The 110,197-nt window shown below is 41.1% G+C and overlaps 2 protein-coding genes and 1 pseudogene across 2 annotated transcripts; 2 read left to right on the top strand and 1 right to left on the bottom strand.

Moving 5' to 3' along the window:
* Nucleotides 1-12,355: 12,355 nt before the first annotated feature.
* On the bottom strand, nt 12,356-99,878 carry LOC135097919 (Y+L amino acid transporter 2-like; annotated as a pseudogene).
* LOC135097914 (uncharacterized) lies at nt 74,417-84,067 on the top strand. The gene is made up of 5 exons (XM_064000039.1): nt 74,417-76,327; nt 76,428-76,523; nt 76,606-76,689; nt 76,790-79,068; nt 84,023-84,067. The coding sequence occupies exons 1-5, from the start codon at nt 76,003-76,005 to the stop codon at nt 84,065-84,067; spliced, it is 2,829 nt and encodes a 942-aa protein (XP_063856109.1). The 5' UTR covers nt 74,417-76,002.
* LOC135097917 (uncharacterized) lies at nt 87,237-88,132 on the top strand. The gene is made up of 2 exons (XM_064000042.1): nt 87,237-87,384; nt 87,552-88,132. The coding sequence occupies exons 1-2, from the start codon at nt 87,345-87,347 to the stop codon at nt 88,055-88,057; spliced, it is 546 nt and encodes a 181-aa protein (XP_063856112.1). The 5' UTR covers nt 87,237-87,344; the 3' UTR covers nt 88,058-88,132.
* Nucleotides 99,879-110,197: the final 10,319 nt, after the last annotated feature.

The following is a 110,197-nucleotide window of genomic DNA, read 5'->3' as shown; positions in this document are numbered from 1 at the left end:
GATGTTGTGTGAGTGTGTTGTTCGAATCATGATTTGATACATCAGGTTGTTAGCTTGACTACCGTTCACTGGTTCGGTTTTCTATTTTCACTTTTCAGTACGTGGGCCACCACAGTCAGAGCAACATGCCGCACACAATCCTATCAAGCCGTGGCAGGGAAAAGCTTGTTGACGATCTTAACTTCATCTACGCTGCACAGAAGAAAAACGCCGATGGAACCAAGCAATACTGGCGATGTGAGGCTACTGCATACAAGGCTCGTGTTCACACAACAGTAGGGGATGAAACCTTCACTATCGTGAAAACTGTGAACGAGCACAATCATTCCACGACTGCTGCGGCTGTGAAGGCGAGGGAGGCCATGGTCGAGCTGAAAGCTGATGCTACTTCTACTCAAGAATCTTCTCGTGCTTTGGTGGCTAACGTTTTGTCAAAAGTGGATGAACATTCACTGGCTCATGTGCCGTCCACATCTACTACGAGCCGCTACGTGCGGCAGTGACGACAGGACGCTCAACAAGCTCCTCCAATTCCCCTGACTCGAACTGGCTATGTTATTCCTGAAGAGTACACCAAGTTAGAGCCGGGAGAGATGTTTTTTATTTCATTTTTTTTTCTTTATTCTTCGTTTCTTTTTTTTTACACACACTATATACATATATTCAGGAAAATATATTCTTTTTAGCGTTTTTTTATTTAATGATTTTCTTCACATATCTTTTTGACATTTCTTCGTATTTTCGTTTTCCTTCGTGTAATTTCATTCTCTTGGATGAATCCATCCATAATTGTTACATTTTTTTTCTTTTTCTTTGCATTTTTTACAAACACGTCCATTGTTTTACTTTGTTTTCCTTGCCGCATGAAAAGCAAGGCTCAAGTTTATATAGGAAAAAAAGTTAATTTATCCTCTTCATCAAATTAACTTTTTCACACATGCTTCAATAATTTTACTACATTTTTTTTTCCTTTTTCTTTTTTGTCCTTTTCAAGTTACGTTTTTCCCATTGATATACATAATCTTACTATTTTTTTTATTTCCTTTTTTCTCTGTTTTATTTTTTTTTACGTTACGGTTTTCACACATATACATAATTGTATTACAATATCTTGTTTTTTTTTTCTTTATTTTTTACTTTTATTCACATTTTCACGTTTTTATTTTTGCATTCTCTTGAAAGATATATTTTTCACATTTTTCACATTTTCTTTTCTTTGTTTTTCCCTGTGGGACAAATCCCGCTGTTCACACAAACATCCACATTGCATATTTATTTCCTTTATTTTTTCACAAATGCATCCATTATTTTGGTTTATATTTTGTTGGTTTTTCTTTTCCTGTTTTAATTCTTTTTGTGGAACGTTTTTCACACACACATGTAAAATTTTAATACATTATTTTCTTTTTTTCGTGGTTTTTTTTTTTCATTTATTTCAGAGAAAATGTTCTTCCTGCGTGACGAGCAAGGCTCAGATTCTTGCAGAAAAACACACAATTCATCCTCTTCTTCACGCTGTCTTTCTTTTTCACACAGGCATCCTTCATTTTACTGCATATCTTTTATTTTTTTTTACTTAATTCTTTTCTTTTTTTGTAATTTTCAGGTTTTTGTTTTCCTTACATAATTTTACTACCTACTCCTTTTTTCCTATTATTTTTTATCCTCTTGATCAAGTTACGCTTTCCACACAAACATCGATAATATTATTACAGCACATATTTTACTTTTTCTTTGATTTTTTCTTTTTTCTTTTTTTTCTTAAACTCTAAGTTACGTTTTTCATTTTTTTAAAATTTGTGTTCTTATTATTTTTTTCTTTATTTTTTTTCATGATCAAGTTTTTTTCTTTCACACATGATATATGCATATTTTTCTTCAACGTTTTTCTTTCCTTTCTTTCATCCTACTGAGCAAGTTACGGTTTTTACAATTATGCACATAATTGTATGAGAGAGAGAGAGAGAGAGAGAGAGAGAGAGAGAGAGAGAGAGAGAGAGAGAGAGAGAGAGAGAGAGAGAGAGAGAGAATGTTTATACTTCACTAAGTACACATGTATGTACTGTGATGTCCAGGTAACAAAAGCCAAAAGACAAGGAGTCCGCGCACCACAACATTTGGTTCTCTTGCGCAACACAAGAGAGCCATGAAAGCAAGGGTGGACTTTGCCTCATAAATCTGGTTGTAACTCCTCATGAACACGTTTCACGACAGTACGCATCTACACAAAAAGTATCATTAAGCTACAGTGATATTTAGTGACGTGAAAACAATACGGGGAAATACCCAACTTTACACCTACTATTATGGGCCCTCGTGTCCCAGTGGGTAGAGTGATGGACTTTGGAGTTTTGAGTGAGGGACGCCGGGGTTCAAACCCCACTCAGAACTCACAAGAAACTTCAAGGGCATCCATCCTCTCCAAGAAACTTCAAGAAACTTCAAGGGCATCCTCTCCATCGCCACGTGTGCCTAACAAGCACACAATAGGTGACGGAGCTGCCCACGGGAGGTGAGAGAGCAACACCTCCCTGTGCCCCTCCACGGGAGGTGAGAGCTGCAAGGGGCACTATATTATCAAATAATAATATTATTATTATCATACCCATTAATACTTCTACTACCCATTAATACTTCTACTACCACTACTACTATTACTACTACTACTACTACTATGTTTACAACCACCCTCGCTAGAGGTAGGGTAGATGATTTTTATTTTTTCTTTATATTTTTCACATATGAATCCGTTATTTTACTGCTTATTTTCTTCTACCTACTCGCCTCTAGCGAGGGTGCTTGTAAACATAGTAGTAGTAGTGGTGGTAGTAGTAGAAGTATAATAGGTATAATAATAATAATATTATATATATATATATATATATATATATATATATATATATATATATATATATATATATATATATATATATATATATATATATATATATACTTAATTTTATTACAATATATTTTTTTCATTTTTACTTTCATTATTTTTATTTTTTATTTTTTTTATTTATTTATTTTTATTTATTTATTTATTTATTTATTTCATTTTTTTATTTATTTTTTTGCACATACTTCCTAAATAATTTTTGTTGAAGTTGATTTTTCTTTTTTTTTCTTCATTTCATTCTCTTGAACAAATTGTCTTTTCCTCTCCTATATAAATATTTTCTTTATTTACTATATATTTATTTTTTCATGCTTTTTAATTTTTTTTTTTTTTGTTCTCTTCGAGAAATTGTTATTTTCACATATGCATTCATTATTTTACTATACTTTTCTTTTTTTCCCTTTTAATTTCTTTCCATGTTTTTTTTTTCAAAGAAATAATGTTGTTAGTGCATGAAAAACAAGACACCAATTTCTTTTGTTAAAAATACTTTTATCCTCTTCATCATGTTAAGTTTTTCACACATACATCCATAATGTCTCTTTTTTTTTCGTTATTTTTTTATCCTTTTCAATTTACATTTCTCAGACATATATACGTAATTTTACTGCATTTTTTTCTTTCTTCTTTGTCATATTTCATCCTCTTCAACAAGTTCCGCTTTTCACGCAAACATCCACAATTACAGTGCGCATTTTCCTTTTTTTTTTTTTTGTATTTTCTTTTATATCCTCTTGAACGTGTTACGTCTTGTTTACAAATATATCTTTTCTTCTTTATTTTTCAAGTTACGCGTTTTTATTTGTTCCTTTTATTTTATTCTTTTTTTCCTTTATTCTTTTTCATCATGTTTAACTCACACATACTATATACATATTTTTCTACAACATTATTTTTTTTCTTTTCTTCATGTCATCTTCCTGGACAACTTACGACTTTCACACTTATATACATACGTAACTGTATTGCAAGATTGTGCTCTTTTATTTTTATTTTTTTTTTCACGTTTCAGTTTGTTTTTTATTCTCATCAGTAAGTCATATGTTTCCCCTTTTCTTTGTTTTCCTGTTTCTTTGTTTTATTTCATCGTCTCACACAAGTAACCCTTTTCTCACAAACATCCCTAATTAGGGTACATGATTTTTCTTTTTTCTTTATATTTTTTTCACATATCAATCCGTTATTTTACTGCTTATTTTCTTTTTTTTTTCGTTTTCTTTTATTTCTAATCCTCTTTATATATATATATATATATATATATATATATATATATATATATATATATATATATATATATATATATATATATATATATAAAAGATTTACTATAATTTTTTTTTCCTTTATTTCGCATTTTTTCCACCGCAATAATGTTGGTGCTGCATGAAAGGCAAGGCTCAGACTCATGCAGGATAAAAAAAAAAAAAAAAAAAAAAAAAAGACAATTTATCTTCTTCATCAAGTAAGTTTTTCACGCATCCATCCATGATCTTAGCACATGTTTCTTTTTTTTTTTTGTTTATCTTTTTATTCCTTATTCTCTTTAAATTACTTTTTTGTATTTTTTCATTTTTTTTATTTCATTTTTTTTTTTTATTCTTCAAGTTTCTTTTTTTACACACACTATATACATATATTCAGGAACATATATTCTCTTTTTTTCTTTTCTTTATTTCATCCTCTTCAACAAGCCACGGTTTTCACACTTATATACATAATTTTATTATAAAATATTCTTCTTCTTTTTTCTTATTTTTTTTTTCTTTTTAGCGTTTTTTTATTTAATGATTTTCTTCACATACCTTTTTGACATTCCTTCGTATTTTCGTTTTCCTTCGTGTAATTTCATTCTCTTGGATGAATCCATCCATAATTGTTACATTTTTTTTTTCTTTTTCTTTGCATTTTTTTTTACAAACACGTCCATTGTTTTACTTTGTTTTTCTTGCCGCATGAAAAGCAAGGCTCAAGTTTATGTAGGAAAAAAAGTTAATTTATCCTCTTCATCAAATTAACTTTTTCACACATGCTTCAATAATTTTACTACATTTTTTTCCCTTTTCTTTTTTTTGTCCTTTTCAAGTTACGTTTTTTCCCATTGATATACATCATTTTACTATTTTTTTTATTTCCTTTTTTCTGTTTTATTTTTTACGTTACGGTTTTCACACACATACATAATTGTATTACAATATCTTGTTTTTCTTCTTTATTTTTTTACTTTTATTCACATTTTCACGTTTTTATTTTTGCATTCTCTTGAAAGATATATTTTTCACATTTTTCACATTTTCTTTTCCTTGTTTTTTCCTCTCGGACATATCACGCTGTTCACACAAACATCCACATTGCATATTTATTTCCTTATTTTTTTCACAAATGCATCCATTATTTTGGTTTATATTTTGTTGATTTTTCTTTTCCTGTTTTAATTCTTTTTGGGGAACGTTTTTCAAACACACATGTAAAATTTTAATACATTATTTTTTTTATTTTTTTTTTCATTTATTTCACAGAGAAAATGTTCTTCCTGCGTGACGAGCAAGGCTCAGATTCTTGCAGGAAAACACACAATTCATCCTCTTCTTCACGCTGTCTTTCTTTTTCACACAGGCATCCTTCATTTTACTGCATATTTTTTTTTTTTTTTACTTTTTCTTTTTTGTAATTTTCAGGTTTTGTTTTCCATACCTTCTCCCTTTTTCCTTTTTTTTTTGTTTGTTTGTTTTATCCTCTTGATCAAGTTACGCTTTCCACACAAACATCGATAATATTATTACAGCACGTATTTTACTTTTTCTTTATTTTTTTCTTTTTTTTACACTAAGTTACGTTTTTCATTCTTTTTTACTTGTGTTATCTTATCATTTTTTTCTTTTCTTTATTCTTCTTTCATGATCGAGGTTTTTTTTTCTTTCACACATGATATATGTATATTTTTCTTCAATGTTTTTCTTTCCTTTCTTTCATCCTCCTGAGCAAGTTACGGTTTTTACAGTTATGTACATAATTGTATTATCAAATATAATTTTTCATTTTCTATCCTCTGTCACAAGTCACGCTTTTCACACAAACATCCCAGTCTTCTCCTGTACCTTGTTCCTGTCAGTCATGTCGCCTGTACCTTCTTCATATCAGTTAGCACCACACCAGTAGCATCCTTCATCTGCTTCGCATGATTTACATCCTTTATTGGCTTGTTCCTACTCCTTGGTATCCTGCATGTTCTCTTCTCTCCTCCTGGTGTTTGCAGCTTTTCCAGTAAATCACGACATGCCTCAGCCTTAGCCACCGCCACTGCTTTCCCTGCTAACTTCTTTGCTCTTCTGTATTCCACCTTATTCTGCCTCGTTCCGCTCTGCTCCCACTCTTTCTTGATTTGCTTTGTCCTTTTCAGTGCATTGTTGACGTGTTCACTCCACCACCATTGTTGTCTAGTTGTGCGTGACTTTCCACACGTTTCTCCCAGTACTTCTCTATCCACTCCTCTCAAGATCCCCGCACTCTTCTTCCACCAGTCCTGGAACCGCTCTGTGTTTAGGTTCACTGTGTGTGGCACCTTGGTCTTGAACTCTTGCTTCTTGGCCAGCCTTCAGTGCAGCCCATCGGGTCCTCTTCTCATACCTTCTCATTACTTTCCTCAGTCTTCTTAGCCATGCATGCATCACTACCAACCGCTGCTGCCTTTATTGCCATGTGCTCTACGGATTTTTTTTTTTTTTCCATTTTATTTATTTTTTTTTTGTTAGCATTTACTGTATTTACTTATTTTTTTCATCATTTTTCTATTTTCTTATTTTTTTCATTTTCTTTATATATATATATTTTTTTATTTCTTTCGCTTTTTATTTATTTTTTCAATCTATTTTTCGGCATATTTTTCCAGAGATCGGAATACTTATATTATAAGTATTCCGTCCTGTATTAAGTTGGAAGTACGTACATAACAACTTGTTTTCTTTTTGGTGGTGTGTAAATGCAGGCTACTATGGGTTTGAGAGGCCGTGTTACGTCGTTTTTCGGGAATACTCTAACAAACAGGTGAATTATTTCCGTCAGTAGGGTCCAGTGAGAACAGTGTGATGTACGTATATTATGTGCGGATTCTGAAATGCTTCCGCGTCTTATCTGGACAACCTTTAACAGGCTCTCGTGGGAATTAGTGGCATTTCCAAGCGTGTGTTCGTGATTGCAGTGATAGGAGTGACAGTAGTTCAGCCTTATTAATCGGGACAGTTCAGAGAAAGTGACTAATCACTTCTGTGGTCTTTGAAGACAATCGTGATGGCAGAGCAAAGTCTTTCAGAACACCGGCCTTGCACTTGCTGGTGGCGTCGTGAAGGATGAAGCAGCAGAGACAGTCGACCAGCAAGTCACTCACTTCCTTTGTCCCAGGAGTAAGTATCTGTCCTTACACCCGCGCAAACCACCAACATCCGCCTCACTCAAACAAGCTGTCACCCATGCAACCAGTCTGTCCATTACAGTATTAGCAACATTCCAATCATCATGGGTGTGTCGTGTCTTCAAGATTCATGTTTACTTTGCAGAACAGTGAAGCTTGTCGTGGCGTCAGCAATTTGCTGCAGCAGGTTGCTTCATGTTTCGCTGCTTGGAGAATTCCACTTATTGTTGACGTGTCATTTCTTTATATGTCATATTTACTTTATAAAATTGTGCAGGTTTTCACAGCAGATAAACTGGTGTTTCCTCGGTACACACACCAAGAGAAGACTTCCTGCATGGTGGTGCACTCAATTTCTTCAAGTAGTGCACAAGGAAGAGGACTTTTGAAAACATGAGGAGCTGACGCACAATGAAGCAGCTGATACAACAGCACACAATACGGCAACACTTTACTGCTCACTCAAAGTATGGCAAGGACACTGACTTCCGTGAATGAGACGACACGATGAGCTCAGCGTGAGAAAATCAGTGTGCATTTGGCAACGAGTCTCCAGAGTGTTTACAGGACAGCGGTGACCTGCCACCTTGTCCTCCTTGCCGTGCGTGTAATACCCATTCACCTCTACCTCTTGTACAGTGTAGCCACTTCATACACTATAAAGTATCTTCAGAGTCCACCTATAAAATCACCACCATATTTGTCTTTTCCACTTGTCACGCCAACCTCAACTGGAACACGACACGTACAAGAACAGGCTGAGGTTTTACCAACACTAATTTTACCTATTTCTTAACCTTTTTCTCTCTTTTTATTGTAAACACTTTTTTACTTGTTTGATGAAATCAAATAAAAAGTAAATCGTATTAATTACACCTATAAAAATACATAAAACAGATTTTAAAATAGATAACAAGAACATATGTTATAAATACAGGCAAAGTCTTGATGTCAAACACGCACATTTATCATATCGTAACCAAAGCAGAGTGCCAAACTCATAGAAATACAAAACGCAAGACAAGTGACTTTACATAAAACAATATTTTACAAGGTCTAGTTCCTCAAATATAGCAAAAAGAAAGAATAGTAAAAAAAAAAGTTGTATAACATGCGGCAAAGTTCAAGCACTTTCCTCCTCTGCTGTGTATTAAGTCAGGGGCTAACTCAGGCTCTTCTCCGAAATTAAAAGTTTAGCGATTTATCTATGTATTCTTTATGTAGTAGTGGCACTGGCCAGGGGCTGGAAAAATTTCATAAGAAAGGGACCACCGGGGTGCTAGGTACTAAAGAAAAAGGACAGAACGGATAATCCAAAATTTGAAAAATGTTTTGACTCTTCCCCCTTGAAGGGATTCTGGTCGTAGGAAGAGCAGAATACAGAACCAAGCAGGGAGTTCCAGAATTTAACAGTGAAAGGATTAAAAGATTGTGAATACTGGTTAAATCCTGCATTTGGGAAGTGAAGAGAATAGTGGTGGGAGAAAGCAGAAAGTCTTGTGCAGCGAGGCTGCGGGAAGAGGAGAGGCATGCAGTTAACACGATCATAAGGGCAGTCAGCGTGTTAGTAGAGGCAGAAGGCAAGAAGAGATGTAACATTGCGGCGAAGAGAGACTGAGTAAGAGTCAGTTAGAGGAGAAGGCTGATAGGACGAAACACTTCTGATTCCAGCCTGTTCAGGAGTGTTGAATCCCCCTCCCCCCCTCCCCCCTCATATGAGAAGCGTACTCCATACATGACGATGGGTACAGTCACCACACTCTCGCTAACTTCCATACCTTTCTCCTCCTCTCCCTCGTCCTTAAACCTTTGCTTCGTATCCTTTCTTGGTTCCTCCCTTCTGCACCTCTCCGCCTTGCCCTCTTTCATTCTTTCTTCCTTCACTTTCTTTGTCAGATTACACTTTCCGAACACTTCACTTGTATTCCTTCACTTTATCTGAAGTCCTTTCACTTTCCTGCACTTAAAACTCTTTCATTTGACCTGCTGGTGATGAGAAGGTATGGCTCCGTTCACCCGATCCTGCTGCTGCTGCTGCTGCTGCCTGTGTGTGTGTGTGTGTATGTGTATGTGTGTGTGTGTGTGTGTGTGTGTGTAATCTGATAGTTACTTATTTTGTATTTATTAACTTATGGTGTTATGTTGGTTTGTAGTTCTATAATTTTGGATGTCTTTATAAATGTTTGTAATCATGTTTTGCTGTTAAATTATAAGCTATGGTACATGGACGTGTGTGTGTGTGTGTGTGTTGCAGGGATGCCAGGTACACACAACCGTCCAGAGGCGTCAGAGAGTCGTCACAAGTGAAACACAAGCACATATCCCGGATCGGAAACAAGCGTGCCCCCTCCGCCATCCGAGGCTGGGCGGCGACTGGCGGCAAGACTGACTGTGTGTGTGATCTGAGCGCCGCGGCTGTCACACTCTTCTGATCGGAGCACCAACACAGCTTCGGATCACGCCTCGTTGTGTTTGATGCCTGTATTCTGAAACGCTTCGCTCTCTCAATACGACAATGTTCAAAGGCCACAGACTTGATCAGCCGAGTTCTCTAGAGTCTTTCTCTTGTTCATAACAAGGGAATCTTGTTTATCTGCCACCAGAAATATAAAAACACCCTTGAAGACCCTTGCAACTTCAACTACAGTCTTCTGAAAGTAGTGGAGGCGTGGCACAGAAGTGTTTCAAAATAGTCCTTGGTTCTGTGAGGCTCTCCTTTTGTTGTGAAAATCCGTTTTCCGTGAACTTGAAAGAAGTGTAACCATGTTTCGTATAAAAAGCAAATACGTAATTGTGGGGTGCATTACGCCACGAGATTCTGCGATATGCAATAATTTACACCACATATTGCATTAGTAGTAGTAGTAGTAGTACTAATACTATTTTTCTCTTCCCCTCCTCCTCCTCCTCCCTTCATGAACACTCACTAACACTCACTAACCTTGTTTTGCTGATGCCAAGGTACACCCACACACTCATCCAGGACTTCCTTCCCTTTGGGAGTAACAATATCGAGCAGCCTAAAACAGCCAACAATGTTCGTAAGCCGTAAACAACCCGAACAAAATAATTGTCTTAATCGGCAGATCATTTGAACATAAATTAAAGAAATGATCCTCACTCTATACAACCCCTTGGTCCGTCACCTCCAAAGCACTACCCGACCAAGCGGCCTTGAGAGAAAGGGAGAGAAGGACGCCAGGACGGGCACCAGTGGCGGAACACCGCGACAGTGAGGCGGATCCTCTAGACCACTGCTTCCCAACCTTTTATAAGCTCATGGACCTTCAAGGGAGCTTTTGAGATATTCATGTATCCTAACACATAGGATAATGAATTACAAAAAAATAAATAAATAAATAAATAAATAAATAAAAAATACATAGTTTCAAGACTGAAAAATATAAATTAAAGTAGCACGTCTCTGTTTTAATAATAAAAAAATAATCACCCCATCCTACATAACTGTTTTATAAGTACTAGATGTACTATAAAGCAAAATGCTACAACTCAAAACCTGCGAGGCGCGAGTTGCGTCCAAGTGTAATATACAATACGCTAATTTGTAATATTTTAATTTAAGATTAAATTAATTTTACATGACACAATTTGCTTCATGTATATGTATTAGAGTACTACTGTGCACTCTAATACATACTGGCCATGTCATGTACATGCTACATGACACACAATTTTGTTTCTAAAACATCTTTGCCTACTGTGCACTCTTACATGCACTAGCCATGTCATGTACCCAATTATTTCCAAGTATCCTTTGAAAAACATCATGCGCCCTAGGGTGCACCATGTACCCAGTTTGACTATCACTCTAGACTACCACCTAAATATAGGTCGGGGTTGGCGGGAACGAGGGAGGGGCGGGGAGGCATCCCCAGCGGGGATACCGAGGCAGCGGGAGGAAGGCCACTGCCAGGCCAAGTCAGCTGTACTGGTTTTAGGGAATGGACACAAACCTTACCAGATGTGGTCGAAGGGCAGATGGTCCATCAGGAGGCGGCAGAGAGGAGCAGTTCATGGCCTCACCGGCTCTGGTGGCAGTAGCAGCCGGCTGATCACCATTACAGTCTGGCGCCCATCAGCTGGCTGTCCGGCACATGTGCACCACCCACGGCCTTAACGACAGAGTACACCTCTGGCCACAGGAGAAGAACAACGAGACGTCCTTGCACGTCAACGACTCAGGCGAGAAAGACAAGCATTGATGTCACTCCTCACGACCAAGTACACTGCGCAGTGCGCACACGAGACAGCTATCGTGGTGTCCGTCCGGAATCCGGCTTCGTTCCAACTTTGGATTCGGATTATTCATGTTTGGACTGCATTGGTTTTAATATATATACACCATGATGGGTATTTTATCATCTGAGGTAAAGCAACATTATAATGAACATGTCCACAACCTCCTGGCTTCGCTCATTTCACCAGTCCACTACGGTTTTCAATCCTCGCCTGCTGTTCTTGAATATTACCAACCACCGCTTGTTTTATGTTTGGCCACCCTTTGACATCGCTAGACAAATATTTTAACTCATACGACAGAAACAGCAGAAATAATGATTCACGATACCCGCCATGTTCACGAGGAACCACCTCAACCAAGGAATGTAGACGATATGTAGAATTCTTGACCTCCACCAAACCATGGATCCCTGGTGGGTCACACTGCACCATGCTACACAGAATGCCTTGGATCACAACTTTAGATGGATCCCCCATGAATAGAGGCATCTTAGTAGGGGGTCTGCACTCCAGCAAGGGAGGGAGACAAATCCCACAGCTCCTCTCCTCTCGGCCCGGGAGTCGAATCCTCATCCTCTCAGCCGTGAGCCAATGGAACGTGCTGCGTGACAGGTCTCAACTTACTCATCTCAAGGAAGCTCAAGTCTGTAGCTTCCTTGGATTTAAACCATAATCATGATCTCTAAACTCTACAGAGAGAATAGCTGGGACGGCTAGTCCAGAAAGATTCGCATGACACACACACACACACACACACACACACACACTTGATGACAATCAAACAAGCTAGCTGTAAAAAAGGCACATTTATTTCATTCTTAAAAACATGGTAACAATGAAGTGACATGTTGATGCCTGGCGGACACATTGCCTCATTTGCTCCTAGAAAAATATGCTTTACACATCACCATTACCCACTGTTGGGCCAAAACTACTCTCTCTCTCTCTCTCTCTCTCTCTCTCTCTCACACCAATGAGCAAAATATATCTGATTTGCCACCGGACATGAATACAACTACATATCTATAATTACACACACGAACACACACACATTAATTAAAGCCCAGCATGGTCTTGATGATAATGAAAAGGATAATAAAATAAAAGGATTAATAATGAGTGATCATAAAGTATGCATGAATTTTCTTGTCTTTCAGCACCATAAATGCCCAGAAAAAAAATAAGATAAATTATGAAATACACACACACACACACACACACACAGCCCTCATTTGTCCCATGCAGAGATGAAAAGATGTACATTTATTTCCTTTCCTTCATCGTGTCACTCATGAGCAGGAGGCAAATTCCCTACAAGGCAGAGGTGCAGGCAGTGGCTGACCACCAGAGGGGAGGACAGGAGCACTGTGAAGGAGGCAAACCTAGCTGATAACAAAGGCTTGTGCCAAAGCTAATCAATTTATAATTGTCGTGAGGCTTCTTGGCTGCTCCAGTGACTATGAGTGTCACACCAGCTGTCACCTCACCCCAGGACTGCCTCCACACAGCACAGCCTGGAGTTAGGCCATGTTCATTTATCCTGTTGGTCTAGTCTGGTCAGAGGTCATGTAATTTGCCACACTCACTCCCAGTGTTTAGCATTTCCCTCAATCTTAAGTCCTGTGACCTCCTTAGCATCTGTCACCTGTTATATTTGTGAGGAGAGTCTGTGGATTATTGGACTTAATACTAAGGGAAAATGTTAAAGACAATGGGAAAAAGTGTGGGACAATAAAACATATTTGACTGTGATAACACCACCATCCACAGGTCTCACAGACACCTGCTGAGCAAGGCCTAAGGGGAATAGCACTAGGATTCCCATCAAAACATTCAAGGTACACAACTCTATACCCATTGAGCTATGAGTACAATGATAGCTGTAGCCCAAGAGGAGTTTGGTCAACCTTCAGTGTTCAGTCAATAAACTCCCCTAACAGGACTGCCTCATTGTCTCAGCAACTGTGGTACTCCCAACATCTGGATCTGCCAACAAATAAGCTCATGTGGTGCCAGTTAACATCCATCCAGCACATACTCATCCAGAATGGCCCACACAGCTGCCAGACAGTCACACGCTTGAGGCTTCCCATCACCACTGTGAGGTCCAGATAGGCAGTAAGCAAAGACCAGGACTAACAACCCTCTTGGTGAAAACCTAAAAATCAAAATACCAAAAACAGATATGTAATACTCTCACTTACTTTCTGTTATCTCTATGTACAATTGGAATACTACTCAATTTATCTGAAAATTGCACCTTCAAGTATTTCTTGGGTTCAGAACCAATTTCAAATTATCAGCTAAAGTGGTGCAAAATCAGCCTATGACCAAAATACAATAACTAATAAATAATGTATAAAACCTTCAATATTCCCCTTCTGAAAAGTATCACAGATTACAAAGAACATATCCAGGTTGACAAATCTGCTGCTGTGTTGCTTTTGCCACATGTGTGTGTGCATGTTGTCATCACTGACAGCACAGTTCACACCATCCAGCTGCCCCCCCAAAGTCCATCAGTATACACACACACACACACACACACAAGCCACTTGAGCAAAAATACAAACAGATCACCAAGGATCCAGCAGCAGCAGCAGTAACAGCAGTTCAGAGGGGATTAAAGTAGGGAACATTTCAGATATCCATTGTCTACCAGCAGTGTGATTTGCCATGATGCACAGAACCATAACCGAGTGGATAAAATATGTGAAGGCTGTATGATATGATGACACACACACACACACACACACACACACACACACACACACACACAAGTGCGTTTCTTGGTAGGGCAGCAGTAGTAGTAGCAGCAGTAGTGATGGTAGTAATGGTAGAGGAGGTGCAGTCAGTCACTCCTCACTAAGTTTTCACAGATACGAAGAGCAACTGTGTCCAAACAGTGAGTTGGTCTGTTGGAAGGACACAGGACAATGTCAGTTTTGGATGTGTGGACACCAGGTCAGGTGATGCTGTGTGAGGGAATGGATAGTTTAATTCTCTGTACTTTTTGTGAGAATGTCTGCTTAGTATAGAGATAGATGCACATAAATTTATAAAGCTTGAGGCTAAGATGTAAAAAAGTACTGAGAATGTTATTACATTATTATATGCATGAAAGTATGGATGTATATTCCTTGCTCCAGCTGTTGGTGAGTGAATAGATGGCACTGAAATAGTTTAATGTAAGAAGGTGGTAAACCATACTGTTCATCATTTATTTTCTTGCCAAGGAAAATATGGCAAACAATGAATATTACTCACATTATCAAGAAATATTCAAGAAAGATGGAAAAGAAAGCCCTAGTCTTTCAGTGCCCCTCCACAAGTAAGGGCTCATTCATACCACTCAGTATTGTCTTGCTACTATTTTGTGGCACACTGGCCTAACATCCCATCAACAAAAGGACAACCATAAACAGACCACTCACCAAGTGCTGTTCTGACAATTTTTGGCTTGTTCTGCCAGTACACAAAGAGGAAGTAGGCAGGCACCCGAGAGCCAGTGATGAGCAGGCCCATGCCCACCTCATATGGCCGCACATACAGCGGCAGAAACACCAGGAAGCCACACACCAGCAGGAAGGCGATGGGAACGATGATGTTCACCTGTACAGAGAGGGAGGCGTTGTAGTCTTGTGGCATCTGTGTCCTGTTCTAATTATCAGCATGCCATTTGTCTATATATTTAGTATAATTTCTGTGACAACTATGTCCTCTTTCAGCTACACACATACAGCCTTCTCAGAGTGAAGTGGTTTGTCTGTTGTTCAACAGATCATCATGATAATTATACATTTCAACTATAAATAAGCTCTGAGGAGGTAGTATGTATTGATGTGGTGGTTGTGTGGCAGCAGTGGTGCCTAACTCATGTTGGCGATGCATTTATTGATACATTTTCTTTATTTCTCACTAATTCATCTAGGGTGACACAGCTTGCCTAGTTCAGCTTTCAGTGAACAGACTTAATGAAACAGGTTTTCCTGTAAAGGCAGCCATGAGACCAAGTTGTTGGGGATTGACTCCCTGGGCCAGCACTCTCACACAGCAGGCCATGATTCCTGAAACTGGTAATCCACCAGTGTGGGGTTTTCACCTCTCCTTTCAGATCAATTGCTGTTGTTCCCAAGTAACATCCTATTCTTTTTCTCCTGCTAGCCCTATTTTTCTCCTGCTTCTCCTCTTTCAGTCTTTTTTTCTTATCCTGTTATTCCATCTTCTTCCATTGCTCCATTTTCTAAGGCTGAATCATCATCATAATCCCATTCCCATAATGAGTTGTGAGAAACACACACACACACACACACACACACACACACACACACACACACACACACACAACAAATAAATAAATAAACAAATAACAATAAATGAATAAAAAAAAATATATATAAATAAATAAAAATAAAACCACAGGCAGATCATAATCACAGCCACCACTGCTGTCTGGTGCTCACCTTGATGGGCCGCTCCATGTCAGGGTATTTCCAGCACATGTACAGCAGAATGGCGATACTGCACAGGATGAATGAACTCTCTACAAAGCTGGCGTAGTCAATGAGGCGGTAGATGTCCGTGGTGGAGAGGTAGACCAGTGACAACAGGCCCTGGAAGAGGAAGGAGAGGAGGTGGAGGTGAGTCTTTGTGAATATTCCAAGCTGTGGTTAAAATGGAATGCCTTGTCAACCTCTCATTCGGTAAGACAAACTGTTAATGACTGAGTGAAGGAGAGCAGGAAGGGGCATTACAGGCAGTTGTGCCAGATCTCATCATGTGGGGCTGTGGCACCAGGTACTTTGAACTAGTCCCACATGCTTTTGTTCTGATACAGAAGGTGATTACAAGAAAATAATAGACAAACTGCATTTAGACAAATATTCACTTTTAGACGCACCAAGCTAACTAAACATTCCAACCTAAATTTATTTTCTTCATTTGTGAGGATGTGTTCTGTCTGACTGAATAATATATAAAAACTGTGTGTGTGTGTGTGTGTGTGTGTGTGTGTGTGTGTGTGTGTGTGTGTGTGTGTGTGTGTGTGTGTGTGTGTGTGTGTGTGTGTGTGTAAATCTATTAATAACTCTAGGAAAACTCATCAATCACTTTTCATACAAGTACATCAACTTGGAAACTAAAGACTGATGAAGTTAAGAACTAAAAAATGTTTGTGTAGGTAAGCAATAATGTACACATAAGTACATTCACTTCCATACTTCTTTCCATCTGTCAAAATATTAGCTCACACTGCACATCCTGAGGGGACACCATAAGAACCATGATGCATGCTCACACACACACACACACACACACACAGTAGTAGTGGTAGTAGTATTTTACTGACAAAAAAAAACATTGAAAATAACAAAAAATTATGTTGTTTTTGTCCAACTTCAAAAGAACACAACTGCAACATGTAGAGGACTAATTGAACCAAAGCTACTATTCACAAAATTTATGAAAGGTGTCATACATACTGTTTTAAAATACATAAAAGCCACAGCAATGAATCTGTTAATGACAATAATAAAAAACCTATAAACACACACACACACACATAGCATTGCACAATGTCTTACCAGGAAGATGGGAGAAGACATTGGAGTGTTGCATTTGCAGTTGATGAGAGCAAGGTTGTCTGGGAAGTGGCCTTGTCTTGCACCCACGAAGCACAGCCTATTGGAGTGTTGCATTTGCAGTTGACGAGAGCAAGGTTGTCGGGGAAGTGGCCTTGTCTTGAACCCACGAAGCACAACCTGTCAACATCATTAAGCTGGTGAGTGGGGCATTACTACCAGTCATAACTTGTGCTCTAAATCTGACAGAAAGTAGAGGGAGTGTATGAAAGGAATGGATTGTGGAGCTCATGGAAATCTTGCAATCAAGTATATCTAAATTCTTGAATAAAGTGGATTCTCTGTTAAAATAAACAAGATAACTTTAGAATTGAACTCCATCATCATTAGTGGGTATAAATGAAGCAGGAAATCTCTTAATATAGCACAGTGGTATTTTCACCAAACACTACAGCTATTCATATATGACAGAAAACCTGAATGCAGGAGTATAACACCAGATGTGAGTCTAGGTATGAGAGAGAGAGAGAGAGAGAGAGAGAGAGAGAGAGAGAGAGAGAGAGAGAGAGAGAGAGAGAGAGAGAGAGAGAGAGAGAGAGAGAGAGAGAGAGAGAGAGAGAGAGAGAGAGAGAGAGAGAGAGAGAGAGAGAGAGAGAGAGAGAGAGAGAGAGAGAGAGAGAATTTTCTTATGTTTCTTATAATTGATGGATGACAATGAAAGATAGAAATAGATGTGTCAGTATGTTCCATGCATGGACTGCCACATGTAGGCCTGATGGCTTCTTTTACAAGTTCTCTTAGTTTTCTTAATTGTGTTTTGAATTAAGAAAGCCTAAATTCTTCAGTCAAAAAGAGCTAGACAATCCTGAAGTGAAGTAGTATGCATTTGTGGTTATGATGAGTCAAGTGTATGAGAGGAAGAACAGTTAAATTTTCTCCAGACCCTGATGTTGATGCCTTGCCTTACCTATCTACCCTGAAGGATAAAACAAGCCTGGTATAGAGATAGATAGCCTGAGATGTGTGGATGTAGTGGGATTTAGCTAGTTTTTCCTATCTAAGAGCAGGTGGTCAGGAAGAGTGATGAATCAGCTGGGAAAATTATATATATATTACATCAACAAACAAAATAGGTGGTGAACAGGTGAAAATAGATCCGAAAGGCTAGCAGGAGCAACACCCACCTGGAGGAAGTCATGATGTGCACTGAGAGACCACCAAAGGCTGAGAGGGCCACCAGCAAGGGCATCACCCAGCTGCTGCTGCCCATTAGACGGTCAGCAAAGGTCTGTCATCAAGGCAACAACAACAACTAAGGTTTTGTTCTGTAACACTGACCATTAGCTTGGATAGCGTGTGATAAAATTATTAAAAAAACAATGGGGAGAAAATTTAGAAAGGTAAGTAATTTTCATATTATATAATGCTTGAAGTCTGCAGCTGCTAGATAAGCCAAACTTAATATTAATGATAATTCCTGATTATTATCTTTTCCTCTAACATAAATACACTGTGGTATGGTAATAGGAGAACCAAAATATCTAAGCTATTGCATATAATTGTAAAGTTTAAAGAATGGACTCAAAACACTAGAAAAGTCCGAGCAATGTCTGCTATAATTACGTTCTCTATAAAAGTAATTACTGAATGATCTGACTAACTTATCTATCACTTGTGCCACAACAGTCACATGGTGCCATCAACAACACAATGCAAATTACTCATGGAAGCTGTCAATGGTGTACTCACAACAGCAATGGCATCAGAGGCCAGCATGTCGAGGGGAGAGCACAGCCAGGCAGGCAACACTGGCCATCGCGTAGACCAGCGTCACCAGTGGCAGGGAGATGTAGATGGCCCGGGGCAGGTTACTGTTGGCAGGGTGTGATGTTAACAGGACTGGTGGTGACTGGTGGTGATATCTGATCAATGAGCTCTTTGTATTTCTCAAAATTAATTATGTACTAACAGGACACCACCTTCACAATGTTGCTCATATTCTAGTGAAGCTGTTCTTAATTATTTCTTGTGAAGATGTAATATATAGAAAACCTATAATGTGAACAAGATATTACTATTTCCTTCACATAAATTTATACAAAAATAGTTATACAGAATCCAAGGAAGGAACAAAAATACTTTATGAGGAAAACACTGTAACCAATGAAACAATATTTGTCACTCCAACAAAGAAATCAAAATAATACAAAAACAAAGGTAATTTGCATTCATGATACCTTTAGGTGGCATGTTAATTTGGTACAAAGACATATAGATCATTTGCAAAATATACAAGTCCAAAATGGAAAAAGATGATTCACATATCACAATTTATAGATAACAGATAAAAAGCAAAGGTATATGCTTAAAAAGATAGACCATTCTGTCACAACTCTACAAAGAAGTATGCTCTCCATTACAAAACAGCAAGAAATTAATCTATCATAAATGAGCGAGGTAAACCTGACTAGAGCTTGAACCCAAATCTGACAACCCAAAAGGACAAGTTTTTACTGCTTGGACCATAAGGGAAGCACCTCACAGTCAGTCCTGCTTTGCCTTGTGTTTGTGTCTTGTCACAGTAAAGCTTGAGCCAAGGCCTACAAACCAGCTGGTGTGAGTGGCAGTGTGGTGCCAAGTGAGGGAGAGACGGTACTCACACAAATGGGTTCTTCAGCTCCTCCGTCATGAAGTTGAGGTAGTTCCATCCAGCATAGGAAAATATACCTGAGTAGAAGGAGACAGCTATCTCGCCTGGCTCAGTGCTGGTGCCCTGGAAGGAGTTGTGGAGGTTCCCAGTGTTGCCTGAAAAGTGGAGGTGAAGATTATTATGATGTAGATTTTTTTTTTTTTGTGTACTTCAGAAAGACTATTAAGAATTTTTAATGTGTTCTGGAACTTGGATTTTTCACATCTTGACTGTAAAGAATCAACAAAAGCACAATAAAGCAAAGTTCTATGCATAAAAATGGCTTACTAACAAGACTTAAACAAGGGTTAAAGTAGAAAGCCATAGGAAACATGAACACATATAACTGAAGGCACTAAAGAATGATTAGATTGGTGTGCTACTACAATTAACAAGATTTCACAACAGGATCAATCAAACTTGCTATGTGAGGTCTCAGACAAATATGATTTTGTTCTATCCCTACAAAAAATAAAGTAAACATCAGTCTTTTAAATATACTTAATAGCTATGGGATATAAGACTCCCCAAAATTAATATAATGTAGAGTGACACCTGACTGACTGCCTGGCTGATGGCATTGCAGTGAAGGGCAACGCTGCTAAAGACACATTGACTCACTCACTCACTGGCTCACTTGTTCAAACACTCACCCATGCAAAGGTGGACGATGCCAGCAATGATGACAATGAGCAATGCACCAATCTTGGTCACCATGAAGAAATCCTGCAGCTTGGTGGTGACTCGTACATTCCAGCAATTCAGTGCTGTCAGGAAGCCTAGATGGGGAGGACACAGTGACAGTCAAATATTAAAAAACTACACAACTCTAAACAGAATAAGAAATAATAAACAATGACTTTCATTATTACAGAGAACCATAATATACATAATATAGTAAATCTGTCAAAAGAAATTCTGTATGATGTAATATTTATAAAAGCATAAGAACTGGCCAAAACCTTTTAAATGTGTTTTTTGATGGACCACAACCTATAATGTGTATACACTGTATACATTTTTCTTGGTGCAGTAAAAAAATATCTATATATCTAAAGATGAAAAGATGCTGGAATTAAAAGAATGAAAATAAATAAATAAATAAATATATATATAAAAATAAATAAATAAATAAAACAATGTGTGTGTGTGTATGTGTGTGTGTTTACCTAGTTTACCTAGTTGTGGTTTATGGGAGGGGAGTAATCTCACAATATCCTATCTTTGTATATATCCAGTTTGGTCTTAAAAGCATGGACAGTTGTAGAGCGGGGATTGGTACTGAAACTTGCAGACAGGTGCCGTGAGTTTATTTGCGGGCGCTGTTCACAGGCGCAGTTAGATTCCCCAGACACGGTCACAGCAAGTATACAACAGAAGCCTGCCAACAACCAATTAAGTGAATACGAAATCCTACACGAATTTAGTGGACACATCACAAGTTGTAATATAAACATGGTCTGGAAATGTTATACTAATCCAACTCCATAGAAAATCATGTTTCTATCAAATATCACCAACAAGGTACATTCACAATAAGTACTTAACAAGATCACCCAAATACTTTTAACTGTAATCACATACACTTACATGTTCATCAAAGTTAATACTAAATAAATATATCATAATCACAATACCATCATAATACAAAGTGCTTACCCAAACTCCAGGTGGTGCTTAAATCACAATAAAGGAAAACCATTGCAGGCGTGAGTGTGTGGTGTTTAAGGTAGGCGTCCAGTCAACCGAATGACCGAGTCCGTGGCAGTACCCAATGAGGTGTAAACCGCATTACTGGAACCTACCTCGAACTTCTAATGGTGTATCTATGTACTCCTACACAGTTATGGCATTGACAACATCTTCATATGAGTTTATTCCATTTGTTCACACTTCTGTGAGGAAAACTATACGTTTTTATGTCTCTTCAACAGTTCTTCAACTTTTTACTTCTTCAATTTCTTACTGTGTCCCCTTGTACTCTGTGTGTCTAAAGTTATAAAACATTCTTTGTTCATATTTTTCATACCATTTATCATTCTATAGATGTTTATTAAATCCCCTCTCTGTCTCCTATTTTCAAGGATAGGAATTTCCAGCATTCTTAATCTCTCTTCAAAGGTCAACTTACTCAACTCCGGAACCATCATAGTGACTACTCTTTGTACTCTTTGTGTGTGTGTGTGTGTGTGTGCTCCAGGACCAAAGCATCACTCACATATGGACAGTGCTGCAATGAGCCGCACAGCATCGTCTGGCAGGTCACAGTTGGGGAAGAATGGTTGAATCACATACTTGGCAAAGGCCAGCGGCATGATGGCATTGGTGGTGGGCCTGGAGAGGGACAGAGGCATCAGTATAGCACACACTACTGAGGAAGACCAAAGCATTAGCAATATGCCAGTGAAATGTACAGTTTTGGATGCTTGAATGGGAGGTGAACATTAAGGTTATACAGTGTGCATAGTTATCATGGCATTAATAAGTACTAAGATCAAGTAAGAGGGACACAGGCACTGTACCAGTATAACAACACATTACAGAGAGAAGGCCAAAGCTTTGATAATATAACAGTGAACTAAGGAATGTGAAATGTTCTAGATGAGCATTAAGTTACAGTTTTCAGTGTAAAGTTATCACAGCACTAAGTATTAAGATCAAGTAAGATATTAGTAAGATGGCAAAACCCTTATGCACTTATAAAGACATGATGGCCACCACTTGAACACTTGCACGACAAACTTAACTTTACACAAAGATGAGGTTGGCAGCCCAGAGGAAAAGGAAGGCAGGGAGGGAGCCAAAGCCAGCATTAATGTACGCATAGTCTCCGCCTGATTTTGGTATGGATGTGCCCAGCTCTGCATAGCATAGCGCGCCCACCAGCGACATGAGGCCACACATCACCCACACCACCAGCGACATGCCCACGCTGCCTGTCTCCCTCAGCACTCCCTTGGGCGAGATGAAGATGCCTGCAGAGAGAGAGAGAGAGAGAGAGAGAGAGAGAGAGAGAGAGAGAGAGAGAGAGAGAGAGAGAGAGAGAGAGAGAGAGAGAGAGAGACCTTGATAATTACTGTGTTAACATTTTCACATCTGCTATGCACAGACACACACACACACACACACACACACACACACACACACACACATTGCTACAGTTAGTATTACTTTTGCTATTTTCTGATAATTAGTATTGGTACTGGTGTTTACAATTTTTTTACATTATAGCATTACATTATATCATCATGCTTTTCCCTTGTATATTTTTGTCTCTCAAGATGTTTATTATAAAATTTTATTACTATTTTTATTATTATTATTATTATTATTATTATTATTATTATTATTATTATTATTATTATTATTATTATTATTATTATTTTATTATTATTATTATTATTGTTATTATTATTATTATTATTATTATTATTATTATTATTATTATTATTATTTGTTACATCATCAAGAGAACTCAAAAGAAAAAAGAGAAGAAAATCTGATAATATTTAGCTTTCCAGAATATACACATACATAGACTACTGTACCATACAGATTCGTGTGAAAACAACAACAATGACAACAACAATGATAATAATAATAATAATAGTAATAATAATAATAATAATAATAATAATAATAATAATAATAATAATAATAATAATAATAATAATAATGATAATAAAATAATAATAATAACAAGCCAAAACAAAAATATACACAAGAATAAAAATAAAACAATATTAATATAAAGGATTGCAAAAATGAGAAAATGCAAAAATCAATTTGGTACACACACACACACACACACACACACACACACACAATGATGCCAAGGATGATGGCCACGCCTTCCAGCAAGCCGAGTTCCTTCTTGAGCTGTGTCTTTTGCGTTTCATCCTCGCCCACCTACCCAGGAGGCCTCTCCTCCTTGGGAGTCATGGGCTCCAGCTCCCCCGTGAGGGCCTCCGTGGTGTCGCTGGTGGGCACGCGCTTGGCCGGCATGCTGGTGGTGTCGGTGGTGTCGGTGGAGATGGTGGTGGTGGTGAGAATGGACCTGGGGAAAAGACGCAGAATAAGTTATGGTCCATATTTTGAAACATTTCAGTCCGCATGCTGACTAGTTTTAAAGGTCTCTAGTTGAAGCTATACGGGTTTCCAAGGGTGTTTCTAGGGCTCTAGATTAACAATATTTCTACACTATCAACAGGAAAAACAGCCTTGAGAATCCGGCTAAACATCTCTGTGGCTTTTGAAAATAGTCGTGGTGAGAAAGCAAAAGCGTTTCTGAATACGAGGCAGCGTCGCAGAGTTAGTTGGTGAGATTGGACCTAGAGAGAAGACGGCACATTGAGAACAAAAGAACACAAAGGAAGTTGCAAGATGCCATCAGACCTATACACGGGGCAGTCCTTGTAAGAAAAAAAAAAAAAAAAACCTACTTATTTCCACCTCTCCATAAATTCATCTAATCTTTTAAAGCTCCCTAATGACTCAATTGGGTCCATTCAGTTCATCTACCACTCTATTTGAGAACCATTTTTCTTATCTCTTTTCTAAATCTATTTCAAGACGGGACTATATTCTGAAACACTTCTGCTCCGCACCTCCACTACTTTCAAAAGATTCTGGTTGTTAAAGATTCACGATTTTTTAATGGTGTTTTTTTTATGGTTCTATTGACAGATTAATAAGATTTCTACATTACTGACAGGAGTCTTGAGAATCCGGTTAGTCATCTCTGTGGCCTTTGAAAAATAGTCGTGGTGAGAAAGCAAAGCGTTTCAGAATACGGACCATTATAAGGATATGTACTAGGCAGCATTGTATGTTTTGCTTATTGCCGTGCGTGTTTGATATAAGAATGCGTCAGGGGAAAGGCAACGCCATCAATAACAAAGTTAGCGTCACGAAGAACTATAATAACAGACAATCATGACAAGACAATTTTTACATGACAATGTAAAAATAATAAATGAATGTATGATTGAATGAATGAATGAATGAGTGGATGAATAAATAAGTAAATAATGAACACTAAACGATAAGAAAAGAATGAGGGAAGAATGTAAGCGGGAAAGGTTTACGTCTCTCGTTTGTATGTATAGCTGTACTGCGCTCGCTGCCCAGACAGATCGAACCGCGTCCACTCACTCCCGCAGACTTGTGTGGCGGGCGGTGGCGACGGTGGCAGGGGCGGCACACTCATCCAGGCACACTGTACGCTTCTCAGCAGAAACGAAATTACGGGTGATAGATTAGATCCTGCTATAATTATGTGTTATTTGGATGATGACGATGGTCTTACTAACCACATGACGCGTCCAGATTCAGTGACAGTTACTTACTGAAGGCTACATTTATCTCTAGGGCAATAATTACGTGCTGGCGAGATATGTGGCCCGTGTTCAGAAACGCTCTGCTCTTTCACCACGACTATTTTCAAAGGTTACAAAAAATTCTTTCTCCTGTTAATAATGTGGAAATCTTGTTAATCTGTCACTAAAACCATAGCCAGTATCCTTAAAAACCCGTGTAACTTCAACTAGAGTCTTTCGAAAGTAGTAGAGGTGCAGCGCAGAACTGTTTCAACATTTGGTCTTATGCACTAAAATCACAATTATTGACATGACATCGCCGCCGTGAGTGAGGTGTTGACTTGTGGTCACTTTGAGGACCGCACAGAGCCATTCCTGTGTCCTGTGCTGCAGTCCCCACGCCACTGTTACGCCAGGCGAAACGCAATTGTAGGTAAAATTACGATGAATGAGAGCATGTTACAATAAAATTTGGTATAATTCTGCTGGCTGTTGTTCCATTGTTCAGTGCGGAAGAAAGCCCCGCTGTCCTGTCTGTCACGTGACACCAGCACCACCACGCGAATAGACCGTATTCAGAAACCCTTTTGTGCCGCACCTCAACGACATTCGAAACGCTCTAATTGAAGTGACACGGATTTTTAAGAGTGTTTTTATAGTTTTTAGTTTTAGTTTTTTACGCTATAAACAGGAAAAAAAAAAACACTCTTGAGGACCCAGCTAATCATCTGTGGCCTTTAAAAATAGTCGTGGTGAGAAAGCAAAGCGTTTTAGAATACCGGCCAAATTGTACCATGGTTTAGAGTCCGTGCTCAAGGCCGAGCCACCGGAACAAGGCGAGCAAGTGTGGACTAAACTCAGCTGTGTGACATCCGCTCAGCACCACAGCTGCGTCAGATTTCCCGGCAAAAACAAGGGCAATCGGCCAATCAGCACGTCGCGTCGTGTTCCAGGCCTCAGATAACAACCGCAACGAAACTCTTAAAAAAAAAAAAAAAAAAAAAAAAAACGCCTTCCATAATCTATGAAGGCGGATGGGGAGGGGAGAGTAAGACGTCCCTAGTCCCCCACCCAACCCTCGCCCACCTGCAGGCACCACTTGGTTCATGCAGACAAATGAGGTCAACTGGCGCGGGAGGCGTGGTGAAGCTGAGGCGCGACAGAAGGCGGGAGGCAGGATGGCGGTGATGGTAGCCAGCTGGTGGAAGTAAGTGGCAGGGAAGAAGCAAAATATAAGGAAAGTAAGAGTGACAGGGAGGAAGGAAGTAATCTGGTGAACTTGTAAGCAGCAGCACGACATGGCGGTGGAGTCTTGGTTGTTGCCACAGAACGCCAACAACAATGAAGGATTTTTTTTTCTTTTTTTCCCACGCCGTTTTCCTGTAGCTAAGAATTATTGTCATGTACGGGGTTGTCTTCATCTGCTCTTATCAAGATACACACATACACACGTTAAATGTTAATACGCACTTCTGACTGGAGAGAGAGAGAGAGAGAGAGAGAGAGAGAGAGAGAGAGAGAGAGAGAGAGAGAGAGAGAGAGAGAGAGAGAGAGAGAGAGAGAGAGAGAGAGAGAGAGAGATTTCAGGTAACCATTTCAACATTACATATACTCCAAGCAGCTAAAAACAATAAAAAAAAAGTGTATTCCTTCATATCGCCCATTCATAATTTCTCTTCGTCAGTGTCGGTTTTCCCTGTTCCCTGTTCTCCCTTCCTTGCGTTTCGTTATTCCGTTTTTCACATCTTGTATCCTTATTCTCCTACTCTCTTTCCTCTTTCCTCCCTCCTTTTCCACTTTTTTACTATATTTTCTTCCTCAGTCTCGACTTCGTTTTCCTGTGTTTCCTCTTTCTCTTCCCTTCTTTCGTCTTGACTCAAAGTTTCCTTCTTTTCTTACCCATTTTCCCTTCAATTCAGTTCTCTTTATTTTTCTTCGTACCAGTATTCGTGTCAGTTTTTATTTCCTCTCTTTCCAGATCTCTTATTTCTTCAAGTTTTCTTCCTTCGTATCAAATTAATTTTCCACTCTTTCCTACATATCTCCTTTCTCAGTTGCATCACTCGCCACCTCACCTTCCCTCACACGGCAAGGCAGAGGAGTAGTCGTGCGCACCTCAGTATGTCCTGTGAGCGACTGGAGGGTGGAGGGTGGATGAGATGTTTATTTCAATGAGGCAACAATGGCGACGATGCCAAGCAGCACACACGTGGAGAGAGAGAGAGAGAGAGAGAGAGAGAGAGAGAGAGAGAGAGAGAGAGAGAGAGAGAGAGAGAGAGAGAGAGAGAGAGAGAGAGAGAGAGACATAATAGATGTGCGACGTAGGGTGTCATGATAATAAAGAAGTAAAATGCTTAGCCCTGACACACCTTCAGCCACAACGTACAAGTATACACAATAGCTTAAAGTCGAGTAACTCCTAATGTGCTCTGCGTTTTCCTTTAATCCTTTAAGGCCCGTCTTCAGAAACACTCTGCTCTCTCATCACGACTATTTTCAAAGGCCACAGCAATAACTAGCCAGGTTCTCAAGAGTGTTTCTCATGTCAGTAATGTAGAAATCTTGTTTATTTATCACTAGAACCATAAAGACACCCTTAAAAAAAAATAGTGTAACTTCAAATAAAGCCTTTTGAAAGTAGTGGAGGTGCGGCGCAGAAGTGTTTCAGAATACAGACCTAAATTTTCTGCTCAGATAGGCTCTTAGCAGGTCACGGGCTGGGTGGGGGCTGATGGAGACCTCTTGACACCGTGGAAGAGAGTGCGGTATAAGGACCCCTGACCGTGACTAAACATGCTACTCAATCTGACCTCATAACATCCTTCTCAGACACATTCAGTCCATGCAAGTCGGTCCTCCTCGTGTCAGCCACCCCCGCCGTGCGTCACACTGGCCGTGTTCTGCCACGCTTTGTGTTCTCATCACGACAAATTGCAAAGGCCACCAAGATGATTTTCCGGGGTTTTCATGGGCACTTTTTCTCACCGATGATGCAAAGCCCTTGTTGAACTTTCCCTAGAACCATGAAAACACTGACGTACAAGCCTGGTAACTTCCACTGCAGCCTATCATGACGAGTAGAGATATGCTGATCGAGGCGTTTTGAGGCTGTAAGACCGTATTCTGAAACACATCTGCGCCGCACCTCCACTGCTTTCATAAGGCTTGAGTTGAAAAGACGTGCATTCAGTGACGGTATTATTGCGGCTCTAGTGACAAATTAACAAGATTTCTACATAAGCATCTGGATAAACACCTTTGAAAATAGTCGAAGTGAGAGCAGAGCGTTTCAAAATTACAGACCTATGACCCCATTCACTAACACGCGCGCACACACCCCAGTCTGTAAACACACAAACGCCTCACGTTATCAAAGGCACCGGTATCTCGGGTATCGCCGCATCATCAGGGACGTTACACATTAATAACAGACACCACTGCGTAGAATTCGTGACAGTATGTTGGCACGAGTACCTACGCATTATTATTTATCTTACTATATATTATGTCTTAATATAGATGATGGGAGTGTGGAGGAGGAGGAGGAAGAAAAACACACGAGGACAAACGGAAGCAGACATGTTTGACTATCTGACTATCTAAAATGCAGTAAAATAGGATAACACAGACGAAGGCTCCTCCCCACCCACTGCTCCCTCCACCCAGGACGGATAGTAAAAAAAAATATATATAAATAAATAAATTAATAAATAAATAAATTTATTAATTAATAAATACATATATATATATATATATATATATATATATATATATATATATATATATATATATATATATATATATATATATATATATATATATATATATATATATATATATATCATGTAATAATGAGAAACTAATGAAATTTTATATTGAAAAGACATTGTAAGTACCACTATTCCTACTTTTTTTTCAGTCAGCAAGAACTTCAGTAAAGCAACGAAAGGAGGAGGAGGAGGAGGAGGAGGAGGAGGAGGAGGAGGAGGAGGAGGAGGAGGAGGAGGAGGAGGAGGAGGAGGAGGAGGAGGAAAGGAAGAAGGAGGAAGAGAAAGGACGATCAAATATATATGTAGCATATACAGGCTTGTCAAGCGAGAGGTGACTACACAAGCCACGCACACGCACGCACACACGCACGCACGGACACACACACGTCATGTGCCCAAAAGACGTGCACAGAAGCAAGGAAGAAAAGGTCACAGCCCCACGAATCCAGCAGTCTGCACTTCTTCAGTTGGGATCATATTGGATGATTTTTATTAAACTCCAAGGCTGCTCTCTGCCAATCGGTGAATTACGTAGTGCCAAATAAAATCCTCGCTTGAAAAGTCTTCAATTTTATACAATTCTGAGCTACAATGGAGTATTTCTGTGATAACATTAGATTATTTTTATTAAGTTAAATAGCTGTTCTTTTACAATTATGTTACGTATTGTGTGTAGTAAAATCCTGCGCTTAAAATTCTCTACTTTTATGCAACTCTGCGCTACAATGGAATATTTAGCCCTCTCCCTAATTACCAGTCACTCTGAAATACCTTTAGTTGTTCTCTGAACTGGGAAGAAAATGCAAAATATATTCTTTTTCATCGCTACTTTTCTTGTAGATGGTCATAAAGACTTCACGCATTGCTTTTGGTGCTGCTAATTGTTCCGTGTAGCAGTGAAAGGGTTAAACAGGTTCCAAGAGGCCGCTTGAATTCTACAGCATGCAACACACAAACAAGAGTCGTAATTACGGAGGAGTAACCGACAGATGCGAGGCGGCGATAAGTGCGAGGGAAGAAAGGACGTCAGAAACTACACGCGTGGATGGACGAAACTAGAGTGGAGGTACAGTCACGCCTCTTCAAGTAATACAGAAGTGGAAATACAGTGGTGGTCAGTTATGTAATACAGAAGTGGAAGTATACAGTCACTGCCAGTCACCAAATACATCACACTTCCTTCCACCGTGCCTAGCGTTCCTGCCTTAACCTTCACCTCATCGCCTCTGCTCCACCACACTCCTGTCCACCTCAATTTCATCTCCTCTGCCACACCACACTCCCTTCCACCGTGTTTAGCGTTCAGGTCTGTCCCTCAACTCAGGTGTGCTAAGAAACAATCACTTGTCTGGTGTTGTTGAGAGACTGTCAGCATCTGATGGAAGAACGTCACACTGAGGGAAACATGCAATATACGAGTACCTAGTGGAGCTAAAATTTACGTACAGAAGTTTACTCCATTTCTGACGAACACTGCGTGTGCCCAAGAACAAATTAAGAGCACACGAAAAGGGAGATAAATGTACGAATGAATGATTAAAAGTAAAATGAAACGGTGAATAAGAATGTGAAAATAAATAAATAAACAAATAAATAGACAGAAAAATATGTATATTAGAATGTTAAAATGCACAGAAAATTTCTTCTATTAAAAGACAATTTTTATCTTCCTTTCGCAGAGAGAGAGAGAGAGAGAGAGAGAGAGAGAGAGAGAGAGAGAGAGAGAGAGAGAGAGAGAGAGAGAGAGAGAGAGAGAGAGAGAGAGGTTGTAGTTACGTCGCGTCACGTCACGGTAGGGGGAGAGGGGAGGGAAGGGGAGGAAGGGGAGAAGGAAGGACAGTATGCAGTTGTTGATGGGACGGAGGGAAGGGAAGGGGGGAGGGGTAAGTGGATTATGTAAATAAGTGCCAAGGAATAGTGGTACAGAGACAAGGCTGCAAGTGCTCTCTCTCTCTCTCTCTCTCTCTCTCTCTCTCTCTCTCTCTCTCTCTCTCTCTCTCTCTTCCATTAACCTCCTCTCTCTCTCTCTTCCATTAACCTCATTTTTTTCTTTTCTTCTTCGTTCGTAAAGAAAAAAATGGTGTTATTATCGTGTTTGTTCTTCCTTACTTTTTCTCTTCCTCGTGTTGTTTTCCATTATTCTTGTTATCTTCGTTTCTTATTCTTCTCTCTTCTTTCTCTTCAACGTCTTTTATTTTGTCATTAACTCTCTCGCTGCTCTCTTGCCTCCTAATTTATCTTTTATTTCCTGCTACATTATCTCTGCCAGTTATCATCTCTTCTTTTTTTATCTCATTAGCTTAGTTCCCCCCCCTCTCTCTCTCTCTCTCTCCTCTCTCTCTCTCTCTCTCTCTCTCTCTCTCTCTCTCTCTCTTTCTCTCTCTCTCTCCTCTCTCTCTCTCTCTCTCTCTCTCTCTCTCTCTCTCTCTCTCTCTCTCTCTCTCTCTCTCTCTATCCATTTATCCTACATCCTTCACTCTTCATTATCTCTGTCTCTCTTTCCTCTTCAATACTCCTGATTTCATCCTCTACTCGTATTTTCTTTTTTACGTAATTTTATCACCTCTTTACTTTCTCCCTTTTATTCTTCATGACTTCTTACTCTTTCTCCTCGTTTTTTTTTTTTTTTTTTTTTTGTTTTGTCTCTCTCATCTTCTATAAGTTTCATCTTTTTCTGCCCTTCTCTTCATAATTACGAACTTTTCTTCCCCCTCTTCCTTTCTCTCACTCATTCCTTCAGCTGCATATCCCTCGTTTATTTTTATTCTCTCTCTCTCTCTCTCTCTCTCTCTCTCTCTCTCTCTCTCTCTCTCTCTCTCTCTCTCTCTCTCTTCTCTCTCTCTCTCTCTCTCACCAACCTTGCTTCTTTATCTCCTCACAGAGTCCCTTCGAGACCCTCCACTTCTCCTCCTCCTCCTCCCGCCTCTTCCTCCTCCTTCTCCTCCCCTTCCTCTTACGACCTTGCCCTCTTTCTGTCACCCTCTCCCTCGCTCCTTCCCTGCTCGTGTGTGTCACCAGAGAGCAGAGAGTGAGAGCAAACTCTTTCACCACCAAACATACAACGATACACTGTTAAGGTCTGTTCCTGAACATACACAAACATTACATACGTCCTCGACAGATTAATCTCAGCACCGTCATGGCTTCATGTACTATGCACTGAGAGAAAGAGAGAGAGAGAGAGAGAGAGAGAGAGAGAGAGAGAGAGAGAGAGAGAGAGAGAGAGAGAGAGAGAGAGAGAGAGAGAGAGAGAGAGAGAGAGAGAGAGAGATGATGCAGAGCCCACTACCACTCTTTCTTTTTGCGTATTATCAACGTTGCATGATTGAAGTACACTCGTGCAATTTTTTCCTGTGGTCTAGCTTTCCTCGGATTAGGCAGCAGAGGCGCTCGTTGTTGTGAGTAGATGTGGGACTTCTTTAACTCTGAAACGCTTATGAGTGCAAACTGTCGCTCCGGAAAAAAAAACTGGTGGGCGAGTGGTGAGTGGGGACCAACTTGTGTGTGCTCTGCAATTGGACTGAAGCAATTACATTATTATCATCATCATTAAACACAATAGTAATACCACCAACAACAACACTGACAATGGCCTATGAAAATAATAATTTTCAGTTAAAAAAGGATCATTCAGGATGGTTCTGCTTTTATTTATTATTTAAATATTTATTTTAAGTAATTTTATCTTACTTGATCTCTTGTTCGTCTTCATTTTATTTATTTATTTTTTTTCATGACAAGATCTTTTAGCTCTTCCGTCAATAATCTTTTCTTATTGTTTTTTTTTTCTAGAAGGTTTCTGAGTCTTTTTTTTTCTTTTTAATAAATAATTTTACCATTATTAATTTTTCGCTCTTTATTTTTTCAATTCTTCCCTTGTAAGATCTTTCTTATTGTTAAGGGTTTCTGATTATATATATATATATATATATATATATATATATATATATATATATATATATATATATATATATATATATATATATATATATATATATATATATATATATATATACACACAGAGAGAGAGAGAGAGAGAGAGAGAGAGAGAGAGAGAGAGAGAGAGAGAGAGAGAGAGAGAGAGAGGAGAGAGAGAGAGAGAGAGAGAGAGAGAGAGAGAGAGAGAGAGCTTAATCTTACCTAATTCTTTATTTCTTTATTCTTTCTTGGAAAGGCGTTTTAGCTTTTCTATCAAATTTCTCTTCTTATTGGTTCTTTTAGGAGGTTTGATTTTTTTCATAAATAATTTAATCTTTATTTATTCTTCACTCTATTTCATTATTCCTTCTTTGCCTTGTTTTGCGGTAATATTAACGGTTTCTTTTTTTTTATTTTTTATTGACGAAGATTATATATTCCTTCCTATTACACTCACGGCTCCTTGTTTTAATTTTCGTAATCATATTTACTGCTGTGTTACTGAGAACCGAGTAATTTCACATTCTATTCGTATTGAGTTCGTTACCTATTTTATTTATTTATTTATCTATTTATTTATTTCGTTTCCGTGTGTAACATTTCTTTTCAAACACTGAGAAATCGATCTGAAGAGTCGAGCGAGGAGAAGCAGATGGTAATCGAATCCCCCCTAAAAATAATACACTCAAGATACACACAACCCGTTATCAGGTGCGCCAAAAGTGATCTCCGAGACCCAAGTGGAGCTGAGTGGAAGACCTCCCTGTATGTTGCAATATTTCCCTCTACCTTTGATTGGAATCTTGCAGAAGAAAGGCTTCTCTGGTAAACTCTGGAACTCCCTGCCTACTTCTGTATTTCCCACCTTCCTATGACTTGATTTCCATCGAGAGAGGTTTCAAGACATTTATACTTCAATTTTTGACTACCGCTTCTGACCCTGTTCTGGGACTGACATCTCAGTGGGCTTTTTTCTTTTTTTTTTATTGGATTTTTGTTCCCCTTGGCCAGTGCACTGGAGTCGGGTGAGGTACCAGTAATGTGGAGGCAGGCTAATGTAGTACCCATCTTTAAGAAAGGAGATAAAACTTTAGCGTCTAATTATAGACCTGTCAGCTTAACTTCAGTTGTAGGTAAAATGTTAGAGTCAATAATAGCGAGGAACATTAGGGAACATTTAGACAAACATAACTTAATAAATCAGTCACAGCATGGCTTCACGAAAGGGAAGTCTTGCCTGACAAACTTGTAAGTTTTTACAGTAGGGTGTACGAGGCAGTAGATAATGGTGATAGTTATGATATCTTATATCTGGACTTTAGTAAAGCATTTGACAAGGTACCCAATCAAAGGCTCTTGAGAAAGGTTAGGGCACACGGGATAGATGGGAAGGTGTTAGGTTGGATAGGGTCATGGCTTGGTAACAGGCGACAGAGAGTGGTAATAAACGGCTCGAAATTCAGAGTGGGGTCATGTAATTAGTGGAGTGCCAGAGGGGATCAGTATTAGGGCCGTTGTTATTTCTAATATATATCAATGACTTGGATAGTGGAATTAGTACTGATGTTAGTAAATTTGCGGATGACACAAAAATAGGTAGATTAATTAGGTCAGAATCGGATGCCATCGCCTTGCAGGCAGACTTAGATAGAATGAATGAATGGACGGATAGATGGCAAATGCAATTTAATATCAATAAATGCAAAGTGCTTAGCGTAGGTAGAGGAAACCCACACAATAGGTACACATTAAAACACCCAAACTCTGGTAGGTACAGGGTACGAGAAAAATTTAGGAGTTATAGTTAGCTCTGAACTCCGTCTAGGGAAGCAATGCATAGAAGCCAGAAACAAGGCAAATAGGGTACTAGGATTCATTTTTAGGAGTGTTAAAAGTAGAAGGCCGGGAGTAATATTAAAGTTATACTTGGCGCTGGTCAGACCTCATCTAGACTACGCTGTGCAGTTTCTGGTCCCCACATTACAGGAAAGATATAGGTCTATTAGAATCAGTACAGAGGAGAATGACTAAAAGGATACAGGGGATGAGGAGTATTCCTTACGAGGCGAGGTTGAAGCTGTTAAATTTACATTCTTTAGAGAGACGTAGGTTAAGAGGGGACCTGATAGAAGTCTTTAAGTGGTATAAGGGTTATAACAAGGGAGATGTAAGCAAAATTCTTAGGATCAGCAACCAGGGTAGAACAAGAAATAAAGGGTTCAAGCTTGAAAAATTTAGGTTTAGGAAGGAGATAGGAAAAAATTGGTTCTCAAATAGAGTGGTAGATGAGTGGAACGGACTCAGTAATCATGTAGTTAGTGCTAGGACACTAGAGAGCTTTAAGAGAAGATTAGATAAGTTTATGGATGGGGATAACAGATGGAAATAGGTAGGTGTGTTTCATACAGGGACTGCCACGTGTAAAGTCTGGTCGCTTCTTGCAGCTTCCCTTATTTTCTTATGTTCTTATGTTCTTATGTGGGTGCAGTAATATCTAAAGTCAGTCACGTCATTCCCCACCACGGATGGTATAAATTACTTCCACGCTGATTAACTCTCAGGCTTTTCCTCAACCTTAATACAGTTTTGTAGCGCAGGCTTGAAGTGTAATTATTGAAGATATGTAAAAAAAAAAAAAAAAAAGTGGGCCCAAGGAGTTGTTAAACTTTTCAGCGCTTATAGTTTCAGTTTTTAGACCAATAAAATAACATGAGATTACTGAAATAAAGAAATTAGCTAATTAAAGTGTCTTTTTTTTCGATTTTTCTATTGCTGATACTTCTTGACTACGACATTGAGCGTTTGTCTCTGTTAGGTAGCCTTTCTTTTACCCATTTTGTTTGGCCTTGGTCGTTGTCTCTAATAAAAACACTCATTAGCTATCGGTCAGAATGGTCAACAGAAATACGTGGAACAACGTAAGACCAGACTCACCTCGCACTGCCCCTTAAGTTACTGGAATACCTAGGCAGGAATACACAGGCGAGTGATTTTCATAAACTTTAGTGAAGATGACTGGCTTTCTGCTCCTTTGCGGCGGCGATTAGGTAATGGAAGGACGGCGAGCCCCGACCAGCCAGCGTCTCTTCACTGTCAGCCACCACCATAAGCCATAAGTCATGGGCTGTTCCCGAGGACTTGTTTGGCTAGCGGTGGAGGCTGCACAGCCATCTCTGCGTGTGTGTTGTTGTTGTTTCTGATATAGTGGTGGTGGTAGTAGTAGTAGTAGTAGTAGTAGTAGTAGTAGAGTAGTAGTAGTAGTAGTAGTAGTAGTAGTAGTAGTAGTAGTGGTGGTTGTGGTACTACCAGTAGAGGTGGTAGTAGTAGTAGTAGTAGTAGTAGTAGTAGTAGTAGTAATAGAGTAGTAGTAGTAGTAGTAGTAGTAGTAGTAGTAGTAGTAGTAGTAGTAGTAGTAGTAGTAATAGATAGAGTAGAGGTAGAATGAATTCATAGTTAACAACTAATGTTTATATTATAGAGTATTAGATATGGTTGGATGCCACAGTCATTAGCGGGAGCTGGGGCTAATGACCTCCAAGTAATGGAGCCCCTAATTGACACATCAATAAACATGGGGTGGAGGTATTATTAAATTGTAGTAGTAGTAGTAGTAGTAGTAGTAGTAGTAGTAGTAGTAGTGGTGGTTGTAGTACTACCAGTAGAGGTGGTAGTAGTAGTAGTAGTAGTAGTGGCAGTAATAGCTGCTGTTGTTGTTGTTGTTGTTGTTGTTACTAAAGGAATTGTTGTTGTTGTTGGTATTTTTTGTTACCATTTGGAGGTCAAAACGTTTTGCGACACACATTATAACAGGTGACAAAAGAAATGCATAGATATTTCTAGAAATTCCTAAATATATGAAACTTTAATTACAGAAGAAGAAAAAAAAAAAACACCCTAAAATGATATATGATTAAACAAGCACTGCATGATCAATTTATGATTCGAGACTGAGGAAAAACGAAAACACGAACTCATCAATATCTGAAGAGGGGAAGAGCAACACGTGGACACTAAAAACACAGGTCACAGGTCAGGGAAAAATTGATGTTTAGGAAGAATAAACGAGAAAGAGGATCCCGCAGAAATGGAGAGAGAGAGAGAGAGAGAGAGAGAGAGAGAGAGAGAGAGAGAGAGAGAGAGAGAGAGAGAGAGAGAGAGAGAGAGAGAGAGAGAGTAGAGAGAGAGAGAGAGAGAGAAATAATGTGACAAAAAAAAAACGATAAAACCAAAAGGAAAAATAAACTCAAATATAACATTCAAGACAAGAACACACATACAAAAACGAAAAACAAAAAACCATTGAAGAGAAACTAAAACCTAACATCCTCCCACCTGAGGCAAAGCAAGTTAAGAGGAAGACCCACGCTCACCTCAGCTCCCAGCAAAACACAATACTTCAATTAGCTGGCCGCGCTTTCACCTGCCCCAGTGTTAAGGGGAAGGAGGGAGGGAGACAGTGTTTTTATGGCCTACCAACGACTCAGTTGTGGAAAGGAGAGAGAAGAGAGAGAGAGAGAGAGAGAGAGAGAGAGAGAGAGAGAGAGAGAGAGATGAGAGAGAGGAGAGAGAGAGAGAGAGAGAGAGAGAGAGAGAGAGAGACTAGCAGGTGGAAACACAAACGAGAGAACAAAAGATAAATATATTAAAATTAAACATCAACTTAATAGTGTGTGTGTGTGCATGTACGTATTATTATTACACTCTTCCTCTCTCCTAAACTTATTCTAGTTGAGGAAAACGAAATTTCCTACACGCAAAATCACCTACTATTTGCAGGAGGATAAAAAAAAAAAAAAAAAATGAGAGCAAAAGTCAAATAACACATACTGAAGCCCACGTGTCCTATAACACTTTTAGAGACAGAAAGGAAGCTTAGAAAGAGAAGCGCAGGCGAGGACAGGGAAGCAGCAAGCGGGTGTTAGGGACGTAATGAGACTGCAAGTGGCAATCACGCCGCATATTAAGACCAAACAAGGGAAATCTGTTGGTGCAGGAGTAGCTGGCGGAGAGGGAGGATCACAGGTAGCGGCAAGCAGGGGCTAGTTGGAGTGGCGGAATGGTGGATATTATGCTGCTCCTGGACAGTGTAATTGTTTGTGGTGGTGGTGGTGGTGGTGGTGGTGATAGTCATTGAGGTAATCAGATCTATTTTCGTGGTGATAACCTTGCTGCTGCTGCTGATGTATTAGTAGTAGTATTACTAGCAGCAGCAGAAAGAGTAGTAGAAGTAGTTGGTGTAGCGTAGTGGCAGTAGGAGCAAGAGTAGTATTAGTAACGCAATTAGTAGTAGTTGTTATGGTGGTGGTGGTAGTTGCGGCGGTACTTATGGCCATGTTGAGTTTAATTGTGGTGGGACTAATGAATGTGGTGACCGTTGTATAAATGGCGGTAATCTTGAAAGCGGTGCCATTATCAAGCACATAAGAACATTAGACAATAGGGGAAGCTGCAAGAAGCCATTAGGCCTACAAGTGGTAGCCACGGTATGACACACACACCAACCTATTTCCCACTTGCCATCTCCATCAATAATTTGTCTAATCTTTTAAAGCTCCCTAATGACTCAGCACTAACAACCTGATTACTGATTACTGTTGTTGCAGTGGTTGACATTGGTGGTGATGAAACAAGGCTTTCCACAGCAAAGGGCCGGGACCACCACGCCCTACCACTCTGAAAACTGAATATCGCGGAGATACCCACTGAGAGTCAAGTACCATGGGACTGAGATGCCGATGACTCTCTCTCTCTCTCTCTCTCTCTCTCTCTCTCTCTCTCTCTCTCTCTCTCTCTCTCTCTCTCTGATACACAGCGTCGAACCAAACAAAATTTTCAAGACCTATTACATGTGAGTGGATAACTGTGTGTGTGTGTGTGTGTGTGTGTGTGTGTGTGTGTGTGTGTGTGTGTGTGTGTGTGTGTGTGTGTGTGTGTAATTTAATGTGCTTTATCTAAACATCATTAAGTAGGAATTAGGCGTATAACAAAGAAGAGGGAAGGGAGTACGACCCACTTACTTCCACGCCTTTCCCTCCCCCTCCCCCTCCCCGTCACACATCGGCTCGCCCTACGAGTATATCGCAGGGAAACCCTCTGGCCAAACGGTGCAGTAAAATAGAGTTTTGCCGCTGTATTGTTCTTTATTTCCAGGAGTCTTAAGAGAATGTCGGGAACTCTGAGCTGGCTGTGATGGCGGTGGCAGTAACGGTGGTGGCGGTTGTGGTGGTAAAGGGACATAAATTTCAACAAAGTTTCACGTTTTTCCCTTTACGTAAAATATGACTTCTGTATCGAGCAGGACTGTCCGCACCGCTGGAAATCTCAAACAGTGTTCGACCGCCGATGTGAAATAAGCGCAGAAATGCCAGACATACTGACACCTCACTCAACATAACTTGCGGAAAATATATTTGGCAGTTACTGTTGAGTCTATGCTTAGTGTTTCGACAGCAGTAACCTAACCTAACATTACACAGCGAAGTTCTGTCAACAGCAGCACCAACCAGCCGCTTTAAAACAGAATTGTGTTATGCAAGAGTTACCATGAGTATGCTCAAATGGGTTTATCATAGAATGTGCTTTCAGTGAAAACCTTAGAAATACCCAGCTGATGTCAGGGGAGAATATCAAGGGAGATTTGTGACCATCCCCTGAGTTTGGACAGGACTTCCGGATTATCCTGGAATTTTTGTTTCTATGAAAAGAACACTGACTGGTGTGAAGATTGTTAACAAAATTGAATACAAAAAAAAAGTAAGCTGAAATTTTCCTCGCCGGAGGAAAGAAAAGAGGAATCTTGATAATAATAAAGCGTTATTTGATATATATTTTTATAGCACACTTCAGGTAACTGTACCTGTGATCGATAAAACACTGTGTATCTAATGTGTGTGTGTGTGTGCATGTGTGTGTGTGTGTGTGTGTGTGTGTGTGTGTGTGTGTGTGTGTGTGTGTGTGTGTGTGTGTGTGTGTGTGTGTGTGTGTGGGCGCGCTGGTCTCCAGTGAGTCCTGCTAGAACCTAAAAAGACATCTTAATCAAGTGGACTGGCAACTTGAAATGAGAGATTCTGCCCCTGAGCCCTCTCACAAAAAAGCCATCAAGGAAGTCCTGTGAAGTTTGGTAGAAACATGTACCGATCTGTGAACTCAGTAGCTAAAAACAACACTACACTAGACCGTAAGACACCGATAGATAAGTACACGAACCTTCTAGAGATATAGAGGCACATACACTATACTCAGCAATATATCAAGAAAAACATCGATTTGTAGACCAAACTAATATCTTGAAGGAAAAGTTGAAGCTTTGATACGTCAGAAAAATGGACAGGTTGTACTGTAACATGTATTAATAATTGTCCTATGTATTTTAACACATATCCAAACAAAATAAAAACTGTCCTGATGCCACGGAAGGCTTGAGTGGGAGCCATCCAGCCACCCTAGGAGCCTGTCACTGAATGGCGACAGCAGTATCAGGGGGAGCTTTCAGTAACGCCGTCAAGATAAAATAATTCACTCAATGGATTTCTTTCAAATTGGTCATCATCATCATCATCATCGCTATCTTTGTTATTATCAACACGTTTTATCATTAGTGACACGAATAACAAAAGCAACACTAAAGGGTGATGATAATAATAAAAAAAAATAATAATAAACATAAGCAGAACGTTCATAGTTAAATTAAATCAAAGAGAAGTAGAAAAAAAAAAAACAGAAAAAATAAATAAAGTATATAAACAGATGAGCATGAACATGAACATAATACGAACCAACGTAACAAAATAAATAAACAGAAAAAAGTACACAAATCAAATAAATTACGTCTTTTCTTCTTAAATCTTCATACCATTCCTTCCGTTAGTCCTATTCGCACTTTTTTGGAAGTTTAGCAATCTCAGGTTTAGCATTCGAAGCCATGGCCATTATTCTTAATTTCACCCAAATGAGACTCATCCCGTGGCATCTCTGACCTGCTGTGAGTGTGTGTGTGTGTGTGTGTGTGTGTGTGTGTGTGTGTGTGTGTGTGTGTGTGTGTGTGTTCCTCATTCATCTGCTTTATTGATACGAGTGACTTTCTCCGTTTCTTCATTTCTCCCTTTCCTTTCATCCGTCCTTCCTTCCTTGCGTCTTTCCCTCCTTTCGTGACCTCAATTACTGAGCAGGTGATGGGGCAAATGTATATAAATTACCTCATAACAACCTAACGAAAACACGAGGGAGGAAGGTGAAATGAATGGTCAGAAAGAGGAAGAGAGAGAGAGAGAGAGAGAGAGAGAGAGAGAGAGAGAGAGAGAGAGAGAGAGAGAGAGAGAGAGAGAGAGAGAGAGAGAGAGAGAGAGAGAGGGACGGGAGAGGCAGAAAAAGGAACAGGGAGAATGGAGAGCAGGATCCCTTTGTAAGCACGTTAGGAGTGTTTGGCATAATGCAGGCGTCCCTCTCACCAACCCAGCGCCACAAAACACATGGACAAATGTAAATGACAGCCATCCCGCCTGAAATTTGCGGCATCTGGCTGGCTCCGCGTGTCACGTCCAGCAAAACGCAAAATTCATCAGGTTTTACACATGTGCACGCAAAAAAAAAAAAAAAAAAACATACGCGAATACCTATTGAAACATGTGTGTACTGCTAATGAATTCTAGATCCTACTAATTGGCGAATAAATTTGCATTTCCCGAGCCGAGCGCTAGAGAGAGAGAGAGAGAGAGAGAGAGAGAGAGAGAGAGAGAGAGAGAGAGAGAGAGAGAGAGAGAGAGAGAGAGAGAATTTCATCTAATATTCAGAAGAAGAGACTTACGCTAACTCGAATTATCTCCAAAGTTACAATCTCTCTCTCTCTCTCTCTCTCTCTCTCTCTCTCTCTCTCTCTCTCTCTCTCTCTGTTTTACCCTAAAATGGAAGTTTACATACATTTTCATGCAAACTGCTACTTTATTTATTCAAGGCGTGTAACCATAAATACTTATACTACTGATGCAATATATAATGGGATAATGGGCGTATACTTATACCTGGCATTACAAATTACTTTAGTTTATGTTGACTGCAGTACATTTCGGAAACATGCCACTCCACAGCACATTCCAGCTTACGTATTGATATGTGTGTGTGTGTGTGTGTGTGTGTGTGTGTGTGTGTGTGTGTGTGTGTGTGTGTGTGTGTGTGTGTGTGTGTGTGTGTGTGTGTGTGTGTGTGTGTTTGTAAATAACGAAGTCTTATCGAGTAAAAAAGGCTGCGTCTCATAATATGGGCCAGAATAAGTAAGCTTCATCTTCATCACACCTTCCCGTAAGATAATTAGCCCAAGACCAGCAGGTAAAGGTCGATTAACGATCCTTAAGAGATTAAAGTCTTTCTTGGAGAGAGAGAGAGAGAGAGAGAGAGAGAGAGAGAGAGAGAGAGAGAGAGAGAGAGAGAGAGAGAGAGAGAGAGAGAGAGAGAGAGAGAGAGAGAGAGAGAGAGAGAGAGAGAGAGAGAGAGAGAGAGAGAGAGAGAGAGAGAGAGAGAGAGAGAGAGAGAGAGAGAGAGAGAGAGAGAGAGAGAGAGAGAGAGAGAGAGAGAGAGAGAGAGAGAGAGAGGGTAATTCTTTCCATTAATAACAATGGTAATGTCCATAATGGTAACAATAATAATAATAATAATAATAATAATAATAATAATAATAATAATAATAATAATAATAATAATAATAATAATAATAACGATAATTATAATAATAAGTAGCAGTACCGATAGTGATGATACCATGCAAAGAGAACATGTGAAAACATGTAGTGAACATATGAAACGGGAGCAGCCAGGCGTCCAATCAGAAGCAAGCAAGCAGGAAGCCGTCCAATCAGAAACAAGCAATCGCAGAGCTTGGAGTTAGCTGAGAGTGTCACTGAATCAGGAAACATGAGTGTAGGCGCATATCAGGGGGTCGGACCTACTGGCACCCAGTGACTCTACAGACAAAATGAAAACCCAGGATTCAGAGAATACTAAGATGCACGGCGTGTGTGTGGTGGAGGCCGGCGGCGCCCTAGACACCAAGCCACTCAAGGTGAAAGTCTCGGTGCAGAAGCTCGGGCGGTGGTGGCGATGGCTGCCACGACCCTCCTACAAGAAGGTGGCGTCCTTTCACTTCCACTGGGAGGAGATCTTCCACACCCGGAAGACCTACACCTCCCTGCAGGCAGACATGGACATGGCCCGCCTGCTGAAGGCGAAAAGCAGGTCAGGCGATGCCCTGGTAAAGATGGTCATGACCCACAGCTACGGGAAGGTTGTCGCCATTACAACGGTGACGGACTTCCTGCGGCGCCTGGGGAAGGGACAGCCAGACGGGTTTGTTTTCCAACTGAGCATGGCCAATGAGAACACAAAGGCGCCTGAAGAACAACACACACAAGACAAGAGTGAAAGCATGGAAGGGCAAGGAAAGGTAGAGGCCGAGGCTCCCTGGGTTGGAAAGACCTGCAAGTGCCCGCACTGCGTGCTGCCCTTCTGGGAGCTGCTGCGGGCCTGGGAGCCCCTTCCAGTGAAGCCGCCCACCGCGATGGACACGTACGTGGACATCCTGGCGACGGAATGCACTGTGCTGAAGAAGGAAGCCAATGTGATGCTGGAAGAGAAACGGAGCTGTGTGTCAGAGCTGGCTGCCCTTAAGGCTGAAATGGATCGTATGGAGCGTGAGCTGGACCGCGCTGAGGCCTCTTGGGCCAATGCGGTTATGGAAGAAAGTGAAGAACAGACAAGTGTACAGCTGGAAGGAACGGAGGAGGATTATTTCGGCTACAGGAATGAAGAGCTTTGGACGGAACTACAGGATAATATCAGTGAAGAGGAAGAGAACAAGACCCTCGAGGAACACTTGATTCTGGATGAAACAGAGGAAGAATGCAACATGAAAGAGTGCGAGGAGAAGGAAGGCAGTGACGGAGGGAATCAGGCGGAAAGTGAAGAGCAAAGTGAGGAACAGGTAGGAAAACAGTCCAACCCCAGCAGGCTCCGCACGTTGCTCCGTTGCATGTTGCTATCATCAAACACAGCAAGCTGGATTGTCCGCCGCCTTTTATCACTACTACTAATTTTCACGTGTCTCCTTCTATCCTTCGCCTTACTCTTGCATTTCACCCTTCTTTCTCTCGCTGCTGCGGCGCCTTAACATCCCGGCTGAGGCGTCAAATGAAAACAAAATATAAAAGAAGAAACCTGAAAAAAAAAAGATCTTGTAGTAAGTTTAGTGTAGAGAGCAAAGCAGAGTAAATCTAAAATACAAACTAAAAAAAAAGAAGAAAAACATGAAAAAAGTACAAAATAAGAAAAGTACAAAAAAAAAGTTACAGTTGTAAGTTTAGTGTAAAAAGGAAAATGGAAAAAAATAAATAAAAAACAAATGAAAAAATACAAAACAAAAAAAAAATGTAGTTGTAAGTTTAGTGTACAAAGCAAAACAGAAGAAAATAAATAAAAAGTAAAAAAAGAAATATATATATATATATATATATATATATATATATATATATATATATATATATATATATATATATATATATATATATATATATATATATATATATAAAGGAAGAAAATCCAAAAAAAAAAAGGTTCTAGTGGTAAGTTTAGTGTAGAAAGCAAATAAAAAAAGAGAATAAATAAAAACAAGTAAAAATGCAAAAGAGGAAAATAAAAAAAATGTCGCTGTAAGTTTAATGAAGAAAGCAAAACAGAAGAAAATAAATAAAAAGACAAATAAAAAAATACAAATCAAGAAAATGCAAAAAAAATATGTAGTTGTAAGTTTAGTGTAGAAAGCAAAAGAAAAGGAAATAAATAAAAACAAATAAAAATACAAAACAAGAAAATGAACGCAATGTAAACGCCGAAATGTTTACGAACACGGGACTCGGAGAAAATGAGCGCAATCGAGACGCCGAAACGTTTACGAACACAGGACGCGCAGGCAGAGTGAACACAACTGAGACGCAGAAATGTTGAGGAACACTGGACTTAGAGGCAGACATATACAAAAGTATACTATTGTATTCTTATTGCAAGGCATATATTTCTACTTAATAAAAGCTATCAGAACTTTTAATCATTCCTTTTGTCCTGCTTCTGGAGAGAGAGAGAGAGAGAGAGAGAGAGAGAGAGAGAGAGAGAGAGAGAGAGAGAGAGAGAGAGAGAGAGAGAGAGAGAGAGAGAGAGAGAGTCCTGGAACGAACAGAAAAAAACGACAGATTCACAAAAACAGAGGATGTAAGTCTAGGAAAAAAAAAAAAAAAGGAGCAAGGGAAAGAGATACACAGACGAAGAATTTGACAGATACATAAATATAGAAATTGATGCAAATATGTAAATCGAAGCAAATACGAACGGGTAAATTAATCTATACTCATATCCATCTGAATATCTACCTACTCATCAACCCACTCTGAAATGTCACACACACACACACACACACACACACACACACACACACACACACACGTAAGAGGTTCACTGGAGAGGTTGGATGCAGACTCCCAAAGGATACCCTCTCATTTAATCTTCCTAATAGTGTGCTCCTCCTCCTCTTTCTCCTCCTCCTCCACCTTTTTCTCCTTTTCTTCTTCTCCTCCTCCTTCTTCCTCCTCCTCCCACATGAAACAGAAAGGTAAGGGAAGAAAGGTAGTGGTAATCGTAAAGCAAATAAGAATGTTTTTATTTCTATTGACTTGTTTTGTTAATTCCGGAACCATGAGAGAAAGAGAGAGAGAGAGAGAGAGAGAGAGAGAGAGAGAGAGAGAGAGAGAGAGAGAGAGAGAGAGAGAGAGAGAGAGAGAGAGAGAGAGAGAGAGAGAGAGAGAGAATCCTCTTCTTCAACATCGACAAGTCTGAGGATGTCACTTTATAATCAGGTAGGAGATCAGCAAATCACTAAACGCACATCAAAGAAAGGACGGAGAGGGAGGAGGAAGAAAAATTAGAACGGGAACATTTCTAATGGGAACGAGGACAAGAAATTGCATTATCGACGATTATGGAAACTTCATTCTCTTGAGCCTAACCCCATAACGACAGGACAGATGCTTGCTTAAAGAGAAGAGTGGGAAAGGAGACGAAATCTTTGCATCTCGTTGATTTCACGGAATTGTTCATCTGTCACTCTTCATTTTGTTGACAGAAAGGGGACGCCTTGCAAGCACAGCTGAGAAAAGAGGACACACTGCCAAAAGCGTCGCCATAAATGATCAAGCATACTAAGAACGTTTATAAACTTAACAATGCATAGAAATCCCATCAAAGTACTGCATACCAAGACGAGATAGGCAGTTTACATAAAATTACCGTCATTATTTAAACCATTCAGTAAGTGAGTGAATGTGTGTGTGTGTGTGTGTGTGTGTGTGTGTGTGTGTGTGTGTGTGTGTGTGTGTGTGTGTGTGTGTGTGTGTGTGTGTGTGTGTTTGCGCAGTTGCAGTGAATGGAAACTGATTTCACATTTACTTCCTGATCCTGCAGTTTCTTCCTCTATAACCAACCCCCTCTGTCTGTCTGTTTCTCTGTCTGTCTATCTATCCCCCCCTCCCACAACACACACACACACACACACACACACACACACACACACACACACACACACACACACACACACACACACACACACACACACACACACACACACACACAACATCAGAAAAAAACACGTTGAATAAAACATCAAACATTCGAAAACAAACGCTTCGTCTCCACTATTGATGACAAACAAAAGTCTCTTTGGTCTCTCTCTCTCTCTCTCTCTCTCTCTCTCTCTCTCTCTCTCTCTCTCTCTCTCTCTCTCTCTCTTGCTACACACACACACACACACACACACACACACACACACACGCACACGCACATAGTTGGTAAAGGAATGATAAAAGAGAATAAGTAAAAACGAAAAGAAGAAAGGAATGGATGAGCACAACATGACTGGGAAAAAGAGAAACTGAGAGGGATTAGGAGAAAGGAAGGACAAAGAGGAGGAGAACAAAGAAGTGCACAAGGAGGTGAGGGCGGAAGAGGAGGAGGAGGAGGAGGAGGTGGAGGAGGTGGTGGTAGTGCTAGTGGTGGTGGTGGTGGAGGAAAGAACAAAAGGGAAGTCTCTGCATGCTGGAAGTCGCAGTTTTCCCTTCCTTTACTTCCTTTTCTCTCCTTCCTTCTCGTTGTCCTCGCCCTACCGCTGCCTCCCTCACCGCCGCCGCGAGATGCACACAGCTGAGTGTTTGATCGCACTAAGCTGGCCGAGACGCATTGTAGTTAGGGCGGCTCTGTCTTTGAGCAGTGGCTTCCCGAACTCTGCTCTGTTCATGGTCTTTCCCTTAGGGAGTAATCTTCCCATCGTTCTTGCAGGTCTCCCTCTGGTGTCTATTCTTCAATATAAATCTCTATTATCATTAGGTTATCTGGTTTCTATTTAAAAGTTTTACTAGCATTTGTTCTTCAAGTTCAGTTTAGTAGTTGTGTTGATTGTTAATATGGACTTGTCAGGTTCATGTTTTCCTTTAACAGACGGTAAAGTTGTTTTTCTTTTACCAACAATAATTTGAAAACAGTTCCTTGACTTTTTTTTTTGTCTTGTCAATTTTTCTATATTGCTTATTATCCAATACCAATGATTATTATTATTTTTTTTTTTTCACGCATTTCTTATTCATATTTTCAGTTCACAGTTTCAGGTTGTAGTTATGTTTTCCCTCACTTCCAGCCATGTGCAGAAGTTCTCTCTAGAGTTCCTTCCCTGTTTTCACACACAAGTCTCAACTCGTCAAAGCATCCCCTCTCCCTTGCACTCTACTCATCTATACCTTTAGCCTTTCACCCTTCACTGCTGCGTCCCCCCTCTCTCCACTCCTAGCAATGCACTATGAATGGCCGCCAAAGGATTTTTACCATCTCGATCTGAATGATAGATGGTCTTCCCCTACTCGTGTTATATACGAGTATATACAGGATTTCTCCAAAATTCCCTTAGTGCTTCCTGGTCTTCACTACGCCTTGCTTTCCGTGTCGTGCCGTGGAATCTTTGAGTGATAACTTTGCTGTTTTTCTGTTTATTTTCTACCCTAATTATTCTTGTAATATTACTTATTTCACCTTTATTTTTCCCGAACATCAGATAAGTAAATTTTTTCCCCGAAGGACTAAACACACACACACACACACACAAACACACACACGAGCGGTGATGGTCTGCAAGGGCGGTGTTGATGGTGGTGGTGGTGATGACAGTAAATGGTGCAGGAAAGTAAAATTAGGATGGCGTTTGCAACAAAACCAGACAAACCCACCTTAAGGAGCAAGGGCACACTACTATTTACATGTCTGGGTGGGGAGGAGGAGGAGGAGGAGGAAGAGGAGGAGGAGAGACTGCAACAGAATAAGAGGAACTCGTTTTAATGAAGGAGAGCACATGAGTTACGTATCTGTCCATTAAGAGGAGGAGGAGGAGGAGGAGGAGGAGCACCATAATCATCACCACCACCTCTATCTCTCCCACCACCACCACCACCATCACTACCAGCAGTATAAATAGAATAATTTGTAAACCCCACTCGGAAACTTGTGTCTCTTTTCCATTTCCTCCCTCCCTGCTGCTTCTCCTTCTCCTCCTCCTCTTGCTGCGTCCCCTGAGGATGCAACATTCATGAGTCCACGCGCGGTGACCAGGGCGGGAGGCTTAATCGCTAAATGGTAACCTTGCATTGTCCATCTGGCTTAGTGCTGGCAGTGTGAATTTGGTGTCTTCCTGCACCCTGCCTGGCCCTTCCTCATCCTCTTCCTTGATCATTCCTGTCCCTCCTTCATTTACTCCTTTCCTCCTCCCCATATTTAGTGTTTCCCATTTCTTCTTTTTTTTTTCCTTAATTCGTTCCTCATCTTCTCCCTTTCATCACTCCTATCTTTCCTTTATTTACTCCTTTTCCCCTTCTCATATTTACTGTTCCTCTTCCTTCCTTTTTCACTCATCCTCCTTTCTTCCTACATTCGTTCCTGGTTCTCTCCCTTTAATCACTCTTATCCTTTCTCCATTTACTCCTTCCTCCATTCTCATACTGATTCCACCATTCCCTTTTTCATTCCTTCTTTTCTCTTCCTTCATTAGTCTCATCCGATCTCTTTTTTCATTGCTTCTTTCTCTTCCTCTTTCACTCATTCCTGCTTTCTTTCACGCCTCTTCTTCCCCACTATCCTTTATTCATCTTCTCTTCAGTTTATTTTACTTCCCCTTATGCCCGATGCCTCTATCACTTTGTCACCATAGGGACTCCCATGTTCTTGTTTCCCATTAGTCCCTTGACTCGTATTCCTCGTCCTCCTTCCCCTCCTCCTCCTCCTTTTTCTCTTTTTCCTTCTGTTTTTAGTGCCCTCCTTTTTGACTTCTGTTTGTTTATTTTCCTATTCTTTCCTCCTCTACAAATCTCTCCTCTCTCTCTCTCTCTCTCTCTCTCTCTCTCTCTCTCTCTCTCTCTCTCTCTCTCTCTCTCTCTCTCTCTCTCCGTCGATTTTCCAGGAAGCAGACAGAAGCAAGGACTGCTAACATGCCGCAAACCATTAAACGTTGATGGGAACATGAATGCTGATCTGACCCATGGATTTCTGAGCCCTGTGCAACTCAATTCTCAGAGACCTGGTACACACTGCTCCCTCGACACCACCTGGAACGAAAGGAAGCATCCATATTTGAGCGCATCACCCCGCGTCAGGCTCCGTGCGGCTCTGACAGGGTGCAAAAATAGCAAGAGGTCTAAGCTATGTGTTAATATTTCTGGACTCGGTTGATTTATCCTTGTAAAAATTGCGGCCACTAATCGAGCCGACCGAGGGACTGTGAAGGGAGAGGCTGTCACTTCGGGTTCCGTTATTTCGGCCCCTCTTTTATTATTCCTTCAATTTGTGGAATGCAAGGTGGTTTACGTCTCTCTTCACCTTATTGAAAGATTAGCTGATCGTGAGAAAAGCGTATCGTTCTTATACCGTATATTCGAATGGCAAAGTAACCTCTCTCTCTCTCTCTCTCTCTCTCTCTCTCTCTCTCTCTCTCTCTCTCTCTCTCTCTCTGCTCGCGGGTAATATAACGCTGCCGCTGCTTTATGGTCCTCGCGGCCTAAGTTTACCGGCCGCGAGGATAACTTACGGCCGACTAAGGCGCGTCCCTCGGAGGCTGCGGGGCTGTAGGGGCTGGAGGGACGCGTGAGGGGGAGAGATGGTGTCACGAAGGGAGAGTGGATGATATGTGTGTATAGGAAGGGAGGAGATGTATGAGAAGATGTGATGTAATGGGAGAAAGGAGGAGAATGTGAAGGGATGACTGTCGATACGGGAATGATTTGATGAAAAGCGTCTAGACCAGGGGTTCTTAACCGGGGGTATCCGTACCCCTTGGGGGTATGGGAACCAAAGGCCGGGGGTCTGGGACTCGATTTCTGGGTACTGGTAGTTTCCCCCTCTGCCAGTGCGATGCGCGCGCTACCCTACACTAGGGCAATGCATGTTTTGGTTCCCTTCACAACTACGTATCTCTGTGAAACAGGCTTCTCTGCATTATTAAATATGAAATCAAAGTGGAGAAATCGACTTGATGTGTCAGATGACATGCGAGTAGCTTTTTCAGTAACTGTACCACGATTCCATGCTTTGATAGCACAAAAACAACAGCAAATATCTCACTAGATTAGTAAAAGTCTGTTTCATGTAGTCGAGGTACTAAAAACCTGCACATTTATGTTGTTCTTTTTTGTGTAATAAAACGAAACTATAACTTTATTAATTTTGCTTTCAGTAAAAAAATAATAAAATTATCAATGGTTATGTTTTTATGTAGTCGAGGGACTAAAAACTTGCACATTTATGTTGTTCTTTTTTTTTTGTATAATAAAACGGAACTATAACTTTATTAATTTTGCTTTCAGTAAAAAAATTATAAAATCATCAATGGTTATGTTTTTTTCCTAGTAATCCGTATCTAAAGTACAGTAAATTCAAGCGATTGAAATACTCGTATCTGGAAGACATACTGGCAAATAATAGGATTGGTGATAATTATTTGAACAGTCAAGTGAAGGGGGTATGGGACCATATTCGACAATCCATTGGGGGTATGGAACCATCAAAAGGTTAAGAACCCCTGGTCTAGAGAAAGGGATAAATGAAGGGAAGAGGTGATAAAAGCGTGTAATGGTAAAGAAAATGAGAAGGGGAAGGTTAGAGAACGTAGGAAGGATTGAAGGAAAGTGAAAGCTTGCAAAGAAAACTGGAAAAATGAGGGAAATGTGTTAAGAAGGAGGTAATGGTAAGGGAAGAAAAAAAAATTATGTAACGAAAAAGGAGCGATGGTAATAATAATAATAATAATAATAATAATAAAAAAAGAAAACATAAGGAAAGATTTGACTTTACTTAGCAGTGCAGGTAAAGCGTGTGGCGGTGACTGGACAGAAAGCTTCATTGATACTTGCAGAAACTCCCAATTTCTTATCAGTATACAAAATCTTGGTTTCCGCTATCAGTATCAAGCGTTATGAAGCGTATACAGTGAACATATAAAACAAAAACACACACACCTGTCAACACACTTTATGAAAAAAAAAAAAAAAAATCCTCCACATTTTGAAAGACCAAAGAGAGAGAAAGACAAAGGCAGAACACCGGGAACATAAATGGAAGAACAATAACAAAAAAAAAACAGAGACAACGAACACAACAGTCTTAGAGCAGAAAACACAAAAACCTAAACTGATACATCTTTTATGGGAACTTTGCAGCAGCCGCAGCCTTCCCCGGCAGCTGCACCATCCCAGGCAGGCAGGTCGGTGCGGCCACGGGAACTATGCCACAAAATCTTAAAAGAACATAAGGCAAGATGCAAGAAGCCAGTACAGCAGCACATGGCAGCCCCTTTATAAAAATATATTTATCCTTATCAGTCTATATTCTATATTCATAGATTTATCTAATATTCTTTTAAAGTTTCCCATTGATTCTGCTCTAACGACCTGACCATTGAGTTTATTCCATTCACTTGTCACTTTACTGGTACTGCATTTGAAAACCAATCCCTTCGCGTATTTAAGAACCAATTCTCTCTTACCTGAAGTTCAAGCAAATGACATCATAAGTGCCTCCGTTATCTACTGCTTCAGGAGTCTTCTAAAATCTCCTGCGTGTCCCCTCCCACAGTGAAGCCTTACTTTGATTCTTCAGTTAAGCATTGTTTATCTAAACGATCCCTTATTTTCCCTATATTGAAAGCCCCGAGAAACTGACCTACAATTGAAGTCACATTGACCGAACGATGCTTTGACATTAACATTTTATCTACGTTCCCAAAAACAGGTATTCCATTACGCTGTCTTAAGACTAAGGCACCTCTAAATCTTCCGATTTTCTAGAGCTGGTATACTCCAGTATTTTTCTTTCCAATGTAAGCTAAAATATTGAGAATTGAAAATACGTTAACACCAGATATAGTTTCAGTTATTGTAATTTTTCAATACTGATATAATGACAGGGTGTGTGTGTGTGTGTGTGTGTGTGTGTGTGTGTGTGTGTGTGTGTGTGTGTGTGTGTGTGTGTGTGTGTGTGTGTGTGTGTGCGTGTAAGAGAGGCAGGCTGCATGCATTGTATTAACGTGTGCATTGCGGGCTTGGGAAGTGACTAATATTGGCAAGAGGTGATCAATGGTGGTGTGGAGGCCTGTGGGGGCGCGGCCACCTGAGGAGAGCCGCCAGGTCATGTGCTTAAAGGTGCCTGGCGGGGCGGGGCGGGGCGGGACAGGATGACGCTGAGTGACCGCAGCGAGGTATGAAGTGGGAGTTTATAGTTTGGTGACAGAGAAAGGGGTTATTAGTAGATGAAATACCCGGTGCAAGAACGTAACAGTAGCCTTGTTGATGACAGGAAATACAAAGGATAAAGGAGGTTACAATGAGACAGGAAGAGATGGCTGGCTGTGATAGAACAGTGCTGGTGTGTGGAGGGTGGAGGTCAGCCAGGCCAGTCAGATTAAAGGGTACAGTGGCATTGCGGTGCTGGTCGGAAAATGGAACGGCTGGGACAGGAGACGGAATTTCAGATGAGAGGGGACACGTCGAATGGGACAGGAGATAAGGAGGAAGAAGCAAGAGGGAATGGAGGTGAGGCCAGATGAGAGACAGTGAGACGACCAATGTACCAAGCACTCCAGTCATCAACTCCAAGGCAGAGTCATCAACTTAAGACGATTGATTTCCAGACTAGAATTTTGATTTACTGATCCTCAATCTCTGATCCAGTACTCAGTCATGGATATTAGAATAACGAGGCAAGAAAGTTCACATGTTTACTGCCAGGTAAACGAATGACAACCTACGCAGGAAAACTTGAAGAAAAGGTCTTTTTCATTTCATTATTTCATTTAGCGGCACATGCATGACCAACATGACTGCAACATTTAATTCCATGGTGCTGAACGCTTTGTTAAATCCTAAGTCTTCTAATATGATGAAAATCTGTCAGTTGTCAGGTTTTATAAGTGTTTTTTCTCTGATTCTCCTCTTTTTATTTACCTCCTTCCAGCTCGTCAGACTCTTCCTTCTAAAGATTCGGACAACTTTTTGCTTGATTTCAGTGATTTTCGTGATGGATTTCAATCATTATTGTCTCCCAGTTGTTGTTGTTTTTTTATCATTCACATTCTCCAGGCCGATGGAAAACTGGTACCAATCATTTCATTGATTGATAAAAATACAGATCTCGTGCAAAGAAAAAAAAAAGCCAGTATCATTTTGTTTCGTGCATAGATAAATACACACAAAGAAACTCAGAACAGCGGACAAAATGTTTACAACTGTTCGTGTCCACTGCTGGAGCTGAATGGCAAAAAATGTCACATAAATAGTTGCAAGGGAAGATCAGCTTAGGAAATACCATTCGTCTCTCTCTCTCTCTCTCTCTCTCTCTCTCTACATTACCACAGCCACAGGGATTCTTAACCACAACACAGTCTCATCTATCCTTCATCACTACTGTTACGTCCCTTTGGCATCACCTCAAGAGAAATAAACAAGATTTTTTTTTTTTTTCGCCTACATTCCAGTCACCTACTATTTATATTTTAACTGCCGTATCTTTTTTGTTTCTTTGGAAGACTTTGTTCTCCTCAAAAGAAACACAGTCACTGAACATCAAATAAATCATTTTTCCTGAAGGTATATTACCCTTCACTCCACACACTATAAGAAGTAACACAAAAGGTCCTACACAAATAAAGTAAATGTACGGCGATAAATCGTGTGAGAGAAACAAATAAATGATGATGATGAGAGGAGAAGTCCAAACACAAACTTATTATGGCTAGTAAGATGGTGGTAGCCTCTGGGCCTCCAAGACTAACTGTGTGTGTGTGTGTGTGTGTGTGTGTGTACACTGGAAACACACTGGTATTTTCTTGGAAGTGATCTGTCCTCTCCCAATCCCCCCCTTTCTCTTCTCTCTCTCTCTCTCTCTCTCTCTCTCTCTCTCTCTCTCTCTCTCTCTCTCTCTCTCTCTCTCTCTCAGACTAACCTAAATTAAGATTATTGGAAAACTTGCTAAACAAGCTGAAAGGCAGTAAACAGCCACGCTCTTGCATTTTCTTGAGCTCGGTCTTTCGTTCATCCCGTCCCCGCGCCACGAAGACAGACAGAAGCGAAAGACAACTAGACCACTGGAGAAAAAGATAATGTGGTATAATGCAAGACACCAAAAGACAACATGAATACAGCATGTGGGACAGGCGCTGCGACACCCCCTTTAGGGCATTAATATACATACAAAAGAGAGAAAACTTTGCATGTACCATTGACTATGCAACGATACGACAGCGCACTGAGAAAACACCCGCAGGAAAGCAAAGGCAAGACAGCACGCAAGGGAGAAAATAAAGCAGGGTATATAAAGTAAAATAGAGGAATTATCGTAACATCAGTACGTGTAACTATAAGAATATACGAAAACGCACTAAGTAACCTGGCCATCACCAAACACAACCGCTATACGACAGAAAAAGATGTGCAATAGGAATCAGAGTACTATGGAAATAAAGGCAGATGAATAAATTGACGACCAATGAAACTTCCCTCTGGTGTCAGTCTTAAAATTGACGATGTAAACTCCTCCAGGTGGTTTCTGCACAAGAGAGAGACCATATTTTGCATGTTTGTATTTTTGTTGTTTGTATATTCCCTTTCAGGTTAAACGCTCAAGGTCATTTCATGCAACACCAAAAAAAAAAAAAAAAAAAAAAAAAAAAAAAAAAAAAAAAAAAAAAAACGCAGTGTTAGTTAGAAATCTGACTGAATTATTCCTACTTAATTTCAATGTAAACTTTCCGCGGCTCTCCTTGTTACAGTAGCCATAGCGTTCTTGCTCAGTTTCCCTCCTTGATCATTAGTGAAGGAAGCACACTTGTTGCCCTCCATGTTCCTCAACTGACTTTTTTTTATCTGTGGAAACAAACTTCGACAAGGATATTTGCGATGTACAAGCGGCCTTTTTGGTGTAGCTTCAATGTAGGTATCGGTGCAATTTCCTTTTTTATCTTTTGCTTCTTTCTTATTCCCCACCATTCACATTTCCCTGTTTGTGTGTGTGTGTGTGTGTGTGTGTGTGTGTGTGTGTGTGTGTGTGTGTGTGTGTGTGTGTGTGTGTGTGTGTGTGTGTGTGTGCCGTGGCTGCGGTGAATTTGTTTATAATTTTTCTCTTCCTATAATTTTCGCCATTCTTTTATTTCCCATTCCTCCCTTCATTTCTTTTTTCATCTCTTCCTGGCTTCTTGGATCGCGTATGTATGTGTGTGTGTGTGTGTATGTGTCGAACTTTAAACTTATACGGAAGATACAGACGGTAGGCGCTATCAGATAAAAAAAAAAAAAAAAAAAAGAAACCAATAAATAGAAAACAACACGCCAAAATCCAGATACAGCTTTGGATATCCAGTCAAAGCAAACCACAATAATTCTCTTCTCACTGTCCTTCTGCTGCCGGCCCCTCCTACACCTAGCGCCACCTTCTTATGTCCCTCACTTAACATTAGCATCATCGTCCTTCCTCCGCAGGCTCGTAACACATAACAGAGCGAGGGCATTAATCAAGCCAATCCCTCTCAGTGTGACAACTCGATAATTACCTCACCATAAACCCCATTAAGTCTCTGCAGCTGCTGATAATTAGCTTTCGATAATTAGTTTCACACCCAACCAATTCATTAAAGAAAATGGGGTGATGGGGATCGGGAAAGAGGTAGGCGGGAAGCGGGAGGAAGAGAGAGAGAGAGAGAGAGAGAGAGAGAGAGAGAGAGAGAGAGAGAGAGAGAGAGAGAGAGAGAGAGAGAGAGAGAGAGAGAGAGGAACAGGGGGGGCCAGAGAGAGGGAAAGAGAAAACGTAGGGCGGGGAGGAAAGCTATATTTGCTCGCATCATCAATGTTATTAAGCAATCTCTTTTTAGCCTGTAATTAGCAGTCACTCGAGGGGTGGTTCCAGTATTTCCAGCATGATTACCCCCCCTTCCTCCTCCTCTCCGTTTCCCCTTCTCCTCCTCCTCCTCATTTAACTACTGGTGATGGAAAGGGTAAAGAGTGGGGGAAGAGTGTGGAAAGTTTAACGTATTAAGAGGGTGAGGAGAAATTTATCTGGCCTTGAGGAAAGAGTGAAGGTAAATCAAGGAGTACTGAGATCATGGTAATGGATTCTAAGAGGATAAACTAACGGCTCGGTAAATAACAGGATAAAAATAAGAGTGATGATGCATAGAGGCTGTCGTGCAGGATTAGAAAAGACAAAAGTGAAAATTGACTTCAGGACGAGAGAGAGAGAGAGAGAGAGAGAGAGAGAGAGAGAGAGAGAGAGAGAGAGAGAGAGAGAGAGAGAGAGAGAGAGAGAGAGAGAGAGAGAGAAAGCAGACGTAACGATACACAGATTGACAGAAGCACAGACACCAGGAGGATAAAGAGATAGAGACTGACAAAAAAAACAAAGAGAATAAATATAGATACACTTGCACACAGAAGCCCCAGGGTGGAAAAAGCCAGAGAGAGACAGAAAAAAAAAATGGTATGAAGCCAAAAAAGCAAAGAAAGAAAAAAAAACTTGGTGTTTCTTGGAATTTCAATCTAGACATTTCTTTCCCCCATCACTTTCTTCCATTTCTCCCACTCTTTTCCCGGCCACATGATGACTTGCCTCGCGCTCCCCCTTCAAGGAAAACTATTGACCTTTAACCTTGGATGTCGTGGAGTCAGATAGGAGAGACGAGAGAAAACAAGCCTCGGTAGAATATTTACAGGAAACCACATACGTACGTACATACACTTTTCCTTTACTTACTTTATCGTCTTGTGTCATAAAAGGTTTAATATGTTTTCCAGAGAGAGAGAGAGAGAGAGAGAGAGAGAGAGAGAGAGAGAGAGAGAGAGAGAGAGAGAGAGAGAGAGAGAGAGAGAGAGAGAGTCCCTTGGTCGTCTGGTGTACTGTCTTAATTGCGTCATTGCTCAGTTGCCAACGCGTAAAATTGGGTAGATAAGCAACTTTAAGTCTGGCTTTTGTGGCTGATATTCAACTCTTTCATTTTAACAAGATTGCGTCATTCACGGGATAATAACGCCTTTACTGCCTTTTGTAAGCCCGTCTTCCACACACACACACACACACACACACACACACACACACACACACACACACATATGCGCTTGCGGTTAGAAAGTTTGATAAATATTTATTGACAACAAACAACAATACAAACAAAAAATACAGGAAATACATTACTATACTGAAATTAATGTAAATACTGATATGGATAGCATTCACGGGTCCATCAAACACATGTACACACACACACACACACACACACACACACACACACACACACACACACACACACACACACACAAGCGGACACCAAGTCAAAGCATGGAAATTAATTAAGTCCAGGTGTGCGCACTCTCCTGCCGCATGCAACAGGTAAGCCTTCTCACAAAGAGGTAACGTGACGGCAGCCAACTGAAATAGACCCTTAATGAAAAAAACGCAATGAAAAATACAGATGCCTTCACATCGACAAAATACCGTCAGGCTCCCCTAGCAGGTTCCAGCACACTCTCATTACGCCTTCCGCTGCCTCTCCTCCAGCCAGATTTGCTCGGGCACGCGATAATGGCAATGCAAAGGCAGAATGATGAAAATACCCTGAATGAAAAGGCAAAAAACACAATTAGTGGCAAAAAAAGTAGCAACAACAATACTATTATCATTTATGACAACAACCTTTGCTAGTACATCTTTTACTAAGTACTACTACTACTACTACTACTACTACTACTACTACTACTACTACTACTACGACTACTACTACTACTACTACGACTACTACTACTACTACTACTACTGCGTGCGTGTGTGATTCACCTACGTATTGCCTTGATTGTCACGTCGTGGTCTTATAAACGGCATTTTTCCCTGCCGGTGAGAGTAAGTACAGCCTTGATTATGGGTAATGCGTTGTACAGTAAGTCTGAGCGAGACTGGCCACGGGATAAGTTTGAGCTGCGAAACTTTTAGCACGCACACACACACACACACACACAGAGTATGAACCAACTTTTACCTGGTTCAGTAACTTTGTGTCAAAAGTTTTGGCACCAAGTAAACTACCAGCTGATGAGGTGACTATTATTATTATTATGATTATTATTATTATTATTATTATTATTATTATTATTATTATTATTATTATTATTGTCGTGTTATGATATTTTTTTCAAATTCTCTCATACAGTTTTCATTTCCCTATTACGGTTGACGTCAAGCACGGCGTCTCAAACACACACACACACACACACACACACTTTGATTAATTTCATGTAATCAACGTGGGAGTCAGTGTGTGTTTTGTTATTAGTAATTATGTAAACTAATCCCACAAACCTCCTGCATGGAATGTGTCAGTACGTATGGGGTGAAATTAATTAATCTATAAAGAATTCAAGAAAAAGGAAAGGTGAAGAAAAGAATACATATTTACATTTATATCCCCTCACTCTCATCACTCTCCACTCCTCTTTTCCCTTTTTCTCTTCACGCCCCCTCCCTCCATCCCCCTTGACGTCAACTGCAGATCTAAACTCTATTTTACGCCACCCGCCTACCACTTTCTCCCTTCTGCCTCTCTCTCTCTCTCTCTCTCTCTCTCTCTCTCTCTCTCTCTCTCTCTCTCTCTCTCTCTCTCTCTCTCTCTCTCTCGATAATTCATCTACAGCATCTACAAGTGCTAAATGAATAATAAAACAAAATGCCATGTATAAATTTGTGAGGCGCGGGTTGCGTCTGGGTGTAATCTATTAAAAAAAATACACCATTTTCTAATATTTTAATCTCTGTCTAAAAATATTTCTTATCTAACACACAATTTCCTCCCTAGAACATCTTTTCCAACTGTGCATCCTTACATATACACTCTGGACACGTCATGTACCCCTCCATGTGTGTGTGTGTGTGTGTGTGTGTGAACTCTTCCCTCAGATCACTGGTGTGAACTCAACACTGGATAGTTCTTTGTTCTTTCTTCATCTGTAATATCTGGCTGTTGTTGTCCGCTACTGAAATTCTTTATAATGATGTTTTCTGTGCTGTCTCGCATCTTGCCCACCGGAAGGCTTATGGTCCTGATGATTTCCTTCTACCGTTTCCATTACATGCCTCTTCTATGCTTTCACTCCGCTTCACTGAACTTCTCCAACTCTTCCATCAACGTTCACCTTTCCTTGCTGCTGGAAATTTGCCTGCGTTCCCCAAGAGGATGGCCGATCCAGTCCCTCAGACCATCGAGCTGCAGCTATGATGTCATATATTCTGCATCCATCTTCGTTAACAAGCTTCTTAATCAATCAGTCACTCAGAATGCTTTTTGTCTTTCTGATCGCCAGTATGAAACCCTTGACGGACGCTGCACTGGTATATATTTCAGTGGGCTTTTTTTATTTATTGAATTTTTGTTGCCCTTGGTCAGTGTCCCTCCTACATATATATAGAAAAAAAAAATTTATATATATATATATATATATATATATATATATATATATATATATATATATATATATATATATATATATATATATATATATATATATATATATATATATACAGAGAAAGGGAGAGAGATGCGGGGAGAATTATTCATAGGATCACCTATTAACTATGCTTAATCATGCATCCACGAGCACCGTCCAGCAAAAAGTTAATTGAATCCCACTCCATCAATCTTCCACTCAGCCCAATTTTTTCTCTTTCTCTCTCTCTCTCTCTCTCTCTCTCTCTCTCTCTCTCTGTGTGTGTGTGTGTGTGTGTGTGTGTGTGTGTGTGTGTGTGTGTGTGTGTGTGTGTGTGTGTGTGTGTGTGTGTGTGTGTGTGTGTGTGTGTGTGTGTGTGTGTGTGTGTGTGTGTGTGTGTGTGTTCTTATACATCCTCTTTTCTCATGGCAAATTTGTATAGTAAAAGTTTTACGTTATGGTGGAAAAAGTAAAGTTCATAAAATATCTCCGCCGTAACTCACACCGTAATCGATAAATTGTATAAAGTATATCTATCTATCTATCTATCTATCTATCTATCTATCTATATATATATATATATATATATATATATATATATATATATATATATATATATATATATATATATATATATATATGCATGAAATGTCATTTTGAAAATACTGATGCAAGCACTACCGTGTGACGATCCACGTGTCAACACAGCCATTATTAATGAATGTGCAATTAGGGCAATCGCTCTATAGCTGCATGTGTAAATAGCGATGAAATATGACGTGAAGTAAATGAACTATAAAGGCATGAAAATTCGCTTATAAACAATAAAAAAAAATGTAAGTGAAGGAAACATTGTGAAGGAGAGAAGCAGAGAAAAAAAAAAAAATAAATAAAAACATGAGAGTGAAACTAACGGGCGTGGAAATGAGGGTGGGACAGAACACGGAAAACACACACACACACACACACACACACACACACACAGAAAGTGTAGATGACGGACACGTGTCAAAAAGAAACAAAGAAAGAAGAAAATATGAAATAAAAAAAGGAAAAAACTTGGGATAAGTAATCAGGAAGGAGGGAAAAACAACATTAGGGAGAGAATAATCTTTGCATTCTCTCACTTTCCCATTTCATTTTCCTCTTCTTCCTGCTCCTCCTTTCAGATTTAATACAGCGCCATTTCTCTTTCGCTGGGACATCTTTCCTGCATAAATTTATCATAACTTCCTTCTATACAGACGCATTATAAATAAGTGTGTATGTGTGTGTGTGTGTTCTTAAGGCTATCTAACATCCCCTAGTATTATCATCATCTATCAATCTATCTGTTTATTTATCTGCCTTTTTGTCTATTTGTCTTTCTATCTACCTATCTATCAGTCTGTCTATTCAGTATTCATCTCTGTATCTATCTATCTATCTATCTATTTATTTACCTGTTGCCAGAAATGTACAGAAATGGGGCCCTCGACTCGAATCCAATGTTTCAACACGGAGGGGAGCTGGCGGCAGGATGTAAAATAGATGGGTTTGTAAAGCTGGTGTGATGTTTATCTGGCTTGGCGTTGATGAATCTCTATGAAAGAAAAATAATGCAACGAGGAGGCTACATTATACTGTCAGCGTTATTTTCTGTTCATCTATTTTAAAACTACTGTGTGTTGTTTTCCTATTTTTAAGTTAGCAAGTTCTCTTAGTAAGTACGTGGACTCTTACGTCATCACTCCTAACTTAACGCTTAAAAAAAAAAAAAAAAACACTGACTTGAATGCCACATGATGAACAGCTACAGGTCTGTGTGTAAGAACTGTTGTTGAGAAATTATATTAAGGTGGAACTTAGGAGGATGTGAGTGTCATAAAAAAAATAAATAAATAAAAATAAAACACGTGCTTTACTTCTACAAACCTTCAGGGATCCATACTCGGTGATAAATTATGAATGACAAGGAAAGAGTATAATACTGTTTTATTCTCCTCGCTCGAATCCCCTTCCCTTCCTTTCCTTCATTCCTTCTCCCGTCACTGAAGGCAAGATGCGCGAACTTTCCCCCAGCAACTTGAGGACGGAGGTGGAAACTTCAAGTGTCCCCCAAGGCGAGGCAGGCAAAGAGTGATTTATTTACCGACAAGTTACGATCAAGTTTATGTGGTTCGTCTCAGTTCGAAACCAATCAGGAGGAAATAAGGAAGGTGGATAAGTTTACGATTTAATTTATGAGGAGGAGGAGGAGCAGGAGCAGGAGCAGGAGGGGGAGTAGTAAAAGTAGCAGTAGATGGATGAGGAGGTGGAAAATAAACACAAAGGAACACAAAGGAAAGAAGAAAGGAAAGAACATACAACAACGGACCTGTTGCCCCAATGACGTTTTTGATAATAAACAACACCGTCTTATCTAAACTGAATGAAGCAGAACAGTAAAAGCCACAGATTCCCCCAACTCAGTATTCCCTCCAGCAGGGGCTGCTGGTCACGTATACTTAAAAATACATTTTCTTTTATAAAGGAACGAATACAGCCCACAATCTAAAAGAAGAACTTAATTTCATCACAAATAATAATTTTAAAAGGACAAAATATAACTGCTATAATACTACATGTTAATTGTGGATTAGAGATTAATTATGCACGCAGTAGCTCTACAGAGCCGTCACACTGTCAACAACGCTGCAGGCGACAAGGTCATAACATATTTAGCTGTTACGTATTCGTCAACACCTTCAGCACCGCGGCAGTGGGCAGCACTGTGAAGATTGAGGGAAATTGAGGGATAAAAGTACGTACTTCACTTAATATTGAACCGGAAAAAGTACGCACTTCAGTGAGACATGAAGTTAGAGACCAACATTTTGTGAGAAAATGGTTGACCACCATCTTGTTTCTAAAGCGAGGTGTCCTAATACTGGGAGTGGCGAGAGCTTCCTCCTCAAACCTTAACAGAAGGATTCGCCGCCTTCATTCCCATTAGGTCATTAGCATAACCTCTTGTAACTCAGCCAAACCTCACCCATCCTTACCTAATCCATCGCCTCGACCCTCCCTTGGCTGCCTATGCTTACGTAACCTCCATGTAAAGTACATCGTTGGCTTACCTTTACCGAGGTTTCCTGGCGTGGCGCGGGAGGAAGTTAGGGAGCCGCCGGTCCTTAATTGTGGGAATCTTGCCCTGCACACATCTAAGTAGCCGGCAAAGTACGTATATGTAAGCTGAGGCTCACGTCACTAGAGCACTGCGACACTAACACCATGTCTGACGAGTTGGTGTGAACACTAACGCTATTCCTTCTTTGATCTTTTCCCGTAAATCACGTCGCGCCGCCATAACCGTCCGCCGTGACCACTAACTGGTACATTCAGCAGAGGACAATAGGTGTTAGAAGGCGTCTGTCACGTGTGAGCGTCTCAGCTTCAAACAACAAAAGGCGTATCACAAACAATTAAATAAGATTCTAACACATATATACATCACCTGATTCCCTTATAAACAGAGGATACCCTGCATCACTGTCCTTATAGCCCGCGTTCGACCTTCGCTCCGAAACCCACAATGAACCAGTTTCAAGAAGCCTGAACCATGAAGCTCTGATCAAATTAGGGAGCTTTAAAGGAAGATTAGACGGGTTTATGGATGGGGATGATAGGTGGAAATAGGTAGGTATATTTCATACAGGGACTGCCACGTGTAAGCCTGGTCGCTTCTTGCAGCTTCCCTTATTTATGTTCTTAAGGTAGCGAGAGACTTCAGCTTCCATGACTCCGCTCTGCCGACAGTACCGTCATCTGATAGCCTGACTCAATGCTGACGTCGAGAACGGGTAGAATCAGTGGGTAACTCAGTTATTCATTATATTCCCAACCTATCTCCAAACACCTTTTTTATTTATTTATTATTTTTTTTCAATCTTTAGTATCTTCTATAGAGAAACAAATGATTGGGGATATACTATTCAAATTCTTTTCATATCAGTATTACAACAGCAGGCATTTTAAAATTTTAACAATTATGATTACTATTAGCTCCCATAGGTAAGACATGTTATGAACTATGATCATCGTGAAGGAGAGAGAGAGAGAGAGAGAGAGAGAGAGAGAGAGAGAGAGAGAGAGAGAGAGAGAGAGAGAGAGAGAGAGAGAGAGAGAGAGAGAGAGAGAGAGTATATATTTTGTGGTTTACTACCAATATGTATGCTTGAGTCTACCATTCCAAAAACGCACCTTATAATTATTTTCTTTCGTTTCCCTGGAAAAGAAAACTTATCCTGATGCAGGATAAACTATTGTAGTATTCAGAACTGTCTCGGTGTACAAGAAAATATACAATAGCACCAACACACTCGTAGCCTTGGTGTTCAGCTCGATAACTTCACCTACAGACTTACAATAAACAATCTAACAAATAGATGCACCGTTCATCACTGCAGTCATCACGAGGATTGTACAGAGACGTTCATAATGGTGCGAGGTGGTGGTTAAATTTCTACACACACACACACACACACACACACACACACACACACACGATACCGTGGATATCAGACAGTTTGTAAATATTAAAGCCACCTCCACCTCCCATTACCTGACCAGCTTCCTTGAATTCATCCACAGCCACCTGGACAAGCGAAACACCTCTCTAGCTGTTGCTTTTGTGGACTTCAAAAAGGCTTTTGATCTTGTTGATCACACTGTTGTCATCAGCAAGGCAGTGAGTCTGGGTCTCCCTCCTAACCTGATAGCGTGGCTAGCCGACTTCCTCACAGGGAGGCGTCAGGCCGTTCGCTATCAGGGCTCTGTCTCTACTTTCCAACAGCTGACTTGTGGGGTCCCCCAGGGGACCAAGATGGGTCCTCTATGCTTCCTCCTCCTCATTAACGACGCCCTCACTGACACCCCCCATCGCTGGAAGTATGTGGACGACTGCACCGTGGGCGTCCCAGTTTCCACCAAGAACCCGGACTACTCGCCACTGCAAGCGATCCTGGAGCGGCTGCAGACGTGGACGGAGGAGAGCAGGATGACCATCAACCACAACAAAACTGTGGTGATGCATTTCTGTACCTCCTCTGTACCTCCTCTGTACCTCCCCAGCTCTCAGTGGGCCCTCACCCCCTCCAGGTGGTCCGATGTGCCAAGCTCCTCGGAGTCACGGTGGACGACCAGCTGACCTGGAAGCAGCATGTCGCCAGCACCGTGAGATCAGCTACCTACAGGCTGTACATGCTGCGCAGACTCAGGTCGCTGGGGACGCCGACAGATGAGTTAAGGGGGGTGTATCTTACTTTCATCCTCCCCAAACTCATGTACGCCTCCCCAGCGTGGTCCTCCTCCCTCACACAAACTCAACAGCTACAGTTGGAGAGTGTGAAGAAAAGGGCGTGCAGGGTCATCCTTGGCCCTGCATACACCACCTATGAAGAAGCCCTGAACACCCTGAAGCTGTCCAGACTATCCACCAGGTACAGTGAGGCTCTGGAGAAGTTGGAAGGGGACTTCTGAATCATCCACGTCTCAGAAACATGCTGCCGCCTGACGCGCCTCGCCCTACCCGTGCCACCAGACACCACAATAAAATAACGCCCCTAAAGGCGCCACGTACGGACCGGTACAGACTCAGTGCGATTCCCACCATGGTGCGAGCCATCAATCAATAGTCTCTTCTAGATTTGACTTACCTTTAGGATTAATGTCAAGTATTTCCCCACCCCCAATGTACATTTTCAGTTTGTTGACTGCCTAAAGAATAAAGCGTTTATTATTATTATTTATTATTACACACACACACAAAGGGAAGGAACAAGAGACAAGGATGATGGAGGAAGAGGGGCGATGATAATGAAGGAAGGAAGGAAGGGAGAAATTGAGTTAGGATGTAGATCACAAACGCGGTGAGTCACAGATTGCCTTCCCCTCCTCACCTGTTTTATCATAATTGCATCAAGAGCTCACCTGCGCCACTGATGAGACGAAACAGAGAGGGGAAGACGAAAGCAACCTCGTGTACCTGTGATGAAAATAAACGAAATTTTAGATGCAAACTATACACTTCTCGAGAAAATAAAAATAAGACTTAACTTTCTATACGTCTGAGTGGCTGGTTCTCTCTCTCTCTTTCTCTCTCTCATAATTTCCTCCTGACTCATATTCATTACCACATACCTTACCCATCTCCACTTATTTCAAAAGCCATTTTTTTTCTCCAATTCATTGTTTTTTTTGTTTTTTTTCCAGCAGGGAACGGCTGTGAGAGATGACTAGGGCCTGGAATGGACAAAGAAAAATTAGAGTGAAGGGGAACTTAATAAAATGGAAATCATATTATTGTCTTTCTGGCTGTCCCTGAGCAAAAGAAATCCCACAGAAAATTACACTGGAATAAATAAAAAAAAAATACAAAAAAAGATGAAGCTAAGGTAGAAAAGACAAGACAAACATAAAAGTAATGACAGGAGATTACAAGAAAAAAAAATCAGTTAATAGAAAAGGCATGACACATTCAAAACTAAACTAAAAAAAAAAGAAAAAAAAGGAGACATAAATGGAAAAGAAAAAAAAAGTGAAAAAAGGAGGAAATATTGAAAAGTAAATTAGAAAAAAAAAATTGAGTAAAAGATAAGAGGACATGGTTTAATTAACATGAATGCAAGGACGAGTCAATAACTGAACATTGCGTCAAATATACGATGACACTTTACTGTACGTGGCGCAGAGAGAGAGAGAGAGAGAGAGAGAGAGAGAGAGAGAGAGAGAGAGAGAGAGAGAGAGAGAGAGAGAGAGAGAGAGAGAGAGAGAGAGAGAGAGAACCAGCCCCTCAGGTAGACAGACAGACAGGCAGACAGAAACAAATAGACGAAAACAGAGACAAAAATAGGGGCAATAAACATTAATTAACAAATGATCAGAGAATTTATACAGTCAAAAATGAGATGAAGAGAAGAACTTATAGAAATGGAAGAGGAGAAAAAAGGCGAGGAAGGAGTAAAAAAAAAAAAGAAATAGAAGAAGACGAAAATGCATAAATTCAGAGGGAGGGAGAGCAGGAGTGCGTAAAGACGAGAGGGAAGTAAAGAGCATGTTGAGAGTGGAGGCTTAGGAGAATCGAGGAAGTAATGAGCTTGATGTGAATGAAAGGAGGAGAAGTGAAGTGAGGATATAAGAGAAAGGAAGAGTGAAGAGAGGAACAAATGAAAAAACAAAAAAAAAATAGATAGATGGAGAGAGAGAGAGAGAGAGAGAGAGAGAGAGAGAGAGAGAGAGAGAGAGAGAGAGAGAGAGAGAGAGAGAGAGAGAGAGAGAGAGAGAGAGAGAGAGAGAGAGAGAGAAAGTTTGGAATGGTTGTGAGGAAAGAACAAATTAAGATAAAGCAGAGAAAAGTAAGTAGAAATTGTGGAAAGGAAGGAGGATAAAAAGGAAAAGGGAAGGAAAGAAAAGGAAAGGAAGGGATGGAAAGTTAGAATGATAGGCACTTAAACTTCGAGGACGCGCCAGGAAACACTTCTATGCTCTCTTACTGTGACACTTATTTGCTGTTTTAATTAATTTGCGTTTCACTTAAATCTTGTGAGTGTCATGCAGTAAATTAAATTTTGTAGCAAAGTCTCCTGTGTTGTGAAGTAAATTGAATGTTGTCTTGTTTTACGCGTATATGAGAACGGCAAAGGACAAGAAGTAACTGTAAAAACACTACTCCTTCCTTACTGTCCTAAAAAATATATATATATATATATATATATATATATATATATATATATATATATATATATATATATATATATATATATATATATATATATATATATATATATATATATATATATATATATATAAGAAGTTAAATAGACCAAAGCTTCAATCGGCTTGCCCAGTTTAGTTTCTGCTGCGTCTTGAAACATTCCGAATCATATCAAAGTAAAAAAAATATGTGTGTTCAGACAATAATGCATAGGAAAGTAGATTTAATGAAATGTACAAAAAACTATTATCATACTTGTGCATCTCTTCCTGTTTCTACGCAAGTTTAGGATAACCAATAATTCCTCGTCTAAACGTCTAAACCTTTTATTATTTGTTTTATTTATTTTATGTTTGTCGCGTTCCTAGATATTGGTAGTGACGCAGCAGACAAAAAACCGCATCATGTCAATAAATAATATTCCATAATTTACACTGTCGTCTTTATCAGTATAGAGTAATTAACTTATTACTGTAAACCAGAATATTTCCAGCCACGATCATAAATAATAAATTATCACGATGCGTCACAACAATTAATAATTTCACAAATCGTGTCGTTAGTTCCCATGAAATGTGTACCATGATGATCAACTAGTAAAAGTTTTGCCATACATGAATTTGATTTAACACGTAATTATGTAAACTACATGTGCAGCCCTGGAGAGAATGGGCCGCGGTCACGAGTCACTGTGCAGCGGCGCGGCCAAGCAGGTGTCTGGGGCAGGATTTGGCTGCACGGGACACCAGGAGAGGTGCCGCTGCGTGCGCGGGCATGCCTGGCTTGCCCCTCCTCTCCCCCCCCAAAAAAAAGTAGGTTCAAAGGAAACCTAATAGAATTCTTCTAAAATCTAAGTCATCTAGCAACCTAAATGTAAATACACAATTTCCCACAGATCACTCTAGCTTCATGAGAAACCCTTTACAAAATTATACCACAGCCTTTTAAAGCTTTCAAAACGAAACAGTTATTCTAACTCTTATTAATTTATTTTCGCTATTATTTGGAACAAACTGCCTTCACAGACAATAATCAGTAACTGAAACCCTTCAAGAAAGAACAGACATGAAAGCGAATCCCTACATTGTCTCTTCTCATCCCAATGAACACACCAGGAATTACTGCTCCTTCACACGCGTTATTAACGTTTCTTTTATTACGGATTGCGAAATCTTACATGCATCCACACCGAGCTTGTGTATATATACATATACATACGAACGGCCAAAAAGGAAAGAGCCAAAAAGGAAAGAGATGTATAGAAACTGTATGAGGAAGGCTTACAATTTAGATCTGAGCCGAGCTCTATCAGAAGCTTTTCAGATCTAAAGCAACAAGATTTTTTTTTCTTTGCCAGAACTCCTAAAAGAGATTAAACAAGATTCATTGCAGAGAGCCGGATGATCATCACTGGCTCGCCATCCATGCCATTCATCGTGAGCGAACAGATCCTTAAGAATCTACAGAGTGGTAGTTCGTGGGATTGGAGAGGTCACCCTTTTTAGGAACATGATGAATGCAGGTTAACCTTCAGCAGGGAGAAATTGTCAGTGCTAACTTCTATTTAGATAGAAACGAAGCAGGAAGAAATGGAGAAGAGCGAGAGTGAGAGGGAAGGGTGAGAAAGAGAAGCCAGCGAGGGGAAGAGAGCGAAGGACTGGAAACATTAGCAAAACTGTCTGTCATGCACCTTCCTTCTCGTCCCTCACACTTATTGAAAAATAGTAATTAAACAGCGAGTGGCATAAACACGACATAGGGTTAGAGAGAGAGAGAGAGAGAGAGAGAGGGGGGATGATTAAGTTAATTCCTGGTCACATAATTTCCTTTCTCACAGACATTATTCCCATTGATTTCTTACAGTAACAGCTGATTATAACCTTGCATCGTCCTACTATGAAATCATCCTTCACTTCCCTCACTGCATCAAAGGAAACTCAAAAGGTTATCAACTTCTCCCCTTCTTCCGGCTCTCGCTTTCTCCTCTCCATACTTGTCTTGCATTTTTTTCATCTCTCTTCCCTCACCACGAGTTCGTTTTGCTTTCTCTTATCACACACGTCTTCTCAGATGCGCTTCCCCTTGGCTCTAATTCCCGCAACTACTTCTAAGTGATCAAAAAGTATGGAAAATTCAGCAGTAAGGAAAGGAGAGCAAGGGAAAGAGAAGCTCAAAATGCAAGTAATACGAGAAAAAGAGAAGAGAGGGAGGGAGGAAAGAAGGAAAAGAAAAAGGAGGAGGAGAAAGAGGAGAAGGTGCAAAGGAAGGTAATATGTAGGTTACTCTTAGTCTCAAGAAACAAATTGGAAGTGAAACTGCGACTTTCTGTGAAACTTGCTCCTGTTATAATGAGAATTAGAAGGCGGTGAGGGGAAGGGCTGCGAGACGAGAAGGGTCCAAGACGAGAAGCTCTGGAGTAGGAGAAGGAGAGCGAGAGAAGGGGAGAGGTGAAAGAAAAGACGAGGATGGAGAAAGGGATGCGAAGGGAGAGGCAAGGAGGGAGGAACAAGTAAGGTTTATGTACTCGTTAGCATGCATATGACTGAAACTTGCGACGCCATGAAAAAAAACTTTTTTTTTTATTTACATACAATACGTGTGTGTGTGTGTGTATGTGTGTGTGTGTGTGTGTGTGTGTGTGTGTGTGTGTGTGTGTGTGTGTGTGTGTGTGTGTGTGTAAGTGACCTTGTCTGTGCTTGCTCGTGCATGTCCCTTTATTGGTGCACGCAGTCACAGTCACACAGCTCCGGAGTTCCGTTCAAAAATACTCGAGCGTTGATTTCTCTGCCTTTCCTTATTTTTGTTGTTAAGTATCCTCCTCTCATGCTTCCTCCTTGTTATTCACTATTGGCAACACACATGGAGTCACAACCACAAATCCTAGCATCATTGCCAATAACATCTTTAACCACTACTGTCGCCATCACCACCACTACCACCACAACTTAATACTACTACCACAATGTATCAATACCCTATATTTACTCTTTTTAATCGTCTGTCACACACAAACACACACACACACGAGAAAATAACACCAGCACCATGATAATTCCTAGTCGCCCTGCATATACACACAAATGCACGAATATTCCTCTAAATGACAGATTCATGATCATGGTAAATGTCTAAAGTGATAGCGAGTAACCACAGCCATTAATATAAAGCGATTGCGGTGGTGCTGTGGGTGATGGATGAAGCGACCGTGGCCATTAATTATCGAGGTCAGCGCTGTGACTGATATTGGGAAGGCATGCACCGCGTGGAGGCGGCGAAGACGAAGAGGACGACACGGACGATAAGACTGCTTAAGGAGAGGACGAGGAAGAGGACAAGGAAGGGAAAGAGAAGGAAACGAAGAGTGGTAAGGGGAGAAAGATTAGTTAGAAAAGTAGTAGTAGTAGTAGTAGTAGTAGAGATGAAAGCTCCCATATCCAATGTTCCAGGGCTATCAGAAAAAAAATGAAGTCCCATGCAGTGTAGAGAAACTGTATGGATTTTTTGTATCAGAAAGAGAAAAGAGATAAGAACTGCTACTGCTGCTTTAATTCACTGCTAGGTAACCAACAATAGCCTCAGAAAATCAGCATTTCAAAGGTGAACGAGAAAGAATCTAATTACAGTTTGCTAAGAGGCGTGTAATATCCCATCTGTGGAGTGGAATCCAAATACTTGTCTATTTTTGAAAGTTGTTTCTGTTGAGCTAATCTAATGTAACTTAACCTTAACTAACCTAAGACATACATGATAATCAAAACTGTTGCTCTGTTGTCGGTTTTCTACTGCTAAAACAACAATAATGAGTGTTCTGTTGCCCTTTCATCAGAACATTGCCACCTCACTTCAGTCTTAACTTAACCTATTCCATCAGACAACGCTCCACATTTGCGAGGCAGACACCTGTTTCTGTATTCCTTTAATCTTCAATGTATGAAGGTCTGTACATTATTTACCTTCCATTGATACATTCAGGGAATACACTTTTCATCCACCCTCTGATATGCAGTAATGATTGATTGATTGATTGATTGATTGACCACAGGGATGTACACACATATAAACACATTAAAAAATAGTCCAAATTACAAATATACAGAGGAAATTTTTGCAACTACGATATTGAAAATATATCATCGAAAATAAAATCTGTTGCATAAAAACAAAACACAATTCATAAAAACCTGACATAGCAACCAAATAAAAACAAGACATTATAAAAACAGAACAGCGGAATGTAAATAATTAGACAAAAAAATTCATTGAAAATATTTAAAACCCATAAAAGACATGCCTAAAAACTAAATTGTAATCCTATACGTTTATATATAAAAAAACAAGAATTTATCCAAACAAACCCCTTTTTCTTTTTTATGCAAACACACATCCAACATTAATATAAAGACAATACTTCATGTACAATTCTACAAACATTTATATAATCAGATCTATCAACAAATAAATTGCTAACTGTCGTTACATTATTTCTTTCTCTAACGTGACTGGAAATAGGACAATTTTCAAGAACATGTATCTCCGTTTGAATCATACCACATGAACACAATCTTTCCTCCAAGGGAAGACGACCCCTTCCTCACCGATTCCAGCGTCCCTTTTCAGCTGCCAGCGAGTGTGAAGCCAGACGTAACCTTGTCCAGGACACTCGTTCCAATTCATTAACTTTAACGTTTTTTATGTAAATGTCATGCACTATTAGTTCACTATTAACAGACTTATAAAAACTTAGCCTGTTTGATACTGAAACTCTCACACGGGTCTTCACCTCATCCATTGCACTGTGCACATCGTCACTGTCGACAGTGATCAAGTCTGTCATATACCTGGACACAACATCATTATACCTTAGTGCCGCCTTAATTGTATATATCAGTGGGTCGCCATCCATTGTGTTTCTTTTTGTCCACATTTCTTTAAATAATTTTTTTTTGTTTTGCCTTAACCAGTGCACAGACTGGGGGCATGCCCAACTCTACCATGCAAACATCATTGTTTGTCGTTTTTCTTACGCCAAGAAGTTGTTTTATACACCATTTATACTGTTTTTCTATAGGCTTCGTGACTCCATTGAGCCAGGATTCACAACCGTACAGTAGCGACGACATAAGTGCAGCATCAAATATTTTTTTCTTAACTATAAATGGCACATCATTATCATTATTAATGAAAGATATAAATTTCAAAGTATGGCACATCTTCATATTAGCATGTAACTTAATTGCAGTTGATGGAGAGCCATCATCAGTAAAGGGACTTTCTAGATAAATGTAGTGATCACAACAACTAATAACATTATTCTCACTAGTTATATTTTCCTTATCTTCCTTATCTCCATTCAACGCCATAAATCTCGTCTTGTTATCATTAATGATCATACAACGAGTGCTGCAAAACTCTTGTAAAATTTTTATCTTACTTTTCATTCCATCTGGAGTTGTTGATAACAGTATAGTGTCATCCATCATGACTAAAACATGCAACCATGCAAGGAAACCATCCACAGGACATCGTTGTTTTAACATGTGTATCATTTCATTAACATAAAGGATAAACAGTATACAAGATGTGGGTGAGCCTTGAGGCACACCAACGGTGGTTGCGATGACAGCAGTTCCCGCCACACTATTCGTACATCTATACATTGCAGCCAAAGCTAAGAGCATAGTAACACCACATCCCATCTTCTTCAACGACATAAACAAATCAAACCTCGGTACACAATCATAAGCTCTACTGAAATCCACAAATGTAATAAATAGCTTCAGTTTTTTCCTTCGAGCAATATCCATCAGTAGTTGGGAAATTGCCACCAGGGTCGCCTATCCTTATATGGCAAGCCATGACGGCCCCCCATTTCATGGGGGCCGTCATGGCTTGCCATATAAGGATAGGCGACCCTGGCGGCAATTACCCGGGAGTGGCGATCCATTTCAAGATAGAGACCCTGGCTGTAAATAGGGTGTTGGGGGATGGGAGAGGGGAGGGGGGAGGGGGGAGGGGGGAGGGGGGAGGATGGGGTTCCCGCCCCCACCCCCAGGAGCGACTCTGATGGCATGCCATATTGCGAGTGTGGACCTTATCAAGTTGCAATGGGGAAACCTGACAGCAATTTTCCGTAGACTTCAGTGGCAGTCCATGTCAGGATGGAGGCCCAGGCTGTAGATTAGTGGGGGTTGGGAAGGGGGTGATTCATGACGACGACATCAGGGGGGTGGGGGGGGGAGGGAGGGGGGAGGGACGCTGACGGCGACACTGACGGAGAAGAGGTGAGGGGGCGTGCGTCCTTATGCTTCGGCGACGATGGAATGACTAAATGAATCAATGATGGTGGGTGGAAAATAATTGAGTGAAAGGAGGGGGAGGGGGGAGGGTGTGGACTGGCGGCCAGACGTGGAAGTCGCCACACACACGCGTGGCTAGGGGACTGTGACGGCAATGCCGTGTAGGTCGCCCTTTCACGTCCCCCCCACCCCCAACCCACCCACCCAGGGGCGACTCTGACGGCAAGCCATATTGCGATGGTGATCCTGATAGCAATTTTCCATAGACCCATGCTTGGGAAGAGGGGGGTGATTCACGACGGCAAACACCAAGGGGGGGGGAGGGGGAAGGGGGGGGAGCGGGACGGTGACGGCGACACTGACGGAGAGGTGGGGGGAGGCGTGCGTCCTTATCCTTCGGCGACGATGGAATGACTAAATGAATCAATGATGGTGGGTGGAAAATAATTGAGTGAAAAGGGGGTGGAGGGGGGGAGGGGAGGTGGGGGTGGGGGGGGACTGGCGGCCAGACGTGGCAGCCGCCCGCCACACACGCGTGATTAGGGGGACTCTGACGGCGCATGCCATAGAAGTCGCCCTTTCCCTTTCATTCACGGAATCCTGGAGGGTGGGATGACTGAGTGTTGCCATCACGCGTTCCCTCCGACATCTCAATACATCCCCTATGGTCAAGGTCGTCGCGACAGCCTCACGAGGTTCCGTTACCTGTCCATCCTTTTTACCTGGAGGAAGCGTCTGTGACGGCCAGGGCGGAGCGGCGGCCTCTTCCACTTTCACCGACCGCCAGCGGCATGGCTGACGTAATACTTATGTCGGATGGCGGTCTTATTACTATCATTATTATTATTATTATTATTATTATTATTATTATTATTATTATTATTATTACTATTATTATTATTATTATAGCCGACACGTGCTCCCTCCGATATCTCAGTACATTCCCCTATGGTCAAGGTCGTCGCGACTATCCACGCCGTACCGCCATAATCTCCAGTCTGCCGACGTATATATGTCATGAAAAGGTAAAGTTTAAAGTCAGTCTGTTAGTTGACAGGGTTTAAAAAACATGTCATTGAGAGATAGTGACGATATATACGTATACCTATCTTCTCTTGCAGGTGGTAGGTCATTTCCCAACAACACAACAACAGAATTTGAAAACAGAATCTTACCCATTCATTTAGACACCGGCAGGGATTATGAAGTCGGCCTGTGTAATATTTTATTCCCTAAATATTTCTACTGCATTACGGAAGGGGATCCAAATTCTAGTATATCGTTCTATGGTCGGGTTAAGCAGTCAGACTTTGATATGTATGAATATAATATGTATACCTATCTACCGGAAAGGAATATCATCTCCAATTTTACCGATAAGAACATACCGGCCATAACTAAGGCGATTAATGGACAGATAGTGAGAGAACTTCAAGCAATCTTGAATGACTCCTTTAAGATCTATTTCCCTTACTCGGATATCATTTATTATGACCACGACTTGGAGCGGGTCGTTGTGAATAACGCGATTGTCCCTCCTAATGACGATCGTATTTACAGTGATATAAGTATAAAATTTGCATCGCATATAGCTCGCATTCTGGGTTTCAATCCAAATTTTCGCTACACCGTCTACTTTCAAAGATCTGGCGATGTCATTTCATCTTCCAGCGCGAGCGAAGCTTCCTCCTCATTACCCATAAAATTATTCGCTCAATACGTACCGCGAGCTGATGCAGGGACGGATTATATGTACGTTTATACCGACATCATTTCTCCCTCGCGATTTGGTAACCAACTAGTTAATATATTAGACGTCATACCACTCCCCGGCGACAGCACCAGTAAAGGTGCGAATTCAGTTACGTATAAACCACTTTCTGTATCAACTATAGAGAGTGTGGCTATCAAAATTGCTAATCAAAGAGGCAAACCTATTCAGTTTGAAGATGGGGAAAACAGTGTTACTTGCGTGTTACATATAAGACCACGTTAACTTTGCGTCTCGGACGTAAAGTTTTGAAGAGAATCGATCAAGGTGGGATAATGGGTGGAGTGGAGGATAATGAAACAGGCAGGTGTTGCCTACTTCCGAGGCAAGTCACGCACCTCGCGACCATCTGCGCGGGAAGCTTCAGTGTTTCCCCGCGCGGCATGGCGGCCGGGACAAAGTGTTGACAATGTTATAGAAAAAAAGAAAAGAAAAATGGGTGTTCATTGTGGAACAGCAGAGGCGCGGCTTTTATGTGAAGTGTGTGGGAGATGGCACACTAATCCATCCTGTCCCTCATGTGTGGAAGACCAGTGTGATTTATGCGAGCGGTGTGGACTTCTGTTTCCACATCCACCGCCAGAACACACCTGCGAAGTTGGCAATCCTGCTTCTTCTGGTAAGCATTATTACTTATTTTGGCGGGAATGTATAATAATAAAGATGAAATGACTGTCAATCTTTACAAGTTTGAGCTCTGAGCACATCTTCCTGTACAGGCTCACACTCGATTGAGGTTGGACAGAACGGCGGCGTAGAAGGCCCACGTCGGCGGACGTCACAAGGCGACATCCCACGCGGAGGCGGGGGAAGAGGTGAGAAAAAAAAAAAATACTACAAATAATAAAGCAATAAATACGGTGCTGCCGACACTACTAATATTCTTTTTTTTTTAAGACTCGCCACGGCCGGGACCGAGTGGATTATCGGGGAACGTATTCAATTCTTCCGAGACTTCAAGTCCTTCACTACCTACACAAGGTAAATATCAATTCAATAATAATAATAATAATAATAAAAATAATAATAATAATAATAATAATAATAAACTGTCGCTGCTACTTCTATTTTTTCTTCCCAGACACGCCACAAGCGGAGGCGGACCACGATGAGTGCAGCATGGCGGGAGAGTCGGCGGATGCAGACCTTGACGAGCGCGGGATGCCGGAAGAACCGCGGTTAATTGACTCGAGGGAAAATTTTATGAGGAGCTTCACCAGACATCAATATGACATACCTGATCATGTAAGCAGAGATCCACTCGGTCTACTTACCGAATACAGGGAGTTCTTTATACGGGAAATTAGATCATATTTCACGTCACACGGCTCGCCATTCCCCCCCACCCTGAAAATATTTTCACACATTTCTCTGTTACTAGTGAAATTCTCTACCTTAGGGGAGGATGAACATCGAGTCATTCATATTGCTTTTAGAGCACGACTGATCACCTATCAAGATGTGTCTGACCTTGTTGATTTATGGATCCATCAGCTGAACAGTCGGCTGGAAAGCCTTACCAGCGAGACTGAAGGATCTGGTTTTATCATTTCAAGAGTACAGAATTTTTTCATCAATTATTGCTTGCACGTCGCATGTAGTGGCATAGGAGATTATGTTGCTTATCCTAGAGGCGTGCGAGGAGGGAATGAAATTTTCAATCCTGATGGCCGACATTCATCCTGTGTTATTCAGTGTTTGGCGGCTTTCAGACTTCATGCTCGAGGTGTACCTTGGAAAAGAATTCCAAAAATATTACGGAGACGGCATGGCGGAGAGAAATACGTCACGCGCGGAAAAGTAGACAGTCCAGTGACTTGGGAGAACTTGAGTCAGTTAGAAAGGTTAAATCGCCTGTCTCTGGACGTTTATACACTGACAAAAAGCGGTGAGATATACTATTTAACATTATCAAGAAAAGGCTCGCGGAAGTATAAAACTGTAGTCTCACTCCTTTTACTAGGTGGAAAACATATGACGCTCATTAAAGACGTGGAGAAGCTGCACCGGAAATTGACGAGAAGCAGCCCCACCCCAGAGGGTCATCAGTTTTGCAAAGTATGTTTCAGCTCAGTTCCCAAGTCTGTCAGTTTGAGCGATCACGAGTGTCACTGCGACTTCACTCAAACTCTTCTCTTTCCAGGTGACGGTGAAAAAGTAAAATTTAAAAATTTTGCCTACACCTATCAGCCTGCATACTTAGCATTTTTTGATTTTGAAACTATGATAAAACCTAAGGAGAATAGGAGTGTGATAGCTGAACATGACCCAATTGGTTACTCGTATCTCATCATCAATAGGCATGGAGATGTCGTGGAAAAGAGAAGTTATTTCGGTGAAGATCCCGTGAATAATTTCATTGATAGCCTATCCAATGCTTGGGGAATCATCAAGGAAAGTGTAGTTAGCTATCCAATTAGCATGTCTGCGGAGGATGAAGCCCACTTCAAACGTCAGCGTCACTGCGAGCTCTGCCATCAACCCTTTAATGTGAAAACCCCACCTCATAAACATCACGACCACTCATTACCACAAAATAATTACAAGGGGGCTTTGTGCGCGCGATGCAACCTCCAGTGTCGTGACATGAGGAAATATCTCATCACTCTGGCACATAATATGAGCTTTGACGTCTCCTTAATCATAAAAGACCTTCACTTGCCAGAGTCGCACGTGGACATCCTTGCCAAGTCAGAATCGCATTTATTGAAAGTAAGGATTAAGGAATTGCAGTTTCAGGACACGCTTTCCATTATGAATGCTGACCTCGGTCATCTCGCTCAGAGTCACGTGCAGGCGGGCTATAGCACGCGTTACGCCCAGGAAATGGTGAATTACCTCCCCGAGGATGTAAGGCGTGTAATTTGCACTCAAAAACAGTTTCTTTGTTATGAGTACATCACCGACCTTGGCCGCTTAGAAGATCGACAATTGCCACCTCGTGAGGCATTTTATGACACGCTCAAGGGGAAGGCCCTGCCACCTGGAGAATATGAACACGCTCAAAGCGTGTGGAGTATGACATCCTGCCGCACTTTAGGCGATTACATAAGACTGTATTGTGAGATTGATGTGGGATTATTAGCCGACACATATCTCAAATATAGATCATACCTGCATGAATTTTATGGGCTGGACGTGACACATTACGTGTCACTGTCTTCTTATGCTTATGACGCTTTTTTAAAGTCGACAGGCGTTCAACTTGATCCACCTTACGATCCTAACATGTATCACCTGATCAAAAGAAATGTACGAGGAGGCTTTGTAACTTGCGTCAGGCCACACCTGCAGTCAAACCACCAACCCGACGGCGGACCCGGCACCTATGTGTTCTATCTGGACTATAATTCATTATATGCAAGCGTTATGTCTTCCCCCCTGCCTATGGGTGACATCAAAAAGCTTTCTCAGTCAGAGATGGATGATTTTTTTGAAGTTGGCATCCAGAATCATGCGACAGATGGCGACGTCGGTTACTGGCTGCATTTAGACAGCTGTGACGTTTCCCCCGACGTAGCTCGGATCACGGACGAGTTCCCTCTGTGCCTCGCACACATGACTATTACAGAAGATGACATCTCACCGTACAGTAAAAGACTGTTAGAAGCTGAGGGTCGTAAGCTGGGGAGGAAAAATCGTAAACTCGTGGCCAGTCATAAGGGACTGAAAGATCATCTCATCAGTCTGGAATTGCTGCAACTTTTACTCTCACTTGGACTGGAAATACAATGTGTTCATGCTATATATAGGTTCAGACAGGCTCCATACCTGAAACCTTTCATAGAAAGGAACGTCGCTCAGCGTAAAAATGAGACGTGCGCCATTAAAAATCGCATTTGCAAACTGATGTCAAACGCAGTTTATGGTAGATCCATGTTATCTGAAGTGAAATATGGCCTCCAGCAGAAATTAGTGACAAAAAGAAAGACTTTCCTGAAGTATGCAAGAAATCCATCCTTTAAAAGGGTCCACCAATTAGGCGAGGACCGAGTCATATGTGTCAACAGTAAGAATACGATTAAAATCAGGCAGCCAAATTACTTGGGATACCATATTTTAGAAGTGGCAAAGAAGTACATGTACAACTTTTGGTATCGTGTCATCAAAGCTAATTATGGGGAGAGAGCTAAATTAGCTTATGAAGATACTGACAGTTTCATTTTCAGTCTGCACATACCTACAAACTTAAATGATGAACTGAAACATGGACCCATGGCAAATTTTCTCGACACCAGTAACTTTGCTTCAGATCACCCGTGTTTTAATGGGGAGCGGAAGGGTCAACTAGGCTTGTTGAAATCTGAAACCGGATCCACGCTCATCAAAGAGGCGATTATATTAAAGCCAAAGATGTATTCGCTGCTGTTGGAAGATGACAAGCAAGTATCTCGAGGTAAAGGCATTCCAACTCACCTTCAGCAAAATATATTGCATCAGCAGTATAGGGAAACACTTAATAATGTCGCATGTGGGATGGTGGATTGCTATAATATTAGGAATGTGAAAGGACAAATTTGTACCACTCGTATGCGAAAGCGAACGTTGTCACATTTTGACGACAAGCGCTTTCACGTCGATGGCTATACCTCAAGGGCGTATTATCACCCCGACAATGATCCGCGGGAAAGAGATGTGGAGAATGAGATGGAAGAGGAGGTGGCGGTGGATGTGGGGGAGGTGGAGGTGGATGAGGAAGAGGAGGAGGAGGAGGAGGAGGAGGAGGAGGAGGAAGAGGGGGAGGAAGAGGGGGAGGATGGGGTAATGAGTGGTCTGTGGCGTGATCGGGAGAGACTTTCCGCGGCATTATTCACATCATGATTAAGGGGTAGAGAAAGAGAGGACGCAGCTGCTAGCAGACACCCTTCATGTAATGTAAAAAAACATTTGCTCTGACCACGTAGGCTAAGGAAGAGGGGGAGGTGGAGGATGGGTTGTGTCGTGATCGGGAGTGGCCTTCCATGACATTATTCACGTCATAATTAAGGGGTGGAGAGAGACCGCGGCCGCCAGCAGCTGCCATTCATGTAATGTAAGAACATTTGTTTTGAGTATGGAGTTAAGGAGAGGAATGAGGAGATTGTTCATGTACTGTAAGGACATTTGTACTGCCCACGTGGGGATAAGGAGGATGAGGAGGAGGAGGTAATGTAAGAACATTTGTACTTAGGTTAAGGAGAGGGGGGAGAAGGGGGGGAGGTTGAGGAAGAGGTGTGGGTCGGGGGAGATCCACGTCATAATTAGAAGGCAGGGATGAGGATGCAGCTGGGAGGTTAGTTATGCTGTTACCTACATGACCATGTAAATAAAGGTTAAGTAATAAATACTGTAAACATATCGTAGCGTCTTTTAGTAACCCTCTGAACTTAACATGGACAAGACATTTAGCGAAGAGATGCTGAATCTCTTCAGATATCCTGCACGCATAATTATTGCAGGTTATACAAATTCCGGCAAAACACACCTCTGCAATAAAATTATAGAGAAATATCAGCATGGATTTAACAGAATTATCATTTGTGGCGTCTCATCGCATTCGCTGCAGCAGAATTCCCCTTTTAAAGATAAGGTCGAAGTGCATGAGAAAATTATTGATCCCGTGATGGATGATAACAGTCCATACGCCGACCCGCAAACGCACACACTCCTGATATTAGATGACAATTTCCTCACGGCTGGCAATTCTCAAACGATAGCAGAGGCTTTCACCAAAGGGAGACATAAAAATTTGTCAGTTATAATGATAGCACAGAATGTCTTTTTCCCCGGAAAGTATGCTAGAACGATAACTTTAAATGCCTCACATTACATTCTTATGAAAAACAGAGATATATATCAAATTGAATGTCTGGGCAGGCAACTTTATGGAAGGGAGCGCGCCAAACACTTTGTGGAAATTTATAAAAATGTCGTGCTTAGACGAGATCACGGTTATTTGTTGTGTGATTTATCCCCGAACGCACCCGAAGAAATTCAACTGCGCACGAATATTGTGGATGAGTCACCCTGTGAGAAAGTCTATCTGCTATGAACGCCGTTTTGGACGAACTTTACCGGGATATGACGAATCCTGCGGCTTTAGGAGGTGTGCAAGCACTCTACAGAGAGGGGAAGAAAAGGGATAAGAATCTAACACTCCGCGATGTGAGGGCATTTCTGCAGGGCAACCGCACTTATACGCTTCACAAGCCGACACTGAAACGTTTTCCGCGACGAAAAATTCTCGCTCCTAAACCGTCCGTCATTTTAACTTGCGATTTGGCCGATTTTGCGAGGCTGCACAGACACAATGGCGGCGTCCGATACATCATGTTTTGCCTGGACGTTTTCAGCAGATACTTGAAAGTGGCAACGCTGACAAGTAAATCCGGACACAGTAGCCTGCAAGCGCTGAAAAAAGTTCTAGAGTCGGGGAGTTTTACAGGCGTGTCGCGTCTTTTTACCGATCAGGGATCCGAATTTTATAATCAAGCAGTGAAAAAATATCTAACTTTGAAAGGTATTACCTTGTATTCCAATTACTCGCGTGAAACAAAGGCGAGTTTGGCAGAAAGGGTCATCCGAACCATAAAGACAAAAATATATAAATATCTCACGCAGAACAACACACTGACGTATATTAACGTCTTGCCCACCCTAATAAATACGTACAATCACACCCCACACCGCGGTTTGGGCGGCAACCAAACGCCGGCTCAGGTTCACCGCCTCCGCGAGCTGTCACAAGTCAGGAAGCAATTTAAACGAATGTATTTAAATCGGCCAAGGGGAAAGAAAGTTGTCAGTCATAAATTAGACGTGGGAGACATTGTACGCTTGCAACGTGCTTCCCGAACGCAATTTAAATTCAATAAGGGTTATACCGTCAACAATACCGAGGAGCTTTTTAAGATAAGTCGTGTGGATTACTCACATAAAATCCCTATTTATTTCATAAGGGATTTGGCGGGGGAGGACGTGACCGGCGCTTTCTACAGGGAAGAATTAATCAAGTCCTCTCTTCCCTCACATTACCAGGTCGATATATTACGATCGAAGGTCGAGCGAGGTAAGAGAAAGTACTTCGTCCACTGGCGTGGGTACCCAGATAAATTTGACAGCTGGATAGATGCGGACGACTTAGTATAAGATATGGATGAGGAAAAACCATTGATATTGAAGTACAAGGATTTGGTTTTTCTCCTCTCGCATGTCACCCCTAAATTGCGGAAGCAGGTCTTGCAAAGTTTGAATAAGCGCGAAGTCAATTGCATCTCGGAAATATTCGCCAACTTTTTGAAGAGACGCCTGACGGACGACGATACCATCATTAACCGCCTGAAAAAATTCAAGAGTGATATTCGCACTGTAGCCTTGAAGAAGACGCCCGTGTACAAGAAGAAAGCGATTCTAATCTCCAAACGAGGTGGTAACATATTGGCCGCGTTACTCCCGATAGCCGTGTCGGCAATAACAAATTTACTACAGAGATGAAAGAATATTGTTTAGTTCCCGTCTCAGTTGCCGAGAGGTGTAAGTTTAAACCGACCGACAGCGCAACTCAGCACCGATTCACGTCAAAACAAGTCAAGAAAAAAAAAAAAACTTCACTACCGCTACCGGCCGCCGCCCTCCCCGACGCCGCCACCGTGACGCCACCACCACGCGCACCTGTCAATCCACCCTTGGATGATTTGATTCGAGTTGCCGTTCCTCCTTCCTTTAGAGAATATGGTTTATCTCTCTTGAAATTATTGGAGGGTAAACCTGGGATTTCATGGGATGAGCGCGGTAACTTACTTCCACCATTTTCTGGCATAAGCGTGTTTGATCTCATACGAGTACTCGGTCACGAAAAGGGGGCCGCGAAAAGACTTTCACCCGATAAGCGTCCATTATTATCACTGCTACTTCGCATGGCGCAACTCCCCGCGGATGCCATCAGAAATACGACTCAACGAAGTAAACTGATAGGTGGCGGGGTCGGTGACATCTGGGAAGCATATTAAATGAGAAAGCTCCCCATCTTACTCTGTAAACGAGTAAGTACATCAATAATACATGAGAGCACGTGTTAGGCGCGTCAGGGGTGCAGGCCCACGGATGGATAATTGATGAGGGTTATGGTCAAAAAAAGGTTCACCCCCCCCCTAACCCACATCCCCTAATAAATAATACGTTCCCCGCCCTCCATCCCTTCCCACCAACAAAGGAAAAAAAATAACACCTGCGTCAATTTGAATGAATAAATTCTACTACGCAGAAGGTGTAATATCGACCAATACGTGTGAATAAAGGTCTGCGATGACACATTTCCCCCTCACTCCCCTCACAGAGGGTTCAACGTGTGGATCAGCCCTCCAATTACTCGTCAAGATGAAGGTGGTCGAGGGCAAGCTGACCGATGGCATCTTCCGCGACCGCCGCTGTTATATCATTTATTCAGTAAATGCCGTCTCCACCGAACCGAGTGGGATTGCGCGGGATCTCAAAACGATTTACCCATACGAGAATACACATGCAGCTAGAAAGAGACTCTACTCGCTTCATCGGGCCACGGCAGACACGAGAGATGACCCAGGACGTATCATTATCCACGCGCCTCCCACAGGAAGCGTAAATCTCCCTCACCTGGTGGCCTGCGTGACTCAGTATGGTTGGGGCGAGGCCGTCGAGGGAAACGAGAAGGCGCGACAGGCAATCGCGACGTCGAAGGATTTGCCTTACGTGGAAGGACTCAAGATGGATACAAGCGTGAATCGACGTCAACACTTCCAGAATTGCCTGAAAAAGATTGCCCTGCTAGCCATGGCGAACGCTGAAGTAGAGCAAATTATTATCCCGGAAGGACTGGGATGTAGAGGTCGCTGCCAGGATGAGTGGAAGAATAATTACCTGCCTATGGTGGAAGGGCTGGCGCAGCGACTTCAACCTTTTGGAGTTGAAACTATTCTGGTGAGGAAGTCTGAATAACTATATCATGTAAATTTTAAAATAAAGTTGATGTGTGTTTGACAAATCGAGTATAAATGTATTCCTTAATTGGGGTGACCGTTATTATTTATTTTGATCATGGCGGGAGCAGCATATCAGACAGAAATAAATAGCTGGTGATTATGCTCGACGTCTTATTCATGACGTGACAACCATCATGACGAGAGCGTTCACACCTCCCACTCGAGCGGAATACGACTTGCTTTTTACGCAAAGCAAAGGTGGAGGTTTAGACGACATCCGGGTTTTTATTCCACCCCATTCAAGAAGAGGTGGCGGTCTATTTTCCGTTTTGAGTGGCTTTGCTAAAAGAGCAATTCCCTTTCTCATGCGCACTGTAGCACCCGAAGCGCTCCAAATGGGAAAAGGTTTATTAACAGATGTTTTAGAAGGGAAGCGACTTCGCGAATCATTAAGAAATAGAGGTGTTGCAGCCGTGAAGGGTGTGGGGGAAAGGATAGTTCGAGGCGGACGAGTAATGAAAAAGAGGAAAGTTGGAGTCGGAAAAAAAAAAAAAAAGAGAAAACCACCAACCAGGCAACTGAAAAGAAAGACTTGCTATAAAGCAGATATCTTCAATATTTAGCTTAGTCGCAAAGATGACTCATTACGGTCCGGATGTGCAGGGTGGAGCGACCTCCACCCCCCTGAGCAATTATCTGACGGCCGTGAGTGAGAACTTTCCGCGGGTGAATCGCTTGCATACCATCGAATCGTCAGTCGCTGCGAGGGGAAAGTTGGACGTATTACCCGTTAATTTAGACGCAAATGCTAATAATCATGCGGGGATCAACGATCCTTACATTGAATTTAGACTGCCTGGTATTCCAGGGCAATTTTTGGATCTATCAACGCTGTCTCTAGAATTGCGAGTTAGCGCGACGAAGGCAGACGGCGCGCCACTAGACGATGACGATCACGTCGTTTTTAGTAATGGTTTGAATAATACGATGTTTAAGTCATGCGCTTGTTATTTTAACGAACAGCTTGTGGAGTCATCCTCTTTGTTCAACTATCACGCCTTCATTAAAATGATTACAACAATCCCTCAGGATAAAATTGACTCTATCGGTCGCGTCGCCTTCTACCACCGCGATTATGATGGATCAAAAGGCATAATCAATAAATTTGATGAAGACTATTTCACGGGAGGGAATAAAGACGAGAAACAAATGATGAAAGATTGTAAAACGCACGGCATTTCGATGACTGCGCCTTTGTTTTCGGATATATCAAGTCTGGACGCTTATCTGCTTGACTCTGTTGATGTGAGAATTCGATTAGAATTGGCTAACAAAACATGGATTCTTAATTCACACCAAGATGCCAGCAGTTTCAAATTTAAGCTCGAGATGGCTAAGTTATGGGTTGACCGCGTCACGCCACATCCGCCCGCCTTAGAATCGTTAAATAACTCCTTGACTCGAAATCCAATGCAATACACTTTTAATAGAACGCTCAATAAAACGTATGTGTTAGCCGCCAATCAAACGTCTTTGATTGCCGAATTACCTTTCGCGCAAATCATACCTCAAAATTTGACCATGGCAATAGTTGATATGGACAGCTTACAAGGCGTAATTGATAAGAATGGTTTATATTTTCAACACGCCGATCTGTCACATGTACATATCACCGTGAACGGGGCGACCATTTATAACGTTCGCAGCTCTTTCCCGCATCACGCGTCAAAATTGTTTTACACGACCCTTGAGTCACTAGGATTGGACACGCGTAATTCCCTAACATTTGATGCATTTAATAAAGGTCGGACAGTATGTTTCTTTAACTTTGTGACGGAGGACGTGCACAATGCCATCCCTCTGGATAAATCAGGAAATCTAAGAATTAATCTGTCGTTTGCCAAGGGACGTAATCACAACCGCGTCATAATGTTTTTCGCCGACACTACTGGCGTCATAGAAATTGATCATTATCGTCACGTTCGCTGCATTGTCCGCGCATAAGCCGTCATGAATGCACGTGAAATACAGGCCGGTCTAGCAGGCATCTTGGGCGATCGAGTTTATTTTTTAGGCTGTCACGATCATCGCCATGTGACAGATCTGATAAATCTTGCCAGAAAACAGGTGAAGCCATGCGTTTTCATTCTAAATACATTGAGTGACTCAAAGACCATGGGCCACTGGATTACTGTTTATCTTAATTTTCAAAGTCAGACCATAGGCTATTACGATAGCTATAACTTGCATCCCAAATACAATTCCGCTGTCTTACATCATTTTATGCAAACTTGTCCACATATGAAAATTAGCACATTAAATTATCGACTTCAGGGGTTGAATTCCCTCGTGTGTGGCATTTATTGCATGTTCTTTTGCCTTCTACTGAGTTGGCATACATTAAAACGTGCAATGTGCATTATTCACGCCACCTTCAAAAAGCATCAATATCTATATAATGACAAAAAAATTACTCGTATGGCATACGTAATATTTCGTAATATGCCGCATTGCATGCCTACGTTTTGCCCAGCCGGCAGCCGGGCGAGATGTCGTAACATCTGTAAAGCGGTAATAAGGTAGATTGGGGGGTGGGGTGGGGGTGGGAAAGGGGGTCAATATGGGGTAATTGCTGACGGATAAGCGTCACTTCGCCATCACCTCTCAACCCAGTCGGACGTCGAAGCCTCATCTCCAAGAATGGAGCAAGCTAACAAACATTTCATCTTGAGAACTGCGGGTGAGTACGCCATTACCTTGCACGGCATCTGACATCTTCACCATTGTAAATTACATTAACGTTCTTTGCCAATGAATAAGAAGAGGGAGAGTGGGAGGGGAAATAAAAACTTTTCCATTGTTCTCATCGTTTTTTTTTTTTTTTTTTTTTTTTTTTGTCTGTTACAGAACGCATCTCTTTCCGCTTTGATATCTATCTGGGCGATGCTGGGGGTAAGCGAAGCCGTGCTGACCATGAGGATGTCAATGTGGAGAAAATGTCAGAACCTGCAAAGAAGAAATTGATCTTTAGTGATGACGACATGTCGCCACTGCCGGCCAGCCCACCTCCTGACGCTCCATCAGGACAGGAGTCGCAACAGCAGCAGCCGGCATCGCAGTCGATTCCGCCACCTCAGGAGTCGCTGATGCCACCTCCGACCGAAGCACAGCCGCAACGGTCAGATGAGTCGACAGTAGGCGGCAAAGAGGGTCAGGAGGTGAAGAAGAAGTCGCAGGAAAACAGAAAAAAAAAAAATATTCCCCCTAACACGCCAGAGGACGACAGCACACCAAAACTCCCCGTTGCTCCAGCCGCCCCTCGTAAGAAGCTGGTTCCTAGAGTCATTAAAACTACGCCCGTCATTGACAGCGATGACGATGATCTCTTCGCCTTCAATTCGCAAATGTTTTGAATGAAAGAGATGTATTTGCCCTAATAAGCAATGAGCTGTATTTGTCCTAATAAAAATAAAATGTTCCATCGACTCTGCATAACCTTTCTAATAATAATAATAATAATAATAATAATATTAATAATAATAATGATAGTAATAAGACCGCCATCCGACATAAGTATTACGTCAGCCATGCCGCTGGCGGTCGGTGAAAGTGGAAGAGGCCGCCGCTCCGCCCTGGCCGTCACAGACGCTTTCTCCAGGTAAAAAGGATGGACAGGTAACGGAACCTCGTGAGGCTGTCGCGACGACCTTGACCATAGGGGATGTATTGAGATGTCGGAGGGAACGCGTGATGGCAACACTCAGTCACCCCACCCTCCAGGATTCCGTGAATGAAAGGGAAAGGGCGACTTCTATGGCATGCGCCGTCAGAGTCCCCCTAATCACGCGTGTGTGGCGGGCGGCTGCCACGTCTGGCCGCCAGTCCCCCCCCCCCCCCCCCCCACCTCCCCTCCCCCCCTCCACCCCCTTTTCACTCAATTATTTTCCACCCACCATCATTGATTCATTTAGTCATTCCATCGTCGCCGAAGGATAAGGACGCACGCCTCCCCCCACCTCTCCGTCAGTGTCGCCGTCACCGTCCCGCTTCCCCCCCCTTCCCCCTCCCCCCCCCCTTGGTGTTTGCCGTCGTGAATCACCCCCCTCTTCCCAAGCATGGGTCTATGGAAAATTGCTATCAGGATCACCATCGCAATATGGCTTGCCGTCAGAGTCGCCCCTGGGTGGGTGGGTTGGGGGTGGGGGGGACGTGAAAGGGCGACCTACACGGCATTGCCGTCACAGTCCCCTAGCCACGCGTGTGTGTGGCGACTTCCACGTCTGGCCGCCAGTCCACACCCTCCCCCCTCCCCCTCCTTTCACTCAATTATTTTCCACCCACCATCATTGATTCATTTAGTCATTCCATCGTCGCCGAAGCATAAGGACGCACGCCCCCTCACCTCTTCTCCGTCAGTGTCGCCGTCAGCGGCCCTCCCCCCTCCCTCCCCCCCCACCCCCTGATGTCGTCGTCATGAATCACCCCCTTCCCAACCCCCACTAATCTACAGCCTGGGCCTCCATCCTGACATGGACTGCCACTGAAGTCTACGGAAAATTGCTGTCAGGTTTCCCCATTGCAACTTGATAAGGTCCACACTCGCAATATGGCATGCCATCAGAGTCGCTCCTGGGGGTGGGGGCGGGAACCCCATCCTCCCCCCTCCCCCCTCCCCCCTCCCCTCTCCCATCCCCCAACACCCTATTTACAGCCGGGGTCTCTATCTTGAAATGGATCGCCACTCCCGGGTAATTGCCGCCAGGGTCGCCTATCCTTATATGGCAAGCCATGACGGCCCCCATGAAATGGGGGGCCGTCATGGCTTGCCATATAAGGATAGGCGACCCTGGTGGCAATTTCCCAACTACTTCCATCAACACTCTGAGTGTTACCAGATGTTCCACACATCCTCTTCCTGGCTGACTCCCCGCCTGTTCCCGGTGAGGCACAAACCACTGATGGAGGCGAGCTGACAGGACCATGTCATATAATTTTGCTATTGTATTAATAACATTAATTGCTCTATAATTACTCGGGAGTGCTTTAGACCCACGTTTATATATAGTGAACACTTTTGCCATTATCCAACTAGTAGGGTAAGATGGTATTCCTGTTCAGTTATATTGCATGACTGTGAACACTATGGAGGCACACTATTAGAAAACAGACATACAGACAGACGGAACACAGCTGTTTCTATACTGGACATGTTTCATAACCAGTAAAAAACAATAATAATGCCACGGTGGATTACCTCTTGAACAAATGTTTCAATAAAAGTCCTATGGCTAAAATTCAGGAGGGTGGCTTCTGCCCTCAAACTACAAGCTATTAACTTTATACTCATGAGTGGAAATACCTTGAAGGGGGAAAGGCTTTCGACCGCCCGCATGCAGAAGGGGAACTGCACAGAAAGAGCAGGACAGACGCCTCGTTTCTGGACATAATTTAGTTTCCACCCAAATGACACAAGTTTTCTTCGTGTTATTGTTGAACCGAGTTGGTTTATGCTGGACACACACACACACAAACACACACACACACACACACACTCTCTCTCTCTCTCTCTCTCTCTCTCTCTCTCTCTCTCTCTCTCTCTCTCTCTCTCTTTCAAAGGCAATTTCGGGGTTATCTCAATCTTTCTTTCCCTTTGTTGTTTCTTGAAAATGAGATGTTCATGTAAGGCCTCCCTCCCCTTCCCTTCCCTCCTTTCACTCGCCTTCCTTCAGTCATAAAGCAGGAAGGATGTTGGAAGTTAAGACGATGAGATTATTGCAGCCCGTATGGATTATGTGGATTTATGTATACCAGCTCTCTGTCTCTCTCTCTCTCACTCACACACACACACACACACACGCACTCTAGGTGGACCGTCAGCCACACACAGAGGACAACTGTAATTAATCCAAGGCCGCGACGCTTCTATTGTCTGTAGATTAATGGCTGCCTTGCTCTCCTCTCCCCTCATTCCCCTCACTTTTGCCTCACTGCTTCCTCTCTTACTCCAGTTCACCAAAGTTACAAGCGTCCTCTAATCCTCGCTCCCTGTTTTGTCTTTAGCGTCTCATTCTGTCACTTGCTTTGACTATAAATTTCTCTTTGTTTTTCTGTTGTCCAATTTTGCGTCACGGCACCACCTTCAATTTCTTCTTTCAATATCGTGTTTCACATTTTTTTTTTTTTTTTGACTGCTCTTCATTCGTTCAGATTTTCTTTATTTATTTCCCACATTCGTACATCTCCTGTTCTCATATCGTTTTTTTTTTTTTTTTTTTTCCCGTCGCCATCTTGTACGTAAACTTAACTTGCGCAGGAGTTACAATTACTGTCTTTTCTTCTTGGCATTTCCAATTACAAAAGTTTCCTGTTTTGTCCTGAACGTTTTCATCCTTTTATTCTCATTGTTTTGTCTTGTGTTTACTTAATTATTTCTGTCTGTGTCTGTCTTTATGCCTCTCTCTCTCTCTCTCTCTCTCTCTCTCTCTCTCTCTCTCTCTCTCTCTCTCTCTCTCTCTCTCTCTCTCTCTCTCTCTCATTTGTTTCCATCTCATTCATCTTCCCTAGAGGACAAACCTTCGCTCTATTCCTCTATTTCCTCTTCCTCTTCCTGCAAACCAATCTTCTTCTTTAATTCCAGATTTCGAAAACAACGATAATGATCTGTGTGAAAGAACCAATCGCCTGTGTGTGTGTGTGTGTGTGTGTGTGTGTGTGTGTGTGTGTGTGTGTGTGTGTGTGTGTGTGTGTTTTCACTATCTCATCACCATCACCTTCAACACTCATCACTCTCATCACCATCTTATAACCACTACAACCGTCACCATCTCTCACCATGAAGCACACTCCCCACTATCTCTTTCACCACCATTGCCATTCTCCACCATTCCTCTCTCGCTGCGCCATCACATGCATCACTGCTTTCAAATCTAGCCCCACTTATCACCCCCTCCCCCGTCAGCGCCCATCACCATCCCTCACTTTCCCCTCATCTGTTTCCTGTCACAACTCCTATCGTCCTATCTGTCACTTATAATCACCAGTATAATCATACCCTACTCATTGCTGGTCCTATCACGTCTCATCCTCCTCCATTACGTCATTATAATATCACCGCATCATTATCATTAACATCAAATTTACTGGATTTCTCTCATCGACCATTTTTCTCCCCCTATGATTCCCAGAGAGAGAGAGAGAGAGAGTGCATAACTTTTTAAAACGAGAACAATGGTAAATCAAAATATAGTTAATAAAGATGAAGGTAACAAATACGAAACATACCAAAACAAGGCCAGACCTGGAATGCCTCGCCACAGAAGACGCTGATACGCTACACACGAGTCGCAAGTCAGTACCACGTTGTGTAGCTGATGGTTCCATGCATAGCCACCGTACTGTGAGAGGGAGGCAGAAGGCTGGGAAGCGGAAAAGGAAAGAGGGAGAGATGATGGAATGCAAACTGCAGATGACCTCTCTTTTACCACTTCTATCTCAGCCTTCAAGACTCATACTCCATTCTCTCTCTCTCTCTCTCTCTCTCTCTCTCTCTCTCTCTCTCTCTCTCTCTCTCTCTCTCTCTCTCTCTCTCTCTCTCTTGTTTTGGTGGTATGCTATGAAATGGACAGGAGAGTTAAAAAAAATGATTGAAGTCAGAGAGAGAGAGAGAGAGAGAGAGAGAGAGAGAGAGAGAGAGAGAGAGAGAGAGAGAGAGAGAGAGAGAGAGAGTAAACAAGAGAGATCATAAGGGGAGGACGTGGGCGGGAGGCGTGAAGGGACGGAAAGAAAGGAGGGAAGAGAGGGAAGTTAAGGGAGAGTAAATGGAGAGGAAATGGAGGAGGAGGCAGGTGATGAGAGGGGAAATGGGTGAGGGGAAAGCTAATTAAGGAGCAGGAGATAGTGTTTACTAGGGAAAGTTGAAGGAGTGGGCTGTGGAAGCTACGAGAAGGCTAGGGAGGAGGAGGAGGAGGAGGAGGAGGAGAAGTGGTGGTGGTGGTGGTGGATGTGTGATAGATGCGGGCAAAGGTGGAGGAAACTAAATGATATTCCATCTTAGTTTAAAATAATAGTTTTTTTTATTAGTACTCCTCCTCCTCCTCCTCCTTCTCCTCCTCCTCCTCTTCCTCTTCATCCTCCTCTTCACCGTCATCATGTACTATTTTCCAACAGAACGAAAGTCTCCACTAATCTCCTTCATTTATAATCCTTGTTGGTGACTTGTCCTCTTTATTCTCTCCCAGGAAAGCTTATATTTCAGTCCCTCTTATTTTTGTAACTTCCGTTTTCTTTCAGCGTCGCTTCATATTGCCGTCCTTACATATTTTCCTGCTATTCAGTTCAGAATTAGTTTAGCTTAACTCAAAACATAACAACCACTGGCCAACGAAATTATTCCTAAAACAACCAACGTTTATGAATATTGAAAATTATTCGTTCCATTTAGTATGATGTAAATTAGTCTCTCTCTCTCTCTCTCTCTCTCTCTCTCTCTCTCTCTCTCTCTCTCTCTCTCTCTCTCTCTCTCTGCGGTAATGATAACATATCTTGTAGTTGTGTCAAAGTATCATTCATTTAATCTCTCTCTCTCTCTCTCTCTCTCTCTCTCTCTCTCTCTCTCTCTCTCTCTCTCTCCTACCTACTAAACACGCCACCTACAAATTCTCTCTCAATATACCACGCGTATAAATAATCTTCCACCTTGTATACAGCTGCCATCAATTTCCCCCTGCAAGCTGTGAGTTATCCCGCACTCTACGCGCCAGTAATGAAAAATAAGGAGGCTGTGGCGTCCAAGTTGGTGGGAGATGCATCGCGCCATCACATGCACACAGTGACACGGCACGAGCAAGGGGAACGTGTGTGTACATGCTGCTTCGTGTTTGTGAGTTATGCGAGTTTTCTTTGGCTATTTTACTGTGTTAATGCTGCAGTTTATGACACTAAAAAGCACTGTATGTAATTATAACAGGCATTTACGATAAAGAAAATAGATCAATTTTTTTTTTTTTTTTTTCACGGTAATGCGCTAAACTTTGCAACACAAAGTACTGCACACAATTTTAATAATCACATACGTATGTACAAGACAGCAAATTACAGTAGAGGAATTTTTTTTTTTTCCATTATGTAATGAAGGGAAGGAAATGAGAGAGTAGTTCATCATACAAAGCTGTGTGTCATAAGCAGTGAACAAGCTTAATCACAGACCTGTTATCAAAGGCCACACTGATAATTAGTCTGGCTCAGGTTTTTTTTTTTCTTTTTCCTGTGGATGATGCAGAATCCTTGCTAAATAATAATTAAAATCCCAATAAAGACCTAGAAAACTACAATGACTATTACTACAGGCTGTGAAATGTTGCGATAAGACGTAGAAATGTTTGATAATGTTGTGCGTCCTCATCCAAGTCAGATTCAGTGGGGACACGTTCTCTCTGGCCGTCCTTGTCCACATGTCACATTCGGTGCAGTTCAAACTGAAGTAAAAAATGCACCAGTTTTGTTCGCGTGACAATGGTCAGGGTCAGACTGCGCTGTGTCTTGTGTCTCCACGAATACCTCTGGCTGCTTCAATTGATTGGTTCGTTTTTCTTCCTCTTTTTTTATTCATTTTATTTATTTACTTATTAATTTTTCTTTTTTTTGTTATGGTTAGTGGAAGACATGCCTGTGTTAAGTACTGTGACAGGTGGGGAGGTGTCGTGATGCACCTGTACTCCACACTCAGGTGATGAAGTAACAAATATACATTCGTACCTTAATAACAAATCGTAATTTAACCACTTAATCATAGCGACAAAATAAAAAAATAAAAAAAGTAAATAAATAAAAAAAATAAAAAATGAATAAAATTAATGATCTAGAGTTGAACAACAGTGCGTTATGTAAGTCAGTAGATAAATGACAGCTTTGGTAGCAAGATAAAAACAAAAAAGTGTTGCAGTTTTATACGGTAATCGTAGTGAATATCCTTCCCAACATGAAAAAAAAACCCAATGGCTATGTCTTATATGAATTAATTTTATTTACTCCACCAGCCGTTCCTTGGAATCCACTCCACGGTGACTATAACAAGTTTGCATTTGCTCCGGTTCCTAATACTCTCCTCCTGCATACTGGATCCCTGTCGCCCGCCCTCCCCTTATCTCCCTGAAGCATTCCAACACTGTCTTGCTATTTGATGAGGCACTACACACTACTTTAGTCAGCACAACACTTCACACACAGTTAAATATCCTTATTTCCACGTGTCTGATCCTACCGTAACAATATACATGAATACCCAGTTTTATGTGTGGCAAGAGGACTCTTCTATAAATATTATAAGAAGGAATAAAAAAAAAAAGCCGTAGAGGACAAGAGACTTTATGGCGCACAATATTTCACAGAGATACGAGTGTTCATTTTTCCGTGTCTCTTCAGCATACATACAGATGAGGGGCGCTGCACTAAGGGGACGTGACTAGATGAGCGCGGGTAGGGTGGCCATGAATGCGGTGGAATGGTGGCCCTGATGGTGGTCAACCACCCATTAAGTGTTCCCCGCCCCTCAACTAAGAGAATGAAAAGCAAATAAAAAACACAATTTTTAAAAACATTGACCCATAAATAATTCACCGTTACATGGACACTTTTAAGTCTCAACACACTGCCGGTGGCTGGAAGCACCACTGATGCTGAGGCACGCTAAAAAGGCAATCAAGGAAGGTCAGTACCCCTCTACACTAGGAAATTTAAGCTTCCGAGTATAATAGCAGCTTGGTCTCTCTCTCTCTCTCTCTCTCTCTCTCTCTCTCTCTCTCTCTCTCTCTCTCTCTCTCTCTCTCTCTCTCTCATGGTATTAGTGCACCAGGACTCCCCACATGTGCACTACACGTGGTGATGGCGGCACGAACGGAATGAATTAAATAGACGAGTTAGTCGGCAGCCAATCATCGTATTATCAAGGCTAATCAGGTTGTCACTCCCGCATGTTTTGGCAGACTAACGACCCTCACTGAATTAAATATGAGGATCACTTATATTTCTTAACTCTTACAAACACAAGGTCTCGTACTGGAGCCCTCTGTTCTTGTGTCATGAGGTGTGACGATAACAAGCTCAACTTTGCTTTTCATTTTTTTTTTTTTTGTACCGCAGCAGCAGCAGATGAATACTCTAGCCGGTATTTTCATTTTTTCAATGTCTGCCGTTTTCTAGAATCTTTGTCTTATTTGACCTACTTTCCACTTTCCTAAATGACCCAGGTGACCTCGTTTCTCCCATTCCCTATTATCACCATATCCGTAAAAATGTCCTGCCTTTCTGCATCACGTATAGCTACTATTGTCAACACCGTCCAAACTATACGTAACTTCCTAACTATTTTCCCTGTTTCCTGTTCTTCTCTGAAAGATAATAATTGTGTTCACCTTGACGCAAGTGCTCTAAGAAATATGAGGCACCATTCTTGTTCTCTGTAAAACAAGTGTATTTGAGAAAGCATTAAAAAATATACCACTTTAATACTGTAAGATTTCCTAGTCATATCCCATTGCAAGCACTTCTGACCTTCTGTAAGATTCATTGAAGACATCATACCAATATCAACATCACCAAGTGTTGAAATTACAAGGATTAGGTAAAGACAATCAGTCACTGCTAGCATCCAAACTAATATTATATTCCTCTCCCTCCTTTGCATAATTGATCTTTCCAAGCTTATGATGCAAGGCTGAACCTTCAATATAAGCAAGTCGTTACAAGGATTAAATATATCAAAATCACATGAAAGGGGAAGAATGACTGGCTTTCAATATCCTTCTTAAATTAGTAAGCTTGTTCTTCTTCCTCACACTTCCACAAAATAAATTTCCACAAATAAATGACCAAAGCGACATTAAATTAACTAAAGTAAAATCCACATAAATAAAATACTAGAAACACGAAAAAAAACCGAATTATTCTCATTCCCAAAGTTGGATTCTTCTAATATAAATATGAGAGAGAGAGAGAGAGAGAGAGAGAGAGAGAGAGAGAGAGAGAGAGAGAGAGAGAGAGAGAGAGAGAGAGAGAGAGAGACACCCCATCAACCGCCACTCGGCAGGATGTCCACTGTCCACTACCCAGCAAGGCCACGTTACAAGCTCCACCTCACTGTTTACTCTCACTCCACTCCATTAAGAGAAAATTGAACTTGTGTGTACAGTAATGTGTGGCGGGGGATTACTGAACAGAATATTTGATACAGTTGAGGATAATGCGCGCACGCACACTCGCGCACTCACACACACACACACACACACACACACTCATCTCTCTCTCTCTCTCTTATATGGTAAGCATGAGACGGTGATAGAAAGAAAATGTAGAAAGAAAATGTAGTGTGTTCATTACTATGGCGTCCCCTTGTTGTTACCTATGCTAAATTGTCTTGCATTTCAAGTTATGGCTTTGGGAAATGAAGCAGTGAATGGCACGCCCACTCGCTGCCTCCCTTAATGCAACACCTCGCCTCCAGTTGATCACGGGGAGGGAAGTGAAGTGTTTGTTATGCTAACTGATCCATAATGCAAACTGTCCACACACAGGGGACGATTAGCGGGAGTTGCTGATTCACTGACTTTGCTGCAGCGTCTCAAGTCAACCACACGGTAAATCAAATAATAATATAAGTAATACAAGTATCCTATGACAATTTTAAGCTAACCTAACGTAACCCACAAATCAATAATTCAATCAAACATTAATAATCTGTCTCTTAACACAAGCTTAGCTTAATCTAGTCAAACCTATCTTCCAACATGGTGACTTTAGCCTGTCTTAACTGATCACTTTTTTTCTCTATTGTAAATGGGGTAATGATTAAGGACAACTAAATTTATATATAAAAAAGGTCCAATGAGGTGTCAATCCCCAAGGAAAACGAGCCAGAAGGATTAACCAAAACTAATATACAAATTCTGAATTAAGGATGCGAGTGTATTAGGTGCATGAAGTAGAATTGCGTTAAGGAAGTCAATTGTGACTGCCTCCCCTGTGTTGTGAGACAACCTAACAGGGAAACGTTGAGGGAGGTCACCGCTGGGTAGTTGATATGTTCAAGCTCAGCCTAGCCGAAATTATCCTGTCCCCTAACATTTCCCCATCTCCTAATACAAGTTTATCCTAACCTAACCTACATAACAGTGAGTGGGCAGTAATGCAGAAGGTACACAGCTGGACATGACAACGCACAACTTTCCCTAAGCTCTCCCGCCTCATCATACATTCCCTTAGTGCCTGTATCACAGACCTGCTCACTCCAGACACTCCACAACATAAACACGCCTTTCATTGCTCAAGATGAAGTGAAAGCAAGCATGTACCATCACCATTATTAAAACTGGCCATGTTTATCACCATTCGCAAGGCTAGTGTTAAAGAGAATACGCATGCTCGCATACCTGCCAAGTAAACAATCCAAAGAATAATATGATGCCTACGTAATCTACTGCGCGCTCTCTCTCTCTCTCTCTCTCTCTCTCTCTCTCTCTCTCTCTCTCTCTCTCTCTCTCTCTCTCTCTCTCTCTTCCACATAAATAATTTATATTTCCACATAAATAATAAGTAATCAGTAAGTAGAAAAAAAAAAAAACACCAAGCAGCATTATTTTTCTCCCCAGCAGACTTGATCATGTCACCGATGATGGCGACGCGCACCTCTGCCAACACACCCAAGACATCACCATCCTCTACAAAAGGTACTGTCGAAATGGAATAGAAAGTAAGAGGCGAAGAGAGTGCGGATATCCATTTTTCAACAACGCAATCGTGACATAATCTGATTTACGCTAAAATGAGACTTGTTGGGGGGAACAGTTACTGCGCAGGTGGTTCTCCACCAGCATAGATAACCACCATCAGATCAATCAGTACTACACCACTGCTATAGTATCTTCCTTACTTAATAGATAATGCCAATGGAACAGTTAAGCTGAACAAACACCAAATAAACACCACAAAGTAACGAGCCAGAGGGAGCTTTAAAAGTCGAGGAGACGAGATCCTTCTAGCCTTCTCCTCCCACTTTAATCATCATGAACACGTATCTTTTATTTCGAAAGTAGAGATTCAGAATAAGATTTGCACGTGCTTCTGTCACTTCACACATAACAAATAAGCAGTGCTTATGGCAGAATTCCATTAGTCTTATTACCTACGTGTTATATTTGCATCGACATTGAAGGGTGCCAACATATCCGAAATAAGATTCAGCGCTGGTATATATTGTAATGCCTCAAAAGTACATTTTTACAATCTTCTTCACTCTGAACAACAAAATGAATGAAACGACTAAATACAGTAGTGAGTGGTACGGCAGAACATCGTTTAAGACACACTGAAATATAATATACGAAATAGAAAATGGAAGCAGAGCACAGATGTATCGCAAAGGTTGGTACTCCTGTCCGCTACCGCTTGTTCCGTCACTTCGCTCTTCCGATAGTCACCACCACCACTGTTTTCCCACTGTAACGACCAGAATACTGGGCCCGATTTGTACTTAGTAACGTTGTAATTGCTTGATAAGTATGTATGTAATGAGTGGATTCACGTGGAGGTGGGGAAGCGAGGGTGTGCGAGGTGATTTACGAACCTGCCGAAACAGGGAAGCCAGAGAGCAGCTGCCCGCCTGACCTCTCATGCCCTTGCCTGCCTACCTCCACCAGTACGCCTATCCGCCTATATTTCCTATATGCATTGTTGTTTACTCGTCTTCGTGAAATACAGCTAGAGAGCGTGCGTGTGGCTTTTCTTCCTGCCCCCCTACTTCCAACGTAACACCACTCCCTGCAATCACACCTACCTTGCACATGTACGATATTGCCTCTGGGATCATTAAGTTTAATAAGCAACAAAGCATTAACATTAATTACAACTCCCGGAGAGCTTCAAGAGTCAAGACAAGACGCAAGCAAACAAGCCTACCCACTAACTACTCGCATAGTTCTCTCACTCCTTCACCTCAATTTAACTCATACTACGGTGGAAATCGAGACAAATCTCACCTTCTATTTCCACAACGTAAAGGCCCACACGTCCATCACCATATATCGTCACGAGGGTTCTTTCACGCTCACTCAGTACAAAGCAACAGCACTACGCATCGCCGCTGCTACCTGAGACTGCAGGGAGGCGCCGGCGAATGACTGCGGCTTGTGCCCACCTGTGACGTAATTCTCGGATGGACATGTGCAGGGCTACCAACTCTTCCACCACGACGAAATATATACGAAAGTATATATTGAACCATGAAACAGACGCAAAACATCAATTCTCGTCAAGCCTGAGAAGGTCATTCAAATATCATTAAAAATAAACGGGAAATGCTTTGAAAAGTAAGAATCTCAACAGATAGAAGGATTGGCTGACTGACTTTAAGGTTAGAAGGAAGAGGAATTGGAGGAAGGGCTGGTACTCCTGCCTTTCCTCCACTCTGTCCCGCCCTCCTCCCTCCGTCCCCATTCCCTGCCTCTCTTACGTCCTCCTACATTCCCTCCCTACGCCATCATTTCCCCTCCCTCCCTCCCTCCCTCCCTCCCTTCCTCCCTAAATCTCTAAAGGTAAAATATTCACGAGATGTTATTTACACAAGAGCTCTCATTCATCCAGCACCAAAGTTTTCAGAGTGACACAAAACGTACTCCTTAAGTAAATAATGGTATGGATAATCCAATCTACCTACTACTACACACACTCATTACCAAACACTCCAACTACCATCTTGTTTTGTGCATAAAAACACCACAATTAATAATCCTCAGGCTATTGCAGAGGCATTTAATGACCACTTTACCTCAATCGGTAATTCACTGACCAGGAACTATAGTGATATTCAGTTTTGCTATAAGGATTATATGCCTCCCCAAGTCCCTTTTTCTTTCTTTTTAAGGCCAGCAACACTAACTGAGGTTAACTCCATCATCAAACACATTAAAGGTTCTTTATCTGGGCACCATGAAATTAACATCACAATTATAAAAGAATGCAGTAACATAATTTCACCTTTTTTTAGTTTTTATCATTAACAAATCTTTACGAGAAGGTTGCTTCCCAAATCATTTATAAATATCCCGTACAGTGCCAATCTTCAAGAAAGGAGATCATTCTGTAATCGATAACTATAGACCAGTCTCTATTTCATCTAATTATAGCAAAATTTACAAAAAAAAAAAAAATAATGGCTTCCAGGCTAATGAATTACTTCACTAAACATTCACTATTCAATTAATCACAATACGGATTCAGACCTAAATATTCGACTGAGTTAGCTGTCCACCATCTCTGCCAGAACATGTATAATGCTATGGATGCTGAATTGTATCAACTCACGGTTTTTTGTGATCTATCAAAGGCTTTCGAGACAATATCTCACAACATCTTGTTACAAAAATTGCTTGTGTATGGAATACGAGGTAACGCTCATAAATGGTTTCATAGTTATTTATCACACAGGAAACAGTTCACCTCCTACAACCGCTACTTTTTCTTATATACATAAATGACTTTTATTCTTCAAGTGATAAACTTAAATTCATTTCATATGCAGATGACACTACAGTTTTCCTACAGAGTAATAATATCGATAATTAAACAAAATATCTATGTGGATAAAGAGTAACAAATTAACATTAAATTTAAATAAAACAAAATTCATGGTGACAAGCCCTCTTATGTCTCACCCATTGTGTCCACCAATAACAATAGATAATGCTTTAATAAATTAAGTGACTGAATGTAAGTTTCTAGGGATAACTTGATAATAAGTTGAAATGAAAAGATCACATTGACATCATTAACTCTAAAATATCTGTATTAACCGGTGTTATATTTAGACTTTGGGAATTTATAAGTGGAAAATGTTTAAGACAAATTTATCTTTCATTAATGTATCCTCACTTACAGTACTGCAGTGCAATCTGGGGAGGAGCATATAACATATACACTGATAGTCTTTTGGTCTCCCAGGAAAAGCTGCTTCGAATAGTGTTTCTCAAAAGTCAATACGCGCATACGAAAGAATTATTAAGTAATCACAAGTTATTAACTGTCCCTGACATTAATAAAGTACAAACCAGTCTATTTATTCATAAGTCCTTACACTCCCTCACCACACAGACCAAGGTTTCACACTATTTCCTCACAATGTTACACGCAGACCTTTCCATTTTCGCTTATCACTGTATAGAACTTAACACGCAAAACAAAGCCTTCCCTTCAGAGGCTCTCAACAATGGAACACCTGAGTCACTCACTACGGATACCAATTTCATTTCATTTTAAAGAAAACTTATGAAAACAGTATTCAGTAACTATTAACATTTTAAATATTTACATGTGACACTGATATCTTGACATCCTTGTCAAAAATTTGTCATATATGTGTAGCATACATGTCATTTAATTTGTATTCGCTAAGCTCTGTATATATATTTTTTCTTTTTTTATGTAGGAAGGACACTGGCCAAAGGCAACAAAAATCTAATAAAAAAAAATGCCCACTGAAATGCCAGTCCCATAGAAGGGTCAAAGCAGTGGTCAAAAATTGATGAATAAGTGTCCTGAAACCTCCCTCTTGAAGGAATTCAAGTCATTGGAAGGTGGAAATACAGAATCAGGAAGTGAGTTCCAGAATTTACCAGAGAAAGGGATGAATGACTGAGAATACTGGTTAACTCTTGCGTTAGAGAGGTGGACAGAATAGGGGTGAGAGAAAGAAGAAAGTCTTGTGCAGCGAGGCCGCCGAAGGAGGGGAGGCATGCAGTTAGCAAGATCAGAAGAGCAGTTAGCATGAAAACAGCGGTAGAAGACAGCTAGATATGCAACATTGCGGCGGTGAGAGAGAGGCTGAAGACAGTCAGTTAGAGGAGAGGAGTTGATGAGACGAAAAGCTTTTGATTCCACCCTGTCTAGAAGAGCAGTATGAGTGGAAGCCCCCCAGACATGTGAAGCATACTCCATACATGGACGGATAAGGCCCTTGTACAGAGTCAGCAGCTGGGGGGGTGAGAAAAACTGGTGGAGACGTCTCAGAACACCTAACTTCATAGAAGCTGTTTTAGCTAAAGATGAGATGTGAAGTTTCCAGTTCAGATTATAAGTAAAGGACAGACCGAGGATGTTCAGTGTAGAAGAGGGGGACAGTTCAGTGTCATTGAAGAAGAGGGGATAGTTGTCTGGAAGGTTGTGTCGAGTTGATAGATGGAGGAATTGAGTTTTTGAGGCATTGAACAATACCAAGTTTGCTCTTCCCCAATCAGAAATTTTAGAAAGATCAGAAGTCAAGCGTTCTGTGGCTTCCCTGCGTGATATGTTTACTTCCTGAAGGGTTGGACGTCTATGAAAAGACGTGGAAAAGTGCAGGGTGGTATCATCAGCGTAGGAGTGGATAGGACAAGAAGTTTGGTTTAGAAGATCATTAATGAATAATAAGAAGAGAAAGAAGAGAGTGGGTGACAGGACAGAACCCTGAGCAACAGCACTGTTAATAGATTTAGGAGAAGAACAGTGACCGTCTACCACAGCAGCAACAGAACGGTCAGAAAGGAAACTTGAGATGAAGTTACAGAGAGAAGGATAGAAGCCGTAGGAGGGTAGTTTGGAAATGAAAGCTTTGTGCCAGACTCTATCAAAAGCTTTTGATATGTCCAAGGCAACAGCAAAAGTTTCACCAAAATCTCTAAAAGAGGATGACCAAGACTCAGTAAGGAAAGGCAGAAGATCACCAGTAGAGCGGCCTTGACGGAACCCATACTGGCGATCAGATAGAAGGTTGTGAAGTGATAGATGTTTAAGAATCTTCCTGTTGAGGATAGATTCAAAAACGTTAGATAGGCAGGAAATTAAAGCAATAGGACGGTAGTTTGAGGGATTAGAACGGTCACCCTTTTTAGGAACAGGTTGAATGTAGGCAAACTTCCAGTAAGAAGGAAAGGTAGATGTTGACAGACAGAGCTGAAAGAGTTTGACTAGGCAAGGTGCAAGCACGGACGCACAGTTTCGGAGAACAATAGGAGGGACCCCATCAGGTCTATAAGCCTTCCGAGGGTTTAGGCCAGCGAGGGCATGGAAAACATCATTGCGAAGAATTTTAATAAGTGGCATGAAGTAGTCAGAGGGTGGAGGAGAGGGAGGAACAAGCCCAGAATCGTCCAATGTAGAGTTTTTAACAAAGGTTTGAGCAAAGAGTTCAGCTTTAGAAATAGATGTGATAGCAGTGGTGCCATCTGGTTGAAACAGAGGAGGGAAAGAAGAAGAAGCAAAGTTATTGGAGATATTTTGGCTAGATGCCAGAAATCACGAGGGGAGTTAGATCTTGAAAGGTTTTGACATTTTCTGTTAATGAAGGAGTTTTTGGCTAGTTGGAGAACAGACTTGGCATGGTTCCGGGCAGAAATATAAAGTGCATGAGATTCTGGTAATGGAAGGCTTAAATATGTTTTGTGGGCCACCTCTCTATCATGTATAGCACGAGAACAAGCTGTGTTAAACCAAGGTTTAGAAGGTTTAGGACGAGAAAAAGAGTGAGGAATGTACGCCTCCATGCCAGACACTATCACCTCTGTTATGCGCTCAGCACACAAAGACGGGTCTCTGACACGGAAGCAGTAGTCATTCCAAGGAAAATCAGCAAAATACCTCCTCAGGTCCCCCCAACTAGCAGAGGCAAAACGCCAGAGGCACCTTCGCTTAGGGGGATCCTGAGGAGGGATTGGAGCGATAGGATAAGATATAGATATGAGATTGTGATCGGAGGAGCCCAACGGAGAAGAAAGGGTGACGGAATAGGCAGAAGGATTAGAGGTCAGGAAAAGGTCAAGAATGTTGGGCGTATCTCCAAGACTGTCAAGAATACGAGTAGGGTGTTGCACCAGTTGTTCTAAGTCATAAAGGATAGCAAAGTTGTAGGCTAGTTCACCAGGATGGTCAGTGAAGGGAGAGGAAAGCCAAAGCTGGTGGTGAACATTGAAGTCTCCAAGAATGGAGATCTCTGCAAAAGGGAAGAGGGTCAGAATGTGCTCCACTTTGGAAGTTAAGTAGTCAAAGAATTTCTTATAATCAGAGGAGTTAGGTGAGAGGTATACAGCACAGATAAATTTAGTATGAGAGTGACTCTGTGACCAGATGGTGGAAAACTCGAAACACAGCATCCAGCTTTGGATCGAAAATGAGGATAGACAAAGTAAGAGGGAACAGAAAAGGGGCTACTGTCAGTTGCCTCAGACACATGAGTTTCAGTGAGGAAAAGAAGATGAGGTTTAGAAGAGGAGAGGTGGTGTTGTACAGATTGAAAATTAGATCTTAGACCACGAATGTTACAGAAGTTAATGAAGAAAAAGTTGAGGAGGGTGTCAAGACACTTAGGGTCGTCGACAGAAAGGCAGTCTGACCTGGGGACATTTATGGTCCCCTCCCCAGATGGGGACTCCGAGGCTGGTGTAGGAGTCGCCATGATGATTTTAAAGTTTTTGAGTGAAGGGTGTGTGTGTTATTAGGTGGTTGTAGTTTTGTGTGGAGGAAGAGAGTTGTCTTTAGAGGGCAGGCTGTGACTGCCCCCTTCTGTTGTGAGACACAAAGGGAAACGTTCAGTGAGGTCACAGCTGGGTTTAATGATAAGTTCACAGCACCCCCTGAACAGTGCATTAGACCTCACTGGGAGTAATTATCGTTTCGGCAGGTGTCTACTGCCTCCTCTTGTGATACTATTAATATTAATATTATTATTAATATTAATATTATATTAACATATTTATATGTTAAGGTGTATTTATATGTAATTAACATGACTTATTACTTAGATATGCTGCATTATTATTAATCATTATTATTATTATTATTATTATTATTATTATTATTATCATTATTATTATTATTATTATTATTATTATTATTATTATTATTATTATTACTATTATCATTATTATTATTACTAATATTGTTATTATCATTATACTATTGCTATTATTATTATTATTATTATTATTATTATTATTATTATCATTATTATTTTTATTTTTATTATTATTATTATTATTATTATTATTATTATTATTATTATTATTATTATTATTGTTATTATTATTAGTAGTAGTAGTGTTAGTATTAGTATTAGAATTTGTATTAGTATTGATATTACTATTATCATTATTATTATTATTATTATTATTATTATTATTATTATTATTATTATTATTATTATTATTGTTATTATTATTATTATTATTATTGTTGCTATCATTATTATTATTACAGTTATTGTTATTGTTTTTTGGGTACTATTGCTTTAATTTTCTTTAAACTTACGTACTGCAACAGACTTATGTAAATAATTGAAACATGTAAATAGTTGTTCGGCTTCACTGCTTCGCCTTTACATATAATAACATCCAAAATAAGTCCATAGAGAGCAAAAGCTCAATGGACGAATGGCTCACTACATCTGTATGTATACCAAACTTGTATCTTTCTAAAAATCAAATAAATATATCAATATCAATATCAGTATCTCTCTCTGTCTACCGTCTCCTACTCTCAGAAGTGGACACACACACACACACACACACACACACACACACACACACACTTACTCACATGAATTGTCCAAAAGGCTTCATTATCATGTTCGATGACTTGTTAACCACTTCATGGTCATTGGGCGTATAATGGGTTCATTTGATGTGCATCTGAACAAGGTAAGAGAGTGCAGACAGGTTCACAGAGACATGAAGTCCACTGCCTTCCTCGAAATTGAATGCCCAAAGAAAACGAAATGACAGTTCCTATGAGCGGTTAATTAAAGACCACTGGAGGCTAACACTAGTGAGGTTTCCAAAATGTGCGCAAGACCTCGGTGGAATCCAGGCTTAGGGAATTGTGAAGTTTTTGTGCTGCCTGAAGTCCATGAAGATCAATCGAGCCTTTGCCTACTAACTGAGGAGACGAGTGAATTTGAGTGAGATTCTTCGTGTTACTTCGTCAATGGGGAAAAAAAAAAGATACGTTCATACACTAATTATATTTCTTTTTATGTAAGTGGACCCACGTGCCGCTATGTCTGTTTTCTTGCTTGATGGTACTGCGGCGCCAAACTGAAATTCTTAAATATTTTAATTTAGTTTCTTACTTGATGGAAGAAAGCGGGTCCAGTGTTCCATAATCTTAAAAGGCACTTCAGAAGTGATATATATATATATATATATATATATATATATATATATATATATATATATATATATATATATATATATATATATATATATATATATATATATATATATATATATATATATATATATATATATATTATTAATTTTTTGCGTATGGTAGGAAGGCTTGATGTTCTACAGGTGTACAATATGAAAATTTTACTCTTGTTTCATCATATTATGAGAAAATTTTTTTTTCTCTCGTGTCTTATAGTGCTTACTGTAAGATTATACATACAAACACATTATTATTATTATTATTTTTTTTTGGCATTAGTTACATAGCGGTTTTTTTTTCTAACTATGGATGTAATGCTTGGATTGGAAAAAATCCACATCGGTGTTCTAGACCAAATGGTGTCACTCTAAGATGCATGAGAAAATGCAATACTGTACTGCATCTCTTTCATACTGAACCCACAAATTTATTAAGTTATGGCTGCTGAAAGACACCTATGGAGAGAGAGAGAGAGAGAGAGAGAGAGAGAGAGAGAGAGAGAGAGAGAGAGAGAGAGAGAGAGAGAGAGAGAGAGAGAGAGAGAGAGAGAGAAGAGGAGAGGCATTACCTTCTAGGTAATTGTCTCGTCAGCAAAAAAAAACTTGGACAACATTTCACTCGTGATTGTCGCCTGCAGGAAGTGTCCTAATTATGGCTGACTGTCAACCTAGTGATGCCTTCCACAAAACACCACGCTGCTTCATCACGCCATTCTAATTGAGGTGAATGATAGAGAGGGGTGCTTGTTACCTTCAGGTGCTCATCATCGTGGTGCAACTAATTTTAACGGATAAAAATACTACCACAAACTCTCTCTCTCTCTCTCTCTCTCTCTCTCTCTCTCTCTCTCTCTCTCTCTCTCTCTCTCTCTCTCTCTACACACACACACACACACACACACACACACACACACACACACACACACACTTTAAATTTTATCGACTTTTTTAACTTTACTAAGGTACCATGCAACAGTCGTCTCTTTGGCAGTAAACTGGCCCGTCATAAACACGATCCCCTATCTTAAATTTTTTTCCATTCTTCTCAGTTCATTGCCCTTCTCGTTTACTCTTTTGTGTTCTAAAATCCACATTCTCGGCGTGTTTTTACATACATTCCAAAAATGTTAATAAGTTCATCTGTTATGATGCTCATTGTTTCCTTTGCGTAGGAACAGGAAAAAAAAATCGTATTGACGTTAGATATAAGTTAAGAATAGCCTTACCAACTGCAGCTGCTTGTAAATTCAGATTTAGTTTGAAATTACCTTTTGTGAACATAGTAATAACATTTTAACTTGTTGTAGACACAGTGGTGAAGGGAACTTCTACACAAAGTGCAGCGCTGCCTTGTAAGCTCCAGATCTTCCAGCAGTCACTCAAATATACCGCGTCGTACATTTGTTTGCGAATACTGAGTGCTGCACATGCGCTGGACCAAACGTATATACCAGCACACCTTCCATATCGTCACACCAGACGTATGTACCGCCACACCTTCCTCACCGTCACACCAGACTCTCCCTTCACTTGTAAATAACCTACCACAGGATTGTCAGTGGCTCCTGTCTCAAATTAGTGACTTCGCCAGGCGAGAAGGGACTGGTTCCTTGTACTCAGCTTAGAGGTAACAGACAGGTGCACAATTGGACGATCTTTGAAATTACTCATATTTACAGAAGTCACAAGGTTTACTGTATCATTTTAAATCTAGAACACAGAAGGAAAAAATGTTGGGTAGATCAGGGAGTCAAGAATCTTACGAAATAGAGGGACGGTCCGGGGAGACTGAACTCCACTTGTACCGCGGCAATCACTGTCCTCTGATTGGTTAGGCCTCTCCTGCAGTCATACATAAAAGTTTCCTTAATAAAATGACGCGAATCATTTTGACTCAGTGGACGAAGAAATATGGAAAATATTGTTTGAGCGAGTAGGGTGCGTTGGTTATCTTTTCGAATTGCTCTTAACTTTGTGAAATAAATGTTAACGAGAGTAGTGATACTCTTCTGTATGATAACACCTTGAGTATTCTGTGAGGGATTGGATTGCTGGCTGCTTTATCCTCTGGCTTTACCCTTTACATGAATTTTCCAGTGTTTTAAGACGTCGAGACAGAACAATTAAGCTGAGAAACAAAAGGGAATAATACCTGTTAATGTATGTTTGTTTTGTATAAAGCTGTACAGATGAGTATATGTATGTGTGTGTGTGTGTGTGTGTGTGTATGCAGAGAAAGTGGTGAGTATTTCATCTATGATTTGCATTCACCACCTCATTTGTTTGGGTGCCCTTACTGGAAAAAAGTGACCATTCATTCATCACTCCCCCCCACTCTCTCTCTCTCTCTCTCTCTCTCTCTCTCTCTCTCTCTCTCTCTCTCTCTCTCTCTCTGTGTGTGTGTGTGTGTGTGTGTGTGTGTGTGTGTGTTTGAGAGAGAGAGAGAGAGAGAGAGAGAGAGAGAGAGAGAGAGAGAGAGAGAGAGAGAGAGAGAGAGAGAGAGAGAGAGAGAGAGAGAGACATAAACGCAACCCAACACTGTACAGTGACAGAGAGCAGACGCATTATTGTCTTCGTGGGCGTGAACTTTTGTAACAAATGGGTGAAGTAGAACAGTTTTCTCTCTCCCTTCCACCAGTGACGGCCAGTAAAGCGTGTTGAGGGTAACTCATCGTACTGTCCCGATACTCCCCTGCCATCAGGGTCCCTCCGAGCACACCATCTCACCAGAGTGGGATTCCATCACCGAAAGCCTTGATTTATTGATACTAACAGCTGTGATCTGCATAGTTTTCCAATGAATCTGTGAACGCCGGTAGGTGGAGAGCGCGCTATATATTCATGTAGTATATCTCTCGCGGCTTTGAAATGAAATAGTACCTCTTCACGTGGATTTTTAAGGTTCTCTCTTGGATATAAATCTTACCGCATACAGACGTGTATGAATGGCAGTGTGCCCTCCCTTCCTGCATATCTCACCCTTCCTTCTCCCTTCCCGCCCGGTTCACTTCAACAGGAATTGATTCACCTTCACGATTACAGTACCTAGTTAACAGCACCAGTCATGATCTTCACTTACATCGGTGTCATCATCACGCCGTTACATTACTCATGCCAGGCTGTTCCGCGGAAATAAAGGAGCCGGAGTAAGGAAGCTGTTCTGCTAACTGATCCCAGCTATCCTTAGCAACGGTCAGTGCCGCTCACTGGGCGTCGTTCCAGACATAATTATCATTTATATCGCTGAGGCGTTGCGGCCGTAAACCAGCGGAGTTTATGCATTATGAGGCTGTGGGTTGTATTTTACGTTTTGACCCGTGGAAAAGAGTAGTG

Source organism: Scylla paramamosain, unplaced genomic scaffold (assembly GCF_035594125.1).
Source record: "Scylla paramamosain isolate STU-SP2022 unplaced genomic scaffold, ASM3559412v1 Contig36, whole genome shotgun sequence".
Taxonomy (NCBI): Eukaryota; Metazoa; Arthropoda; class Malacostraca; order Decapoda; family Portunidae; genus Scylla; species Scylla paramamosain.
Note: the sequence above shows the minus strand (reverse complement) of the source record. Positions and strands in the feature narration are given on the sequence as shown.

What these genes read in the sequence shown, in the direction of transcription:
- LOC135097914 (XM_064000039.1), top strand. Translation starts at nt 76,003, where the DNA reads ATGAAACAGGCAGGTGTTGCCTACTTCCGAGGCAAGTCACGCACCTCG. An exon ending in ACGCGGAGGCGGGGGAAGAG is followed by an intron (nt 76,524 to 76,605) that starts GTGAGAAAAAAA and finishes TTTTTTTTTAAG; the next exon opens with ACTCGCCACGGCCGGGACCG. An exon ending in TCCTTCACTACCTACACAAG is followed by an intron (nt 76,690 to 76,789) that starts GTAAATATCAAT and finishes TTTTCTTCCCAG; the next exon opens with ACACGCCACAAGCGGAGGCG.
- LOC135097917 (XM_064000042.1), top strand. Translation starts at nt 87,345, where the DNA reads ATGGAGCAAGCTAACAAACATTTCATCTTGAGAACTGCGG. An exon ending in TTTCATCTTGAGAACTGCGG is followed by an intron (nt 87,385 to 87,551) that starts GTGAGTACGCCA and finishes TGTCTGTTACAG; the next exon opens with AACGCATCTCTTTCCGCTTT.